At 44.3% G+C, this 144,179-nt stretch overlaps 1 protein-coding gene across 3 annotated transcripts; it reads left to right on the top strand.

Moving 5' to 3' along the window:
• Positions 1-24,184: 24,184 nt before the first annotated feature.
• LOC125763682 (B-cell lymphoma/leukemia 11A) lies at positions 24,185-92,977 on the top strand. 3 transcript variants are annotated; one of them, XM_049427044.1, is made up of 5 exons: positions 24,185-24,740; positions 73,842-73,991; positions 74,113-74,358; positions 75,443-75,694; positions 86,647-92,977. In XM_049427044.1, exons 1-5 carry the CDS (start codon positions 24,704-24,706, stop codon positions 89,697-89,699), a joined length of 3,738 nt encoding a protein of 1,245 aa, XP_049283001.1. In that variant the 5' UTR covers positions 24,185-24,703; the 3' UTR covers positions 89,700-92,977. The 3 variants fall into 3 exon arrangements, with proteins under 3 accessions (XP_049283001.1, XP_049283002.1, XP_049283000.1); XM_049427043.1 differs by lacking the exon at positions 24,185-24,740 and adding an exon at positions 62,973-64,495; XM_049427045.1 differs by lacking the exons at positions 73,842-73,991; positions 74,113-74,358.
• The last annotated feature ends 51,202 nt before the right edge of the window (positions 92,978-144,179 follow it).

The raw sequence follows: 144,179 nt of genomic DNA, 5'->3' as shown, positions 1-144,179 counted from the left end.
TAAAACACCCACCTCTAATCCCGAAGTTCTCGATTAGTCAACGAACAATGGTCAAAAATCCTTTTATCAGCTCATCTGTGTCACCGATCGGAACCAGTTGTTTGCAAACATTGGGACCACATTGGTTCTCGACAGATCCATCCAAGAGAACGAACTCAGCTTGCCTATCAGCTTGGGAACATCGCACGGTACACACCGATGCTTTCCCTGGTGGCATAATGTTATACCAAAACCTCGCTCCCAGGAACGCTCGTAATGCTCTGTAACATCCTTGTCTCGTTCGGCAAAGCAATCATCGCAATCCATCATCACGCTCATCGCACCGCTGTCACTAAACTCATTGAACTGCATTCTGTCCATCCCGTCTGAGCGTTTCCGCCACTCAAGTGAGCCCAGTACATTCATTTACATTCGCCCAAAACATTTGCAGCTCATGCAGTTTGCAGTGCGCAGGTAAAATGCAGCGCACGCTTCTTTTACGCCGACCGTGTATGACAAGGATCCGGCCATGGTGCGCCTATTGTAGGAGGTTGTGTTGTAATAGAAAACAGGATTCCTTTTCTTTTCCCCCTGTGCTGCCCATTCTCGGCGACATTCCTTTGTTGGTTGAGTCGGCCCCGTCGAGTGCCACTTTTCTCGACTAATAAGCGTAATTTTCGTCTGCCTTTTCTTTCCCACCCGTGTCCTTCCTAGCGTGGCGAACCGTCCGTAAGGACCTCTTTCAACTGATGCTTATCGATCTTTGGAAACTGTAAGTCCCAATGTGTGTATGTGTTGTGTGTTTTTTTTTCGCCAGTACATGGCATTAGTGGATTACTTATTTCTTGCGTGCTGGAAAGACTATGCGTCTCGCCGTGTTCTGGAACCTTGATTGGACAATTTTGGTGACAAAGAGCATTTTTTCTCCGATTTCACATCCATCCATTTGGAGAATGGGAAAAAGGAATGCGAAGGTTAAGCTTGGGACAATTATTTACTCCTTAGATGGATGCGAGCAACGCACAATCCCATCATCCACCTTCACACGAGCTTCGTGGAACGTTTGTTTTCACAGCAGAGTGTCATTATGCCGGCTAATAAGGACAACGATAATAAGGATTATCCTCTCCGGTGAGATGCGATACCGTGACGCGGGTACCGGTGAAGCAAAAGGTACATATTGCGTTGGACATTGGACGTATAGGACCGGGTGTAGGTGACTGGCCGGTGGTCTTCCGAGCGTACCTTCTGCGTGACACAATTCGAAAACCTAAGGAACTGGTGGATATTGATGATGAGCAAAAATGATTGAACAGTTCCATTGCACAAACCATGCTAAATGTGTCTCCCGGAATTCGATTGTACACACCGGGTCATCATCAATCATGGGAATTATTGTTTCACTGTTGGGGTTTTTTTTCTTGACAACCCATGCTGACCAGAGACTTCGACTTGGATGTCCACACGGCCAACGCAATTGTCGTTCGGACAACAAAAGAAAAGCAATCCAACGGGACGGTTCTAGACACAACAAAACGAATGCTTTCTGCTCCACAAACCGCTACGATGACATGGTGAAATTTCTCCAATTCTTTCCATCCGCTGTGCGTCCTTTAACCGTGTGGAACTAACGGAAATTAATGGAAAAAACATCACGGAGAAACGCTCATCTCACGCAGTTGTCCGGCAAACGGACGATCATCGATACCGATCGAGCTTACGGTATCCTTAACGAGCAAAAAGGCAAACATTTCGGAATAGTCTCACCGTGGACAGCATGGAGCATGGTTGAGATCCTTGAGCCGTGAGGATATTCGATCGGTACGATGACTTGCAGCAATTTCTTCGTTGGCATCTAATTTCGGCTTTTCTTTTCGTTTCTTTTGTACCCACCTTCCCATCCCCTCGGGTGGATCGATAGTCATTAGGAATTTACCAAACACCAAACTTCGATCTCCTTCCCGGGATTCACCGGGAATTCACCGTGATTCACCGGGAAAGGTGAATGTTGCAAAAGGTAAACGCACGGAATGGATACATCCATACCGGTTGAGTGAAAATATTTATTCAACCAGATTCTTTACGCAATCGCCGCCAGATTCATTTCGAAAAACTTTCATTAATCAAAATCGGCCCGAAAACGTTAGTAGCGTTAGGATCCATTCCCGTCACGGTGCAACGTTTCGCTTCAAACAATCGGTCCGTCAGGAACTTGATCGCATACCCATTTTTCCCAACTTTTCCCACTACGGCACAGATCAATTGCTATCATCACCAACCGTCATAGGTATGTTACGGTACGAATGCAGCTTTATCGCTTTATGCCTGTGCAGTTCGGTAAACGTTGGCCGCCAGTGGCTCGTACATGGGGTTGGCACATTGGTACGCTTCACCTCACAGCCTTCATTATGCTGCCACCAACTGCAGTCAACGTCTGGCTTGGGGATGCGTATTTTGTGGCTTTTTCTTCCCGTACACTTCCAGGCCGTCCGTTTGGGCGTTCGTGCTGGACTCGCGGGCAGACAGTAATGAGTTATTATGCTAAATTGAACACTTTGGTGGTTTCTGGTGGCTCCTCGGGCAAACCCAAGGATTACCATAATCTGTGCCGCATCGGATGGTGAAAAAAAATCAATGCTGCCGGTTGGTTTGCAACTGTTTCGGTGTACGCAGAACCATGGAAAATGATGAAGCAAAGTGGTCCAACGGTGATGACGGTTTCGAGAGAAATGGTAAATAAATCAAACCGAACTATAAACTATCGATCTTATGGCCGGTGGCAGTTTGTGGCCTGCCGGGCTTGCTTTCGTCGACCGTCTGACTGACCGCGATGCAGTTTAAGCAAAATATGGGATAATAGATTTACTGCACACCTTACCACAGTTGGGAAGGATAAAATCGTAAAATGCTAGAAATGATTTAAATATGATTCAAACACAACAACAAAAACAACAACATGTGCATTGAGAAATGGGTAAATTGAATGCTCAATCAATTTGTGACTGTGGTCACTTGTAATATCGTCAATGGAAGAACATATTTAGTCATTCTTTTTTCATCCTTTTTTATCTAGTTTGTTTATTACTTAAAATCCTAAAACATTTAAGTTTCTTGTTTTTGCTTCTATTTCTAAGACCCTTTTTTAAGTTTTTATAAACGCAGATATTGATTACCGTTACTATTTTTTAATTTGATTATAGTAGCATTTTTTTCATATTGCAGCTTTTGTATACAGGAGTAGTTATTTAACAGTTATTTAACAGTTATTTTCTTTTGACATAAGATTCTTATAACTAATGTCATTTCTGTTAGCCACTATAATTAAAGTGTTTTTGTTCGTTTTAGAATATTTTTCTCCGAGATAAGAAAAAAAACAATTCTATTTTGAAAATATTTCGTTAACTTTCACATAAACACTTAAATAAATGATTTGAACTCTGTAAGAATGACGAATATCATATTTTAGAAATGAAATAATACTCTGCTAAACCGAATTTTATTATTGAAGATAATTTAGGTGCAAAAACATATTATTTGACTATCTCCCTTAAAAAAGTAAAATTATCAATAGAAATCGATCACACATGCTACCAGATGTTTTTTAACACCTTCCTTCTATCCGTAGCTTTTCCCGAGCTTCCGAACCAAACAAATCAATGCATTGTGCAATATCACGTTTATTGATCCAATTTGTCACATACTGTCAAACGTTCCCGATCCTTGGAAGTGATGGCTTTTTCTCCTCGCAGCATCGCGTGGAACAGCAATGTAGTAATTATCTGCAACCGTCCGATCTAGACGCGACCTGTCAAAACTATCCTGCCAACACTGAAGCGCACGATGTATCGAATAACGAAGATCAGTCGTAACCTTGGCCGATCGATTTTATCGCAAACTGCACCCAACTTCTTTTTATAAAAAACGTTTGCTAAAGAAAAAAACAGATGCAATAGGAACATGAAGCATCAATCCCAGACGCACCGAATCTTCACGTCATCCTCCAGCCGGTGTTGAGTGACAGTCAGCGAACAAAAGAGCGACTCCGATCGACGCAGTTTTGCCGATCCGGTGTCGAATGAGCATGTAAGACGAATGTAGGGAAAAAAACATCCCGTCCTGTATAGCATACCGTTGCAAATTCCTTGCACACATTGCCTTTCACCGTAAAGGTGCATATTGCGTGCATTGCAGAGGCGTCGTGTGCATTTGAATTCATCAACGACGCATGCTTGCGCACGTGTATGCGATCTCCGCTGTTTGGCGATAATCACGACAACTGGAGAACGTCAAAATGTTGCAGGCTTCTGTCACCTTCGGCCCTTTCGGTCTCGGTTTTCGTGCGCACACAGTTGAGCTCGTGAAGCGCCACTCGTCTCACGCTGAAGATGCGCAAAATTCCGCCTGAATGTGGCGACCTTTTGCGAAAAGCGGGTCGGGAAAAATCGAACACGTAACGCAGTATCGGTGCGCCGGGTGCGATCGTGTCCATGGCGGTGGTGGAACACAATCGTTCCCGTGGTTTCTTTCACGCTTTACGACCAGTGACAATTTGTAACTGCGCGAAAGTATTCAGCTTCTGCACGCCGATGTCATCGTTGTCAGTTTTTGTGTTTTTTGCTCCAAGAATTGTCGATGTTCGCGCCTCAACGCTGCTGTCTTCCCGGTACGATCGGTGGAAGATGACGTTCACGATGACACCGAGGCAGTGCTCGTGCGATCGATGATGTAACGGAATGGCGCTGATGTGCTGTAGGTCGAAGTCGAGAATTTTTCGTTTTGGGCTCAACTGGACTGAACTTACCGCTGAAGGAATCTCTGAAGCCGCTCGTGTTGGTGGGAGATGGGAATGACCCTCCTTGACACTGTCTCGCTTAGATACCAGATGTGTGATTCGTGTCTACTGCACCGTTTGCCAAGTGTGGGGTTTGGAATGGCCTACAGGGTTTGCACCTTGCACTGATTGCCATTTCTACATTTGGGCTTGTTTGATTTCGTCCCTTCCAAACGCCCGGTTCCCGGTCACGTACCCATGCCAAAAAGGGCACAGTTCCATCCACAACCTTTCTAATACGCCGTGCCCGCCAGAAGGTGACATCAGTTATCAAAACTGATTCCCCTTTACACATGATCAGACAGCCGAGAAATAGATTGTGCAGGAACGGAAAGTGATGCATCCGAGCAGAATGCAAACGCAATGTCATAACCATTTGTATTGCGCGATACTGATGGCGCTGCCATTTTTTTTTCGGTTGTTGTATTTGCGACATGTCGAATCCATTTCCAATAAAATGTCGCGATCGGGATGTTTTTTTTTTGCGTCGTGGGCTTGTTCGGAATGTCGTGCCCGTTCCCCGTTCGGCAACAACGTCGGGTTTTTGCAAAACTATTCCTCCACCCCGAAAAACCTGCGATCGCTCACTAAGTCAGAGGGAAAAGGTCACCCAAGAAGCGTAGTCAATTTCAGGCCTCAGTACACAAGTGAGGTTTTGCTGTAGGTCGTCTTCATTCATTCGTCCAATTACCCGACAGTGCCCTAGCCGTTCACCGTTCGACATAGACGGGCGATATTGCTGGAGCTTTATTTGTTTCAGATTTTGCCTACGAATGGCACACTCTCTGTGCTTAATGTCCGCTAAATCAGGCAAGTCTCATCAACGGACGAACAAACGCGGGCCGGTAGCGCACCGGAACGCGATCCGTATTGTCATCATAATTATGTCCGTCACCGCAAAGAGTTGGATCGGTTTTTTGCTTCTTTCATTTACCATTCCCTGCGGTGGTGCTTGTTCGCGCTTCAGATAAAACCACTCACTATGAACGCTGGAAAGTGGAATAGAAAAGCCTCCCATGTCCACGACTCAAGCAGTCTAGTAGTAAGAAAATGTTCCTTCATCTTTCCCCTTGCCGGGGGGAGGGAGGCCAAAGCTACAATTCCCGGTCTGGACTTGTTCCGATGACAATCGGTCGCTGCGTGTCGCTAAAGCGCGCTCGCGCACACACTCACGTTCGCTCGGATGCGCTATGGTCGGGCACACTTAGCGTGACCACAAAGCCGGAACACGGACCAATTATGATGAGGAACGGAAACGGAAAGCGGGTCTTAAGACGCTTAAATCAAGCGCTAGCTGGAGGGTCCCGCTGATGCTTTACTTCGCCTAAAAGAACGGACAAATTGCACTTGTCTCAAAGATCTTGAAGGTTAGTGAATAAGTTGTCCAGCTATTGGTGAACTGTATGGAACATCTGCTGGACAGTGGAATAAACTCCTGAGCGAGCTACACAAATCGTTGGTCACAATTTCAAGTCACACGTCAAGTGATAGTAAAACTTTTAAAAACTGTTAAAAAGCTTTGTTATGACACTAATTTAATTTGTATCTCATGCGATTAAAAACGTCCGTATGCAAAAATGTGGTACCATACTCAATAAACAGTTAGGATAATGTTTACCTATTTTGGTCCTATTCGAGAAGTTTTGCATCCATTTTACCTTTATTGTCTTTATTCTGGGCATCTTCATTTGCCGAGCATTACCGGTACATACCGCTTCATGGCCTATAGTTCCGTTGCTTTTCTACTGCGAGCGTTTGGGAAATTAAGTGGAAAATAACCGCACGACAACTGTCACGTTGTCGTTCCGTCGGTTTTCTCCAGTTTTTCCACGTGCATTCCCATCCCGGATCGCACCGTAGTACGCAGGAAGACGGGCAAAACTGTCTTGATCCGTGTGCTTTCGCTGGGCCGAGGTCAGTCAGGTGCGAACGGGTTGATGTCGCCGGCCGATACACACGCCACGTACCTGTGTATCTGCGGTATGTGCCGTCAGGCGTTGCAACAGTGGTAAAACCTCTTCCGTTCCGAATCAAAACAAACGCCTCCCCGGTGCAAGACATAATAGAATGCCATATCGATGTGTATGCGAGTGCGCGCGTGCTCGCCCAGCGCATCCAAAACACCTCGGCAAGGTAAAGGCGAGACCTGAGCAATTCAATCGTTGTAATTACCGATGATTGGAGTCCTCCACGTCTTCCCGCGCTTCATTTGCCCGGGCTGTTTCAAATGACGGGAGCGCCAAGTGATGACATGGTGATGGTTTTGTTCCCTCCTTTACTCTACTGGACGAATCCAACCTCAAACCACCTGATGATGATTGCCGTACCGATGCCGTTGGATTTTGGAGCTATTTGTTCTCACTCGACAATGTTTATCTGGATTCGTCTTCGCTAGAGGACGCCACTGACAGCTCGTTGACAAGTAGGTACCCCGAAAAACCAACAAATCTGACACACATTGGCACAGATTCATCGCAAACGCATTAAGCCAGTTTCAGTGTTTGAGGAAAACCACTCAAAAGGAACCCCTACCCGAAAGCTAATCGCAGCTCATTTCTGGACGAACGGATTTTGAGGCCTTGCGCACACATGCTCAAGGAACCATTCGTGGGGTCTTTAAATTTGGGGTGAATTTTTGGAAGCTTTCACGTAGCCGAACCGATTTTCCAGTCAATTTCCCGCCGGCACCTTAGATGGGTGGTGTCTTGCGTAAAGTTACCGCTAGCCCAACAGTGCTACTAGGGGTGCTCTATGGAACCGTAGCAAAACTTGAACGACAACATCATCACCATCATCTGCCAACTCCATAGCGTGTCGGTGAGTCATTGTCCCCGGTGGCTTCAGCCCACGGCTGGCAAACGGCTTTTAATTGACCACGCAAATTGTAGGCAGTTTGGTGTCGGGTAATGATCTATTACGTAGAATAGTAAAGCTTCCCGGGTTGGCAATCGGTGGCCGCACGGTGGATGGCGATGAGTTTTACCTGGATGGTGCGTTAGCTAGCCTCCCAACCGGGGGCTCACCCTGGACGGCGTGCCAATCGCTGATGACAGCATTCTGCGAGGCGTTCTGCTGTGTGTGTCGTCTGTAACGATTTCGAGGACAGAATCTGCACGGGACCATCAATAATAACCTTTCCGTTTTTGCACACCAGAACGGAAAATATCAAAAGATCAGATCGGATTGGATTTTGAAGGACCAACCGTTAACGGTGGGAAGCAGTCACGAGCGAAACAGTCAGGCAAATGCTTCTTCACTGATCATCCTCCCGCGCAATCGAACGCGAAATTCAGTGTACATAGACCCGTCGGGTCTAGTTAGATCGAGCGTATCATTATGGTTGTTATGTGTGTGTGTTTTTTTTCTCTTGACATCATCGTTGCAATGTCTGCCCCTGTTTTCGAGATGGTAGAGTTCTGCGCCAACTCGCTGATCACGATGCCGATCATCAGCCACGATCCTGTCGTCGTCGCAATGAGGCTCCTTGTTTGCTTCCTCTGGCGACACTTTCCGAACGGCGTCCATCAATTGCGTCCCATTGCGAATGGAGTCATTTCAAGGGGAAGTTAAGCCTTTACAAAGGTAGCGTTTAGGAAGATTTCTGTTTGAAATCATATCTCCGTTGTAAGTGGTTAGTTTATTATGTATTAAATTTATTTCCAATAGTTTATCCATCTTACCACATTTGTCATTCTAATGCTCACAGGTCAAAGCCACTTAGTAGATTTTATTTCATTTTCCATCTAATCGCAGCACAAATCTGCAGCGATGAATGATGATAAATGAATCTTGCCGATCAGTACCCGTAAGCGACGGCAACGGTTTTGTTTACCCAATTGCAACAATCGATTAATATTTTTTTTTCAAGCAAACATTCCGATGGCGTAAGCTCGATGAACTGTGGCTGAAGCGATTTATATGAGAGGGAATGTTTTCGATTGCTTAATTTGTTCCCATAAAGGGGATAATGGATAGATTCTTTTTCAACTTCTCTATCGTTGCTGTACCATACAAAGTGGTCGTTTACCTTTCAATACTATTGTGGAATATTTTTAGTGAGTTTTTTATTCTCATGTTTAACAATTGCATTATTTACTATTTTAAACAATTTTTTTTATTCAGGCGAAACGACCTGGCCGTATTGATATTTTTAAACAATTTAAAAAAAGTCAAATTTATGGCAACCGTAAGCCATCACCAGGCCTTGAGATGGCAGTGGCGCCGGTCTCTACACGACAGGACCGAGGATCAAATCTCATTTGAGGCAAAAGCAGGGCTGACTATCCTGTTGCGGATAAATAAAGTCAAGGAAAATCAGTAATGGCAGATCAAGACCTAGTGCCACCAAGTTCTAGTGCCGCAATAGAATATTAAAAACGCCAAGATCAAGACAAATCCGCAATTTTGCGCAATAGAAGCAAAATTTGTCATAAACCTTCATATCCACAACTTCGAGTTTTGTAAACATTTGATCGACATCTTCCTGGACTCCTTGTGAAACATAAACAACTCTACGAATCCGGTTTATCATTCATACTGCTGTAAGTTCATTCATAGTCCAGTCTTTTGACATCAGCATATTTCATTCACTAAAAGGCAGACATTAAAATGGGGAATAAAACTACCTCAGTCCAATTTGAAGTAGGTTCGAAACCGCTATCGATGCATAAAACCATATTTGACCTAAGCAAAAACCACAGCCGGCACATAAACACAGCAAAATCTCACAAAATCGCCCTCGATTCTTGCACCGTTTGTGCCGATTAATTTACGCCATCGTCATAAATTTCTAAATAATAACGATCATCAGGCCGATCATGATCACAGCCGCCCGGTCCCACAGCACTAAATGATCATTACCGGAACGGGACTCGTGCGTCGTTTGTCGTCTTTGGCTAAGTGAATCCCGTGCCCACACACACACACACACACACCCTGATCCATCGTTGGGGGTAGTGTTTGGATGCGCTCACATGCGCACACCCTTTGCCGATCACATAGTTCGCCCTGGCTCTTGTGAGTGCGTGTTTTGCGAGGTTTTTTTTCTTCCCTTAAACATATTGCTGTGCTTTTGCAAAGTTTTCCATTTTTTCCGTTAGAGAAGCTCGCGCACACACAGACCGGCAAGTGTGTTGGTGGTAATGATTATTGCTAATGGTATCCGTCGGTCACAGAAGAGGCCTCTCCTCTACGAAATGCACATGGATCGTGCGGGGTTTTTTTGCGAAAGGGGGATAAAGATTCTACTCCGCATGTTTGCTAGCCATATATCACTCGGTGCGCTCAGCAGAAAGGGCCTCACAGCTCTGGGGCGTCAAATGTACCGCACCGCATCATCGCAAGTCACGGGGATGCGTGCCGGGCACGGCATTGATCGTACGGTGCGCAATTGTACAAAGTTTTAGGAAGGAAAAATTGCAACACACACAGAGCATAGCATCATCTTCCCACCTTGGGTCCGGATGGGACCCCATACCGAGTCCGAATGAGGAGTGAAATGGAAATCGGTTGCTCCAGCAGTTGCAATGGGGTAGATGATTGTGAAACAACAACTCATACAACCACGCAACTCATTACACGGACCTCAAATTACCTTCCCCAGTGTCCAAAGGTAGTGGATTACGAGGAAACATGAAGTTTGTTCTGATGATCCTTTTCTAAACCGCCAGAGTGATCGAAAAATTGATTTAGTATTCTACAATCTTTAAAGGAGTTTAAAGCAAAATTTAAATCATATTTTGATAAGTTTCGCAATCAATATTACACTCAGTTCAGTATTTAAAATTTACTTTGGGATAAAATTTAAGCTTTTTTACATGACGGCGTGTTATTTTCCAACCCTTACAACCTATTTTTCGAAAACAAAGCTTTCACAAGGCAATATAACAGGCTCAATATAAACACTAGGAACGTGTCCGAGCAAAAGGAAAGGACCCCCACTCCCAAAAGAAAAGTAGGAAAAACTGTGCATCATTTAATCATGAGACGATATGGACCGAATGTGGACATCATTCAAAGTTAATGTGCCTCCGACAGCCCTGTCTCGAGAGCGAAAGAGAGGGAGATATACAGCATAAGAGGTTTTCCCGGATTTAGTGCATCTCCTTGTTACGAAGTGACTTCCTTTTCTGTCTGAAGGACAACAGTTTCCAGGGCAGAAAACGTAAGCTAAAAGGGACAGCGCACAGTGTTCTGGTTCATGTTTTTCCACTTCTTTATTTTCCATGTTCTTCTTTGCATCTCTCCTCGCTCCTCCCCTGCCCCCACCCCTCTCCCGGGAGGGGGAGGGGGAGGACAACGCACTTGCACACTGTCCAGTGCAAGCGTTTTTCCTACATGTGTGCTGCTGCTGTTTGTGCTCGTGTTCGAGTGAGTGCATCGATGCACTTATGCACCGGTGCATTACTCGTGCGTTTTCTTGTGGCTTCTGCTGAACGAGGGATAAGATATAAAAATATCTACACACTTCGTACGACGGTACGAACGGACCGTTTTTCCTTCATTTTCCTATTTTCTTTGCTGATGGTTCTACGCGCACAGACACACACACACACACACATGCACACAAATGTCACTAGCAGTAGGCAGTAGTAGTAGGAGAAGGAGAAGGGTGCAAGGCCTAGCATTTGGCCCGTTGGCCCCCGGCATCACCCGGGCTCGTTCATCGGTACGATGGGAGGATGTGTTTTTGTTGATTTTCCCATTCGGTTGTTACCATTTTTAAACCATAATGAAGCATGGTCCACACTGCCACGTCCGTTTGACGACACACAAAAACGCACACACCTAAACACTGTCATCGAAAACAAAACAAATGCATCCATCCACGGGAGGAAAGGCAACCAAAATGCATCAGGGTGCAGACGTGTGGAGGACCAGCTTGTGGAACGTGGAAAACTGCCTTGGACGAGTGTGTTTGCAGCGAGAACGAAGCGAAACGGGAAAAATTCAACCGCTACTAGGGACAGTTTGGGATGTACTGAACCGCACCGAACAGTTGTGGGGAGGTAGGCCGAGGGAGTCGGGGGGTTGGGGATGAAAAACGAAAGAAAAGTGCATCCCGCAGCCAGAAGATGCTGACTGATGCCGGGTGACTTTCAGCATCGTCCATCCATCCATCCATCCATCCGTACGTCTGTTCGGATGCTTTGCTAAAACCGGAGTCCTTCTTCCCCAATTGGATGGACACGGAGCACACACACCGTGGTATGCATTTGTATCCGTATGCATACAGGCACCATACGGAGTGCACATGTGCATTTCATCGCTTCACTGGCCGCTCGTTGCCGTCCGTCGTTCGAACCGGACCGGACGGGTTCGGCTTCGATGGGAACGCAAGGGCAAACACGCACGGCTGGCACTTCGAAACACCAACGGAGACACAGGCTTCAAGGCAGGAAGTGTCATCAGAACGGAAGAACGATCCCGGGAGCGGGTTTTTTTCCCATTTTCGAGCACATTTCCTTCGGAAAAGGCGGCTATCGGTTTCGTTTCGGAGGACGCACCGAGACAGTTTTCTTTTTGGGTCGTTGAAATCGGAGACGTTCCCATTGTCCTTTTTTCTTTTGGGTTTGTACTCAACACCACGTCCCGCATGATGGTGTGTCTTGGTGTGTGATTTGGAATGCGACGTGAACGGATCTATTCTTGAACGCGCGGTGTGAATCACGGGTTCCATCTTTTCGTGACCGCTTCGAGCCGGTGGAATGCGATGCAAAAGGAATTAAATCGTATGTTCGATTGGCGACTGATTGTGCTACGCGCCTGAGTGACTCACGGATGCCTTTTGTGTTTGCTGCTGGATTGCTTAATTAGCTATGACAATGGAGATGGTACAAGGACTTTGCAGGAATTTGACACAGGTGTGTTAGTTATGAAATGGTAATTCATATTTGTGACTCATGGAGAATCGATTTGAAATAGGCATATTTATGAGCTTTTTGAAAAATTCCACTCCAGGATGAGATACAGCAAAATGGATGGGAAAAGCGATTTGAGAAGAACTGTACAATTCGTGAGGGTTCAAAAACATACACAATGACTTGACAATGACGTTCTAAAATACAATAAAGGGCACATTGAAATCATGTATGTCCTCTGAACTCCCTACTCTTTATCTGAATCGCTGAACCAACTAAATCGATTAAAACAACAACAGCACAACGGTGCGGTGCATAAGAGACCGACGGAACCGTCGCATAATGAAAGAAAACATCATAAATGTCACTTTCGAGAAAATTGCATAAATTATTCCTCTAAAACATGCGCGACACAAACGGCACACACACACACACATGACCGTGGCATGCCGCCACAATGCGTGCCATTACTTGCACTTTCGGTTGCACTGTACAAGTTGGCCTGCACTCCGCCGTTGTTCGCTGAAGTAGCTGGACGAAATTCTGAAGAAATCCACCGAAACGACATGGCGGCTTTTCTGGCAGCTAAACCGTACCTAACGACCAAAAAAAAGGAAAACCCCCAAACCCGAAAGTAAAAACAGGGTATTGCGCAAAAAAAAAAATCGAAAAACAAGGGTCGCCCGATGGCTTTATTGCGTGATTCGCTTTGCGGAAAGATTTGCGCGTGGTACTAACGTACCCAACCGGGTTTTGCGAGTTTCGTTCGCATCTGGCCGCAAATGTCGGGGGACGACAAAATTGGCCGGCGACTTCAGACGCCCCTGGAGGCTGCCGGTGCCGGTAAATCACTTCAAAGCGGATAATCCGTTGAAATCTTAGCGGGCTGTTTATGGTGCCGCACATGTCGAACTCGAACTGGTCGCGAGCAAGGGGCTGCGAGTTTTTAGGTGGTGGAGAGCGAACAAACGGAAGGGGAAGGGGGGATGTAGAAAAAAAGGGGTCCAACTGCTAGCGCAGAGAATGGTGGTACAAGGCGACAATTAACAAAACCTTAAAGTCGATCACTAAGCAACCGACGCTGCAGAGCAGCAGCAAATCGAGCGAACGAACAGGACAGACAGGGGTGTCCGATTTGTGGATGCCGGTGCTCTATATTTAGGACCCTCTCGATCCTGTGATGTTGCGATGTGTGCTCGAGTTTACACCGAATCTTCAACTGGCGCGCACCCTACCCTCGTTCGTGCTGTTTTCCGTGGCCACCATTTTATACCCTTGTTTCCCTCCCGCCCACCCGGGGCACCATCAGTCACTATTCTTCAAGGTTCTGTACGACGCAGACCTCAAAGTGGCAGCGGTGTACGCAGCAACAAGATGCACGCACGGGTGTGGCCCAAAAATAGAGCCAAATCCATAATTTCGAGTGCAAGGGCAATGCGTAACGAAAAGCAAAAACCGACAGGCGGTCGTTATGTTGTGGATGTCTCGAGAAGGACGCATCCTTATCTAGGTCCCCGGTTGGGTATGCCAACGAACACCGGTCGGTGTAATTGAGATGCGTGGAAAACCAACGAAGCAGTGTCTAAGGCCAGTGTTTTTGGGATGTTTTCCTATTCCCCATTGGTCTAGTTTTCCCGTAAGGTGTTGTCGTGGTAGCTGAACGATCTACGATTTTTTTAAATGTGCTAACGATAAAAGAGTATTTCATGTTTTTAATAATACAAATGAATAGCTTTAAATAAAGTATTACCATCAAAAATACACCTCAGTTATCTCACTGCCTCATCGCTCTGGCCAGCATGGTACCAATCAGTCAGCGAATCGGCTTAAAAACTGCATATTGTTCTACTCACAACCTCATACTGCACCGATCGTCCAACGCAGCTGAGCGTTGCATCAGTGACAAAGGATGGCGTGTTAATTGACAACGGATGAAGCAGTCCTAAAAGCATTTCAAGTGATGGCATCCGTGATTATGACGGTTCGTTTCTTCCCGCGGAATGGCACCCCTGGTACGGGGACTGGACCAAACCAAACCAAACAAAAAAAAGGGGAACAAAGTTCTGCCGTAAAAGATTTCGGATCGGAAACGAACAAAAAAAAACACCTTTCACAAGATGTACCCATCCGGCTCATCATACCATAGGTTGCATTTCACAGGGTTTTTGCTGCTTGTCGTAAGCATGTTTTGTTATATGTTGGTTGTCTAAAATTAAATTAAATTATTGTTTGAGATCGCTTCTAGGCAGTTCAAGTTGCTTTTAAAAATTAACGGACGTGATTTTGTGGTTGGAAAAATACTTCTCTCACCATATTGGAAACCCCTGCACGATCACTGCACCGACCGTCACATGAAATCCCGTACGTTTCTACACGCAATTTGACGACATAGAAGATACGAGAAAAAAAACTGACGCTTGCATCTTTTCACGGTCCTCAGCAGCACCCTTGGCAGGACACTCCCCGTGTGCACTCAGGGTGCAACCGGTAGCGAAGAAGACAACAACACTTACACGTACAGCGAAAAAAAAACGGTGACCGCTTGAATAATGGGAAACACATGTTGGGCTATATGCAAGCCTGGGCGATAAATTATCTTCAGATCAACCACACCAGTGCACCAGCCGTAGTAGAATGGGCAAATGCAATGGAAAACCATCGAAAAGGAAGAACCGCGACCAAAGACAAAACCTCCTGGTCCGGAGCATCCCTTCCTTGTGGTATGCGGTCGGACGGTGTCGGTACGGAGTTTTCTTCGCGGGGAAAAACTCTACACCAACCGGCCATGGGGTACAGTCTCCGGGTTGCGATGCTTGAGATTTACCAGATCGAGTATGCCTCCGTAGGGAGCGACACCAGGTTCTACCCAGACGGAGCGTGCGTGTATATGGGTGCACCAGTGAACATGGCAGTTGACATTGAATTCTTCGTTTTTGAACTAATTTCGGGTATCAACGAATGGAAGAAGACACGTGTATGAGACAGCAAATGGGAACATTGTATGGGGAGACGTTGTAGCTGGGGTTTGTTTTTTGGGTGCCAGATTGGATTTGGAATCTCGATCGTTGAGATCTGCGGGGGAAAAAAATCAACCACAAATACCAAACACGAAACGAATTAAGGAAGATGGGTGACGTTTTGTGCTGTGTGACCTGTACTTAAGCCACATGTGGTCCATATGTGTCCCGTCTGGCCGGTTCTTGATGGAGCCATTCCTTTCTGGCCGTAGCTGATGGAGTCAGCTCCATCGCACAGGAATGGAACAGAATTTAAGAGTGGACGAGAACTGAAAATACCGTTGTAAAAATTAAAGAGGAATACTTGTTGTCCGATAAAAAAGGACAAATGAAATGAAATTTAAATGAAACTATGTTGCACATATTGCAAGATTTTAAGTGAATTTCATCATTTGACGCAATATCTAACTGATATTGAAAGCAGTTGATTTTGTTCCGTTCAAAAACACATTCAACTATAAATCACCACAAGCAAAATCCTCAAAAGAAACAATTTCCAGAACAAAGATCCGAACAGCATGTATATCTCACCGGGTGCTTCGTGATGCATCCTCCCAGAAAACCTTGACCAACAAAACCCTTCTCAACACGCGCTCCAGTCTACACCCTGCTTCGAAGTCAGCAAAGGTCATCCTAACCCAAAAGGATGCATAGTCCACACCGATGTTTTTTTTTGTGTCCAGCATCACCCAACCCATGCTTCTCCTTCTCGGATGGACGCTTGGAGCTCCAGTATACCAAACCTCATTGTGTTGCCAAGTCCCTCGTCAATCAAAAGCATTTTCGGAAACAAGCAAACAGACGAAAAGAATGTTTCTCATTTGACCCTTTTTTCTAATCATCGTCTAAGCTGACCTCTCGGGTCTCCGGGAGGCCCTAAACCGTACGATTCATGATTTAAAATGAGGTATTTCGATTCGATACTCAATTTGGGATGGTCAGCTTGGTGATTCGTATATTGAGTCTATCGTCTTTTTCATCCAAGTGAAACCCCTCCAGAAGACCCCCTGGAGATGGTACGTTAATCGATTCCAGCTTGATCGAGTAGTGGGGAAGCCTCTATTTTCTGCAACGTCCAATAAAGATTTAACATACACAAAAACTAGGTCCCTGTTTGATGCTGGTGGATGATTCGTGAGGCAATCAGTTCTGAATCTTAATCCTGCTCAATCGTAATACAAGAAGCATATGGTCGACTATGCGGTCGTAACGGAGCCTTCCTGGAAGAGTAAACTCACCCTTCATCAACAGCATTTCCGGCCAATGTTTCAAACAAAAAAACGGAACGACAACATCGGGAAGAGAACTGAAAATAAGAAGCAATAAAACGATCAATCAGATCAACGTCCCGTAAGGTGTCCGGATCACCTTCACCCATGATTTGGGGTATAATTGAATTAGTGTCTCTAGCATCCACCACCTTCGCACGAGAAATCCCAACTTGGCGTCCACTCATCAGGCGTTATCAAATAATGTTTCAATTATATCTGACCGGTTCGAAACCGACCAGTCAGGCTCGTAGCGAACGCACCACAAAGAGAAGCATGAATGAAGCATAAGACATACATCGCCGAGCCTAGCATGGATCGGGTAAAACATGAATGAAAACCGTTGCCGCCTCTTCTCGACAACCAGCTTTACCGCGTGTTTTTGAACGTTCACAAAACCTGTCCCAACTAGCCGCTCCCTGCACAGACTGGGTGTGTTGTGTATTGTGGCGAGACTTGCGTGTCTTACGCGAAGGTGTTACCGCCTGACTCCACCCGCACGCTCGCATCATGCGCGAGGACTCCGGCTCAGCACAATGAATCATGGAGGCAATTAATCATCTCGTTATTGAATAATGATATTTCTGCAGGCGTGTAATAATGACAAAACGAAAGCGTGGCGGTGTTTAGGGGGAGGTATACCAAGCGGACCCATTTCCAACATGTCCGAAACACGGACTCGTTTGCTGTGGTCCATTCTGGAGAAGGTCGTACATCTCCGGAGGGTTTCGCTGGTACGGTGTTCACGGTGTTGATGCTCCACTGACCGGTTCCGTGTCGTACTGGCAAACAAGGAGTGTCCCTGGCATTGGAGAATCATCGAAACACTCCAATCAACTTCGATAAAGCAGCTTACGTAGGGACGAAGGGAAAAGGGGAAACCACCTGGAAGGCTTACCCCGAAAGGCCATCGAAAAATAATTACACATCTTTCATCTCCATCGAAGCTCCCGGGACCTACCCGTACGACCAGACGTTTGCAATCCGGGCAAGAAGTTGGACCATGTCCGATGAGTCTCGGCAAGATTCGAATTAAGAGATTAAGACACACTGCTACGGAACCTGGCATTGCCGGTATGGCACGGTCGGTTCGCGATATTGACGCTCGTCCAGATTTGACCAACTTCAACCTAACTCCCCTGGGGACATCTCGAACTTGTAGGTCTGTGTGATTGTACGGGAAGGCAGGAAAGAGTGATGAACGGTGCAAGTAACGAACATAATTTGAATATCAGACTACGAGGATCGCACATCGCAGTGCTGGGCCTGAACGTGTCTGGACGTCGCGAAGTCTTCTGGAAACGCTCAACGTCCACTGATCAATCGCGCTCGCCCAAACGAGCACGCGTGCGCCGCCTTTGGGAAGGTTCGTGCGGTTCAGGAGAATGGGGTTGGGTTGGTAGCCATCAGCAATCGATCAGCTGTAATTTGGACGTTTAATTCGAAGCCCAAGCGGGTGGTAGGCTAGGATCGGATTAAAGTCCAACGTTCGTATCGTGTCGTACGGGTCGAGACAAGGCGATCGCGATGTTTTTTTTTTATTTAATTTTCGCAAAGATTTGTCCACGTAAGGAAATAATACCGAAAGAGAAAGAGTGTTCGGTTGCGAAAGGTCATTGGGAAATTCGATTTGGGGCATCTTTTTGGCGTTCGTTTGTTGGTGATTCTGCTCCCAAACGAAACTCCATCTAACATCCTTGGTATCGGACATGAAAAAAATGTTGCTTCTCACTTGAAACAATCTCGTCCATAACCCATTTTGGGTCAAATTTTCTCCCAGTAAGAATGTCCATCCTATCCCACACACACACACTGTCCACTGTGTGTGGGGTGCAATTTTATTGTTCTTCTCTTCATAGCCGCCCTTTTTGCGCCCTTTCAACCCGGGTGTTGCAGAAATAAAAGCAAATCCCATCTCTAACCATACGCTTACCACCTTCGCAAACGGGGAAGATTACCGCCCCGATAAGCCCCGAAGTCCCCGAACGTGATCTCAAACGTGAGCAAAAAAGCGAACTTGCGCCCACCGATTTCCGTCCTTCGACCACAACCAAAGCGGACTCACGAACTGGCCGATCGAAACGCGCGATCGCAACCGGCGTGAAGATGTTCCCCCGAAGCGTGATCGTGCTGCGAGGTTCGGCATGCCTTTCTAATGCACCCTCCACGGTACACCGGTGCTTTGCTGTGCTTGCCACATCACACTCTCAAAACGGGGCGACAGATTTGGACCTTACCGAGCATGAGGAAGGGTCACAGCCTCATCCAACAGGGAACTTTGTTAATAGTAAAGTTTCGAGTAAGTTCATAAAATTAGTTTACTTTCTCTAGCAGAAGCGGTGTATTACTACTGCAGGAAATACTAATCAAGCTGTGAGGGATGAACTGTACGCTCGTATTACGTCTACGTGCCGGTTTTCTATCATCAAAACACTTCAAACGTTCGTAGAACAATCGCACACAACACGGCACCATATTCATCGTCTGTTTCACATGGCAAAAGTCTCCACAAAGTCCTTTCACGAGCCGTTCCACTGTTGGGTTGAGTCAGCAGCACAACTTTCGTCCCACTCGCTCACCAGACGCGATGCCAATCGAAAGCATTTTTAATATCACATTGCAAGCTTTTACAAATAAATCCTGTAAACGTGATAAACGTGAAGTTTAATTTTTATTGCATCGCTCTATTACCGACTGCAAATGCACCACATAAGCTTCTGCTGCGGATGATGATGATGATGATGACGATGTTTCAAACGAGCAACATATGAGCCCTCGTTTATGGGGGGGTGTGTGGGTGCGTTTGTTCTTCGTGCGAAAGCTTAGTTCCTTTTGCTTTGGTGTACGCATGAATGGATCGTTGGCTGGAAACTTTGCCCTACGAGTGTGCGAGCATTACATTTGCTGTAATGAAATTCTTGATCGCACATATATTGCACCGTTGGACAATGGGACGTGTGATGGCTTTTTGCAACGAGAATAAACACTTTTTAGAATATAATATCATGGAAAAAAGATGAATTAGTTCATTTAAAAACAAACAAAAAATAACTAAACAAGCTGCAGTGGAAATAATTATAATGTAAAGCACAAACTGCAGATCCGTATCACACAACAAAACATATTTCTTGTACCCATCACCAATCAACCTTACGTTACCTTACGCTTTACGCGAACGCGAATTCTACCGCTCAAGAGTTGGCAGTTAAGTACTCGGAATTGCATCGGCACGATTTTCCAATCAGAGTGCACCCACTCAAACACACTCTCCTTAACGATTGCCTTTCGAAGGCGATTTCTTGGTTTATGGGATTATGGTTTTTTTGGAGCAGAAATAAGCTTAATTTGTGCGCACAAGCGAGGAACCTTCCAGAAGTTACTCTAAATCGGTTGTAAATTTTGTATCTCGCTTGTATAGGAGGAAGAGATGTTTTTTGTTTTGTATTTGGTTTTATTTCTGACGTCTTATTTCGTTTTCTTGGTCCAAAAATTTTGCGCGTAAGTTTCTATTCCCAAGACCCAAAAATCCCTCCACCAAAGAAATGATTAAAGCATCAAACACACCGTCAAGTGAAAGAAAAATGTTCACTGCAAATAAAAAGTTTCCCCAATAAAACTGACCTTACTGAACGTGGTCTCGATTGGTAGGGAAAGCCAAACTGCCAAACCGCCTCCGAGAGGAAAAAATTACAATCACACAAAAAAAATCATTACGAAAGAAATGAGAGGAAAAAAAACACAAACACAGGCATTGCCTTAAGTTCCACGAACAAGCAACAACAGCACACAAAAAATCCGCGCAAAATTCATCCGCCCGCAAAGAATAAATGCCCCGCTGGTGTAAAGGCCGGTTAGAAGACGGTGGGCAGCGAAGGGATCGTTAAACGCTGTTAACGATTAAAAGAAATTACGAAAGAAAATCAAGAAGCCCGTGTCTGCGATGAATATGCACTGGCCGCCCAATGCCCCGCACCCACTTTCCCCTTACTGCCCCTTCTCCCCGCAAAAAAAAGGACGAGTTTGTTGCTACAACCCGGAACGTTTCCTTTTACTACCCCGTACCGCAAACGCTTCCTGCTTCGGTCACATCCTTGACGGTGGATACGTACTACGGACGGTAGCCCGTGGTGCCCAGGGTAATGGTGGCGGCCAACATCAACAAACTCCCTCTCGGTGTTTCATTCAAACTTCTTCAGCGGGCCGCCGATTGTGGTTTTCCCCTGCTTTTAGCCTTCCAAAAGAGCCTTTGAGAGCCTTTCGGTCTGAAGAGAGCGCGTAAAACAGAGAGAGAGTGAGCTAGAGCGAGCGAATAAAAATCGAGCCACCCGCGGGGTTGGGGTGTATGCTGCCTGTGCGCATGTCCACACCTTCCCAATAAAAAAGGGGTGAGAACATCCCCTCCACAACAACCCCGTACACTCAAACCACGGTGGGCACTGTGCCTAAGCAAAGTAACTCGCCTAGTCCACCTCGTGTGTGTGTCTGTGCACCGAACAGAGAACAGGGACCGACGCAAAACAACGCTGCTGACCACACACATTCGGAGGGTGCAGGTTGAGTTCCCGCAACATGTTCTACACGTCGCCCGGATCTCGCGATTGTTGCGTTGCGTCGCTCTGTTTTGTTGCAAAGGCACGCACGCGAACAACGGACCACAAAACAAGAGGGTAGACGCGCGGCCACACACAAACACAAAGGGGTTGACTTTTCATTAGCAAAACGGTACATGAGAGGGGAAAATTTGTTTGGCCAGTGGGATAACTGAGATGGAGTTGGGAAGGCTGGGAAAGGGATATGAAGTCCAGTCTCATACAGGCACACGATTCCAGTGGCTCAAGTGAGTATGTGTGTGTGTTTAAACAGGATAACGGGAAAATCTGGACATTCGCATACTTGTGTGCGCACAAACACACACTCATATGTGAATCCTCCTCCTATGAATGAGGGAGCGAAATAGCAAAAGCAATGAAAATTCGACCAAAGAAAAGAGGGAAAACGCGTTTTCCACTCACCAGAAGAAAAAAAAGTCAACGGTTCCGTCTTGGGATGCTGCGTTAAATGCACTACAGGTTTCTCGCGCCTGGTCTCTCTTGTGGCGGCACTAGCGGCACTCACTCTCATTTGCATTTGCGGAGTTCGGCTTCTCCTGCACGCCGTAGCAAAAACCCGACTCACGCCGAGATGCTGCGCTTGCTGGAAAGCCCACGGCAAGAGACAAACGGCGAAAAACAACCTCCTCCACCGCGACTCAAACCGCGCCACATGCCCGCGTGAGCGGGAAAAAAAGACACGCCGTACGAAAGGGCGCCCGTAAGGGTGAAAAAGACACCAGCGCTATATGCGCTGGGTGTGTGTATGGCCGGTTTCGTCGGCTTCGTTTGCCGTTGGTTTTCCCGCAGCCGCCGCCGTCCCGTATCGTGTGTCGTCTTCAAGAGCGCGTTGTCGGCGGTCACCCATCTCCCTTCCGCGCGTACACGATACAGAAACACACACACAGCCACGACACTGTGGCTGCCCGCGCCACCCTCGCGCGCGCACTCGCGTGCGACAAGGGGTTGGTCGGCCGCGACCGGTCGGTCGGTCGGTCGGTTGGTCGCGCGACGACCCCCGGTTTTGGTTGCTGCTGAGCAGTGTGCGCGGCAATGGCACTAAGGCAAAGGGCGGTGATATAACGACCGCGCTCAGCCAGACATTAGATGCAAACGGACTGTCGCGCAGTGAGGATGTCCAAACGTCGGTCGTCGGTGCGTCTAAGCAGCAGCAGTACGGCACAATAGAATTCTTCGTTTTCGCTCTTTTTGGAAGGGAACGGGTGTGTATGTTGCGCGCGCGTGTGTCTACACTTCGGCCGTCCGATCGCAAAACATACACGCAACTCGCGCGGGACACCATTCGATGCTGGTGGTGGCCGTTGCGAGTCAGTCTGTCAGTCAGTTTCCTGCGAGCCGGTTCGCTCGATATACGCGCGCGTGTATGACCAAAGTCCAGCACATCAGAAGTCACGGCCAAATCGCGTAGGATATTTTTGCGCCCAACCTGGGAAACAAACAGCGAAGTATAGTGTACCAGTGAATATTAATCCGGATATGCTGTGGCGACGAATTCGATAAACTGTGCTGCAGTGGTAATAAATAAAAGCAAACAGCAAAGTATGTAAACAATCGTGCAAAGTGGATTATAAACAATGTGAAAACCTGCAACACCTGTGCTGTGGATAGAATCAAACAAAGCATCATAACGAAAAAAAACATACTAATAATGTACAAACAAAAAACAAACAAAAACCCCGGGAAATTTTGCAATAATTTAAAAAGAAAGTAAGGCGAAAAATCAAAATTAATAGACAACATAATTTATGCACAGTTTTACTACAAAATCAAACGAAACGCAATTAAACGCATTTTGCATTAAAGACTGTGACAGAATACGGGAAAAATAATATGTTAAAGAGGTGGAATTTGAGCAGCAAAACTATTTCCTACTATTTAACACAAGTGCGCGTATAAAACCAAAAACACGGCTGCGGTGTTTAAAGTGACTGAAGTGTAGCGCTACCATTTATCGTCCGACAAAAGCAGCCAACAAATGTATGATAATGTTGTGAATCAGCCGGTAAAAGCAAGTGTAGCCGTGAAATAAAATCGCGCACAGAAGGAAGAAGCAACGAAAAAAAAGCACAAACAAAGCGCACACCAAAACAGGAAGCATCCTCTGCTCGGCAAACGCAAAACAAAGCACAAGGGGCCGCAAGGATAACGGAAGCGAAAGTGCGCACCCCGCGAGAAGAAGCAGTTCGTGAATGAAGTCAGCTCGTGCGCCACTTTTCTTTTATTCTCGCGGGCGCGTATTTCAGCGCGTATTCCATCCTGCCGGCCTGCTCGTGACCCTCTCGTACAGTCTGAAGTGATAGCAGACGGGAGAGACACCTTTTCCATAAACCATAAAAAAAGGAACAGTGCAAGAGACGCAGAAAAAATACAAACCCACCCCCACGCCCGCAGGTTCTCCTGGGTTTTTCCCACCCCACGAAAAAGCATCCTTCACGAAGTTCGCGAACACGGAGCTTTGATCGTTTCGTTCCTTTTTTTATTTCGCTGTCGACGCTTCTTTATCAAAAAACCCGGTGAATGATTCCATTCTTTTCGCCTGCCGCTACTTCACGGAAGCAAGGAAGCATGCTAATTAAGACGGGTGCGAACAGAGTGGAAGCATAAATTCATCTACCAAACGGAGAAAAACACCGCAAAAGCAAAGATCAGCTGTTGCTGCCGTGTGATCACGATTAAAAGTGAAGCTTTTTTTTTTATTAAGCTGCTGTAAAGAGTCCCTCCCAGGACGATACAAATGCAGTTAAGGTGCTTCAGCTCGGTCGGTCCGGCTAGTGGTTGGCATTGCACGTAAAACAGTACTGAAAATGTTAAAGTGAGTGCGTGTGGCGTAAGAAAGAAAAAAAAAGTAATTTTTCCATCAGGAAAACAGGAAAACCCAAAACAGCTGGGCTTTCGCCGTGTTTTGTGCAAGTGTGAGTGTGTTTTTCTGTGTGGAAATGTGTTCACGAGCATTTACGCGCTTCGGAAAGAGGAAAGCTCGGTTTATTGAATTTTAGTGACAAAACGATCAAGCAAAACAAACTCGGATCGAGAAGACGGTGAAAATTTTAAACCAACGTGTGCAATTGCTAGTGTAGCTGTACAAAAACAAAACGGCAAAACAGGAAAAGGAGAATCAAACAACAAAAACATCGCCAAAATGAGAATCAAAATGCCAGCAGTTCGAATCGCACAAGGTATTTATGCAAAAAAAAACAGGTGTTTCTTTAAGCAAAATGAATCTTTCTTCTGCGCGGTTCTTCACGTGTACAGGATGAGCGCAAAATTTTTAAACAACTAACCGTGCTTCTGTAGGGGCGACTGGTCCGCACTAGCGTTACCAACATATCAAAACTGTCCTTCGGATTTTCGGCATTTCGGACGTAGAATTCTTCGTACCGACTGCCGTTAACCATCGGGTTTAGGTAGGGTGTTTAGTAATGTGTGAGATTAAACGAACCTAGTGTGAAGGTGTGTGTGTGGACAGGGTAATTAATTCAGCTTTTCGGGCAGTGTAAGCTAATGGTCGAGGTTTGGGATTTAGTTCGTGCCGCAGGACACTTCATGTGTGAAGGATAAGAACCTAAGAGGGTTAATTTTGTGAAGATGTATCAATGTATTTCACATTTTGCCATCACTTGCGTGTGTATAAATGGAATGATTCATTTTTATTAAACTTAAAAGGACTTTTAAGCAATTTTTAAATGACTTTTCTGTTTCCTCGTAACATTAGCGAACAATTCAACAAAACATCTCTTCACACTTCCTCAGTCATGTCTTTTTGTTTGCGAATGAGGAAAAAAACCCATCAAACTCATTCAAGCAACCAAATAAAGCCATTATTATCATTATGCAAACTCGATCATGCAGAACGAGAGCACTTTATACCCGGGACTGTATTCGTTAATTCGTGGCACGAGCATAACCCATCAACGCAGAACAAAAGCGGAATTTTCCTCCGTTTATTTTTTCTTAACCTTTAATCGGCTTCTTCACGATTCCCGGACGGTTGGTATCGGACCGGAAATGACCGTCGGTCAGTCAGAAAAGACGACACCGGTGCATGAAACCCTACCCGTGGTTTTTTATTTTTTGTAATGTTCCCTTGCGAAGCCCAAGACAGATTTCCCCTTCTGCACTTCTTAATAGAGCATTATTGAAAATTTGAATGGAACACATTTTTATGACATGAACATGTGGGCAATGGGGTATTATGTATTTTTTTCGTGTTCTTTTGTTTTGCAAAACCGTATTACAAGACTAAGAATCGGTCTTAAGTTAAACCCTACACCAAACGCGTGACCACAAAGGTCCAGTCCAATGACCCATAACCCTTTTTTCGGGAGTTTTTTTTTTGTTTGCTCCCTTCCATAGCCAGATGGTGTTGGGGTTGATGGTTTTTCTTTTGCAGTAAGCCTTCCCAAAGTGTGTCTTCATACTCTTGACGATGTAGCTGCGAAACTGTCAAGAAGCAAGTTAGTGTGGTCACTACTTTGTCTTGGAGGGGTGGTTTTAACCCCTAGAAAAAATAGAATAATTTAAACCGTTTTTAAATATTTATATTTGAAATCAATCTGGCTCATGGTGTTTAATAAATTAGCAAAAATTAATACAAAATTAAGTGAATTTAAACATAAATTCTTGAGTAGTTTTTCACCTGTGCACTGGAAAGCAATGAAACCAAGCCAATTCCCGCTACATCTGCCTGATGTGTTATTGTTTTTCCAAATGAAAAAATCTGGTTTCTTGTAACATTGCTCCAGTACCGCGTACTACGAAACAGAATCCTTCCAGTTCGGCTTAACAAACGCTTTCGTTTGCCGTCATGCAGTTCCACAAACAATTCCATTGACGCAAATCACAGTTTGTACAGCTACCAGCGGTGAAGACAGTTGCCTTCACCAGTAAAAGACAACAAATAGCCATACACGTGCCCCGGAATCTATGCGCCCAAACCGATACATATCGTACCGATAAAGAGTATCATGAAGGTGTGTTGTGTTCTTGGGATCGGCTTTTCTATCCTTCATTGAACCACGCATCACATCACATCGATTCGTCGGTTTGTCGCGTGCCGAATATCGAGTGAAACTGTTTGTACAACTTGTACAGCTTTTGCGTACACGAAGTCTGCTGGACTGGCCAAACAGAAGCTGGTCCGCTCGCTACGCACGTCATACCATGATCGAAAAGGTTTTTTTTACCAGTCATGCACGCGGGAAGATCTCGCATCTCGAGAAGCGTAACACACGTATCGACAACACCAAGGCTGGTCCAAGTTCGGGTCGGCGTGTTGACACAAATGAATGTCAGTAAACCCTTTACGAAAGAATGTACTCGGGTGTGTGTTCTTCTTTTGGGGGAAATATATTTAAAACAAAAAAAAAGCTCAAAGAACACCGATAAGCAATAGATAACGGACGCTTGCAAGACCACCCAACGTCAGTATGGTAACCAAAAAAAAAAACGGAAAGGTGCTAAAACTATGTTGCAACTAAGATCATTCACCTTTTCCCATTGGCACGTTTCCGTTGACGGTTTCGTTTTGGCGAAGAAAAACGGACCACCCGGAACAAAAATTTCCCGCAATCCTTCGCAAAACAGGTTCAGGAGGGTCTTCAGACGTAGACGCTTCTCTCTACGAATCCTGTATTCAAGGAGATCCTCTTTTCCCACCCGGACACCAAACTGTCACTCCATCGGTACTGTTTTCTTTTAAACTTTGAACTCCTTTTTTGGCACTAAAGCTTTCCTTCGATTTTTGGTGGTATTTTCTCAATACTTTTATGCCCGCACAAAAAGCCCACCTTCCGCAAATGCCATGACAGTTTCATGATGCACGTGTTTCGGTTTTGCGTACATGATGCGTAAACAGAGTTGCGCTTCTGTTACGCTCGTGTTCTGCGGTACCGTTTTCCCCGTTGTTTTACGATCTCTGCAGCGTCATTGGCGCCTGCGGAAAATTTTTACCCACAAAAAAAGGACACGGTTCGTTGTATGTTGGAGCGTTTTTTTTCTTTCGTTTTGCTTCCTTCACGTTGTATTATTTATTTCGATCGATTCGCGCGTCCAACCAGCGCTGGAAAGATTCGTGACCCGAACGGTTCTACGGTCAATCCCACTTGGCACGCCATCTTTTGAGTAGTGGCGTCCTGGTTTTCCGTCCCAACTATGTCCAACCTCCCTGTACGGAAAGCACGTTTGGACATCAGTCGCATGCGGGGATGTGGGGGTAGTACGGCAGCAGAAGGAAAGCAAATTGGTCAGAGAAGGGCGCTCTGCCGCGGGACCATAGGGCAAAGTTTGATCGATTCTTGTAATACAATTTATCCGCTCAGGGGACACACACACACAAAGAGGTTCTCCTGCGGTATGTTACGGTCACGTTCCCGGTTAAGTCCCACACCCAACTAGCCAACCTAACCCCCACCGCACAATTTACTGTCGGTGGACATTCGCCAGAATGTGGTAGCTTTCCCAGTGAAACCAATTTGTATCGTCCAATCAAGGACTTTGGCACACGGTACCCCGGTAATGTCTAGATGTAGGTCCCTACATCTAGCAATCGCGCTTGCTACATGTATCGAAAACTTTGTCCAACCACCAAACTGATTGGACTTTTCCTTACCGACTTTTTCCACCTCTCATTTTGCTCCCGGTGCACACACCTTGCTCGAGGGCCCAAAAAAGCTTTAGATGAAGATTTCAAACTCTTGGGTAAGAAAGAAGAAAGAATGAGGAATGAAGTGAAAGTCACTTTTTTGTCTTTTTTAGGCAAACGTTTCATGTCCGTCTGTGACCATCCTTGAAACGAATCTGACTGGTGGCGCAGATACAAACTCCTCAGGTTAGGAAGTTGTGCGGTGCAAGGAGTCTCTACTTCGTCCTTAACGCTTCCACAGTTCGTGATGGCCACTCGCCGATTCACCTTATCGTGACCCCACCTTTTTGGGGTTAGTTTGCAAGGGGTTTTGAGGATATCGTCTTCATCGTCCGGTCATCGTTCCCCTTTATGTTTGTCTCATTTGCTGTTCCACTCGCTCGCTACACCAGGTGCCAGAGTTCACGTTACGCTTTGGTTCGGTTTTGTGGCGGGTGTGAGTTGGTTTCGTTTGTTTGGTTGTTGGTATCGATTAAATAGAAAGAAAGAAATGTGAGGGAGCAGGTCCAGTTGGGTAAAGAAAAAAAACCAGCACACCCATCAACAAACAGCCATCCAACAGGCGTCGCCGAGTGACGTGTCCTCCTGGGCAGAGCGAGTCGTCGTCGTCATCGTCCACTAGAAGGTCCTCAGGGGGTTTGTTTATTTTGTATCTTGCTAGCTAGCAACCTGAACCAGAGACATTTGTTGGGAAGGGTTTTTTTCGTCTCTCTCCTATTTATTTAAGTATTTAAGTTAAACGAATATTAAGTTCTAAAATTTAACCAACATTTTTCACAATTCGCTTGCAAATTACAATTCTTTCCCACGGTTTCACTTTGATCAGCGCTAAATTCCACGCATTCCAATGCACCGGAAGTCCCACATTCATTCAATCAATTTCTTCAAATCACACTCACTACAGTGAGTGTGCTCGAGACGCACTTCTTCGCTTCCGGTGGTCATCGTCGTCCTGCCAGTGTGCGTTCATTTCAATTGACCACTTGATGGTATGTTCCATGTTTGCCCCAGAAATCGGCATCTGCAAGAATTCCGCCGAAACAATGCTAGAGAACAACGGCCAAGAAAAAAACAATGCAAGCAGTTGTTAAGATTCAGGCTAAGGATAACGAAGGAATTCCATTTGTTCCATTGATGTTTCTTGCTAAAAATGACCTCCCCCTGTTTGGTAAGAAAAACAACAACAAAAAGTGCCCCTTCCAATGCTTATCTCGTGGGAGCTTCAATTATATGTTTTAATTCGCCAAACTGCGAACGCTCATGCTAATTGTGATTAGCTTGGGCTCAGGGAAATTATGCTTTTCGGAAGGCACCTTTCAGGCGGGAATAAACAAAACTTTTAATCGTCATCGATCATCGCACGGTGCGCATGGTACGACGTCCAGTTTGATCGTTAATCCTTCCTACATTCATTTCCCTTTGTACGGTGGTGCGACCATCATCAAAACAGGGAAGGGCTCGGTACCAAACAAAAGCAACGAGCAAAAAGCTGGCCCAAGGACGGAGACTTTACCACCGGTAACGGAATGGTATAGAAACGTGACGCATTTACCAGCAAGCGTACGTAAAAAAAAGGAGTCTTCCCGATTACCGAGGCAAAGGGATGATGAAATAATTATACATACACACGTCGGGCCCCCCTTCTGTACGACGATCGGTGCGGACAATCGGTTGCGCGAAGCAATGCGTGACCAGACCGGAAGAAAACGTAAGAACCGTGCATATGAATGAAGTGATTTCTGTCAGGCCGAAGGCGACCTTTGCTTAATTTGAGGTCAAGATTTACCTTTCCCGTTGCCTAGCCCGCGCTTTGACTTTGCCCGTTTTAGCCCCACATTTCAAAATTTCAAAGACGCGCTTACGGTACACGGGCCCTTCCCGAAAAAGGAAGGGTTCTTTTATTTGTTTTGTTTTGATATTCTGTTTTTGCTTTGTATCGCGTTTTCCCTTTCTACTTACCTTTCGAAAATAAACGACAACTGAATGTGCATCGGTACGGGTATGTGGTCGTCCAGTATCCGCAGCTTCTTAGCCGGACATGGACGGTATAATTTCGATGTAATTCAATATGTTTGCCACACGGGACAATGGACACGCTCAAAGCAATGTTTTACGGATGTTTTGATCGCACCAGATCGCTGTTTCGCGGGTTTTCTTTCGGAGGAAATGTTTGGGTTTGGTTTGACTTTTTGACCTTTCCTTTTTTGGTGAAACTAAATGGCGAAGGGATCCTTGCGATGGTTTCATATTCGCTAGTGATGAGCTGTCACCGCACTGTACAGCATCACAGCAAAGAGTGGACAACGGTTCGGATTCTGGTTCGGAAGGATCGATTTTATTATAAAGTTTCAACCAAACGGTCAATTATCTATCTTGCTGACAACATCAACGTTCGAAGGGTGATGCGGTTTTTTTTTGTTCCCTTCCGTAAAGCGAACGGGTGCGTCAGCAATCTATGCAAAACACCCTCTCATCAACTCTCGGAAGGTACGCCTCACACATGCTCGCGCCACACCAGAAGACCCGAGAACCTGATGGCGAAACGCATCAGAATTGATCGGTGATTGATGAAATCATTTCGCGTAATTGAACGCACATCGAGCATGTGCTCGCCCCGGTAAGCACCGCCAAAGGCTAATAACGATAATTAATTCGAGACACGGCTTTCGGCATCGGGAATCCGGTCCAGCTCATTGGAGCGCCTCCGGATACATTCTCGGCAAGGGTTGTACTAGGGTTATAGGTAAGGGTGGATACTAAATGAACTCATGCACTTTGTCTTTTGTCGTTTGCATGGTGCAATTTGACCGAAATTATCTCATCGCCGTACTCCCCGGTTAAAGGATTCGGTATGTGGACGTGCGATGTGCAGGTTTTGAGGTCCAGCCCTGGAGGGTTTTGCTTGATTACTCACCAAAGAGTGGTGAGATTAAGTACCAGTGGTTACTCACGAGTTGTTACAAACAATCGATCCCGCGCTTGACTGAAAGCATTCGGATACACTAGAATTGTAAATTCCGCAAGTATCTAGACGCAGTATTCTAGCGTTTGATTGACTCAGAACTTCAGTTTTCTTGCTTACGTGTTTAGCTGACAAGACGCGATCGATCGTGATAAACAGACAGCGAAGCACAGGCCCGCATTATCGCTTCTGAGTCAGACTATCCACCATGCGGTTCCGATGTCACCGTTTAGACGACTCTCCATTTCTGTCCCCTGTTAGGAAAGAGGGAGGCGAGGTCCTATAGTTTCGTCGCCACTGTAACCATCAACAGTCGTGCAAAAATCGTTAGAAAAAAAAACAACAGCTCTGACCTACATTATTTCATGCCCCAGTGTGTATGTGTGTGAGAGCACTAGTAGTGAATGTGCTTTTGTCATAATCGTCTTTACCCGTCACCTGGATGACCTCGTTGTCAGTTGGTTGTTGGTTGTTGGGCTTGTTTTATTTCTGCGGGCCGCTACACGTTCGAGGTTCGTCGCCTTCATTTTTTTCGTTCGTCTTCCCGAACCATTTTGAACGAATTCTAGACACCTTCCAGCACCGAAAAACTAGACGTGAAATTCGGTTTCTTTAAGTTCAATGAAAGTTTGACCAACTGCTTCGAATGTTTGATTACCCGAAAGTGACGATCACTTGCGTCATCCCGTGCGTATTAGGCAAGCTGTCAAAACATGGACCCTAGACCATCATCCACAACACCCGCACCTTCTCACCCTGGTTGAAGACTGGTACTAAGAACAACGCAACGCAGTGACGGACCTGGTTCTGGTTGTTCTGGAGCGTTTACTTCTTAGACCTAATGTCCCGCGCAGGTCCAAGCAGGGCGCAGGTAATGAGCAAATATTGGTTTAATTACAAAACAAACGAAACCGAACCGACGCACGGCGTTGACGTGGCCTGCCGTGTTGCCTGCCGGAACATTACAAGAAACAAAAAAAAGTAGACCCACACACACACAAAAACCTATGGAGAAAATAGCGCCCTGGCCTCGTTCGTATCGGGTTGGAAAGATTGTAGGGCTCGTGTAGAGGAGGTTCGTCTCTTCCGGCCTCGCTTTATGACCACTTGCTACGGCGATGTCGAAGTCGCGGCCTTGTTTTATACATGCAAGCGGAACGGTCCGTGTGCTTATCGCTAAACTGTTGGCGCTCCCATATACCCGAACGGCGCGCATTTGGTGTTTTACCTGACTGTGTTCTCGTTTCTTGAATTACTATTCTTTTTCACCCCCTATTTTTTTACTTTTTTTGCTTCGGTTTTTGTTTTTGGACCCCATTTCTGTTTGGTCCCTCGCAAACATGTGAAACGCTTCGGCCCGGTTGTCGCGGATGTTTAATTTCATTCGCACAATCGTCTACAACGGGCGTCATTCTTCGCGGTCGTAGACGATGATTATTTCCCCATGGCCGGTCGGTCGGCTATAAGGTTGTTTTTTTCAATTCTTTGCTGAATTACTGCCCTTTTTCGGTATGGCACATACACACACAGACACACACACATTTGGTTAATGTGTGGGGAGTGGTCCTCCAAAGTGAAGAAACCGGATCGGATCGGATCATCATTCGGTATTGTTTGTTTTTATGTGCACGAGGTCGCCCACACAACAAGAAACAAAAAAAAACGCAAACCGATCACCTGGCCAATCTAATTGCGCACTTCAACAAACCCTTCTTGTCGCACTGGAAAGGGGGTGGTTTTTGTTTTTTTCTTCACTTTATCGAAATTGCTCCGATGGGTAATAAATTTCCAAACAGGGCATGGTTGGGTCCAGCAGGCGAAGATGGAACCCTTCCCCGGTGTAAACTGGGTGTGTATGTGCTCCAAATCTGCTGCGATCGTCATCTGTCGTTTGCTCGATCAAGACTCCGTAAATCTCCGATCTTTACTTCCTGTCCTGTCGGAACTGTCGGTGACCGAACTGCATTTATGAACAATGTCTCGCCAAAAGAAAAGGGTGAGGGAGGAAGATAAAGAGAGGGGAATGGACGAGAATCGTTTGGAAGTAAGGCAAAACGAAGACAATTCGTTCCATTCTTTGATGTGCTCTATTTATTCGACCGGTCATTCGCTTGGCCAGTGACAAATGAAGCGTGAAAAATAATGAAGAATCAGCAACTGGAGAGGGTTCGTTTTTTGTTTTGTTTTACTAAATTATATGTTCTTGTCTTTTCGTTAAAATAAGAGTTCAACTTGCAATGTTTAATGTTTTATTTTCCTTATAAAAAAGACATTTTAATGCAGTTTTAGTTTTGAAATTCATTTTAAGAAATCAAGCCTCTACGTACATCATTGCTTCACAAACAACCAAACACTCGTATTCGTACGACTCACCAGTTCCGTTTTCACCCTCTGGCTGTCGGTTGACAGCCAAACACTGCCCAAATGGGCCAAACAATATCGACCAAGCGCGGCCTGTTCCAACACCACTACCGGTTACTTAGTCACCCTGTCTGCGTGACTGGAGGTCCACTCCAGGAACTCCCGGTCCACCGAATCCTTCACCTGTTTCTCCCGCTGCTCCCGTCCGTCCCAGCGACATAAAAACCCGTACGAAACGGGCGGGTGGGTTGATTTTATGTTCTCTCGTGACCGTGGCCGGAACGTTCGATTTCCAGCCGCATTTACACCGTCTTACCGTTGGCATGGTGGCGACGGTTGTGCTTCACGCTTCGGCTGCTTCCGGCGGCACATGCCACATGGAGTTGAAACATGGCGCAAGGTAACCGCAAATGGTACGTACTATTTCGGTCTGACCAGGTGCGGCTTACGGGCAGCTATAATAACTGTGAATATTTTCCGCTTCATTAGAAATATCTGCATCGACGGTGTAGGGAGTGTAGCTTACTGACCTCCGGAGATTCTGCTGGTGTAGAACTAAAGGAAAGCAGGAAATGTAATGAACTAAACACAAGGTTTATATACAAAGCAATAGTTGATATAGAATTATTGCTTTGTTCGTCACTTATTTAAGGTTTAAAAAAGTGGCTTAAAGTTGAAAATTTACACATTTTCTCCATCTCCCCAAAAAGGCAATAATTTGAATCCCTTCCGCTAAGAACGCATACAAGTCTTTCCATCCTTTATTAAAATTATGATGAAATCATCCTTCCTTGTCAATATGCCACCTTAACGCCACAGCGCATAATGCACCATATTGCAACTCCGCACCATGGCCCGTTTTCAAAAGAATCCCCAAAAAGCATCCACCACCACCGGAAGGACCAAACTGGTTCCCGACCACAGACAACGAACCTGAAGATAACGTTCCCACCTTCGCACTTTCGAATGCATAAAGCAGGGAGAGAAGGCTTTTAATTTTATGTAAATTTTCTCCTTCGTTTGGGAGCGGCATTTTTGGTGCTTCCTATTCATGCACCAGTGATTCGGCTTATTAGCGAGCGCGTTCCCCGGGTTCCCCAGGTTAGTTCTCGGTCGCATCCTGTCTGATAGTGTCGTTGCTGTCTTCGATTGTTAGGGCTGATGTCCTACCCGCGAGGTTACCGACCTTCAAGCCGAGTGTTGCAAAATGTTGGGCCAAATTCTAACCTATAATCATAAATTTTCCACTGGGAAAAGTAGAGCTCTTTTACTCCAGTTACCGTCTTTTGTTGTGGATCCTTTCAAATTTACGGAACGAGTTCCGGTGGCTGTTTGATGTTTGTCGGGACAACATACGACCGTCGTGTGGACGCGAATTCGGCAGAAGAATATTATCGTTTCACGTCCACCAAACCGGAACTAATAATAGCGCGATCGGAAGGGAGTAAAGATTATCTAACCTCCACGAACGATGATTCAGGCAAGATGAGTGTGCTTGTCTGTCGTTTACTGTGACGAGCATATTGGACGAGATTAGATGGGAACTATTTCAATAAAAGGATCTCGCAAAGGAGAAGGATATTTATTAAATGTCTAATATATGGAACATCGATTCTCATAGTCTTATAAACGAAGCTTTTTTATATTGTTTCTTGTACAATTCCTTATCTGCTCTCTTTTACTGAGGTTGCTTTAACTGATAACTCACCCCTGATTACGGCCAGTTGCAGCAATTGGACACTCGTATCAGTACGTGTACGTGATTGGGTCCACTCCGTATCGTACTGGCATCACAAAATGTCCGATCAAACACCTTTTCCCCACCAGCAGCGGTCCAATTAATTCCAAGTCACACCTGAATCGACCCATTACGACATGGGCTTTGTCATGTAAAGCTTCGGTACGGTACGGTCACACTATGTCCAACGTCTAGCCGAATCTATTTGTCCCATTGTACAGCGTCTTGTTAGTCTTGGCGGTGGGTTTTGGCGAGTCATATTTTTCCGCTGTATGCGACACGCGTAAAAGGCGCGAATCAAATTGCTCTCCCTAATCCGGACGTCCCCCTTGGCAGTCGTTGAGGTCCTTGCTGCTTGGACAGCACAGTGCTAACAATGGAGTTTATGCTTTTTTTTTACTTTTTAGAAGAGGTGGAAACTGAAGCAAAAAGCAACAACACGCTGACTAATTTGAATACTCGTTATGATGGTGGTGCAGTGGGCTGCCAAGTCACTCAGTTCGGGCCAGTTCGTTTCAGTGCCTTGGTTTGTGCGATTGCCCACCAACGGGGCCAGCCTGGCCGCTTTTTTAGGTTTTGTGTAGGTACTTGAGCCGTTTTGTTTTTTCACTCTCTTTCTCTTTCTCTGCTTCGCGTAATAAACCCGTGCGTTTATACGTGCGTATCGCGTACGTCGTCGTGGCAAGGTTTTACCCGTTTGCGCGTCAATGTTCACGGGTGGTCAAAAACGAAACTCGCGCAACCTATGCATGTGTGTCAACGTGAGTAAAAAAAAAAACAACGCACGCTTTTGATTGGCTCTGCGCAGGAAAGGTGTAGCAGCGCGATTGGATCGATGTGGCCCCGGTATATTGTGTGTTCGCCTTTCCCAGCGCAGAAGTAGGGGCCCGTGATTGATGGTTCATAGGTTGATGTTTCATTTTCTCAAGAAACAACCCTTTCCCGCACATCGAACGTCGAAGTCTTTCGTGGTGAAACAAATGTATGAACACTATTTTCGGTAGAGTTTGCGATTTAGCTTCACTGAAACACGGAGTTTTCGGTCGTGGATGAGATGATCGTGAAGGAGCTTTGAATGATCCGGATCTGGTCCGGTAATCGATACGGCACCTGTTTTTTGTACGGTCTGGACAGTGTAGTACGCGTGCCACTTACGAGAAGGTTACGCAAATGTTGCCATCATGAAATGCCGTGTCCGTTACATTGGAAACCAGTAGAAATTGGAGTAGCGCACATCTTGGCCCCGGAGAGGCGCGCATTGGAAACTCGCGCACAAAACCGCAGTTTAGTCCGTCTGGCGACACTGGCACACACTGGCCAAAAACCGCACCGCGGGCAACTGGGATTATTAGGTAACGATGACACTGTAGCCAGTTTTGCATCAACCGATCGATTACACCGCAATTGGCCAACAGTTGATTTGCGCTGAGCTGCGATCGATGTGGATTAGCCGGATTTTTTTTATGTATGAATTAATTAGTGATGATTAGAGTTTTTTACATTAAATTTTTAGTTGTTGAAACTTTTTTTAAATATAAAATATTTTTCTATCTAAAGCTATAAAATAGTTTTTTATAAGAAACCAAATATTCCCATCATTAATGTTCTCTTCTATTCTCTATTTTCAGGTATGTTTCATATTTCGTTTTCCATCCAACAAATATTCAGACAGTTAAGTAAGTTTAGTTTAAAACAAGTCTTAATTAATGTAACAATTTTGAAAACATCGTTAGCGTCAATAATTCGTTCACATTTGGTACGTAATCAAAACAATGTCAAAACAACCAACACTCGCCTTTCAATTGCAACCTTTACAGCAAACGTTTGCCAAAGCAAATATTCGCCCCGTTTGTTGCAACGTTACATTACGAACATTCGAAATATTTACCTCCCCCCAAAAAGGCAGCAAATGAGCATATCAGCATATATTTTTTTGTATGTTGTACTATATTTCTGCTCATTTGCCAGCCGGCAGCAGAGGGTGAAACTTCTCATTGTCACCAACCGTTGATGCGCAAACAGCCCACGGAACAGTGCAAACGAGAACGACCATCGAACTGCCAGGGTTGGGAAAACAATCCCATTATCTTCGCGGTGAACCCGAAATTCGCGACAACTGCACAACAAAATTCATTCCCCGCTTCCTGCCACCTTTCCCGTTTGTACACATCCCCGCAATGGCCAGCTGCCATGGTGATGCCCTTGCACCGTACCAACTTACCCATTGACCAGTGCGGACCGATTGCGGATGATGCCGATTGATAATCATGTGCCTCGTTCACTCGGGGTGGTGCACCAAAAAATTTTAAACCAAACGATGTCACCACAGGCCACACCAATTGTTCTTGGTTCCGTTTCCATCACATCCCGCAGCCCGTGATAAAAAGCATTTTCCACGCGGAAAGGCATGTGTATCCAATTTTTGTGTTTTTTTGGTTGGTTTTGCTGTTGTTACCTCGACGGTCGCGTAGAACGTCCGTTCCGTACTGCAGACTGTCACACGCCTTGCGGTTGTTGTGGCAAAAATTGACAAAAATAGAACTCCACTTGCAGTGCAATCGTAGCGTAAAGCTTGTCGTCCAACGGTGACTGAACCCATCAGGGGTGGAAGGAAAAACTAGCAACGGCCAAAAAAAACACAACTCCTTTTTCCTCATTGCCACCGAAACGTCAGGATACCGACCGACGGAAGGACACCGCGGACCAAATTGTCGCATTTGGTGTATTGCTTCATGTGTTTTTTTTTAAAAAGCGTTTCACATCGTATAACAACCATCGAACGACAAATTTTCGTACGGGATGGTGTGTTGTGTTTTTTTTTGCTTTCCTTCCACAAAACATCTGACCACCAGCGGGTTCCATCGGACGGAACATAGATTGTCCTGCCAAACCACTCGAATTGACGACGAACCGTGTAAAAACCCGAGCGACGAAAAGGATAAAATCTACACCCCGAACTCAAACCCCGTAACGCTTCCATACACGGTGTACACATCGCGGATAATCATCAACACCGGGGGTTGAATGCGTTCAAGTGTGTGCACTTTTGTCAAATCCCGAGAAACCGCTACTGGGAAATGCTTCAATGATGATGGTTAGGATGATGGTTTGAGTTTTTTGCAATTGAAAAGTGAGATTTGATCAATCTTTTCAAACACTCGTTCCCCAATCCTTTATCCTCGTGGCATTGGTCAATGTGATGTCGGGTGAGTTTTTCTTCGTTAGGTGAACATGGACAATATCCGTTGGTGAAAGGGTGTTGCTTTTTGACCTCGCTGGTACTTTCCCCTAAAATTGCATCCTTGACATAGGGCCACACCGGGTTATCGAAGTGCATCGAATGCACTTGAGAGTGGGTTTTAATTAAAAGTGATTAAGAATTCGGCGACGTTGGTGAGATAGCCTTAAACGGTTGAAGGAAAATGGCGGTTTATGGAAAATTACCAGTTTCTCAAAGGTAATTGATTTGATGAAATTATTCATAGTTGAATGATGTGTCATGATTAACGACAAGTTGGGAATTATCCACTATTTCTTTCAAACAAGGTTAACAGATTTTTATCTTCACTTGTAAACCCGTAGTACACAATAATTGTAACACTAAGCGGCTAATTCCAACTAAATTTTAATATCAACAAAAAAAGATAATTAGGGAGGAAAGAAAAATATACAATAAAAAAAAATATTTAAGAACCTTGATTATAGTAACGTTTGAAGAATTGAAGTAGACATACCAGGAACATAAGCAAAATGTGAATTGAGCCTGAGAATTTACTTCTAGATTATGAATTATTATTATGATAGAATTTCCTTGATCATCAACTTCCGCCAGCATGCATAGAGCTCAATTTATATGCAGTTATTCTGTTAACGTTGCTGATGTGTACTCTCTTTTGCTAACTTCGGAAAAACATTAAAATTTTAGAAAATTAAAATTGTAAAACTTTAAAAAGAATTATTTGCAATTTACAATACATCAAACCCAAAAGTCTCAAACTCACACAAAGCAAGCTTACGGAACTTACAATCGAACGTCGCAAGATCATCACAACTTTCATTCCACGAGTTTCACAGAAGGTGAATGCTATCCAAATTGTGCATTTCTTACCGTGCTCCGATGCCTATCGTCGGCATGCTCAGATGCCTCCCGATGTATTGCAAATGTACATACTTGTAGCCCAATCGAGTGGCGCTTCCGCTTCGCTCCGTTGTGCCAGAAGTGGCGAGCAGCGAGTGCAGCCAAGATGAAGATAATTATTAAAATGCACTTCATCAATTCCCGATTTGGGCCGAAACGAAAACGGAGCACGAACCATGAACAGATTGTGGTTGCTCTATCGGACAGGTGCAGTGCAAACCCTCCCCCCTGGGAAGGGGGCTTTTGAGATAAAGCCCACCCCCCCCCCTTATGCTTCAGGCCCTCCCTCCACCCACCGGCAAGGTGAAGGGCAGCTGCATATGTTTTCGTTACACATGTGGGAAACGAACGTGTTTCGTCTCACGCATTCGCAGGGGGGATCATCTCGGAGGGAGACCAATCCACCCGCCCTTTTGCTGGTAACTGGAAGACCTTTTCCTTCCGTTAGGTGAGCAGCGTGCACCGTTAGAATGCACCTCCGGTGCGCAATGCAATGCGCATAGATCGGTTAATTAGATTACACAGATTTTCCCTTACGCACCGAGCCCATGGGAAGCTTTCTGGCCGTTGGTACGTCCGTCCCAGGCTTGGTGGAGTCACCGAGGTTGGCAATTAATAAGCTCCAAAGTCACGAACACACCACACTGCCCTCTGAACGGTGCCTGCCAAGAATGGATGGATGCATGAGTGATCCGCCAAAAGGTCATGATGATGGTGTGTACGGTGTGACGAAGGGCATCTTGGGCCAGTTGGCAGATGTGCTCACATGTGGCACATTGTTTGCATACGGAATGAGCTAGTGAGATGTCGTAATTTCGTTTCCCACAAACGCCTGGAATGTACCGGAAAGGGAAGGGCGAGAAATGGAGAGATCTTGCATGAGACTTTATGACTACCGCCGCTCACTTCGTTCGGGAAGGGATCCACCGTTGACGATCGTGCCCTTCCATTCCATCCGTCCATCCGGAAAGTGCCACTACAACAAGCGCGTTCTTTCCGCAATTTTTCCGCCCTTGTGTCGGTGCGCACGGAACTTGAAGAAGTGCGCCTCCCGACTGTCCATAAATTGACAACTGAAGATGCCGTGGAAATGAAGTCTTCTCGCTGATTCACGTCTCGGTTCCCACAGGAGTGCCTACCGTAAGCTCCACCACCACCAGGAAGGCACATGTGTCCAACCACGGTGACAGTTCTCGTCTTCGCATAGCTGACCCAGGGCGGCACATTTTACCGACCCGGGGCCGTTCAATCGGTTTCCCCCGAGTGGCCGGGATTATCATGTAAAATTGAGATGAATGTGACGTTCCGTGGTCAATTAGAGAAAATAAACTGCCAGCCCGAAGTTCTTCCGCCCAGCGCTAGCGCAACTGTCCGATACGACGACCGTATCGTCTATACGCCTTCGTCGTCGCCCCGTTTGAAATGTAGATGAATGTGACAGACTTCAGCAGGGATGGAAAATTTATGTCTTACTTTTTACTGTAGCACCGCGCATCCATCCGGTTGAGGTAAACCGAAACGGGGGTGTGTGTGTGTGTGTGGGATGTGCAGTGCAATTTTCCTCATGTTATCCCCCCCATGTTCGATCTGGCAGCGGAACTGCGGCACCGGCCTGTGAGCTTTCCGCGAGTTGAGCAGCAAAAGTCGGGAATCCATTTTGGAGATGGATAAAGATAGATTAAGATAATTAAGTTCCAAAGTCACCATCGGGAAAAGGGTCTACCGCTTTCCGAAGGTCAAGATCATTGGCCTGCCAGTCGATGCTTACCTTTCGAGCGAATTTCTGACTGCAGCTCTCTTATGCCGCTGGTCCGAAATATGAAAATTGATAGAAATCTCATTCGAAGGGAAGCCCGATTTCTGCTTCCAATTGCTCACTTGCACAGTTCAATAGCCTCTGGGTGGAGAAGGGAATCCGATTTTTTTTTGCTGTTGTTCAATCCTTTGCGTCCAACTCCTCTAGATGGACTTTAAGCAAGATCGCTTTACTACTCAATTTGCATCTCACCGATCTTTGCAAACCCGAAAGGACAGTCAATTGCGTTCCCTTTTTCTTCGACGATCGTACAAATGGATTTTTTTTATTCTCTCCGTTGGCCAGTTTTTTTTTCTCTGTGCCGTCGTTGGTTCGGTTCCTGTAGCATCAGCAACTTGCTGATTCTTATCATTCCACCGACTGTGGACACAAAAACGCGGGTCTGAATGGTTGGCAAAGCGAGATAAGTTAAGCGATCCTTTAATGCGCTTCAAATGATCGTGTGGTCCGAAAAAAAACCGACTTCCCTCTTTTCTTCCTTAAAGGTCGTCGAAGCAGCGCTTACGAGAGGTTTATTTTTTCTAGGGCTTCAGGTTTTTTTCTCTCTCTCGTTGCTAGCCTCCCTGATACTGCAGTGGCAGTTCGATTTGAATATTTTAAACTGCATAATTTCCACACCAGCTTCCATCCCGTCAATTTCCAGCGCGTATATCAAGAGTTCAGGGTCCTTTACTTTCCGGTGCACCCCCACCGGTAAATGAACCATTTGCATCAGGTGTATCGTTGCTTACGCTTTTTCATGCGCTCCAAGATGTCATGTTTTGCTGTGCCGACCGGCGTCGATTGAACGGCCAGTAGTAGTAGCCATGGGAAAAGTCAAATCCTACCATTTGTTGCCTGAACTAGGGATACAATCACAAAAAGTAACATCATCAAAAACGGAAGAAAAAAAAACTTTGCCAACAAAAAAAAAATGCATTGCAAAACTGCATTGGTGAATCGATTTTTGAGATTACGATCTATGTACACCGGGGTTAACAATTTACTGTGGCTGCATTCGGATCGGCTTTGGGGCGAGATCTTTTATCTGCATAGTGGTGAAGTGTTCGTAGAGGGTGGTTTTTCTGATGCGGGTGGTCAAGGAATTGCCTGAAGGCCAGCAAAGCTCACTTTCAACACACTCCACCTCTTCAAGGATCAACTAAGGCCGATGACCTTTTTTGCAAACTGGTGACCATTTTGAATGCAATTTTTTTTCTAGTCAAAAAACTTGGTTTTATTTAAAAAAAATCGTTTTATTTTAACATTGTCTCATTTTATTTCCCACGCGCTGGCCACCACCAAGAGAACCTCCAAGAAAAAGGCACATCTATCTCCCGGTAATGTCCTCACCGCACTAAACCAGGCCAAGATTTATGATCTTCCCAAGTGTGCGGCACAATTCTGCGGATGCGATTTATGTTTGCTTTCCTTCAAAATCAGCTTCTTTGTGATGGTACCCGCTCCATCGATTGGCCTATCGTCGCTGATAACAGGGTGCAATCTTCCATTCCAATCGAACACAGCCAATACAGCCACAGCCGCAAAACCGTTGTCGAACCCATAAAACAGAAGTAAATTGATTTTGTACCTTCGCGTTGTTCTTCTAGCCGGTGCGCGGAATCGCCAACAAGGAACCCGTTCCGGCTAGATCTAGATCTAGTGCCCCCGGGAATGGATTGCACCCGATGCGATTCGATACAGTGGATCCACTATAATTCGAATCCAATGCTACCGCATCGTACATCTCTCTAGCCAACCAACCAAGCGGAAGAGTGGATAAAGGCGATCGTTATCGAACACCGTGAATCCGAAGACGTCCACAGTCCACGTGGAACGGGGTTGAAGCTTCCCTTCCGATGCGGTGCAATTGAATTTAATTTAAATTTATGTTCCAACCATTACACTAGCGCTGCGTTTGGAGTACTACTCTCCAGGCCGTACGGTGGTGAATTTTGTTTATATCGAGAAGGATGCATCTTGGACCCGGTACAGGATGCACCGGCATCAGTCGGCAGAAAAAAAATGGAAAACGAATGGCGATCTGGTGAAATTAATCGTGAGAATGTTTGCCCACAAAACTGGCTGGGGTAGGCCAGCTTGACTTAGCGACCAGAACCAATTCTTAATGGGTCTGCTAATAAACTCCTTCCCAGCGCTCGCTGTCTTTGATCGATGTCGCCTTTCGCGGGACGTTATTTATTTCCATCTTTCATCGATTCGGAATCAGGCAGATGATAGAACATCCTACACGTGCAGGATGTTTAAAAAGCAAAATGTAGGCAACAAATGTTTACCTCACAACAGATCAAAGTGTGTACCAAAAAGGAGAGATAAACATTCGTACAACATCCGTGGAAAAGAAGATGCCTTCCATGAGATCGCAAAAACTCTCGGATGACAACCAGTGCTGTGTGCAACAGATGATGAAAGTATTCTGTGCACTTTCACTTTGTCGGTGAATTTTAAAATGAACACTAGCACACACACACACACCCACCCAAGCACACTTAAAATCCTCAAACACAAATGAAGGTTTCAACTGGTGAAAAGCAAAAGTGAGCCGCGAGCTCTGGTAAAAGTCTTTAAGGAGAAAGAAAAATTCCGAACGCATCGTGAACAGTTCCCTTCCCCATTTTCCTTTTCACGTTGCGGTGAAAAAGTGCAAAAACGTGCCCCGCTTTGAGATGTTATAAAAAAGGAGACAAAAATTAAATTTACAACATTTCGTGAATAACCGCGTCAAAAAAAAAAGAATACACACTGCCGCGAAACTTGCCACGTGCACACGATCCTTGGAAAAGAATGGAAAAAAAGGAATGATAAGAGAAAGCTAAAAAAACAACAGCGGGCGCGAAAAACTCGGCGACTTGCAATTTCACTCGCGAGCAGAATACATAAAATGTGACGGAGAACGGGGAACTCACTTCGCGCACCGGTAAGGATACTCAGGACCCCCTAGGAAACCCGATGGTGAACGATTATTTTTATATCTTTTCTTCCTTCGGTCGGGGTGTGTAAAGCGTGAAAAGAAAACTTTTGCATACCCTTGGCAGTAGACGGCAGCATGATGGGCAAATGATGGTGAATGACGGTGATGATGTTCGCGGAAAAGTTTGCGCGGTAAAAATGTTCACTCACGAAACCGTTCTGGTTGTTTTGTGTGCCATCTCGTCCTGTTTTTACCTTCTTTCTCGGGGTGTTTTACTTGTCCGCGTGTGAGAGTGTGTTTGTTTTAAACACACGGGGCACGTTTCGTGTCGCGGCTGCCAAACCAAAAAAGGGAAAACTGTTTTGCTGGTCTAGGTGTTTGTGTGTGTTCCGGAAGAAGAAAGCAGCGGCGCATAATAATCACAACGATGGGGCAGAGTCTTGCCGTTCAAAACATGGAGTAAAATCAATGATTTTAAAGCATACCGAGGGAAGTGTTTTAAACCATTTTTTAAAACTTTTAAACTTTAAAGCTGGAAGCTTTAAGCTTCCAAACGAGAATGAAACAAAGTCGATCGATCTGTTCTTATTTTGCATTTTTTCCTCTTTGCTTTTAAATACGGAGAGTTGAACGATCTGCAAGCGGCGAACAAAGCGGCGTCCGATAAGGTTTTGCCCGTCTCGCCTTCAAGGGTTTCCCGACCGGCGACAGAAAGGTAAAGCGAATGTGTGAAACCGGCGTCCGCAATACAACCGGAAACCTGTTTGCCTGTTTTTTTTTGCAACGCAACAATGTTTATCAATTTTATCGGCCCCTTAGCGTCGAACCCGTAATGAACTGATAAAACAGTCTTATCGCGATGGTTTGAACGGTGGTGGGCAAACCTTGGTGGGACGGATGGGGTGAATGGTACACGGGTGGAAAACATGAGCGTATGTAGGACAATCGTCCATATCGTATGAACACGCACATTGTTCACCACCACTGTTCGCCATACATGTGTCACTTGATTGCGAATGGGCCGGGACACGATGCTCCTCCAGTCGCGTAGGCAGTTACGGGTTGATAAAGTTGAAACGATTCGAAACGGTTGCAAACTTCGATGTAGTAATGTATGTTTGTGTATGTTTTCGTTTTCGCTGCATTCCAATCAGCATGTTTTGAATCAGTTTATCGAGTCATCAAGGGCCTAAAAGTGCTGCAGTTTTCGATTCGCCTATCGTTCAGCAAATGTTTGCAATTATTAATCTATCTTGTACTTGAAATTGTGTAGATTGTTTCTGTGTGTGAATTCCTCAGTCAGTAAGAAATATTATTTATCTTATACAAAATGAAAAATTCACATGACATCAACAACACACCAAAAAAAAACAAGTTAACGCCATTCCCCTTTTAAATCTATCAACGAAAATGTTATTAAGAGATGTTTAATCAACACGTTCCCCAGCACTAAAAACCAACCGAGATTAATATGTAATTTCACACAACATCCATTAAAACCCAACTAAACCGACAGCGATACAATGTGCTCAAGGAATGCATCAATTCTTATGACACCTTTAGGTACATCCTAAAACCATCATCCGGATCACTCCTCCATTGCCATTGTCCCGTCGCGCCACGATAAATCAGATCAAACCTACCTAAAAAAGTCCTGAAACAACCCGACACGATGCACATTCGATCGTTCTTCGTCGGTCCACCCGTCGCTAAAAATGCTGCTAAATCATCTCCACACGCCCGCCTGGGTGAAGGATAAAAATTTGTCACTCCTAAATATTAACTCCTTCCTGTTCTGTTTTTTTTTTTTGCTTTCGCCTATCTGGCTTGCCCGTCCATGGCAACACGGTTGGTGACTTCTTAAGCGGCGGTCACGACTCAAAAGCATAAGCGGCCAATAAGCTCGCGGAAGCACAAAACATACATTCGGTGGAACGAGGTGTAGTGTGTGTGTGCTCGGTATGCTTTCAATTTTGCCCACAATAAATCAACTTTTATAATAGTAAATATTATTTATAGTTTCACCCTCGCCCTCGGTCAACCGTGACCGAGGAATGGAAGCGGTGGTGGTTTGCGGGTGTCCTTTCTGTGCCGTTCAACGAGCAAGCAACGGCCTCCTTTGAATCGGGTCGGTTGTCGTCGAGTTTGGCGTTTGGAAGCAGCTCCAAAGGAACGAACCGAAGTGAAAGAACCATTCTCACCGCCTCAGCCGATGGTCAGAACGGTGGTGTTGAACGAATAGAGAAAAAAAACGATCATCGTCTCTGCAAGTGACAAAAGCGAGAACCTCTAGAACCGTACCAAAAAGGGCCAGCGAAAAACACCGGAGACAAATAAAAACCCCTTTTTGCCTACCCATTTTCTTCTTTCCGTGCCTCGAATCCGTGTTTCGAATCCATTCCTCGGGGGTGAGTTGTGTGCGCCTCAGTTTATGCATAAAGCATAAAGGCTTACCATGGTTTCCACCCTCGCGCACCCCAAAAAAAGAGGACAATCGGACCAAAAGGGTGACCAGCAGGGGAAAAGAAGAAAAGGCAAACACACACACCTCGTGAATCTTCATCCACAAAAGTCCGATGGAAGTCCGTGCATATAATTTCTCACGCTCGATCGACGCGCTCGTGGATGGCCATTAGGGCACGTTTGAAGAAAAAAAAACCATCTCCGAGCAGCATCCGACCACGGGTCCCAGTTGTTGATCGAATTCAATAAACCCATTGAAAGACCTTCCTGCCATTCCTGCTCGCCTGGAAGCTCACCGCCAGGAGCGGAGGACAAAAAACACACAGCGAGCCCGAAGCTCCGATGGTCCAAACGGATGACAAAAGATCGTCCAAGCGGCATTCAAAACCGTTTTGGGGCAGTAGTAAAGGGGGTAAAGTATGTACAAAGCGAGAAGAAAGCGGACCCAAAAAAAAGCATTAAAAACGGCAAACGACACAACCTGCAATCCGAAGAAGTTTCCCGTTGGGTAAGGTCGTGGACTAAACACGGGTGCCGCTTGGTGATGCTGTGTTTCTATGCTACACGCGTAACTGTTGGCGACAAATATGAAATAACTTTGTCTTTTAGCTTTTCTGCATATCTCTCCCTGCCGTCCTCCCACACTCGCACACCCGCACACATGGCGTACACTAAGTGGAGAAGGCTCGTACAGACAAACTGAGGATCTCGATGCGTCCATGGTTTTGGTGGAATGTCAATGCGTCGTGCGACACGCGCTAGATGTGTCGTTACCCGGCACGGCACTTGCAAAGAAGCATAGTTAATTAGGCATCGATCCCCCGCGACAAGAGGTGCATTTTCGGAAAACGGGGAATTAATTGAATTCGCAAGCCCCTTTTTGGCAGCTTGCGGTGTGTGAAGGGGTTCGGAAGGGGCTGAAGGAGGAGAAAATGGCTGGAGGCATACAAAACACGTACGGAAGCCGCAACGGTGTGTGGAATGGAAATTAAGCTCAAATTAAAAACAAACCACCCAACGCAGGACGTTCCCGGGGCCGGGCAAACAACATCAACAAGGAAAACTAGTTAGTGAAGGAATTTTGATTAAATGTCGCAGGGTGGTGAAAGTATTTGTAGCTGCAGTAGGGCAAAATGCAGCAAAACGAGCGCACGCTTTGCATTCGCGGTGGTTTATATGAAACAACTAATTTAAATACTACTTGTATGTACGTGTAAGGAGTCACAATTACACAATGTTATTTTTTTTTGCTGCTTTTTTAATAGGTGTAATGGGGATTTTTAAATGAAGAAAGGAGAATATACAGGGTTTCGAATCATATAAGGGAACAGTTCAATCGGTATGGAGAAAGATTCAACCGCTCAGGGGATGTTTGCAACGCTTTGGTGGAACTTTTCACTCGCTTAGGAGAATTTTGCAAGCATATAGGGGAATGTGTCAAGCAGTTAGGGGAGCCGTGCAATCATAGTAGGGAATTTTGCAACCGCTGAGGAGAACAATCTGTCACCCGCCCAAATGTCATCTTTAGTCGTCCGTTGTTTGTTTACATTGAGCAGCTGCATTACGAAAAAATGAACATAAATTTACACAAAATATGAATTTAAAATATGCTTAATAAAATAAACTGCTTTCGCAAACGTTTTGATTACGGATAATTGCTCAATAAAAACAAACAACGGACGACTAAAGATGACATTTGGGCGGGTGACAGATTGTTCTCCTCAGCGGTTGCAAAATTCCCTACTATGATTGCACGGTTCCCTTAACTGCTTGACACATTCCCCTATATGCTTGCAAAATTCTCCTAAGCGAGTGAAAAGTTCCACCAAAGCGTTGCAAACATCCCCTGAGCGGTTGAATCTTTCTCCATACCGATTGAACTGTTCCCTTATATGATTCGAAACCCTGTAATTATGGGAGGATTGTAATAGAAGAGAGGTTACTCTTTTATGAGAAACCTTATGCGAAATCGAAATAATCTGAAAAGCTTCACGAAAAGTTTCACTATTTGGCGTGGCAGCAGCAGCTATGACAGAAATGAGATTTGATCTCACAACATTCAATTTGCTATACTCGCACTCTCTCCTTTCGACTACTTAGCACTCTCTCCTGATGACCGTTTGTTCTCTACCAGCTTCGACGCGATGCAATGATGCTTCAAACTTCCTGGCAAGCTCGATTAAACCTCCTCCTTTGTGCAAAATCATCTCAATCTTGTCTTACCCACGACTACGTGCTGACCGTGAAAAATCAAATCCTGCTAACAGTTTCAATTTATCATAGTTCGCACCTGTGTTCGCTACCCCTTAACGAATGCATTTGCTAAAGCACAAAACGGAATAACGCTCACTCACTCCCCTCGCTTCTCTATCCCGATCGTTACTCGATCGATGCGGCTGCATTTGCTCGCCCAACAAAACGTATACAAACGTCGTGGGAAACAGTGTACAAACGTCATCCCTCTACACTGCTACATTGCTATAGTGCTTGACCGTTTCGATTTGGTCCACGACTTTGGACCATCATAAATCATGCTCACGGGGAAATACTAGCCCAGCGCCAGATTTTTGTTGTATGGAAGGGCAAAGTTCTAGTTGGACATCGACTCGGTGCAGCGGTGCACGATACCTTTGGAAGGATTAACAAGGCGACCATGTAAGACAACTGTTCCTGCCACGCTCCGTGCTCCGTGACACTGTGGCATTTTCTCGTTTCGTTTGGTAACCGCACACAGACATTCAGTTTTAAAAGACGATTCGCTCTCTCGGTCGAGTAGCGAAGATGGTGTTCGTTGGTTTTTGCGGTGATTAGAAGCGGTCACGGAAGCGACCATATTCCCACATGCTTCCAGAAACCCCTTCTTCACAAACACCGCTGGGAAACCGTGTTCGTGGGAGTTGGTGTTTTAAAAGCGATACAGAAAAAAACAGAATTGCACCCCACACACACACACACGCCCGCCTGCGGAAGTTAGCGGAAGTTCATTAGTCGGCCCCGAAGATGCACCCGTTGGTCGATCTTATCAGTTTGGACCTGGCCAACTTGTTCCTCCACGCTAACTGTGCGAATGGTTGGGTGCGTGCCAGGGTAGTGTAGGGATCATCATGCACCACATACGGCCGGTGTTTTAACGGATTTTTTTCTCTTTTCACGTACCTCAACCCATCCAGCTGGAATCGAGATCGGGCGAATTGGATCCCGTTCGGTGTTGAAACGATGTCACGAAAGTGACTGCCCTTTTTCTTCCATCCACGGTTGTGCGAACTCTTGTGTATGATTTGTGCCCATCGCGGCGCGTTGAAAGCTGCCCTTTTTACGCCCATTCCAAGAGGGCTGTGAAACGGGACCACCTTGGGGGGAGGGACACGGCGTTCGTTCGCCACACAATTGTGAGCCTCTAACGCTAATTTTTAATTGCAAAACACCACCTACCGGATCGACGTGTCTTTTGACCCTTTTGGGGTTTGGCGGGGACGGGTGGATGAGGCACGTACGCAGACAATCTGAGCAGCGTGAGAGGAAATCTGCGTGATTAGTACGCGGGCGTGTGAGTCTGCAAAATCATAACCATCATAAGGCATACAACCGTCATTTGTTGCGTCCAGAAATGAAGGAACGGGCGCATTTATCTCGCGTAAGTGTGCTGCACATCGTGTGGGTGAAAGTGCAATCGTTGCAGCGTAGCACGCACCCTTCGCCGCGTGGTGTTTGTGTGTGGCCAGAGCTTCATTTCTACGCATTCAAGTGTCAACGGAGGCACACCGACAAGAAAGCTGTGCTCGTTGCCCAATTGAATTAGGACTCTTGAATGGCAATACACAGCTTAGTATCAAAATAAACGTTGAAATGTGCGCCAAAATAAAAAAAAACTCACAACGTGGTTCGGACCTACCTTAAAGTAGTTCCAACGAAACGAAGATTAATCACCTCATCGGACTCATCGCTCACCGGCTCGTCAGCTCATCATCGCTCACCAGCATCTCACCAAGCCGCGCGACAAGATGGGCTTTGTTTCGTTCGGTCTTTTCTCCCTGCCGGCCGGGGGATTATCCGTTTGTTGCCCTTTTTTTGTCTGTGTGTGTGTGTGTCGTTGTTGTTACCGCCGACACGGCGGTGCAATTTCGCGTAGCATAATTTTTACTTCCTCGCGCGCGATTTTCCCTCCCCGTTCACCACTCTCCTCTCCTGCAGCATCACAACTCGCCAGCTGGTTCTGGTTGACTTGTCTCGTTAATTTTTCAACCCAGCCAGATGATGGAGCGCCAAAGAGGAAACGGAAAAAGGGAAATCCGAGCAAGGTGGATCTGCGGTCGAAAAGCTCACGCCGAAGCGTGGGAGTTTTCCCTTCGGGGGACCCTTGCCTCTCTCTCTCTCTCTCTCTCTCTCTCCCACTCTATCTACATCCCTCCGCCATCAAGGTTCGGTTAGCATTTCTTTACGTTTTCCGCGTCTTGAACCGCGTGCCAAGCAGCAACAGTCGCGCGTGGTTCGCAAATTGCACGCGGTTTTATTTGCGTTTTCTTTTCTACGCTCTGTGCTTTTGCTTTACGGCTCGAGCGAGGCCATTGCTTTACGGTTTTTTTTCTGTGCATGTTTTGTACCAGGTGGCGTAAGGAAGGAGTGTATTAAACGCGTTGGCGCGTGATTTTTGCGCGCGCTTTCTCGCCCTTTCATTGATAAATAGTGGACGAGAAGGAGCTTTTTGCTCTTTGTTTAAGAGTCCTTTTTATAGTTGAACTGATACCTTTTTGCTAAAACCATTAAACCATAAAACCGGCGACGACTATTGAAATCCTTACACGCAATTTTTGGTTACAAGTAATAATGAGAAATCCTTGAGAAATGGCCGTTAGTATCACATGCTATCAGAAACCATGAAACTTTTCATTTAAGGACGAATTTAAATCTATCGAAAGGACTAAATTTAAAGCTTAAGATCGCTTTCGTGTGAGTTGATAATTTGAATTAATATTTTTTATTAATTCGAAGTAAACCACTCAAAGTAAAACAAAAATATTGCCCTTCCAAGGGCCACAGCAACAAACTTATTCGTTTCGTCATTTCCCGAGGTAAGCGATTACTCCACTTTCACGGACCACTACTATCACTTGAAAGCTGTCGATTATGTTTATATCTTCCAGAATAGCTCAACCTATTAAAATCCACACAATTGCATCGAATGATATTATTGTATCAAGACGACAAATCGCTTGCAATCAGCTACAACCGCTTGATAGTCGTCCATTTGTGCATCAAAGCACCGCCGCAACGCGATTTCGCTGATGATAATTTCTTCTTTTGCACTACAAAGTGCAAAACCTCACACCAACGACACCATGACCATCAAAGCATCAAACCCACAAATGACCAAAACGAACGTCAGACACCGAAATGATGCCTTAAATTACTACCAAACTGCCCTTTCCCGTTTGTGCTTGCGAGTGACTTCCCTTCGTCGCTGCCCCGTAACCGCTGGACCGTTAGGCATAAATTACATGTTTCACTTATGATCTTTTAGCACCGGCCCATCCAAGCAAGTGGTGATCGTCGGCACCGGCAAAACGGACGGACCGCTGATCGGCCCGGGTTCGAGCTGTTGTTGGTGGTTGCTTCCTTCCTGGTTAACCTTTTTCGCAATCTTTCACCAGTTTCGTTTTATGCTCGTGTTTTTTTTTCTTTCTTTCTCTTCTGTTTCAACACTCCAGCTTACTGCACCGGTTCTGCAAGGTGAGAGATCCCAAGCGAACGATTAGAGTGTGCCCTGGCGCAAACACTTGCGCACGGTAAATTATGAAAATGGACACTTCAAATTGAATACAATCGTGTGAATCTTCTCATTACAATTAATTTACCGTCCAGCCTGCAATGAGAGCAGTCGGTGGTTGGAGGCTGGCCTGGGGAACGATGGAATGGGATCCCACTACCCTGGCTACCGTGCAGAGGTGCGGGCATGTTACCGTATGGGATGGGAGCAATTTTAAAAGCGCAATGCTGAACATACTGAATGCAAGAAAGTGCATTCCACACATGTGTCTGTGTGTACCGTAGCGTGTGGTATAGGTCAGGAATGGTCTGCACGAACCGAATTGAAAACAAACGGGACCTACTCTACGGTACGTGGGAGACACGTGGGAAATTCGAACGGGACTTCACCGGGAGTGGGTCGCTTGCTGCGGACGGGGCTAATATTTATTTCAAGCGCAGTCGTACTTTTTTTCCACTATATTTCCCATTTGCTTCCGTAAAGTTTCTATTCCGGTTGTGGAGCGTTTGCGAAGCATTTCTTCGAAAGCCTTTTGGTCAACGTTTGAGACACATCCTAGATCTTACTAAACACTAAAAAGACGAAACCCTAGGGGACCGTTTATGTGACCACCGCTTGACCTATCGATTTCGAATCGAGAATTGATTCTAACCTCGTCGAACTGTAACGATACGAAATCGTGAATTTCTGAATGACCTCCTGGAGAAACTCGGTCTGTACCTTGCCGTCTGCTCTGTGGCTTTCATAGTTGAAAGCCTTTTTTCTATGCTCAGGAGCTCATCCGACGCTCTTTTTCGGAGTCACAAATTGTGTCCACTGTGCATTTGTCGTTTCCACTACATTTAATCGCTTTTTTCACTCTTCTACGATTGTTGGATCGGGCTAGCATAGTTAGACCTCCTGACGAGTGGAGACTCCAGCCTATACAGTACACGGAACTCTTGTAAGTCGCTACCAGCCCCATCGCACCCAGCGCTCCGTCTCATCCTGACGCCCGATGATGATGAAATTGTTGCATTTAATGGTCCCCATGTGCGCATAAATCACGCGGATATGAGTAGCATCGGTTGGCAAATGTGTCGTCGCCCCGGGTCCGTCGCAAAACTTGCCTCCGTTTCGACTTTTTTTTGCTCTATCTCTCTTCACGTCCCGCCACAATCGCAAACAGTCTCTGCTGGGGAGTGCCTTGCGGGCGTCTTTAGCAGTGGTATTACTTCGTCCCGTATCTTGGTACCCCCCCCTTGTACCAGTAAAGTGTTCTTATAAATACAAACACAAATAAACACAACCGTGATCTGGCCGCGCGACTCTTGGCGGTTGCGCTTGGTTCTATGATTTATTGACCTCCTACACGGTGACGCCACGCACAAACGGTGGGAACGTACCGGGGTTTTGAAAGTAGGATAAGAACAGCAAACCAGAGTTCTGGAGTCAACAACCGAAATGCATTTCATATCGGCTAATATAGCTTATAGTTCCTGGTTTTTGTAGTTTTGGTAAATTGAGGCATTAAGGGTAAAAAGAGTTCTCCACCAGTCTCGAGGACGCAGCATCCAGATGTTGCGATGTGCTCATGCAACCACAAACCACATGCTGACCACTCAAGCTATCGCCTTTACCACCGCTCCCAAGAGACCTGTCCACATACGAGACATCTCACTCGTCACCCGAGATTCTTCGTGAGAAACGAATATCCAACAAACCATATGTAGTCCTGCAATTCCTTAACCGTGACACCACAAAACCCGGACCACGAAATCCCGAAATAAAAAAAAACTCATTAAATTTTCGCCTCTTTCTTTTACGGCGCTTCTCAACTGACCAGCAATCATGAGAAATGGAGTTTTTTTTTGGGTAAAGTAAAACAACCCAAAAACGATCCAACTTTGTTAGCGCTCTGCTCCGATACATCCCGTTAGTTTTCGGACCTCGCTGTTTAACGCACTTAAATCAATCGAGAGAGAGAAAATAAAACTTGACACCAACCGCCCCTGCTACCACCTTCTTCAGTCTGTCCTTCGTCTCTCAAGTTTTCCACGAAAAAATGTTAGTTGCCCAGGGTGAACATGACAAATTTAATTTGTTATGTGGTCGGACCATTCTCGGATTCCGGGGTTTTTGGGTCCTTCAAATGTTCGCCTCCTATTTCAGTGTGTCCTTTTTCATAGGCTGACAATCACTTGACTTATTGGAATGGGTGTGTTGGTGGTTATTCCTTTTTCATTTCTCGCTCTCTTCGTTCTATAGCGCTGAACATGAATTTGCATCTTGTACAGACATATTTCATAACGTTTCGAACCTGTTTGCATTTTATCCCACGTTTGTCCTGCTGCTGCTGCTGTCTGTCCGTTGTTTTTCTTAAATGCCATCCGCTGACTTTCCGGGATCTTTTTTTTTTACTTCGTGAAAAGCGTGCACGGGGCGGATGGGAGTGACGTTTCAGGAAAAGTTTGGTTAGTGCTAATGCTCCTGCATAAGATGAATTGAGCATGTTCGAAAACGGTTTCTCAAGTGGTCAGCTATCGTTTTGCATCCTCCCAAAAACAACAGCGCCAGTCCCAGCAGCAGCAGCAGTAGTGTATGATCGTGACTTGGACCACCCTTCCCCATTGAAACGCTCGCTCCTTCTCTTCGCCCATGAAAAGCGATCTGATTCCATGCTTTTTCACCATCATCCCCGACCCAATGTATGAGCATGGAAGCGACCTTAACGGCACAGCAAACGGATTATGTCATTATGGTTTGCGGTTCTGCAGTTTTTTTTTCATCAAACAACAAGAACGGGGGGAACTCTCCCTTCTTCTCTTCTTCATTCCCCCTTTTGCCCTACTCTCCTTCAGTTGTTTGTTCTTTTCTTACGCCTTCGCTCCATGCTTCGTGTGCCCTGTTCTGTGGCGAAAAGTAAAACAAAACCGCGAAGAAAACGAAAGTGACATGCCGCCACAATGTCCAGCCTTTGTTGGGGATAGCTCTGGTCAACAGATGGTACCAGATTTTCTTACCCATCAGCGCATATCTAATCGCTCACAGACCAACGCACGCAAAATTGATTTCGTTTTTAAGAAAAGGACGGACTAGAGAATGGTGGCGGTTTTTATTGATAGGACCTTTATTTTTTTGTGTTAATGTCACATCACTTTTTATTTTGACATGCAAAACCGGTGTGTTTTTGGTAAATAATGATATTTTTTTCCACCGAAATGTTTATCGTACGTGAAGCCTTAAGTGTGCGCTAACCGTTAAACCGTGTGGCGTTCTAAATTTGTTTTCGTTTCACATCTGTTGACACAGAAGATGGTTGTTTACTGTAAAAGACTATCGTTATCGATTGGTGTACCTTGAGTTGAGATTGCTTTAAAAACAAAAAGCTAGCAAAAGGTACAAAATTTCTACTTCTGCATGTAATGATCTACCAGAAATGAATTGAGTATAATTTCACCAAATATCGATCGTAAATGCAAGAGCGAAATGAAAACATTAGGAGCAATAGAGCATAATTCTACTCTTCATCCCTCCCGACTAATAAACATAACATTGCAGGCAAACAAACAAACGCATCCTCATCTTCATTGGGTCACGCATTTGTTCCGCGGACAGGAAAAATAAAAAGACAATCGCATGATAAAAAAAAGAAAGAGCATAACAGCAACAAACGCACCAAAAACAAAGGCAACAGTAACAAAAACCCACTTACCGATTAAATTTACGAGCTGTTTACAACCGACATAATACGTTACCGAAAACCCGTAGGGTGAAACCGACGGACGGCATGCCTGTAAAGAGAGAGAGAAGAAAGGAAAAAAAGTATACAACATCGCTTCTGTCTAGAACATGTACGGACATTCACGGGCATTCGGAAAATGTTTTCGTAACCAAAATCAAAAAAGAAACGGAGCAAAATAAGTTGGACTGTCCACACACCAACTGTCCGTGTGTTAATCATTGCCGGTGTGTAAGCAAAACGTTAAGATAAAAAGCATCCTTCGACAGTCTTTCAATAGGGCAACCGGTGTGAAAAACAATGCACACACTCCATGCTATAGAGATACGCAGAGAGAAGGAGAGAGCTTTTTTCACTTCGTGCCTACATTGTCACCCGATGGAGGATGAATTTTATCGCTTTATTGAACCGAACGGACATTCTACGGTGTGCAAAGCGAAGGAAAGGACATCTCGAAAATACGGCGACATCATCCCTGTGTCGTTTTTTCTTTTCTCCACTGTTAGGTTATTTAACCCGTAGCTGCACTTGTGCCTGTCCGCTACCGAAGATCAATTGCCCATTTTAGGTGGCACCTTTCCTTTTACCCGAAACTAGCCCTACCTGGTGTCCCTTGGTGGTGTGTGCCGGTCTGTATGCCGCCTTTCGGAGGTTGTTCTTTGTTTCAATAATTAGCCTACATTCAAAACAAACCATAAAACAATAAACAGAGCCCATTCTACATATATACAGCACACACACACACACTTTCTTTTTTTTATTTATGGTTGCGAACCGTTTTATTGGTTTATTTTTTGGATGTTTTGTTCAAACTTAATTATGCTCTTTTTTGCTAATTTTATATGGCTTAATTGTAATGCATTTTTCGTCTAGCAGCGGAGGAGCATTTGTTCAAGGAAAGGACACGTTTGTTTACCTCAAAAGTTTAAGGGCGGTAGCGTATGGGGTTCCATTTCAGGGGGTGGATTGTTTATGCTAGAAATAATATGTAAATTATTTCTGGACACAACACAAACGCTTGATGAGCCTGCCGCCAAACATGACCGTAGGTGCACTACCCCTAACGGACGAGGTAAAGAAACTTTTAGTCTCAAATAAGAACTTTATAAAATAATGAAGAATATTCGCTTTAGATATTCTTCAAATCTTTAACTGTAATTGGTCATCTTGGAAATATAATTTTTGGTCCCGAAAAATTGTTCCAATCATCTTTTCAAACCACCTGCCCATTACACTTTCCCACGCACGTATCAATCAAAAAAAAGGAAAAGTTTGGTACGGAATAAATGTCTCCTCATTTTTCCGTTTCCCTACGACTTTCTCATCGGTCATCCTTTTGCGGTTGATCCCTTCTTCTTTCTAGTGCAAGTTCATCCTTTAATCGGTCAACGGGTCGGGAAGGCCGTTTCTATATATATTTTTTTTATTTTCTTACCCCAAACAATCTGGACACAAAAGACCACAATGCGATAATTGTAGCTTGCAGAAAAAAAGGGGAAATAGAGGGAACGCAAGGAATCTAAACGCACGGGGAAACATCAAATACCTTCATCAAACCGGACACTGTGGGTGAGGAATGAACGTATACGATTTAATGTCGATGTCCTGCGTTTGTTCTGCTTTCTTTTCCAATATCCTTCGGTAGCTAATCCTTGTGTTGGTGGAATGGTGAATTCCTGCACGGAAAACTCAAACAAGTGACTGGCGAAGTATGATTTTTGTTGTTTGATGTTCGTTTATCGAACAGAGAGATTAGCTGTTTCGGATGCAGTTTTTGCTGTTTTCATGTTGGATCTGCAGTTGCAGTTTGATGTTTGGTGTCTGTTTTGTGTGGGAAAATAAACCTTCCGCTGTTTTTTGTGACGATTTTTGCCACTTTATTTCGATCCAGTTTTGAGCTATGTTGTGTTGCAAAACATCGATTAGTATGCGCGCTTCAGATTTGTGGTAAAACCTTCCCATACCCAAAACCACATTATCATTTGCAAATCTTGCATTTCGGTTCAGCTACCTAACCTTCTTATAAAGAAGAAAAAATCATTCTGCCGCAGTCTTAAAGTTCCACGAGCGCGCTACATGGCGCAGCACAGATGGGGTTACTCACGTTTTCCACCTTCGCGACCACACCACGGGAAAAGGTGTGCCCCGTGTGCATGATCCGGCCGGACTTGGGTGGCTAGAGAAGGGGTCCGTTTTGCTAGGGTCTACCTTATGTGCAGCACAAGTGATGCAACAGAGAGTATGAAGAGAAAGAGCTGGCTTGTAAAACAGAGCAAACCAACAAACCTCACACTGGTAAAAGATCACCGGCGGAGGTCTCGATCACTTTTGCGAAGCCCCATGGGCTTTATAGGTGCCTGGGAGCAGCTGTAAGCATTATGATGGGTGCCTTATTTCTTCTAGCCTGACCCTTTTCAGTTGACCTCCGACCCCGGGGAGCGGTGGATTAGTTGGACGAACGATGAAATGGGAAAGCATTCCAATAAATTGGCAACTGTCATCGTAAGGGACGCGATTGCGTTCATTCAGCATGTCTTTGAGTGTCCATTTCCAAACACTAATTGAACTTTTTTCCTTTTATCTTTTTGTTTCATTACAGGTAAGGGCGCACCGTTAAACTCCTCTCTTCACGTACAACCCACAAAACCTAGAGCTATTAGTTCATTTCCATCGCTGTAAGTAAACGGCTTTGTTTTCTGTGTAATGTTTATTCAATGTTCCGGAGAGTCCGCGAAGCTCGACTTGAGGCTCTTCCTAAAAATTCGAAAAGGCACGATAGTTTCACGCGATAATGATTTCCAACCTTTTTTACTATGCTTTTCAAGTTATAATTTCTGCTCGCAATGTTGCATGAACAAACGTCCATGAATCGTTTTATTTAAACAAAAAATGTTTCTTCTAATTTGCGCTTGGTGGTTAAAAAGTACCTCTGTATCTCCCAAAAACTGTTCCAATTAGTCCTTCCCTTCGCTTTCTCCCTTCTTTACGATCAGCAGTGAACTGTCCGTTGATCATTTTATTTTTTCAGCTTAAACTCAGCTGTATCTTTTTACAAAGTTCGATACAAAACCAAAAATAGAAAAACAAATTAATTGCAAACATTCCACTACTAACATCTGTTCCTGCTGGCGTTGGTTTTTTAAAAACTCTCAGATTCTCACGGTCCATCATGGTCCATGCTGGGAATCTCACGCACACGTCACGGTATCCGCTTACCGTGGAAGACACCAGTCACGATGCTGTCCAAGCAAAGGGCGCATCCTTTTTCCTGGCTCCAAGCAAAACAACAACAAAAAACGAAAAAAAAAAGATTGCTGACTGTCCTTAATGTCCTGGCTATCGGCACCCTAAGGATGCGCTAGAAAATGCATCCCAAAAGAATGGGAAAATTTTTGCCAATGATCATCAAGCGTCTTCCCGATTTCTTTTTTTTTTTATTAATAAACCATGCATCTAACACACAGGCAAATATTTTTATATACCTCTACCGGGTATCGATTTGAGGGAGAAGAGACGCCACAAAAAGAAGTGAAGAAAAAAACCTCACTACCGAGTCTTGCCGATGTCTTTGAATTAAACCTTTCTGGGGGAAACAAATCTCATTCCCTGACCCTGACTACCTTTAAGCCGCGAGGACATTTACGCACTGCCGCAAATTCGTTCGTTTCTTCTGCCTCGGAGGTCTGGACGGGAAGGAAAATTTATTTACCAAAAATTTTGGAGAAAGAAAAAAAACCTCAGGGGTAGATGTCTTCTATCCCGAACGGTCTCTACGCGTTCTTGGCTGCGAGATCTCCTAGCAGCGATCGAGCTAGGATTGGGTCGGTCGAACCAGCGCATAAATTGTTTTTTAACGCTTACCAACGTTACCCCTGGGCTTCCAGGATTTTGACAGACACACACACATACAGACGTATGGTTTGAAGACGGTTGTTTGTGGGTCTCTACCCTTGTTCTGGCTAGCTGCTTGGTGAGTGAGTTTTTCTTCACCGTCATCGTAAGGAAATCGTTGGAATTAAGATTTGATGCACGATCATCTTACGCAGAGTTTTTTTTTACATGCCGAAGCAGAGTGAGTGAGAAACGGAAAGCAACCTTTCCCATTTCGTATTGGAATTGTAATCATGCGTTTTAAAATTAAACAGACACACAAACATACGCACTCTTATGCGCAATATTCTAATACGCCTGCAGAGTGGCCAGGGAGTGAAGGTGATTTGGAAAGAAAGGTGTCCTGTACGGTACAAGAAAAAAAGACCCCCGGACATTTTTTTTTCGTCCTACCAACACAAAAAATAACGCTTGATAGCGTTGGTTTCCTTTCGTAGGGCATTCGGATGCTTACCACCCCTCGGAGAGTAACGGTATTTCTTCGACCGAAGGATCGAAGAAAACTCGTTTTTTTTCCTGGATTGTTTTTTTCCCATACTTCTTCAACAGTCATCACTTCGTGCAGGATACGAATTCTAACGCCGTTTTTTTTTATTCCTTTGTTTCGCTACGGGTTTGTGTGTTTCTTCTTTTTTTTATATTTAGATTCCTCCCCTTTCTCTCCCGGCACACACTCACACCCGGCCGGTGATACGGAAATGGTTTTGTTATTAATATAAATCAAAGATATAATTAAGCATTCATTCCTGGCTGGCTGGCGGCTCGCTAAGAACTCGTCACTGGGTTAGTCGTTCTGTTTCGTTCTGGTTTTATTGTTTCGGTGCGTGTATCCGGCCCCGAGAGAAAGAGAAATCGGCCGTTTGTTGGACGGAAGTCGATCGGCCAAAAGGACGACGGATGTGGTGAATTTGATCCTCTGCGTTACGGAACGTTCCGAACGTTTTCTTATGAAGGCTGCGTATGGTTTTTGATTTTTTTTGTCTACTATTCACACACATAACTGCTTTTATTTTGTACGGTCCGTTATTCGGTGTGTATCGGGAGTGGTTTTTTTTGATTTTTTTTTTTTTTTTGAACAAAAAAGTATGTGCACTCGTGTGTCATTTGTACTGTCATCTTATAAGAGAATCGTTTCCTTTCTTATATTTTTTTTTTGTTGGGTTTCCGTCAACAAAATAGAAGCGTTTATAAAAAACGCATACCTTTCACTATCTCTTACGCATCCTTGTGTGACCATGATAAGAAGTGTGTTTTTGTGTGGTTTTTACCAACAAACTTACAAAAGAATCTCGAGCCACTTACACCGTTGGGTTCGAGCACAAAGGTTGATTAATTTTCACATCTTCACACCACCGATTTTTGGCGTTCGTATTGGTAACGAAGGTGCAACGGAAGCTTGATTATTCCTGCCGGAAAACGGCTTTCCACGGTCGATCGAATTGCGCTACCGAATACAGACACACACACACAGAATACCGTCCGACCGGATATAAGCCAATCCTCGCTGTTGTGCGTTCGCTCTTTCCCGGCGGCGGCGCCCACAACATCGAACCGAAAGGGATTTGATCGAAAGGATGCGGATGGGCGGCGTATGGTGTAAGATGATTATTTTCTTTACATTCCCAGTTCGCCGTTAATCGATTGCCAGCTGTGCCGCGGAGGCTTGGCTGCTACAGTAGCCGGAGAATCCACCCAGCGTACGAAACGGATCGGGATCGATCGCAGCGAAAGGATCATTTTCGTTTGCTCGTTGCAATCGACGGAAATGAATTTCTCGAAGGAGTGTGCGTTTTTTTTTTACTCTTTTGTTGGCTGTGAAGACATCCTTTCTTAAATGTTTGAAAAAAAAACACCACCTAGAAAAAGGTTCATAAATCCGCGCAGAATCTTTTTTGAGATCCGTTTTTTTTTTTGGGTAGTGGAGGGAATAGAAATGATGCAGTTTGGAGATGACATTCGGATGCATTTGGGATTTTTTTCTTTTCATTTTGTGGTTACCAAGAACAAAGACATTCGCTGCGGGAGTGGAAGCATCTCAAAGGAGATTCCAATTGTAGAATTTACAATACAAAAAACGCCTCCAGAAATTCTTGCTCGAGTTAATTTATGATTGACAAAAAATCATACAAATATAAAATACAAAACGGTGCTACTATCTTTCCAAATCTTGCAGCTAAGAATTAAAACGATGAAATATTTTCCGTCACCCCCCCCAAAAAAATCCATTGTCATGCAGAAACATGAAAAACGTAGCTAATCGCTCGTATGTTCTTCCGAAACCGCTCTCTGGACAAACTCTCAATCATCTCAAGCATTTCTTATCACACACGCGCATCGATGGCAAAGATATGTCCTTACCATTATTCCCGTTCTGCCGTTCGTTCGGTCATCCCACTCACTCACGTACGATGGGGCCTGCACATGCCAATGGACATAGCATTATCCTTTTGGTCACCCGGGAGCCACCCCATACATACGTATGTATATAGATATGTATAACCGTGGACGAGGGCTACTCCGATGGCCAATCGTGTATGTCGGTTGCACAAAGGAACGGGTAAAGCGGGTTGACGAGCGAGCCCTTTCGTCAGTCCACCACACAACATAAAGCACACACACGCGGAGCATGTATGATTGTGGTATGTTCGTTTCACTCCTGCTTCCGTATGCACTAGCGTAACGAAACACCCTGTAAACGCACCCTTGACCACCGCTATCGTCCTCAAGGAGCAAGGAGTTTTCGTGTTGTTCCAAATTGTGGTGAATTTGTTTTCTTCGATTTTTCTTTACTCGCCGTGCATCCATTCCCGGCCTCACAACACACTCTACTCACCACACACGATCGTGTATTGGTGTGTGCGTACATATTGGAAAACAACAAAAAAAAACGCTACCCCTCAAATAGCGTAAGCGAGTGTGAGATTTCGTCTATTTTCCGTCATTCGTTCTCACTCACCCTCACTCTCTCTCTCACACACTTTCTCAGTCGTGAGATCCTGCGTTAGGGGTGAGTGAGCGTTTGAATGAGAGTGTAGCGGTGAGAGTTACTCTTGTTTTTTTTCTGTCTTTCACCATCTGTCCCACTCTTCATCGCTCGCTTTCTCGCTCACTTGTTTCGTTCAGCCACTACAGTTCAGTCCAGCGTTTTTTGTTTTGTTTAGGGTCACCCAACAAAAAAAAAAGGATACTTCACCCCTGTTCTCTTTTTCCCAACCCCCTAAACTGTAACGCCGAGATGAGCGATTCCGCGCAGTGGTGTGTGTCATGAGGGTTGCTTGTTCTCGCTCTCTCTCTCGCTCTCTTTCTCGCTTGCACTTTTTTGTCATCTCAAAGCAAAAAAACAACAGCCACACACAACGGGCACTCACTCACACAAGGGTGCCCGGTATACCGTCCGTTGGTCCTTTTTTCCTTAGGGGGATGATGCGAGAGCGGGAGAGAATGAATTGAGCTGACCGATGGTGCGTGTGAGCAGTACGCATGCTTCTTCCACCCTTCGTGTGCAAGAGTGCGTGGTGGTGGTGGCTACGTCCACGGTGGACAACGTCTTCCAGCAAACCGTAAGCACCACCCGTTCCTTCTTACCGCGTCTGTCGCTCCCTTCCTCCGTGTGTGCGTGTGTGTGTTAGTGTGCCAGACGAGAGACGACCGCGGCGAGGACAAACCGAACAGAGAACTCCACCACACGCCGGAATATCGTCGTCGCGAACGGACCGATTCCGTCGGTAGCAGCACCACAGAAACGTACGTGTTTGACCCTCTCGAATAGCCTGCTCGTTGAGGCTGACCGTTAAGCAAGACCGTCCTTGGTTCCGCAAAGGGAAAAAACCCGACCGAGTGGGAGAAGCAATAACCTTTGTCCAGCATCAAATTGTCACCACATTTGGTCAGCTATTATCAACATTTGCAACAATTCTGCGATACAAGAACGCTACCATGACGAAACGCGCCAAAAGTGTGCCTCGGTGACAACAGTGTGAAAAGTGCGAAATTTGGTGTGGTTCAGTTTTGTCGGTTCCATGCAGCGGAATCAACCTTTAAAAATCGGGTTCCCCCCACCAGTGCACACTTTAAGAACACATTCTCCTTGAGGAGGGAGGATTTTCCGTTTTTTTTTTCATTATTTCGGTGTGGTTTGTTATTTCCTTGTTCGCGGTGATTTTGTTTCTCAGTTTGTGAATGATTGAGTTTCAATGAGTTTTTCGTAACAGATTTTTTGGTGATAAATCGCAGTGCGGTGTTGGTGTTGTTTAAAATAGTTCATCCCGAGCGATAGTGAAGATAGCCGTAACACCTGAAGGAGCACCTCGTGGAAAATAAGCGAATATTATGACGAAAAAATTGTGATTCATGTGACGACGGAAAGACGGAAGAAAGTGTTATTTTTTTTTTTGCTTGCTGCGTCCTGTGAGTGGTTTGTGTGCCAATTGTCAAACGTTAGAGAAAAAGCATTGCCTCTCTCACCTGCCGTACCAAGATGTTGTCCACCAGCGAAGATGCCGGATTCTACTCGCACAATCGCGATCGTGAGTTTCGCCCTTCAAAAAAATTTCTTTTTCCAGCCACAGTTGAAAGGAACACCAACAAAAAAGGGCTTTGCTTTGGTTTCGGATGACGTTTTGCTGAGAGGTTTTTGTTGGTCACCTTCCGGCTTTAATTGTAACCTTTCGGCAGGGGTCCTCAATGCAACACGAGTGAAGGAACTGCTTCAGCGCGAATCAGGGAGTCACATTTCACATCTTGTTGAGCTGACTCTTTATTGTGGAAAAAGTAACAACAAAAAAAACATGCTGGCCCCGTCTGTGCTTCCGTGGAACGTGTAATTTGCACCCTGCTTCTAAACGGCCTTGTTATCAGCAAGAGAGCGCGCAGTAGAGAGGGTTTTTTGAGAAATAGTGAGTTGTTATTTAAATATCAACGGTCGTTTAAAGCGAAACCCCCAAAAATGCTTAACAAAACAACAAGAAGGGATAAAAAAGGGTATTGAGGCGAAAAGGTGCTACAAACTCCCACACAAATCTCCCTGATAACTGATAAGCGTGCTGATATTCGCCTGCCATCATTTATCGATCGCGAATCGAACCGCTTCCACGGCGAAAGTGTTGGGAAGACAGATGCAGCTGCAACCGTGCAACCCTCGTGCCGTTGTTTGACACTTGATAAGACCGCAACGGTTGTCGAACGTACGTCGCGCGTTGTTGATTTGATGTCCCTCTTTGCCGCCCACCCTCCCCTCCCCTCTTCCACTTTCCACCGTGTTTGAAGGGATTGAAATAGGGTGTGCGTGGGTGTTTCACCCCCGTTTCAAACTCACTCACCATGGGAGAATTTGACCGCTCGCGTCCGTTTCGGATCGGGTTCGCTTATCTACTTTGCATTCCCCGCCACTACCCACTTTTGGGGCGGCCGACAATGCCAACGAACGGGCTAACAACCTGACGGACACACACGTATCCATGTACGTCCGTCGCGCCCGCACATTCGACGCACCAGCATTCCGATTAGTCCAGCAGGTACACCGATTGCCTCACGGTGGGGTAATAAAATTAGAACTAAAAAAAATAGAACAGAACCACTACTACTAGCCTTAGAATACGGCGTGCCGGCACCGCCGGCTATAAGCGAGCAAAGCGATATGAGCAACGGGGTGAGGGGAGACAAAAGAAAACGAAAGATCAGCAAATAAACAACGACTGGGCCACTACAACAATGTGGCGGTTTGTTTCCCTTTCGCTGCATATGCAACGGCCAACGGAACACCTTGTGCGTTACGTTCCCGTGTGTGTGTTTGTCTCTCTGTCCCGGAAGTCTCACCGTGCAGACCGGGAAAAAGGTCTTCCGACGCGTCCACCTTCGCACACCGCAAACAACTGATAAGCAACAGAATAAAAAAAAAAACCAACACAGTTTCACCTTCTCACTAGCTCCGGTCCGGTTTTTCTTGCGGGTGTCGGGTGTCGTCTGTGATCCTCCGGGTCCGGGTTGGCAAATATTGGTACCTTTCCCTTTCCCCCCTTCACTCTCCCGAACCCTCCGGGAGTCTACTCTTTCATTCACCCTGATAAGCTTCATGTCTCGATCGGTCCAAAAAGGTTGACGGAGTTGACATTAGAGGGTGGGAGGGGGGGTGGGGGGGGTCGCAGGAGATCGGAGCGAAGAGAAGTTGGTGGAGGGAAACGAACCCCGGGCTTAAGCGGACTCGTCAACCTCATCGCGACAAAGCGGGTGATAACGCGCACTATATGGGTTTTTGCGTACTGGTGGCCTCAACCGATTATTGCTCCAATGACCAGAAGGTTGTTACCGCTATGAGCTGCGGGTCCCTCCCTTTGCATCCCCTCCAACGGATGCAACACCAACCACCCACGCGACAATGCAAATATATGTACAAGGTATTCGTTTTTTTTCACTTCTTTCTTCTTGTTATACTTCAGTAACTCCACTATCATCATGCCAGGGTTGTGCACGGTTTTGAGGGTTGCACGTTTATTCCACCCAACACACAAACACACTGTTCCGTGATGGTGTCGGTGTGTCATTATTTATCTTCGTTTTTTTTCCAACCGTTACTCACCATACGACAACGAATAGCCATTGACCGGACCGGGCGTATGGTGAAGCGTTTCGGAACAATCAAACATTTGTTTAGTGATTATTTAAATTTACTGTGAACTAGTTTTGTGAGACCGAAATTTATCACCATTATCACCCAGCTTTTCACAGACGCTTCACCTGAAGCTTTAAGTCACTTTCACAGGCACGTGTGCCTGTACCGCAAGCTTTAATCACGTTACCAGCATCCCGTGCGTAATCGCGAATCAAACAATCAGCTCCGACATCATTGAATATCCGCAGGGCGATTTTCTTATTTTTTTTTTCGTCCCGGTTTATTCCTAATTCCTCTGTGGTCTAGCAATTTTTTTTATTCCCTTCCTTGTGACATCAAATCAATAATTTGACATTTACCCCCAAAAAGATATCCAAGGGAATGAAGTGGGGATGGTAAGGGGGTAGGGAAAATCGGAAAACCTTTAGTGCGGGAGAGGACGACGCTAAATTGGACATATTTTCCGTACGGAAAGCAACACCCAATTCTTCGCTTCCGAGTGTATGCCCATAATCATCGGAAATAGCCCAAGGCGTCTACATCTCTTTCGCCTTGGTGCCGGGGGTTTTTGTTTTCCATCTTACCCACCCTCAATCCGTGTAACGTGTAATGCTTGTACAACAACAACGTCACGGAGCAAACAGATAAAAAAAAACAAGGATCCCTCCTTGGTGGGTGGTGATGCGATGCTGAATTCACCAGCCGAAATATCATTTACAACTTCCTAATCGAATTTGTTCGTCTCGCGTCGATTCGTCTGGCGTCCAGGGCACGGTTTTTTTTTATTTCTTGTGTTTGTGTGTGTGGTTTCAAAGGTTAACAGGACATTCCTCTTTCCACACACTTCCGCTTCCTTCCTCTCCCCCATTCGGGCTACCATATTTGACCGGTTTCGGTTTCAATCAAAATCGATATGAATAAATAAATAAAAATATTTTTTCCACCCAACATTGTCCACTTGTTGGGGAGTGTGGGAAGAGAAAGAGATAGAGAGAGAGAAGAGCGCAGTTTTGTCACACAGTTTTTCTGGACGATTGTCTAACGGACAGAGCCAATAATTTATGCATCGAAAGTCAATCAAATAGTCGATCACCATCACTGCCACGAACCCCCGGTAACATAGGAAACACTGGAATCGAACAACGTTATTATCATTGATTCCACTGTTCCACCCCAGGATAAAAACCTTATCCGGTCCTGGTTCGCTTGCTTTTGGGCCAAGCAAGACATTACACCGAGAACCTTCGATCCTGTTTTGTTGCCAAGCTCTTTGCTACTGCTGACAGTGCACAACGAATTCGCGATACTTATCAAGCTCATTTAGCGGAAATATTGCTACTGTTTGCAGGAAAATTCATACGTTTTTCGCATGTGTTTTTCTTTTTTTTTGTTAGCAAGCAATTTTCCTTTTAGTGGACAATATGCTTTTTGCTTGGCCAGAAAAGGTTAGGTTGATTAGATTTTTATGGTACCACCGCTTACAATATGCTTCTGGTCGGTGATCTCGTTCGGTTTTCTGGATGGAATGAAATCGCGATAAACCGCACAAAACAATTTTTCCTTTCGATGGAGACATTCGGAAGAACAATGATTTATTATTGTGTTTTGCGTCTTACGACACATCCATTTTCGTACACTGCTTTTTTTGTGTTCGTCTCCCAAAAACAACTATCCCCCTTTTCGAAGACACTGCTGAAGTCTGTTTGAAGGACATTTGGACCCTCTAAATAAGAGAAGAGGAAATTTTTAGAGGGTCCAAATGTGATTTCGTGCCATAAAAGAAACACACTCAAAACGGCACCTTTTACCATGTGATTGTCAAATGGACCAAAGGGCGTTTGAAACCCTGCTGATGATGATGTCCTTCATATCTAACAGACGCACACCACTGTCTGAATGGATGCTGGAACAATCGTTTTGGATTTACATAAAGGTTTCAACTCTTCCAGCATTTTGGTTGCGTTTGGGTTTCGTGTATTAATTTTTCCACACTTTTACGACGATCGTGTGATGTTTCTGGCCGGAGAGTGGCTAAGATTTTTTTCTTGAGGAGGAGAAAAAAAGCAAGGGTTCTTAGTAAGACGTTGATTTGCTTTACCAGCGAACATCAAAAAAATGTGCCGCCCTGGGCAAACCGGATGCAGCACAATAATTTTCAACACTAGAGCCTTTTGCCTTAGGCCGCTTGGCAATCGATAGAAAAATGTGCTCCGTTCGATTATGGCGATCCTTCTGGTAATATGCAATTAAACGCATACGTAAACACAGGATCCTGGAACTGGCGACAATTGTCGATTCGAGCGTCGAATCGTTCGCGATCAAACGCCAAGTAGCCGCGGTTTTCTCGTCCGAACAAACCCAAAAACCAACCCCTCGAAGATTAGAGGGCTGAAACGCATTTAGTGGTTTTGTTTTTTTTTCCTCTGGCCCTGCAGCTGCAACATCGCACACATATATATGTACGTCGCCGATCGGATGCAGTTGCCTGCAGTTGCACTTTCAAGTGGAAACGAGAGCAACGGAACGAAATATGTGTATGTTTTGTGTGTGTGTTGTGAATAGATGAATATGGTTTGAAGGGATCAATCTGGTGTACGTGCAGTTACCCAAGGGGGGGTGGAGGAAATTATGATGGTTGACAATGATTGACCGATTTTTGTGCCTCAAATACCAAACACAGCACACCATTACTGACCGAGATTCGGGTCCTGCGTGTCGATCTCAACTGCTGCATTAAATCGAATTGAAATGTAAAACCTCTAATCTTGTCGGTTGTCATTGCTTTTCGATCGGGGTTTTGCTGTTGGAACGAAACACAACACAATGGCGCATGTTCCCGGGGAGGGTGGAGAAAGCAAAAGCGGTCACCGGGTGTGTCAATGGAAATTGGTGCATTTTAGGTACGCATTTTGCAAAAGGACACACATTCGCACATGTCAAAGTCGTTTGACATTTTAGCTGTCATCAGTAAGTAATGGGTATGTCCGTCTGTCAGTTAATCCTTTTTTCCGAATTACTCTTTACTTGATCGGTTCATGCAGATGTACCTTTTGGCCTCCCCCGTTTTCCTTTGTATGAAATCTTTGTTCAATTCCTTCATCCCTTACGGCTATCTGACTCACACACGCACACACATACGCGCACACACCGTATGGACATCATCATTGGTCACTCGGTGGAAAAACACGCGTTAACGCAACCCCTTTTATCCGGTGTCCATTGGTCAGTCGCGTATGCATGTGCGCTTTCGTGCGTGTATCGAAGTGGACGCCCATTTTTCTCACACACACCATTATCTCGCTCACTCCACCGGACAGCAACTCATCGCATTGTTCGTTCGCTTGTTCGTTCAGTCGCTTTTAGTCGTTCTCTTTTGTGTTCGGTTTTCGGTTCGGAAGAAGTGCGTGTGGAGAAGCAATAACAATAAAATCAATCATCCCCTTTCACATCGATGGCCAACGGTCAATAAGAGAAACAACGGCAAAAGAGAGAGAGAAAGAGAGAGAGAAATAGGGAGAGAGAGAGAGAGAGAGAGAGAGAGAGAGAGAATAAGAGAAGAAGTGTGAAGTGTTCCAGGACATTACATTGATTTGTGGTAAATGTTTGGCTGCTTGTGTCCAGCATACAACCCCATAAGGAGGGATTATTTCCACACCAAACCGCCCCCCAAATTGCTCGAACACCACAAACTCACCCATTGACCACTCTCAATAAGGGTAATTAAATAAGCCTGATTTACGACAGTGCGAGGAGTCCCCCGGGGAGTGTAGTCGACAAGTGTAGTCACACCAGTCGTTGAGGGGTGTTAATCCCTCACAGGGCGAAAACCAGCCCTCTACTCCAACCCCACCCCGTCGATAGACGCTCAGGCTTTGATCCGAGCTCTGATCCATTCCAATCCATTCCAATCGATTTCGGCCTCCTGTGATGTGGATTTCCGTTCCCTTTTGTGCGCTAACCAGCCCACGTCCACCCCGGCGCTAGTTTTATTAATTTAATGACACAATGACAGCCGGGTCGTGGCCCGAAGCATTATTCTACACACCCTGTCGTACGGTTCCGCTCCTGCTTTTCTGCCCCTAACTACCCTACATGTTTGTACATCAATTTGCTCCCGATTAGGACAAACACCACCAGTCAGCTATTAGGCCTAGAACTTTCCACTGCCACCACCAAATGGACAAACACGTCAAAAACAATTGTGCGAAACAAAAAAAAAACAGGACGCTTCTTGTTTTACGCACAAGACCGTTACGCGAACCGAAATCGATTGCTATTGTTTCGCTTTGTTTTTGTCCATTCTTTCACTGTTTGCTGTTTGGCTTATCTTGGTGCGTATGCACTCTTGTTCTTCTTCGATTGATAAGAAACGGTTTCGCTCCGATCATTAGTCATTTTTCGATGTGAGTTTTTCGCCAATATTCGCACTGGATGTGGGTTTTGTTTTTGTGCATCAACACAATCGATGGGGCGGTATTGTTCTTTCAGGAAAAAATGCTGGACTTACCCTAAACCGAAAGGGAAAATATGTCCCAAAAACTAATGGTCCTTTGTGGACGTCGACAATTCATTTATCAAATTATTGATAGTTGCTAACCATAAAGAGGCGCTTCATATCGCACGAACGTTACGCTTCGGCGTGATGCTTATCGATGAGGATTTCGACTCCATCGATTGAACCTATTCGTATAAGACTTAATTAAAACGCATATCGTCGCGAATGGCGCCAATGGCTTTTACAGTGCTTTACTGCAGTATAAAAATTTGCCCATTTCTGGTGTGCATAATCATAAAACCCCCCGGAGGCTAAAATGTCGCAGATTTTGACAGTAAAAACAAAAAAATTACCATCTACATTAACTTTACGATCGCCACATTGTTTCGTTCCATTTCGTTCGTTTGTCAATCATAATGTATCGATTTCGCGAGAGAAAGAAAATACACTCCCCAGAAACGATTAATTAACTGCGAAGCGTATGTGACTGCCATCGATGGCATACGCTTCCAAACACTCTATTAATGCCCAAAAAATTATCATATTAATTGTTTTACTTCTGCACTTTTACGGTCAATTGCGAACCCGAAGTGTCTGAGGAGTTGCTATCACTCTGCGTTTAATGTGTTTCCTTCCCGGGAAACTCTGGTGGCAACACAGGCAAGACACAGGTTCAAGTGGGTCAACTCATTGCGAACATAAACCCTAGCACACAGCCCCATGCACACTTCTTGGTCACGAGAAGTGGCCAAAGATTGATCTGCAAAGACCACCGGAAATCGCTGCATCCTGCTTCGACCGTGCTAGCCCCGACGGTTGTCCCAAAAAGATTAGCTCGACTCACCGGCACTTTATGGTACATAGCGCCACCAGTACCAGCGTTTAATGACTAACCTAACTTCTGACCGCGCTCTGGCGCGTCTGCCGCGTGTCTTCTTGTACAACTGGAACTGATGGTCTGAGATTTTTATTTCAATTTTATTTCCACTTCTTGCGTCTTCGAATCTGTGTTCCATTGCGTCGTTTTCACCTCAGTCTTCTTACTCACCCCCCCCTAGCTGAATGTCGCACTCGGGGAACGCACATTAATTACACATCTTCCATTTGGTGCCTAGGATAGGATAGTGTTGTTTTCCCATCCCATGTACCGAAGGGTGGGGTGAAATTTTATTCCCTGCCAAAAAACCCCTTGTGGCCTGTTTGCAAGCTTGCCATCCTTGGGTGTTTTTGGGGCGATATAAAATCGAACGGATTTATCCCGATGGCCGTGGATAATCGTGTCTGCCTTTTCGATACACCAGCAAACATCAAGCCACAACGATTCAAGCCGCCGTCCTACGGAACGACCGAAACCCGATGGCAAGAAATTTATTATATTAATTCCGAAAAATGAAAATAGCGCAATTTATAACACCACTCGATATAAATAAGCGCCCGGTGGAGTTGCGCCTGCGGGGTGGTGACTCTTCCGGTTGGCGGGGAAATTGGTAGCGACTTTTATCACTCACTAAAACTGTTATCCTTCGGTATGTCCTTTGTCTTGTGAAACGTGGCCGAGAAAGTTCCCTTTTTTTGCCGCCCGGAGTTCCCCGGTGTGGAATGTAGTACGTATGCCGCTACGGTACTGGGTACTTTATAAAAGTGTCAAGCTGGAATGCCCCTCCGAAGCGGTTCCGGTTTTTTGTCATACTAACGGTTTGCTGTCCACACTTCCTCAAGGAAAATGGGAAGAAAGGGGGTAGTAGGGGGGATGAGACATTCTAGATGGACCGTTGGTGAAGGTAGCTATTATTCTTGTAGCTCATAAAAATAAAACCAAGACCCTAGTCCTAGTGCTATTGCGAATACCTCTTCACACTACTAACCACGAGCTCCTAGGAAGATGGAAGAGTTCTAAAGCCAGCAGCACTGTTGTAGCAAAACGGATAACTGGTCAGATTTTGGTAGCCCTCAAAGGCATCCCACCTACACAGGATTTCCCTTCCGAACACCACCGAAAGTTGCTTTAATTAAAATCGTAAAGAACAACAACACGGTGATGTCCTCCTGGTAGTGGAATGCGTCGCCCAGAATGGACTTACCCGTAACGCTGTGAAGCCCAATCTAGATGACTCTAATGGAGAGAAGGGAAGAGAGAGCGAGGAGACGGAAGAGGAGGACATCTTCTTAAACTCTTCTTCAAATGTTCCTTCACCGTGGTAACTCTTTCCTCCTACTCCACCCGGCAAACCGAATTCGTCAGCAAATGGGGGCACATGTACGCGGGCAGCACAGGCAGCACGAACTCCTCTTCCCGGAGACACACCTAACCGTTCGTTCGACGACCGTACCAAACGCCACCGAACCAAAGAAATCTAATTAAATTCATTAAATTAGCTGTGATGAGATAATAATTTTTAATTCTTCGCCTATTTCTTCTTCCCCTTCTATTTTTGTGAACTCACTGTCGCCCTCCAAAATCTGTATCCCTGCCCTTACCTATCCTTGTGTCTTGTGGCCTGTGTTCACTGTTTTTATTCCATGCTCCTCCTAAACTCATCATCATCATCACCATTCCACCATCAAACTTGCTTTCTATTTCTGTGTATCCTTATCGACTACTACTACTATTACTACTACTACTACTACCACTATTACTACCACCATTGGTCTACTGCTTGACTGTGTTGTCCTTTTACCCCTTTTTTTCTCCCCTTCCCATTTCCGTCATCTTTCGAAACACTTTTACAACTCACACCATCAAACCCACCCACCATCCACCTACATCTAGATTCCGAAACGGGAGATTCGGACGGCACGCAGGATATCCTTACATGCGGGTCGTGTCAGAAAACGTTCGCCCTGTCCGACATCGTGCGATTCATCCAGCACAAAGTGCTCCAGTGTAACAAGGAAAACTATGGCCAGTGCTTCACGCAAGGTAAGCATCGAATTTGGTGGTGAAGCTGTCCATCACGGTCAGCATGGCAGTATTTTGTTCCACACCTAAACATACTCACCGTGATCGTGTCGCGCCCTTGTCATTGTTACCATTCCCACAGCCGGTGGAACCGATCGTGATTCGGACGATGGCCGACGGTTAATGTTGACCAGCAACACCAGCAGCAGCATAACGACACGCCGTGCCTCCATGCCGAATGTGTCCTGCCGGGTGAAACAGATCACGACCACCACCACCACCCACAGCACTAGTACGACGTTCGATCGTGTCCACACACCACCCCCAACCAGCCCGGCGGAACTGCTGCGTGACGGTGCGTCCAGCACACCGAAACAACTCGGCGATGGTGAGTATTTGTTTCGGTTTTTTTTTTTGGTTTTTAGTTTTCGATTCCGTTTTGTCCAATTTTAGTTTTCCACTCTTTTGTTACCTTTCTTTTAGTATCTGTTTTTTTTTTTTGCTATCGTTATATTAGAATCCTTTTATTTTTCATTTAGTGTTGTTGCTCTGTTCTTCTGTACCTACTTTTATAAGTTTTTCGACTGTTTTATTTCACTTTGTACACTTTTTTTTAAAACAATACTTTTCATCAATTCTTTTAATGGATAGCTTTCACATCGCTTTGTAAATCGAAAACCACCAACTTTTATCAAGTATCTCATTTTAGCGTCCTTCCCTTCCGTGTTCGCGTCCGTGCCCGTCCTGCCTGCATTCGTTTTGCTTTCTAGAGCGCGATTTTAAAAACCTGCCAACTCTCCAACGCACCCCAGTTGTTGGGTTCGATTTGAGACAATGAAAACAAAACAAACTAAAAAAGAAAACAGTGACTTCGTGTGTTTTTGTTTCTGTGTGTGTGTGTTTTATCCAATTTGCGGCTAACTGAGTTAACTAACGCTCTTCTTGGTTTTTCTAGCGATGACACAGCAACGAGGAAGTTTCTATTTCTTTATCTCTTTCTCTTTCTATTCTTACTCTTTCTCTCTCTCCTCTATATACATATCTGTTCCTTTCTAATGTTTCCTTATCCACCTGATTTTCCCACCCCTTTTAAAGATGTCTGTTTTGTAATATGTTACGATAAATAAATGATTGGATAGTGTTAAGCATTCGTTGTGTGACATTGTGCCATTGTGGAAGCCAGCGCGAGCGCAAAGAAAGTCGTGTCCTTTTCGTTGATAATTCGTTTTACTCACTGTTTTATTCATTGCCTTCGTTTTTTGTTTTGTTTTGTGTTTGTTAGTTAGTTTTGTGGGTTGCTTTTACATTTTGTTTTTGTCTTTCCCTATATATATACATATTTCTATATGTATTCGTGCTTGATGTTTTCTTAGCTATGTTTATGTCAATTTAAACATCTCCTTACTAGCGTTTATTAATGTGTGTGTTTCCTGTTAACACTTCTTTCTTTCTCTCTTTCCTTTTTCTAACAGAACCAGAAAACGCATCCACCCATTGTACGTCGCGGGGAGCCAGTCCGCTCGGTTGCACACTCCACGACAACCACAAACAGTCCGTCCGAATGGCCGAAATCAAGCAGGAACGCATGGACATCGATCCGTCGTCGTGCGGCGAGGACGAGTTCGTTAGCCGAAAACCATCCCAGACCACCCACCGGAACGGTTCGCACGAGAACCGGATGAAGGGTGGTTCCGATGCACCCGAACCCAACAACACCAGCAGCGGTAAGTACTTCAGACAACGTTTTAGACGCAAAAAAACCCCTTTTGACCACTTCAATTAAAATTGCACTCATTGATGTACACCTACTGTGAGAGGGAACACTGTGGTCGGTTTGCGCATACACTTGAAGAGGGTACACCTTGATCAACGAAGCAGAAAAAAACGCCCTCCGGTTCAATGTTAGACCGTTGGTCAGCAGGGTTCCGGACAGGTTTGACACGACGCTAGGCTTCGATGTCTATCTTACGAACAATCCTTACTCATTCTTTATGCAAAAGGGTTAAAGCCAGCGCGACAAAAAAAAACGCAAAGGGTTGACCACTTCACTTCTGGACGTAACGGGAAGAAGCGCAGAAAACCTTCCATGTCCGGTCATATCAATTACGGTTGATTAATTATTCATCACATCACCCCTATGAAGCTCACAACCAGAAACCAAATGCATCAGTCTGCAAGGAGCAATATTTTTTCAACCTAGAATTGGCTTCATTTAGAATGACCTAACCCTCTGCCGTGTGCAATGGGATTTTGCACTGTAGAAGAACACACACCAAAGACAAAAAAAATAGCAAATGGATCTAATCACTGCAAAACACTTGTGCAAATCCATCCAGCCATGGAAACAGTGAGACAGTAAGTGGCATTAATGCGTTCTGGTCATCAGGCCAGGAAAAGACACAAAAAGGGTGATTAAACCTCCAGCTGCAAATGCATTTCATTAAAGGAAGCTCCTGCTGTAGGTGTTTCCCCTGGTGGACACGGTAATGGCAAGGCAAAATCGATCGACCACAACGGTCGGCGAAACAATTCACTTGTTCACGAAAGAACACCAACGTTGAGCATTCCAAAAAACTCATTTTGCTGGTTGCTCCTAGTGGCTCGGCGGCTATTGAAAGTGTCACGATTCTTCTATCACGTTGGCTGTTCGTGTCCACTCCACCGAACGGACGTGCTTACCGATGATGAGGATGATGATGATGATGATGGGACGGTCCTTCGAGATGGGCCTACTTTTGCATGTTCCGCATTCTTTGTTCGCGGTTCCATCATCCTCCTGCCTTCCCAGCCCTTCGACACATCGCTTCGGCCGGACTTACTGGTCCACCAACGGAAGTAATCCGACGACCCACACCGAATGTCATGTCCGAATCACCACCGTAGGTGGCATTTCTCTTATGAGTCCTTTTCGTTCTTTGTTTCCCTTTTTTTTTGTTTCCTATTTCACATAAGACTCTTGCCGCTGCTACCTGGCGCTGGACGTGTGCGTACTGTTTGCCGTACGGCTCAGGCCGTTACCGGCTTCATCACTTCCATATGAAATGAGGGTACTGGCTGGGGGGTAGGATAATGATGCAAACGATGGATATCGCCGGAAAGCCCAGCCGGAAGGACAGTAAGTTCCGTTTGCCGTCAACCGTGCGCTGTGAGGCCGGTTTGACTCACCATCAAAGAGTTACGACAACAACAAAAAAGGGGTTTAAGCTGCTAATGTCTCAATGCACTTCATGGAGCGGAGTTGAAGTTTTGGGTGGGGAATAAAGAGAAGGAAATTTTGAAGTAGGTGCAAGAGTGTGTACACTGATGGCTAAGCAACCGGAAACCAACCATTTCACCGTCCGGAGCATCATGTATTGCCCCACGGAGTCGGAAGTTGACCACTGTGCACAAACTGAGAAGCAGGTCCACATCTATCGCTTCTTCAGAGTGTCCGGGTTTAACCCCCAGCCAATGGGGGTTTGAATATGTTTCAAGCGCCCCCAAACCAAGGAAGTATCATTTTATTATCTGTTTTTTTCTCCATCGCAAACTGAGTGATGTCCCACTTCAAGACATGGTCGGGAGTTTTGTTTGTCCACCAGTGTTCTTTATGGCTTTATTTTATTGCACTCGCGAGCAATATCTTGTAGCTGTCTAGCTTGACCTCCAACTCTCATCTGCTCCCGTACCGCTGCCGATGACTTCCGGGTGTCGTATTCAACTTCCCTCCAAACCCGGCTGGGAGTCTGTCCCGTTCAGTCACTTTTGTTTGGAGCGAATTGTTCTCGCTGTTTTTTTTTGGGCCAACAACACAAAAAAGGGTTTTTACCCACCACGGACACGGATATGGAGCGTGGCAGAAATATGGTCGTCCATGCACGGTCGGTTCCGGTCGATTGTGGCACTTTGTGCCTCCGTTATTGCCATGCGGTTTTTGCGGTTCATCCGTTCGCTCATATCCGCTGGCATCTTACCAAGTCACTGGGTGGTGGGGAGGTCAGATTTGCATGGCCGGGGATTTGGAGCATGGAGCAAACTTTGCACAAGTCTCAGATGATTTGTTATTCTTTTTTTGGCTGCTTGCCGTAGGTAAAGGCACAGAACTGGACTTTTACACCACATGCTTCCTGTTGAAGCATACTCCGCATTTCAACTCCACAACAAGTGACTGAAAAGAAATTCATTTTCGCTTGAAATTCCAAGGAAAGAATCCTTCAATACAAACTATAGTTCCCAATACATGACGAAGTGAAATCCTATTCCGATTACTAATTCCCTTTCAAACGTGATGCATGATGGATATCGGATCGAATAAGAAGTTCTCCCTCTTAAGCCGGGTATGCTTCTTTACAAAAGCGTAAGATCTTCAATTTCGCAATCCTTTCTCCGCGGAATGTGCCAGCGTAGCAAAGGAGGACTTTCGTGTGCAGATGGTACACTTCGGGCTGGGGAAATTAAAATGTCAATATTTGCCCCGCATTCTCTCTCTCTCTCTCTCTCTCTCTCTCTCGCACTCGGGATACACACTTTGGGCAGGCAGCTCCAGGACCAGCTTAGGTTATCGAGCGGTCGGACAGACGGATGACGTCATGTGTCACGGGCAGCAGTGTCGCACCGAGTCACCAAAGAAGCGATGACGGCGACTTCATCCAGGCGAAGGATACTCTGATAAGAGACTAACCCCGTTCACCATCTGCATTTGACAGTGCTCACCATCGTCTGTCTGTCGACGACGACGACCGGGATCTCGCGCTGTTCGACCATATGGACCGACCTGGGTGTCCTGTAATCCTCCCAGCGGAAGCTAATCCTTTCTTTCTTCGGTAATATTTGTTTTTCTACACTCGCCACACAAGCTCAAGCTCCTTTCAGGCACGGGAAATGGATGCCACTGATTGACAAAACGAACCGTAATTGATACACACGCACTCGAAGATGTCCTTCGGTGTGCGTCTTTCAATGGTGAAGGATTACGCTTCACGTAAGAAAGATGTCCATTAACAACAACAAAAAAACGGAGAGTTTTCTTCCCGAACAGACACGATTGAAAATCAATCCTTTTTCCATGAAGAAGACGCATCCTTACGCAACACTCCACCCTGCCAAACTTTGTCTCTGTGGAGGCCCTTACACAAGTGGTCACATTACCGAACGTAGCCACACTTTGTCTGTTAGTTGGTTTGTGCTTGCCGAAAGCAAAAAGAAAAAAAAAACGAGGTTACAAACCATCAGGACCTCCGAATGATTCGGCAGGCGAGAACAAAGGCACGCACTGCATGTCGCCCCGGCCCCGATGGTGACCTCCGGTGGTGTGTTCGAAAGGGTTTTGCTGGTAAATGACGCAGCATCTGGCTGCATAAATTTAAACCCCACCCTACGTTTCTCCTACGTTTCCCCCTTTTGCCGATGTAATGCCGTGGACGTTACGCCACCATAATCGGTCGCCCCTAGATCATCATCATCATCATCCGCAACCGTTTCCCCGGTTCGGTGTGTTGTTCCCTCTATTATCCGGGCGCATTCAAAAAACTGCAACTGGCTCCCGGGACAATGCTGGCCTGCCTGCGCTTGCTATATGCGTCCAGATCAAGCGGGCCGGAAAAAGGGTTTTTTTCTCTCCGGTGTTGCTTCCTTTTACTAGTGCACGATGGTGTAGGAAAAATTTCACTTTCAAACAAAAGAACCTTTACAGTCGTCCTGAGTCGTCCCTATAACCTATTTATTAACCTTCATTTGTCGTTGATCTGGCGAACGGTTAGATTTTCGGTTGCATATATCAATGAAAGTTTTTGTGTTGTAAAAAGGGGTTTAAGCTTAGCTTTTCGGTAGCACAGATGATCGCACCGGGTGGTTGTAAAATGTTTCTAAACAGAAGAAAAAAAATCATAAAAACAGCTTTAAACGTCAATAAAGGGAAGAAATTTCGTGTAAAACAAAAACAAAAAGTGAAAAATAAGCGAATGTTGTACTACGCCAAGAGTTCATTAAAACACACACTTAACAGATCATTTTCGTAAGAAATAAAAACAAAAAATCCTCTCCCTGCCACAGTAAGGTGCTTCATTATAAAATGTTTTATTAAATTTCCCTATCCATCGGTGTCGTTCATACGCTCAACTCTTCCCCCCGAAGGCGGAAGGATCATAAATGAAAGTGAACGCTTCCACAAGCGTGCAGGAAGTGTCCGTGTACCCCTTATGTCCGTTCGCAGGATGAAGTAAAGAATTCCGAAAATATATCCATTTGATTCAACAACTGCAGACGAATAAAAAAAAGGAATCCCTCCTAAAACACACGTTTTTCTCGACCGTTTTACCGTCTGGCAAACATGCCAAACCGTTTGGCTTTCACGGTTGACATAAATATTAAAGCCATGTTACCGCCACGGCGTACTTATGTTAATTATCCGCCCGGTGTTTTTACCTCCCCACCAGTAGAACCCATCCCGGGGTTAATCATAGAAGAAGCAAAAAAAAAGGTGCGTAAGCTCGCGTGCCATGGCGGGTCACGAGCCGACAGTTAGGTTTCTCGCTTTAAATTAGAGGAAACAGGACTCATCACGACCTGCTCACGTTGTCTGTTTTATGGCGTGTTTTCTTTTTTTTTGTTCTTGCCCTCTCTGCTCACTGATTTCCAATTCATTTTATGTTGGTTTTTTTTCTTCTTTTTTCCCTTACCGAACTCAGTTGCTAAGGAATTCTTTTTTTTAAATTCTGTCCCTTCTTTTACTCCTTTTGAGCTTCCGGTTGGCGGGTGTCGTTCTACCACGGCTCACTTTACGAATCAGCCGGTGTACTAGAGGCAAGATGGGTTGACAATTAAACATCCGCCATCGAGTGAATCGGACAATTGCTGGCTCTCTTCTTTAAGCAATGAAATTTCCCGTCCCCACAATGGCCAAAGGCATCATCGCAAAAGGGTGTCGGAAGTGGTGTTGAAAATGAATCTCCACTTCCGGCGGATTTTTTTCTTCTTTCCATTCGGACACCAGATTGACAATGTCCGCAGCGTAGAGAAAAAGGAAGGAAGAAAACATAAATCTCGTTTCTCGCGCGCTTCTCATAAAAAGATATCGGTCCCAAGTAACCTTTCTAAGCTGATAATGGCGGGTTTCTTTTTGAAGTAGAATTAAAAAAAAATACTAAAAATTCGACACCACGTCCATCACACCGGTGTCCATTTGATAAAAGGGGACAAACAAACAAGCAAAAAAAAAACTAAAACAGGGTGACCATTGAAAAGCGCACAACATAAGGATAAGTGCGGATTTCAGCACCGGAAGTGATAACAATTTTTCGTCCTTCGGCAGATTAAACTCGCCCTTCTTTTTTTTCTTTATGAAGGACCGGAATGTTCTTGGAAAAAGAGTAACCCTTCCCCCATCCGGGTGGTAAAAGGTCCAATCGGTCAGATTTTTTTTTATTTTGCATTCTCACCGACCACTTCGAGGGAGCAACATGGGATATGTAAATCAAACCCCACTGAGAAGGGTTCCCACCGTACGTGACTACTCAAGGAAAACGGTTTTTGAAGGAGCTAAGGGATCCGATTTTAGGATTTCCATCCCCGCTGGACGCTGGTGTGGTGTTGCTTTCCCATCCCCAATGTGATTGTGCAAAATGACCGGATTGTGGTTTGCGATGTGTGATTTATGTGTTTAACCCCGATTTTTTGGGGCAAGAAAAAACGGGAAGGTTAAGAAGCTTATTCTTACTCGTTGAGCGTGTCCCAAACGAGAGTTTGGGGAATCATTTATGGAGTGAATAAAACATTTGCTTTAAATAAGAATCGACAAGTGAATGTATTTCTTTGATACACTTTCACCTTTTCGAAATGGTCAATCATGGTGCTTCTTTATGGTTCTTCCATTACACACAGAAGGTAAAATGGACATATGGTAAGTGACATACACCAACACACCCGACTGTTTGTAATAAATATGTTCATGATCAGATGGCCAGACCCACGGACAATAAAAAAACACAGAATAAAACATAGATCTTAAACCCCTTTTTATCCTCTTCACCGATTACCAGATTCGATCTTCCATTTTGATTAATGGGTCAATGGTTTTCGGGTGCTTTTTTTTGATCCTAGTTCCAAGAAGAAAAAAAAAACACAATCATTATCAGATCATCTTTCTTCCGATGGTTTATTGACATCCTTTCTCGACACGATCGCGCCCCTAAAAAAGAAAAACGATCGATTTATAATCTACACCCCCTTCTGTTTGCTCCTTGGGACACATTTTTTTTTGTGGGAGGTGTATTCTGATTTTTTTTAATCTTATCGTTTTTTTTTTGTTTTGTTTGCTTCCCCACTTACGATCAACAAACATTCCGTTTGATCAGTTGCTTTCGATTTCATTCGGGTCCAGCTGGTACGCACCATGTTTTCTGTCGCCGTAACGAAAAAAAAACCAGGACCTTTCTGTGACCCCTTTCCGTGGACAAACGGAAGCGTTCATCAGGCAAGGATTGTGTTAGTGAAGAATCCTCGTTGGCTCGTGCTTAACACACGCAACGTGCGCATCACTTTCGATTCATTTACATTTACTCAACTCTGGCGCGGTACTCGCATCTATTTTTTTCTTCTTCTATTCTCCACTATTTGGACCTTTTGTTGATAGGGTTCGTGTTTTATTTTTTGTTCTCGTTGGGGGGAGTTTTTTTGTGTATCCCTTGCTCCTTAATTCACTTTCGCTTTTGGTCGGAATTAACAAAAACCGGCTCACCTGGCCCTCGGGGCCCTCTCAATGGTTAATGGTAGTGATGGGTTTATGCGTCGCACGTGGATTTTATACGTGCGCGCGTGCTTCCGTGTGCTTTCGGTTCAAGTGCACGCTTTAACCCAAGGATAGGGAAAAGGAAAAAAAAGGGTTCTTCTTTAGCGCTTTGTCTTATCCCGCGTGTGTCTTCCTCGCGCCGATGGGAAGCGAACAGATGAAAATGAAAGGCAAATAAAGGTAGTAAAGGGTGAACCTTACACTCGATCTACTCCGGAAGGTGTTGATGTGGTCGGCATTTAAACCCTTCTCGCTTTTTTTTTTGTTGAATGAATAAAAAAAATCATTCAAAAAAAAAGTGATACCATACACGGGAGTCAGCAAAAGGATGCGTCATAAAAAAAGTGTGTTTTAGGGGTCAACTTTTTGTTTCGCTACCGTTCGTACACACCCTGTCTGGGATGCATATTTTAGCCACCCATCATACGCTGCTTCGAATGGCCTTATCCCCGTTTTTTTTGTTGGCTGGTGTGTACTCAGCTGTACTTATCGGCTACACAGGGTAACGCATCGCAACTACCTTGCGATGCACATGCCATCCATCTTTCGAAGAAGAGTATAATAAATGCAAGACTCTCCACACGATACACCGTAACAGTGTGTGGGCGATATGCTAAAGGTCTCCGGTGCGCGATCGAAACCCTCAACCGAACGACCGATCGTAGCGTTATTTGTTCATTAATCTTTTTTTTCTTCACCGATGAAACCGATGCTGGCGAGACAGAGCAATGATTATCGAGTGCGAAGGTGCACACAGCACACGTGGCACACCTTAAAATCCGGGCTGTGCAATCAAGACAGCCTGCTAAAGGAATGGACTCGATGGAATGCCAACGGCGTACGTTTGTCGGATCGCGAGAACATCGATCGAGACGGTGTGATGCTGTAGACATTATCGGCAACATCCCGTAGGATGCGGCTTGGGGCGTTTACCACCCGAGTGATGACAGCCCCGTGGTGGACAATTCAAGAACAGCGATCCAAGAACAATGCGCACCGGCGAAATTGCCAACGTATTGTGGTCCCTAGAGACGATGTAATTGCAGGGTTCGCTTCCACCATTTTCGTACAACGTGGGGCGTGTACGCATGTACATGTCTCACTTAATTCTGGTGGAAGGTGGACTCGCTGGTGATCGGGTTCCATCGGGATCTTCGGGTGATTAATTGTCATTGGTAGGTGTGTACAATGTGCGCACACATTGTAGATCCTGGACCGAAGTGTTCTGATGTGCCTAAGAACGGTCAACTCTATAATGGGGCCGATGGGTCTAGGCAGTGCGTTGGCGCAACGGAAAACAATATCATCATTGTTTAGTGATACTTTATTCCACCCCCTTTTTTGAATCAAACCACCCACAGCAGAAATGTGATTGTGAATATAATGTTTCTTTTCTGCGTGAAGAATTATACTTATCCTTCCTGCATCGTTCGTTGACATTTGAGATAAAGACATGGATATGTTTGCTTTGGGATGAAGAGTTGGGTTTAGGTTCTCGAATTTTTTTTTCAATAAAATCGTTTAACTTAAAACTACATCTCGTCTATTTTGCAACGCTGCTTGAAGGGGAAGCCTCAATAAAACTAGAACACAACTGATGATTAGCCATGATAAATGAAGTGAAAATCGTGTCGAATTACGCTTTAAAGCAATCATAAATGTTTCAACAATATTGGATTTTTTTTCCCCACTTCGAACACGAAAGTTACGGCCACATATGATACTCGTTCCGATGTCTCATAAATGCCCGCAACCAACTGTTTTCTCCGCCCTGTGGTTGTGTCTTTTTTTGTAATATTATTTACCCAACCAACCCCCTATTTTAGAGGGCAAGAAGAAAAATAAAAAGTAACACAACCACCACCCAAAAACCCTCACACCGGACCAAATCCGACGCGCTTCGCACTGTACGTGCCCGGAATGGCTTAGTGTGGAAATGTGTCGAGAAAATCGAAACCGGACCGTAACGTCCATTCTTCGTCTGGTCGAAGGGATCAGCAAATCAGTGGCTTACCGCTTACTGATTAAGTCTTGTCAGGACAATAAAATAAATGTTCACATCCCTTTGCCAGTTCGATATTTATCATCGTATCTCGAATCGAAGGTGATTATGGTCACCATGTTCACCGCGGGGGTGGGGGAAAGGAAGCATCCCGTCAAAAGCCCTCCGGATGTCCCCGATTCCGGGCTACGGTCAATTGGATGCGGTAGTTTTTCAATCACCGCGACTAAAAAGCAGCCACCGTCGCTATTGGGAAGTTTTTAAAGAATTCACTTTGAAGAAAGGTTACGGCATGACACACACGGCCAGCAGTAACGTGTTGCTACCCTTGTATTTGTCCATCCCGGTAACCAAACGGCTGTCCTTTGTCACTGTAAAATGAGCGAAAAGGAAGCGACAACAACAAAAAAAGCTGTGGCTTTTTTGGGTTTGATAATGGTTTTTGGGTGCTGCTGTTGTTTTTTTAATAAAACACTATAAATTTCCATAACGCAATATAGGAATTGAAACAGTCCCCTATGTTTGCGATAGGTGTAAATGTGGACGGGAGATGGGGGTCGTTTGGACAGGAATGTTTCCCTTTATACTACCGTTTTTTTACAACAAAAAAAACCTCACGAAACCAGCGGCCAGCGTAATGGGATGTAATGGAAAGCAACTCGCCAGCCTTCGTAACTCCGTACAGGATGTAGTGGTGGACGGCTATTGCTACGAGGATGCTATGTCTACGCGCGCATCCGTTCGTGGTAGTATAGATGCTGCCATAAAACGTTTCCCAAGAACCATCTGCTACTCATCCGGTTCGTGGCATCCTGGTTATGTCCTGAGCAAACGGGGAAAATGGGAACCATTTAGATAGCATTGAACGCTTGTCTTTGGAGCCTTCGTTTGGGTGGTAACGCCCCAACGTGGTTGGTAACGCAAGTGTCCGCTCATTGGTATTCAAATGATGCCCGCAACGAAACGCGCATATGTGCAGTTGAAGGTGAAAGAAGCCGAGAAAAAAGCCCAAGCAAAAAAAAAAGGAAGGTCTTTGGAAAACTTTCCTCCAAAACAAAACAAAAAGAAACAGGAAAATTGCAAACACACGAACCATATGTGGGTTATGGACAGTTGAAGCGCGTTAAATTTTACTGTATCTTTTATTTTTAAGCCACACAAATGGATGAAAATTTCGCTTAAAAGCGGCGAAGTCGCTGAACGTTGACAAACCGTGGTCAAAAACCCGATGCCTAACGTTTAAAAGCGATAATAAAAAGGAAGAAAAAAACGGAAAAATCGTAGCTATTTTTTAATTAAAACATTCGTGAAAGTGAACGCATTTGCAGATGTTTCGATGCACACACACACTGCGACCACCTTCTGCTGCTACCTTTCGGATGCAATTTTATAAACAGGACATAGCGAACCGCACGGACGAGCAACATGTAAATATTGTGCCAATGCACAAACCCCTTACCTATCTTTAATCCGGCTTCGTTTTGCATATTGCAAAAGTAGTGGAATTAATACGGATTGCCTCGGGGAGTGAATTCCATCAAAAACATCCCATCATTTTTTCCCCCACCCACATTTGGACTCTCGTACCAACCCGTTGCATTCCGGCTATCCCTTGTTCCGTTGCTGATGGTTTTGCAAATATTTATGTCATTCTGCTTGTTTTTTTTTCTTAATTTTTCGCATCACTAGCGGGAAAACTACACCGTCCCGTTTGTAGGGTGTCCGTGATCCGGCGTCCCCGGAATCCTTTGATCCATTCAGCGGATGCGCAAAGTTTTTGCAATGTGCGACACAACCACTACCGAATCATAATAACACCCAAAAAAAACTTCCCACATAGTAATGTTATTTATTTTTAATCGTATTTCTTTTCCCCATCGGTTTGTTTGTTTCTTCCCTTGTTGATATAGAGCCGAGCAACTACGTCTGCTCCACGTGCAAAACCAAGTACCATTCGGCGTGGCGGCTGGTGCAACACGTACAGCATGCACACGGTGTGAAGATTTACGTTGAATCGTTAGCGAGCACCGGCAACCAGGACGGTGGAGCAGCACCGACCGAGGAATCCGATGCACCGGAATCGGCTGCCGCTTCCGAGGAAGCAAACGGACCGACAACGGCACTTCCGGAGTTGCAGAAGGTGACCGACATTAGCGACGAGTCGGAAACAACTTTACCACGTTCCAGATGTGCAAGCCGAAGCCGAAATGAAGTTTCCATGGAGCGAGAGCCAGAACAGCCACAACCGATCCGATCGCCAGCGCTTAAAGGCAAGGACCTACCGAGCAATGGGTTGGAGATGGTGCCCAGCACCACACCAACCGAGAACGGTATGGATGAGTCCGATGAAGAGATCGAGGTACGAACGAAGCGACCGAAACTGACCACCACAACGAGCACCAGTTCAAACGGAAGTCACAGTACGGTCAACCACACCGTAGAAGTTGCCCTAGCACTTACCAGTCCGCAAGCGCTCACTACCACCTCCACCACGGCACAGTCACTGCGCCAATCGAGTACACCGCAACCTGCAACGGCGTCATTTATTGCCACCGCTCCATCACCATCCCATCCGCATCATTCCCCTCCATCGAGCAGTGTGGTCACCACAACGCCCTCGCTAACACCTTCGCGCAGTGAATCGACACAAAGCCTTCCACCAACGTCACTGCGGGCACATCACACGCTACTGCCACCGCCCGAGCTGCATCCAAATCCGTTCGGATTGCTCCGAATGCCACCGCACCATCCGCACAGTCCACTGTTCGGCCGGGCGCACCATGACTTTCGCATGGAGCACCTAATGTCGGAACAGTTCCGCAGCCACGGACTCAACCTTGCTGCGGCGGCCGTGGCGGCAGCGAACCAGCTAAAGTCACACAGTCAGCAGTTCAACCCAGCAACCGGTGCGACCGCCTCCGAACGTCCACCATCGGCTGGAGGCGCTGCCCTAACGCTCACTCCCGGTGGCGGTCTTGAGCCACACATGGATTACTACTCGCAGCGACTACGGCAGCTCGCCGGGACAACGAGCCCGGGTGCGAACCTTACCTCCAACTCTTCCAACTCACCCAGTCCCCGCAAGCAGCAACACTCACCGTCCCACTTTGCCAGTCCGTCACCATCTCAGCTGCCTCCCACACCGCTCACAAACAACTCGCGACCGCAGAGTCTTACACCGCCGGAGAAGCACACCGAGTTGCTCGGAATGGACGCCGGCATCAACATCAGCAATACGCCCCGATCGGCTTCAACGCCACCGAACAAGCAGTCGATCCAGTCCGCCTCCGATAATGCACTTTACTCCTGTGAGTTCTGTGGCAAGAAGTTCCGCTTCCAGAGCAACCTGCTCGTACATCGACGGACACACACGCGTGAGCTACCCTTCAAGTGTACCAGCTGCGAGTTCTCGTGTGCGAAAGATTCGAAGCTAAAGCAGCATATGAAGCTGGTCCACGGACGACGGCGTTCGTCTGCGGCCGTTTCGGAACCGGACTCGGGAGCTAGCAATGTCGATTCGATAAAGAGCGATCCGGACGATACGGATAACGAGCTGATGGATGATCTGGACGCCGATGGTGATGACCGTCGGATGGGTCACGATGGTGGCGCTGATGCGGACGAGGACAACGGTGAGGATGATGATGACGATGAGGACGATGACGATGAGGATGAGGACGATGAGGCCGAAGATCTCAGCATGAGCAGTACGCAAAGTCAATCAAAGAAGGACGGTAGCGGTGGATCATTGCCGATGTCCACTTCGCTCGTTGGGGAGTTGATGGATAAGTTCGGACTGTCCAACATTGCCCAGTACTCGGAAGCGTACAAACAGGCGCTGCAGGAATCGGGCAATGCGCTCAAACTGCAGCTAACGAGCAAGGATCGGGACAACAACAACAGCGCCATGGCCATACCCGGGCTGGCGGAGAAGCTGAACGGTTTGCCCACGGCTCTTCGCATCAAGCAAGAGCTGGCGAAGAACATGCTTCAGCATCACAACGCCCAACTGCCCCAAGTCCCACTATTCAATCCGTTCGAAAACCCGTTCGATGCATCGAAGCGCATGAAGCTCGAGGGCAGCGATAGCTGGTGGGGTCTTCCCGGACTACACCGTGGTGACGCACTGTTCGAAGACATGAAACCGGGCCGAGATGGAAGTGTTGGACGAGGATCGGGTGCCGGTTTGCTCCAGCCGATGATGAAGAAAGAAAGCAAATTGCGCAACGACACGTGCGAGTTCTGCGGTAAAGTGTTCAAGAATTGCTCCAACTTGACGGTGCACCGGCGCAGTCACACGGGTGAGAAACCGTACAAGTGTGAGCTGTGTTCGTATGCCTGCGCCCAAAGCTCCAAGCTGACGCGTCACATGAAGACGCACGGGCGACTCGGCAAGGACGTTTACCGATGCCGATTCTGCGAAATGCCCTTCAGTGTGCCCTCCACGCTGGAGAAACATATGCGCAAGTGTGTCGTCAACCAGGGAAAACTGCAGCAGCAACAGCAACGCGAGCTCCAACACCTTCAACAGCAGCAGCAGCGGGAACTACAGCACCATCAGCAATTGGCCGCCCAGCAGCAACAGTTAGCCGCCCAGCAGATGGCACTAGCTGCCCATCGCGATCGTGACCACCATCGGGAGCGGGACCGGGAACGGGACCGTGACCATCACCATCACCCGCAGCAACAACCGCAGCAGCCTGTTTCGATACTGGCAGCCGCTGCGGCCGCCTCACCTTCGCACGTCGGCCCACCCCAGCTACCACCCGGGTTGCTGTTGCCTCCGTTGCCGGCCGCCGTTGCAGCAGCCGCCGCTGCCGCTGCCGGCGTCTCGACGGACGACAGTGCATCCTGCTCACCGTCCGGTTCGTCATCGTCATCGTCGGCCGCCGCTGCAGCAGCCGCCGCAGCCGCCGCCGCAGCTGCTGCCGCCCTCATCAAGGAGGAGGCGGCAACGGCATGACTTTACCCTCCCTGGAGTGGTTACGAGCTGCCGCCCAACCGGATGATGTCCCGCATCTACTAGCCGCCAGCAACGGCCGCCCTCGACGGACGGCGGACGAACGGTCACAGCATGCAACCGAGGACGACCTACCTGCCGCGCATGCCCTGACCGTTCTCGTCCATTGCATTTGGATGCGGTGAACATATTGGGGCGACATGATATAAGCACAACGTGATCGATAAGCAGTAAGCAGTTTAAAACACAAAAACACACATTATACCCTCCAAAAACCCTACTTTTTCCCCTCATTCCTCCCCGCATTCCTATTGTTCTTGTTTCTAGAGGCATTAATACCAAAGTTACAATACTTATAGCCGAGTGGTCTACCGGACTGCCACTGCCGATACAGGTTTTAGAAGATCTTCTTCACACCTTATTTTTTGCTCGTTTATTTAAGGATGTTTTATTAGATACAAATTCCATACATATATGTATACCCTCCCACACACCCTCTCACATATACAAACATACACATACATGTTTGTTGTATATATTAGCTGTAAATGAATTCCTTTCCGGACGAAAAAGACGAACTGCAGATGGAACAGTAAAGGCATTTATATTAGGAAGTTTTGTTTGATGGTATTTAGTTTGTAGCAAGCTGGCAGCACACTCAGACACACAAACACCCAAAAACACACACACACAGACACGTGGTTAATGTTTTAAATTATTAAACTTTATTTTTAAATTCACACGACAACAGCAGTGTCTGCCAAACGCTTGCAAATGCAATGTACAGTATTTTAAGCCGTACGACACGGATCACACATGTATAAGAAACAGAACAGAAGAAAAACAAAAACACAAAGTAAAGTGACAAATAAAAGCGAAAACCGATACACTAAAGGCAAAACTAGTGGTTTAAGTAGTGTTAATTAAACTAAACATACACACATAAATACATGCACGCGCACACACGCACGCACGCGCGCACACAGACGTTACTTAAATGTTGGAGCGCCGTCTGGAGGGAACAGTTAGAACAATTGCTTTGGGTGCGTAAGTGTGTGTAGTGTGTGTGTGTCAGTGTGTGACCGAAGGCGCTAAAGCAAGGATGTTGGCCAGTTTGTAATTTATAGCATTTCTACACCCTTTGGCAGTTTTGTTCTACTTAGGAATGTTGTTTTTGTTGTGTTGCAAATTTACCTTTTCTTTATAGGATAATTGTATCGTTTTTACACGCTCCGGTGTCGCTAGTTGTTTGCCTTCGAACGCAATATGTTGTGTCCAGTTTTGTTTCCATTTTTGCCTTATTTTTCTTACTCTTTCTCTCTCTCTCCCTATATCCTGTTGATCATTTAATCTTTGACAAATGTTAAATGTTTCTAGTTTTCGTATTTTCTTTCAAGGTTTAAAAGATTTTCCTTTAGTTTTTAGATATACAAACGATAGGGCAAGCTCTACTCTATGGTTTAGGACAAGTCTCCCCTTTTTATCGAGTGGGGTGTTTACTTACTTACTAACGCTCTGTTTTTTTTTATAAAACATACGACAAACAATGTTGCACCGTTCGATTGTTTCCTTCTACTTACGTTAAGACTGATTAAGAATGATAAATTGCCTTTGGCGTGTTTTTTCGAGAAAGTATGTACAGTTTCTTTTATTATTTTTCGTAATCGTAACAATAGCGCGAGAATGGGAACACAGGCAGCTAGGTTTGGTGTTCGTCACAAATGCACCTTATTTATTTCAGCTGGGAAGGTGGGATTTAATTAGCAAGCAACAAAAAAAGCATTGGAATTGCGTGTAAAACCCCGGCTAAACTATTCTTTCCAACCTACTCTCCGTTGAACTGACACCGAGATCTCTTTCTCTGGCTCTCTCTTCTCGGAGTGATGAAGGATGGAATGAATTGTTTCTTTTATTCAGTTTTACATTGCAAAAAGAACCTTTTGGGCGGGATAGCTGTGCGCCTGATAAACAGAATGTAAACAAGGATGCAAAGAAGTGAATAAAGATGAATGTAACAATCTAGCGCGAAGGGAGTAGCTGTTAATTTTCGAGTTCTTGTTTTTTTAGCATTGCATCCATTTTTGTACATTCCTCACGTGATAAATCAAGACTTTTCCCACATAGACACAACTACATGAGCACACCATTTTCCACCCCATGCGTGAACACAGTGACATACATGTTGGTTGGTCGCGATCAGGAAGACACTACAGTATCCATTTCCACCTTATTGTAGGTGGAGATTATTTTAATTATAAGCAGAGAAGCATTTTGCGTAGCACGAGAATGGAACAGTTCCAAAAAAACCAGTAAAATCAGACGCACACAGCATGCAGCATTAAAAAGGACAGTAAAGAAGGACAGTAGAATTGTGAACATTCTCAGCAAAACGAATAAAAAAAAATGAAAGATTCCTATTAAACTTTATGAATTTATATAAATGTACAAATTGATGCTAAGTGTTTGTGAGGTAAACGAGAGCTGACCAAAAGGGACGATGTGTGGAAGAAGGATGAGGGAGCGAGAGAGAAACCCTTAATGGTCAATCTGGTATGCAAAGGCAGACTATTGGAACGAGTACCGTTTCGCTGTAATCTTTTTGTACGAATAATAAACAAAGCAACAAATAGACGAAAAAAAAGAAATGAAAACGCATAAAAGAAAGACGAAAAGCAACTGCACAATATACAGCAAAAGGTGCGCATTTAAAACTGCATTATTTAAAAAAAAAAGAAATCAAATCGTATCAAAATGTAAGTCGCTGCGAAACGGCATCTCATTCCACGACGTGTGTGCGTGCGTGTACTAGAGAGAAACACTGTTCACCGAAGAATAATAATCAAAAGTGAATAGCATGGATGCGTGAAAAAAATGGCAATTAATAGAAGTTGTAGTAAATGCAAGCAAGAAAAGAAAGATAAAAACAAACAGGAAACTTTAAAATAGCGATACACTGTATCGCTGTAACAGAATGCAAACTAAACGTCACAGTAAAGAAATAAATCCGAAAGGAAAGAATATATACATATAGAGCAAATTATAAAAAAGAACAGTGTACAGATAATTAACATGAACAGTGAAGCCACACATACACAAACACTCACACCCAAACACACTGTAACGCACCGAAATTGTGCTGGAAATAAATGTCGAATGAAGAAAAGGAAGAAAACAATTTAAAAAATAATAAACACAAATCACATATATTGTATAACGATGATGCAAAACGTACTTACAAGAACCACGGTAAATAAAAACTATAAATGTTTACAAAAATGAAACATACAAGTTATAATTCATTTAAACACTATCCGAAAAGCAAAATGAAACAAAGAACGGTAAGTTTAGTTGAAAATTATTTCTATTAAAATTTAGTTTTGAATTTGTATGAATTTGTTTGAATTTATTAAAAATAAGCGAGAGATTTCAATGATGGAAAGAAACTGTGGTCGAAGGGTCTCAGTGTGTCAAGCGGATTGCATATCGTTAGGCGCATACCGTGAGCGAGAGAATAACGCACCATACCCTGGTGAGTATGCAATGCGTATGACACATTAAGACCTCACACTTGTGCTCAGAAAAAGCGCAGCATTTGTGTAGAATGATTGCATATAAATATTTTGCCTTTTATTTAAAACATCTTAAATTTTGTTTATTGAAGTCATTTAAATCTCAATTAAAAAAAAGTTTATATTATCGCAGTATCTCACCGCGACGAAAGGTCAACATGAAGTAAAGTGTTGTTTGTAAAACGTTAATGGATTATAGCTCAAAATACTGGGAACAAAAACTATCTTTTAAAGGATTTGTCAGTGCCATTAAATCTAACAACGCTACCACACAACCAACAATACTCACGATTGGTAAAAGAAATATCAACTACAAAAATTTTAACCCTGCGCAAGCGACCGTTTCATACACTTCCTTGTTCACGGCAACCAACACAGTGCTTTACTTCGGAATATGTTTATATCGTAGCCCCGTTTGCATACTGGCCACCATAAACCATCTGACAGCGTGCTATTAATTATAACCGTTCCGCAAATGACAAATACATCGCTAATGACAATGAGCATGTTCTACCCGTGCTGTGGCGTCATTTGTCACTCACGTTCACGCATTAGCATACGCGTACTGTTAACGCGTACGCGTTAAACGCTGGGGACCTGGTCCATCATTCCAACCCGGCGGACCAGCCACGAAGCTGCTGACTTCGATTAACTGTCCACACAAAACATCACATCATGCTTGCCTGAATGAAAAGCCATCTCTTGAGGCCCTTCTGTACCGGGGCGGTAATCGGCAACTTTCGATTTAAGAACATGTGGAAAAGAACAAGAGAGCTTTTTAAAGCGACGGTACGAGCGAGAAGAAGAGAGAGAATGAGAGCATGCGAAACGACGTCATACAGCAGGATCGGAAAATCATCCGATTTAATTACTCTCGTATGTAGAGTGTCCATGTATGACGGTGAAAATGTCAGCAAGAAGCAAAACTAACCGTATCATGAATCATGTAATGCGTCCTTTGTAAGAAAATAAAGCATGGATAGAAAATCCGTTATATTCCGTAAAAGCAAAGAAACTCTAATATACAGATCTTACTAACATGTGTGTTTGATAATGCCATTACATAAGAGGAAGGAAAAAAGTGAAAAAAAAATCATCAGAAAAATATTCGTCCTTACGCTACATTGTGAATAGTCGTGCAACAAATTCGCTTGACGAAACATACAGTCACGCAACATGTATATTTCTATTAGAAGAGAAGCGCCAACCGGCATACAGTGGCAGATACTGGTACTACAGCATTAATATTCATTGAAATGAGCAAGCAATTAAAATAAAATGGAAAACTTTTTACTTCATTTAGTTGAAATTTTTATTGTTTTTATTAATTTAAGAATATTTTACTATCACATTTTCACTCTCTTATCCATTTATTTAAAGTCGCCAAACCGGTCTCTAACGCCTGTCCATTCCGTAAGGATTCGCAAGCACTTCGAAGTGTTAGTCTTCCCGAAAATCATTCAAATTAATGCGTTCCATATTTCACCTACACGCTAAGTACGGAGTGTCAGCAGAAGGAAAATGATATTTCCACTTATTGAATTCGGACCGTCCGGAAAAACGTCTCTCACACGGTACCACAGCTTGTTCAATCTGTACGATCCCGTACAGAAGCGGATTCCCAGTTTTCGATAGCGCGACCATCAACATCATCCTGAGCTGGTGACGGGTTTCCTTAATCCCTTTCTACCGTGCGACACCACCATTACCCAGTGCCCATCGTCATCGTCTTCAATCATTAGACTACCGTGGTTCGTAGTCCTCCCTTTTCGATTCGCAGTTCGCTGTCTTGGGTTCGAACATGAGATGAATGTCCCATTCCAACGTACCAGTGCAGTGTCTACAGAGAGGGGATTCTGTTTTGCGCAGGTAAGACACGAAACAGGGACGGCATTTTTTTGAGACCAGTCCCGGTAAAAGGGTTCAGTTGCCAGGATGGCAACATCACTCAATCGCAAAATGTGTGTTGAAACCGTGTGTGAACGTGTGTGTGGATAGTAGCCGGATGATGACCAAAAGTTAAAGTGTTATATCATACAGCATTAATTAATTAATTTATCTTCTCCTCATTTATGTCACCGTGGTACCGAGGTGACGAGGAGCCAGGATTATGTACCGTGTGGAGGTTCTGTTTGCTGGTCGGCTTAAAGTTTTACCCCCGAGTAGGAAGATTACCGTTGACAGGGATGGTTTGTATGCTGGTGTGTGTGTGTGTGTGTGTGTGTTCCCTTCATCGAAAACGGGTGAACTGGTGCGATAAAAAAACCGCCAAGCACTTTTCGCCTATCCGATTAATCCTTCCAATCAACCTCGGTCCTAGAAACAGCGTCGGTTGTCTTAAGGTATGGAGAACAGCGGCACAACGCGGGGACAAATGTTTTGTTAGTGTTCACTTGTACTCCTCCACTAGTGTGCGCCATCATCCGCTCCACCAAACTTGCCAACCGGAACGAATCAACGCAAACAACGCTAAAAGGACATCATTCCCTCTGTCCCGGTGATGGTGCTCGATCCATTCGTCCAGCGCAATCGGACCCCTACGGGCAATCGAACCACTACAACCAACCGTCGTCCCACACCCAAAAACCTGGGCAGCAAAACCGGGAACAGGAGCGGGAAACCCGACCGACAGAAAGAGACCGCGTGAGTGGAACGTGAAACAACAGGAAGATTGATTGGTTCGGAAAAAGCAACTCAATATGGAAATGAAATGGATAAAGTGTTACGCGAGGCTCATGGTACGACGCAAAACGGCGGCCCGAAAGGTGAGGCAATGGTGGCGTGCGGAAGTGACGCATATCGGACGGTACGGACGGGGTCCATTTGCTTCGTTTCGTTACGGTTCCCGCCTGCCTAACGTTCGGTGGCAATGAAGGGTACGAGAACTAACGCTTCCAGAGACAAAGCGGTGAGCTGCCGGAGCATAAATTAGAGCGAAAATAAAGTGATCCTCGTCTCGTTGCTTGTCGGGTCCACCATGGGATGGACCAGGGATACTACCACTAGACACACGAAGATGAATTACGGGTGAAAAGCCGCATTTTAATTTAACTTACAACGGTGACGGGATACGGTCCCTGGGTTAGCGCTACGAATCACTTTCCCGCCAAAAAATGGTGGGGACGTGTAGTGTTGCTTACTAGCACTAGACCGATTCAAAAAAGGTGCCCCTCCACACTCATGATTCCGGACTGCTGTCAAGCAGTTGAAAAGTATGTGTTAATTTTGACAGATAAATTGTCGTACGGTAACATCCGGCTGGAACAGGGAGAGATTTCTGACAATGGGCAAGCAAACCACTCTCCGCCGATCCCGTGTACAGTCCGTTCCACTTCCCAATGGAAAGGGTTTTCGTTCGCAGCAAATCGTTCACCGTGATGGAAAGAAACAGGATTTTAATGATGCGCAAATTGAGATGAACCTGTCTTGATTTGGATAAAACAGAAAACTGGACTTTTTTCCGGTGGAAAAACACGTTTTTCTTTCTCTGTTTATTTCGGAGCATTCGGAATGTAGCGAGGAACAGCATCCGGTTTGTTAGCTCGTGGATAGGTCAATAGGAGTAACGAGATGATACGGGATTATAAACCCCTTTTGGTCAAGTTGTTTGCGGATGGTTTACAAGCACAGCATCACAGTTGAACTCTTAGGTCCAGCAGGTTTCATTGGAGGTCAGTTTGAGAAGGTGGTAAGTGGTGAAACGAGTTTTTCGTAATGCTAAAAGGATGCTGCAGTTCAGTGAAAACGTTACGTTCAAAGGTCAATACGATATAGCAACAAGTGTCGTTAATTGCAGTGCATCATGTGTCAGAATTAGGTTTCGTAAATTAGATGTATGTAATAAAATAAATAAACAATCAGATAAATAAATAAATAAATATATAAATAAATAAATAAATAAATAAATATTGAATAATAAATACTTAATATTGTAATGAGTAGATCACCGGTGCCTTGCAAATAAAATTCTTTGTACCATAGTTAGTACATACTACGCCTAAATGTATGCAATTGTTATTGCAAAATGTATTTTCGTATAGTATTTCTTGCTAATTAAATGCATTATGCACTCACCATAGTGAGTACATATTACGCCTAAATGTATGCAATTGTTATTGCAAAATGTATTTTCTTACACTATTTATCATATTTCAAAATGCTCGCTCCTTCCGTCTATTTATTTCTTATATTTTTATACCAAAAAGATGTTCTAGGAGGATTCGCTAACAAAAATAATTGCTTTAAAAACATACCCTTTGCCTTGCCTTTCAACACATCGTTTCAAAAAAAATAAATAAAACCGCACAAGAATCTAAAACATTCTCAACGACCGAAGTGCACCTTTGTTCTCAAATTTGACCCTTCCGGTTCCGTTCCGGTCATACAAAAATGAGGCCCCGAAAATCGAGTCCCACAAACGATATCATCCGTTTTCATGCTTACCGGCAAACAACCGTCAAATCCGGCATATCCTAGCTAGCATCATGTGCATCTGCCGTACCGGTGCATGTGCAGCAGCATGCACAACCACGTATAATGATGTTGGTTGACGAGCGGGTCAAATAATGAACACGAGACGGCTACCGACTACGAAAGCGGAAGGAACACAATTTTGCTTCGAATTTCTGCTGCAAAACACGATACACGACGGTACGGTTCTCGGCCGTAGCACACCATCTAGAGTGTGCTTTTAGCTTTCTTTGGGCAAACGGTCACACGTGGGACAGTGTACGCTGGGTTGATCAAAGCTAACATTCGGTCGAAACGATTCCAGTAGTGGCACAGCACAAGCAAGCAAAAAGAGATGCAAACGAATGAATTCAATTTGTTGGACGTCCCCATCTGTTCAATTATGATTGCACTCATGATGACGCAGACCATCCCACCCTGATGCATCGTCTGGGCCATTGGGTGGTCGCAGCATGAAACGGGGAAGAGTGGGCAAGTGCAACCATACCACACCACAACGATGTCACGGCCAACCGAGACCAACCGGTCGGAAGGACTTGTGCACCAGAGTTCAAATTGCTTCCGAGAAAGGCACGCATCGATGGAACTCGAACACGGTGGAACCGGGGTTTGAGACAGACTCTGCCCACACGATCATGCCCAGGCACTCTTGCATTGGACATGCCACAGTCAACTTCGGTAGGGTAAATTTCCTTAAAAGCGCCTTCCAACTTGATGTCCTCTTGTGAAGCCTTATTCTGTGTCTGTATATTGAGCAGGATGTACACATCACCCCACCGGACAAGCGCTTTTCGGTCTGAAAGGTCACTAGAATATCATTCACGGTCTTTATAGCAAAACTCATTTTTACTTTTTTTAAAACTCATAATACTTCCTCATACATTTCACTTCAATTTGCGTTGTATTGCAATTCTCGGACGAACATACAGCCGTTCGTTTGAAGCATTTGACACAGAACGCATTCAACCGACGGCTTCAATCCGCTTCCGTCCGCTTCAATCTCATGCTATGTGCATCCCCATCGAGCAGGAAGCGTTTGTCCCCAGCAGAACGGAAGCACAATTTTTAGCTCCACTGCACTGGTCTTTGTGTCCCTATCTGTACTTGTGTGTGTGTGTGTATGTTTAGGCAAAAGCTTCCAGCAGCGAATGGACAGGCACATAATTTAAGGCTTGCACACGCTGCTTGGCACCCTCCTTTTTCCATGGCGGTCGGTACAAGGGCCCTTCAACGGCATCATATCAAGTGTCGCATGTCCTGCAGGCGGACCATGTCTCTCCGAACCGAGACGTCCAAAAAGCGGAACTTCTCTTCGTGCTTTCTTTCTTTTGTCGGATTCCCCGGGCCGGCAACTTCACGTTCAACCACCCCCATAATGCCAGCCTGTCGAAACCGGGCACTCATCAACCACCCAACCCACTGGGTGGGCGGGTGAGCGTGTGTATGTGTGCATTTGTGCATGGGGCAGGTGGTCGAGAGGTTTTGAATTATGCATCCAATAGGAGGACAATCTTCAATATAGTGTGTGCTGGCCAATGCACCCTTTCCTATTTTTGCATTTGCACTGCTTTTTGCCACTGAAACCCACGCTGGGGGACAGTTTGGTGCTTTAAAGGATGCAGGGATTTTTTCCGTCCCATTGCAGGCCCATTGCGAACGAATCTCAATGCTATTAGGGGCTATCGTTGAGGGTCGTCCCGTGTACAGCGACATGGATTGCACATGTAGTAGTAATGGAAAAGTGTAAGGTTGTCCGATTACTGTTTCCATGCTGATTTACGAGACGAAAAAAGGGCCATTTAACTGTATCTATGGTGTATACATTTATGTTTTGAATTTATTTTATATTATTGCAACAATATTTGCATGTATCTTAAGTTAAAAACACTAAAAAAACGCTTCATGATTTAATACGTAATTTAATGCATGGCGAATTGCATACTTCACTATTTCCACTTTACAATTTCTCCTGAAAGTATGCTATTTTCCCGACAAATGAATTAGTTTTCAGTAATCGTAGAACTAATAAGATTGCTTGTATTTTAAATTAAAAAAATGAAAAAAACCGCTACATGATTTAATACTTCATGAAAGGCGAATTGCATACTTCAGTATATTTGCGTTTTACATTTTCTCCTGAAAGTATGCAATTCACACGACAAATGAATTAGTTTTTAGTACACATAGAACTAATAGGATACGAGTCTCAGTTACCCCAATTTCTAAATAAATTCCTTACTTTATTTTACTTTACTTACACATCAACAACACAACACGAAGCGTACAAAAACAACAGATGAAATTAAATCTTCACACATTACTTATTTATGACTGCGTGCGACCAAAATGCTGCTGTCCAATTTTAAAATTCTTTTCTTGTTCTCATGTTTTCTTTCCAACAACAAAAGCGAAAACGAAAGTAGTAACATTAACAGCATTCAAATCATGAAACATTCAGCAAACATTCTCGCCACCCGCAGTTAGTCCATACCCCCGAAGAATTCTAGAAGAATTTTATCCACCGTCCAAACATTCAACCTTCAATCCCTTGCAATCCTGTGCGCTACCGAGCGGAATATATATGTGTATGTGTGTGTATTTATTCTACACACACATACAAACTTCCACATCCTTCCCATCTCATACCAGCCCGTATCTCCCCAACATCAGCAGCACTATTAGTTGGCAGAGGCCACAAAAAGGATACCATTGCTCAGCACCTCGGCTCGGTCGCCATATTTATCTGCAGATTATTCACCGTACTGCTTGGCTAGAAATGATCCGGAATGGAATGGTGGAGGCAGCAAAAAAAACGGATGGAAAGGTGGTCGGTCCGAGCGAACGGTTCGGCAGCTGCGCGCCATATACGGCCATAGCCACGCAAAAACCCACCACACCAAGCGCACACAAAAACCACCGGAATGGTTCCCGTGAGGATGGCCAACCCTTTTGTACCCGGTACTCCTGCACAACTTGGACGGCAGCAGTCGAACGGGCGTCCGTGTGCAAATGGGAAGGCAATAGGGAAATCAGATAGCCTGACCGTTTGCTTTGGCCCTTTTTGCCGAAGCGAGAAACGCCTGGTCACAGTGGAATGGCGACCGAAGAATGCGTCGTGGTGGAGGAAGCGTCAAAGGCAAAAGGGTCGAAAGGTTTAGACAAAAAGGGTTTCAGTTTTCTTCTCTGGCCGGCTCTGGACCGTAGTTCACGCTTATGTACTACGGTCCGGACCCGGCCTGCGGTCGGACGTCCTGTGGGTGGAGCACGGGGCACAAAAAGGGGGAAAAGAAGAATTTCCCCAAAAACGGAAAACCGACCGAACGCGCTGGACCGGGTTGGAGGTGGGATGTAATATTCATGTATATTTAAAAGCGTCCGTTTCCAACGTCCAACGCGGTAGGGTACTGTGTTCTCGGGGATGGATCTGCGCTGTCCCTACTACAACCAGGGGGCTGGGGCGATCGGACAAGCGCAACCATTTGCGAAAGGGACACCCGTTCAAAATGGTGCCAAAACGCCAGACCGAACAGTAGTGGGAGACTCGACAAAAGTTACAGTTCCGTTCGATATTCCCTGCACTCCCAGTGGCTGGTCCAGCCACTTTCCCTTCCCTTCGCGACTACCATCCCCAAAACAACGCTGGGCAAAGTTAGCAAAAGCGCGCTCGTTTTTCCTCTTTGGCATGGAAGAAAAGTTTGCCTTTTCTGTGCCGGGGCAGAGAGTTTTAGTTCGCAGTGCGCGACGATTGGTTGCGGCTACCGACGGGTCTTCTGTGTGCATGCATGTGTGTTGCCGGACGAGCCAAAAACGGCAAAGATTGAGGTTAGTTTTTGTACCCGGCCCCAAAACCCCTTACATCCCCCAGCACCCCCCTCTCTCACCTTCGCAAAACGATAAGAACCTGGCCAAAGATCATCCGGTGTGGAGCGGTTTTTCATCGGGCAAAAGCTCACCCGGCCCACTCGCTGGGCACGAAATGGGCGAACTGGGGCTGTACGGTTGAATGGTTGGGCACTCGAGGGGATATGAATTAGACCGGCCCTCTGCCGGATCGGTACGGTAGTACCATCGAGCTGTGCAGAGGAAAATAACTCATTAAGATATTTTCTTACGGAACACAAACTCGGGCCTGAAAATGGGATGGCCAAACAGAACTTACATGGCCGTGGCTGCGCGTGTGTGAAGCATGTGGCACTGGACCGGGTGTTTTTTGGTAGAAGAAAAGAACGAAGACAAAGTTTTCAGCAATCCGTAGCAACAAAGTTCTTTGCTGAAGGATATTTGCGTAGGCAATGGCCATCGGTTTCAATTCGTATGAGGTGTGTTAGTGATTTCTATCGCCGTTAGATTGTTACTGGGGTTTTAGTGACTGTATATATAAATGTTACATAAACAAAGGGTTAAGAAAAAGTTTCTTAATATTAGGACCTTTTAAGAATAAATCGTGTTGTTAACAATTTGGCTCTAAAGATGTTCGTTTAGCTTCGGTATGACAGTAAAAGAGAGTTTTTGACACAACCCGATGACGCCAAATAATGCATGCTTCAGTACTGAATAGAAGAATATGTTTAAGTTTAAACAAAAATATACAAAAATATCTTTTGCAACAATAAAGGGCAGAGTACAATAAAATTGACCACCATAAAAACCACTCATTCAGCATTAGTATCGCTTATTATTTGCCTGAAGGTATGCAATTTGAAATACAAATGTGTTCAGTAGGAACACTGGGTTATAAAAAATATTTTTGTGAAAATAAGATTAAATACAAGAACAAAATTAATCATTTATTGGTTAATGCAACGTTAATTTAAGACAATTTTGTTTTCAATTGTCATCTCTACATAAATAATTGAAAAAATATTACAATATATTCGAGCATACTTCATCATGCATTCCTACTGATAATCTCAAACCATTGCTTTCAAGTGTAATTTTCCTCTTGATTTTGGCTCTCGAAGGCTTTAAATACTGCTCCTTCTACACTGAAAACACTTCAGCAAATTAAACATATAACCATACGGGCACACACTGCCAATGAAACAAATTCAATTCAAACAGGTTCGAAATGGGTTTTCTAAGGCTCTAAAAACACAAGGCCTGAAAAGTTTCCATTTCGTGGTGTTAGCTGCCGAAGCAATGGCGTGTGGCGTTTGGTCCTTTGGCAGCCTTATCGTGATGGTTTTGTCGTTGACCGTGTCGAAACGACACCAGAAGTGATCTGGGATACAAGGAATACTGGGTTGATCGAATCGGAATCTCGCATCTGGTCCGTTCATTCGTCCATCCATTTTGCCGGTTGGTCGAACGTTCCCTTTGCCCACCACTCGGTTCTGTCCCTTCTTGGACAAACATCACGTGTGAAGGGGGAAAAAAGTCTTCCTTGAAAGGGTCCCGACCCGGGGGATGTAAAATGTCCACAACCCATATCAATTCTGGTAAAAATTTAATCGACCCTCGTTTTTCTGACCTTTGTCTATCCGGAAATGCTATCGGATGAGATAACGCACACACATACGCAACACGTACAATGATCACAGGGACGGAACCTCATCTCATGTGTGGCTAAAAATACGAACATTTGAACTATGGCAAGACACACGCGTGTGGTGGAACCAAATTTTCCTTCGTTCGAAGGAAAATAAATTGGTTGAGCGGAAGCAAAAAGGCTCGAATGAAATGACAGTTTTGGGTTTTGGTAAGTTGTGGCATATTGTAGTACAAAAATAGAAGCATATATGTTTTGTCATTTTGTTTTGTTTTGTCAGGCAAATGGAAGAATAAAATCGAAATGGAATCTTAAAAAAAATAGTTTCTGGCTCGCCTAAATGTCAAGAATTTTCGGTATAAGTTATTGAATGATTTTTGTATAAATTATTATCAAATAAAGTAATTAATCATTTTAAATATTATTATTATTACAAAACATAATTCTTTTAAGTAATGCAAAATCAGCAGTTAAAAATTGACTACCGTTTACCTACTGTCACAAGAAAACTTGTAAATAAATAAATTTGCATTGTAAAATGGTTAAACTGTTATTTCCCCATATTGTTCAATCATGCGAATTTGGAATATGTATCTACTTATGCAAAAAATATCCAAATGAAAATTAAATAGCAACAAAAATGTAGAACAAATAAAGGCAACTAACATGATACGATGGGCATACAGATAAAAGAGATCATGGGATATTGCTGTGATGGAGTCCACGAGCTGTTTGCCAAATATATTATACAATCAGTGGCTGATCAAGCCCCTTTGAGACCTTAGGTCAATTCCTTATTGAGGGCACATTACCCTTGTTAATAATTTTGAGGTAAACTTCTTTTTAGCCTTACACAAAATACACGACATTTTACATCGTCGCCGAATGTTTTAAACTCTCGGCTGCCAGACACTGTCGTGTTGCTTCTAGTCTTAAAATCGTACTTCAGATATTTCTCATTTAATGTGGTTTATTTACCTTGTTAAGCGATAGTTTGTGTGCAGGACAATTTACTTTCATTTTCACTTCACTTCACTTTACAACAAAGCATTTACTTCGCAATACAAAACAGCTTCCTGGCGGCCCTTTAGCCTTTACACACTTTTATTTTCTTTTTTTTACATACACACTTTAATGCGCTTTGACAAATCGAAAACACCAAACTCGCCTACAATGGCCACATTTTCTAAACACACTGATTTAATAAATAGACATATCTTTTTTCACCAAAAAAAAAATAGCAATTGCTTTTTTCTGCATACAAAGACACATACACTCACTTTAATGCGCCTTGGCACATTTAAAAACATACACTCGCTTAAAATGACCACCTTTTTCAATACACTAATTCATGAAATAAGCAATTAGCTCGTTGATAGATAGACAAAACTTTTGTCACCAAAAAACAACTAAAAATTACATTTTTTCAGCGGACAAAGACACATAATCACTTTACTGCGCTTTGACACATTCTAAAAGCCACACTCACCTACAATTGTCACATTTTTTCAATACACTAATTCACGCAATAAGCTTATTGATAATAGATAAATAGATAGATCACTTTTTTGCACCAAAAAGCAATCAAGAATTGCATTTTTTTTCTGTGCACAAACGATGGGATCCGCTTTCCACAAAATGTGCCGAAAGTTTTTTTTTATTATTAAAAACTTAAATTAAAGCCGAAGCTAGCACGGCTGGTAGTGAAAAAAAACCTAACACCACAGTTCATGGCACGGTTTTATGACAAAACCGGTTTTCAAAACGCACTGCACAAACACGAATTCAAATAATTTACCAGCTTAGTATACGCATAGTACACGCACTGGTTTGTACATCTCCTTACTCTCTCACACACACGCACTGTCCTGCGTCAGCGTACAGCAAACGGCACTGACCAGAATGATGCTTCGAACAAGTATCACGCATACGCTGACACAAGCCAAGCCGACGCCGCCAACAATTTGTACACGTACAACAAAATCTTCACTTTTTAACGCACGAATGTATAAATTAACGATTATTTGAATGTAATAATATCCTTGAGGAAAGGACTACACTTTTTGGCACTCAAAAAAGGGAACTTTTGCTGAATGTTCTATGTACCAGCGTGCCGCCTTACCGAAAGCTTTATTTTTTCGCGCAACTCTACCGTATCACTGTCCGATCGCTACTGATCACAATTTATCTCATGATCATTATCTCTTCTGCTTCGTTATCACGCCACACCTACACAACTATAAGTGCCGAAGTGCGGCCTTGAGAGACGAATGTAGTTGTTGTTGTTTGCAGAATTAGAAAGATTTTGGGCCATTTGGGTCCGAATTTGAGAGACGAATGAAAAAAACGATTGTGAAAATAAAAAATCAACATTTCATTTATAGCATGAAAAATGTAGGAATATTAACACTTTTTAATAACATAAAACAATATTGTTGTGATTAGTAGGAAACGCTTTGAAGAGGGAATTAATTCGATCATGTGGCAATAAATCTGCGGTGGCTAGAAAAATAATTTTCTTTTGCTACATGCATTCAAATTCCCTTTTCCAGAGGCCCCTGAATGGGCCTTAAGGTTGCCACTGTATACAATATGTACTGCGTCGATCTAATATAAGCTAATTCCATAATTTCCCAATCTGCATTTTCCACTAATCACTGCTGCGAATGAAATCTCGTCTTCCAACACTCATGATGTGGTACGGTAAGTTCATATTTCCCGTTCTCATTTCCATACGCATAAACAGACACCCACAACCATGCATATCCGCCATTCGTGCATTATTCCTTTCACCATCCACCATCGATGGGTGGAAAACAGGGTGGAAAATGTCGCGTCTGGCCAAATTCGCAAATGGGGTAAATTTTGCACAATCCAACCAAGTCGGGCCTCTGGATTCTGGATACGCTGCTTCTGGCCACCAAAATCGCCACCACCCATTTAGCCCGGTAGACAGTATGTAGAGAGACTGCCTTTTCTGTCTTTTCAAACAAAACCCGTCGCATGGCGCGCATGGACGAACAATGGCGTCGGTGGATGGGCGTCGTTTTGAATGGAATCTGGGAAAAAGGGGTTAAATAAGGACGTAATATTTTGATTTATGCTTTCACGGCCTGCTCGGCTACATTGTGAGTGGTCGGGCATGGGTTGGGCACTTGGTTATGTGTGATGGCGTGAGTGCAATGTTATGGTGGCCAAAACTGTATATGATAATTTAACGATATAATTAGAACGGTTTTGTTTTATTCAATCATGTTTTGTAAAATTATATTAACGTGTTGCAATTACAACAATTACATTTTTCTCCTTAAATTATTTTATTTAAGTTTATTTTTAATCTACATGATCCGCCTTTTCGCAATTATCAACTACAAAGCATTGGCAAGAGTTTTCCATCAGGCTGACTCATGCGCTTTCCACGCGCCGATTCAACTGCTGCAAATTTTAATTACTCTCTGGACTGTCCAGGAAGCAAATCCCGGGAGGCCCATCCCAAAACCGGAACACGAACACAAAACCTCCAATTGCGCTTTTCCCATCGCTCCATAGACCGTAGTGCACCTCCACGGCTTCACTGGTAGGAAGCGACATTCGAAAATGTCGATTTCCACACAATTTCCAGCCGCGGTTTCGGTAGGTGCGGTTCGTACAATAATTGCTAACCCACCCCATACGCACCCCGGGTGCACCGCGGACCACGGTGGATTGCATCGGATTGCATGGCAGCCCGCCCGGCCCGGTGTGGGTCGCCGGAAGCAAGGGAGGAAATTAAAAATTACATGTGCGGGCTATGCGGGCGCTGACGATTCAATTTCCCCACCGCCAGCCCGAAAACTCAACCACACGTAATGAATCTACTACCACGGGCAATTTCGATTATCGAAAGCCTTCGCCAGCCCGAAGAATGGGACGTACCGCAGCACATTTGGGAAAAAGCTACGTATACGGCGGAAGCTACACAACTTGTCGCCAAATCGAACACACGGGCATGCAGTAATTTGGATGGAATTTCGAACGGAACATTCCAATTGCATGCATGTTACCCATTTACCGGCTCATTTGTACAAAACTGACTGACATGCAAAGGTCATGCTCGTAACATTAAAGGCACTTGAATCAATGTTTCGCGTTCCCCACGTGTTCCCAGGAAGCGAATGTTTGAGGATGTAACGACTTTTGTTGCGTTGGTTCTACGACAAAAACATGATCGACATTATTCGCTGGATTTGTAATGTAAACGAACAACGAAGAGCTGGAAAAGCTTACATGTCCAAAAAAAAAATCGAAATTGCTGGGAAAATGAAAATGTAAATTAAAACTTACATTTTGAAATACTTTTCCATTTAAATTGATTTAAAAAAAAATGTTATTATTAAAAAAAATGAAAAACATAATTTCTCTATATTCCCCAAACATGGAAACCATTGCAAAAACTTAAACAAAAAAAAATAGACTTCACACACATACACGCGCACACATACGTTTTTGGAACGTTTTTTTACTGCCAAGTGAGACTTTGATCTGGGTGGAAGACAGAGAAACAATGCAGAACGGCGACGTCTCATAAGCTTATGATGAATGGTCATTGTTTTCCCCGAGTGCCATTGTTAGGGTAGTTTTGAATAGAGGATTTTTTTTGTCCCCTTTTGCCCCGATTTGCAAAACCCAACAGCCACACACATGTCAATCTCACCTAACTCCACCCCATCTGACCCCATACCCCATGTACTCACGGATGGCTTATCCTACTAGCTAGGCTAGTCTAGCACTTTCCCTATTGGCTAATGAATGTTTTTCCGAACTCAAGGATGCTCTTGTTTTATGCTTCACGGTCCATGAACATTTGGACTCCCATGCGTATGAGCTCACGTATGGTGCGCGCTTGCGTGTGTGTGTGCCTGTGGGTATTGTGCACGTAGGTATAGTTTTTTTTAACTTCCCGCTCCTTTTGTTGGACTCTTACAGAAGCAAGGATCTGGAAAGGAAAGTTATTGGTTCACCTCAACAAATGTGCCAATGCGGTTGCCGATGGAAGGAAGAATTCTTTTAAGCGCGCCCATTCAAATCACTTCTCGACTCCCCGTGCCCGTGGACCCAACACCGTCCCCATCGGTGGCGGCGAGAGACTTTAATTAGCAATGATGAACGTTGGAGGTACGATGATAAAGAAAATGCAAACCGTTGGCGCCATGTCCGGGGTCACATGTGTATGCATTTTTTATTCAACCCAACCCTTAGCGCGGCCGTTTGTGGTTTATTCTTTTCGCCCCAGTGCCGAACGGCTCCGCCACTCGATTCTGGGTGGGTTTTTTTGTTTTTGCTCCCCAAACGACTACTCCATAATAAATGAGTATTTTTGCTTCTTATTTTGGGAAGGCAACTGCACTGGGGATAAGATGAAAAGCATAACCCTATGCAACAAATGGGCGACGGATTGAAGGCTGCTGGTAGCTCCAGAACGGAAGAGGTTTCTTTTCATACGAAACGGCCTATTTGGAGCCTTCAGGTTGGTGGTTCGCTGGTTGGTTAACTTCCCATGTATTTTTTTTCGGGTGGAAAGAGATAAACACTAATTCATTAGGTGAAAGCCTTGACAGAAGCGAACAGTGCGAGCTCATTTCATCTATCGGAGATGAAGCTCACCTGTGCATTGAGTGCTCTATTCGCAGGTGTACTGATCCGTAGTGCATATTGTCTACAGCTAATGGAGTCTTTAGTACCAACGAGCGTGTGTTACAAAACTGTGGCTTGTTCTTTTCATCTACCACCGATTGGATAAGATACAAAGGAAGCTTCAGTTGGCATACAAAATGAATCTTTAGTATACCGCCAAACAAAACCTAACCGAAGGTCACCGACAAGGAGGAAGGGCAGGAAGCTACCTCGATGCGGTAAACTTACCACCGATTCACACACATATGTTGACGAGGTGAAGATTTAATGCAAATTGAGGAAGCATGTACGATCTGTCACAAAACCGCACCGCGAATTATCCATCCCATCCTTCCCATCCGTTTTGCCATCTGTTTCCAATTAATTAGGAAACCACTGTTGAACATGTTTACAACAATTTGTGCCAGATAATGGTCTTTCCATCGCAATCGAACAGTGGCTGAAAACTGAATGGTGGCCAGCAAACGAGACACACCCGGGTGGGGCGCTTTTGTAGTAGCATTGTTGACTTGAGCTTTCCCGTTTCGTGTGGATCCGAACGAACGAACGCGGGCGGGAATACTTCTAAAACGATGCGATTAACTAGAAGAAAGCTATTCCGCGAGATTGGGAAAAGATTTGGTGAGTAAAACTTTTGGAAAACTTATGCCACCTTACTGCAGCTCTTTTTGGCGCGTGATGGTTCTTTTGTGAAGCGAAGAAGCTCATTGAAAGAGAGACAAAAGTGTTGGAAACTAAAATTTAATACAAACGTTAGCACTAAACCACTAAGTAAAAGATGGTAACAGAAATGGAAAAAGAAATATTTGTCTTTTATGATCATTTAAGCTTTACTTTGGTCACATTTTCCCTGTTAAAAAATGTATTTTGTTGTGGAAAAACAACAAAAATTTCATTAAAAATATTTAATACAAAGATGCTGATTTTTTTCTTTACCGTTGTCTGAAGAAAACAGACTCTTATGGTCGAATATGAATAATCTTCACTATGCAGGCGTCCCCCGAGTTACGACCCCCTCGAGATACGACGATTCGCAGATATTTTGAGGACGATTCTGATCTTGACGATTTTGATCTTGACAGTTGACAGTTGTTATTTTGCTTAAATTGTCAGTTTTTTTTTATTTTCTACGGCAACCGTTAAAAAATCATGGTCTTCATTGAACATAAAAATTAAATTGTTGGAATAAACTTATACCTACATTCTCGATAAATATTTCAAGGAACCATTGAAAAGATCAATTAATTTACTATTTAAAACAATTTCTAGATTGTTTCCTGTCTAGATTCCTCTAAAATATTTAAATTAAGCTTTCGACTCTCTACGTATGGCTATAAACCAGGGATGAGCAACCTTTTAGAGCTTCGGGCCACATTCAAAATCAAAAACTGGTTGGCGGGCCACATTGCTGGATGCATTGATATAATAATGAATGTAGTAAAGCTGCTTTTACCCGCACTTTTTCGGACTAAATGCATTGCTGTATTTTTGAAAAGTAAATTAGGATTAAAAATCTTTTTTTTTAGTTTTGAGTGTTGTATTAACCGGGTAATTTGCACTTTTAATTCTTAATAACATTTGCTACTAGCTATTCGCGGGCCGCATAAAACCGCTTCGAGGGCCGCATGCGGCCCGCGGGCCGCAGGTTGCTCATGCCTGCTATAAACGATGTATTCTCGACTTACGACGATTTTGATTTACGCCTTGCTTCGGGCCCTTTTTTCGGGCATAAATACAGTCGTAACTCGGGGGACGCCGGTAATAAACAATTTTATTTTAATCTTAGCACATTCTTGCATTACTTTTCTTTCTTCAAAATTTCTGTTTTTTCTTTCCAAAATTTCTTCAACCTGTCAAATTGTTCTCTAACATTGCTTTATAATCAGTATGGTTTGCAATTTTCCATTTTAAGCATCAGCCATTTTGCTTCACGTGCAATTTTGAAACGAAAGCTCCACATAACAGGTAAGATTTTTATTTTCCCGCCCACCATTCGCCAATGCTGACCACCTTGCGTCACCCACCAAAACTGGCAACTACAGCATTCAATGCGGGGTGAATGTAAAATGCAATAAACTGCACAAAGTATGCACAAATCTGTCCAACCCGACTTATGATATGCCTCGTATCGAATAGGAATGAAACTCCCAGTAACTCGAGCATGCTCGACAAAACAGCTTGTATGCTCGGTGCTCTATTATAATAACAAATTCCTACCGAATGGTTTAACCCTCCCGTAACCGTTACCGCTCCTTCAAACCTTCCCGGGCTTGGGACAAAAGCCCCCACCCCCCCGCCACCCCCACCCGGTTCGAATCGAAACTACACCAAATGAAGGTATACAAATTTACAAATAAAACATATTATTAACGTCGAATACATGCCGAGGGCCGAGCATCTTGGCATCTAGTTACGTACGGTACGTAAAGGTACGACCGGATCAGTTCCGAATGGGATTGGATTGGTTTGAAGCGACTGCCGGGCGGAAAGCCAACTGTACCACGGACGCTCGCTGTCCTTTCGACCGGAATGTAAAACCTGCCGCCCGTACCGACCTCCATCCATCTGTGCCCGTTTCGTCGATGTACTGCACAAAGGCGAAAGATGGTACCGCTGCGCGTATGGTACCTACGTCCGTGCCCGCGTGACCAAAGCACCCGAAGAGTGGGAAAAACCGTCGACGAACTTATCATCATCATTGTTGTCGCCATCGTTTGGAGAGTTGGAGGCTCTTTTCAATTGAACACGACGAGGCTGCTGGTGGGACGCCGCAGTTGGAAGGATGCCGGCTTCAGGAAAACGCGCTGACGACATCTCATAGTCATCATCTTTTTCCGAACTTTTCCCGGCGTTCCACCCGGTTGTGTGTGCGCATTGAGTGTTGCACTACACACCTTGCCATCCACCACTTTCCGTCCGGCGATTGTCTGAGCTGGACGACGACGACGACGACAACGACGAGGACGAACCGACATCTTCACGCTACTCGATGGCGGAAAGAGTTTGGAACCTTTCTTCCGTGTAGTGTACGTTGCCACCGGGAGATCTGATCCTCGTTGTCGTCGTTCTCACCGAACGAACGGTATCTCCTTGCTGGAATAGTTATTGTTACCCACACACACACTGTTGCTGACTTGCTGCTAGTACTCCCGGTTTTACACCGGTCCAAAAAGCTATCCAAATCAGTTCCGTGCCCATGCCCCAAAACGGAGTTGATTCGCGTGGTGAATTCCACCGGTTGCAACGACTGCTGAATTTGTTGTCGAGAAAAATGAACCAAAAATAACAACATAAATGGCACGGCCACCACCGACAGGTGCGTCTCGCCGGCTTCTACTTCAACCGGCAACTTGTGCGCCCGTTCGCCCTACGAGGGACGAAAATCTTGCGAGCAAGATCCGGTAACCACCGAAAAACCCCCCGCTCGCTCACAGTCAACAAATGTACGGTTCCAGGCCCAGTCGGGCGGAAAAGGAACTTCTTCAGCCAGTCGATATCCAGCGGTTTGAATGCATTCGGTTTCTTTCGCAGGAACTCAGCCGTTATTTAGTAGCCTCATTGTGCAACCATTGGAGCTATAGGCTATTGCAAGAAGTCGTCCGTACTCGTCAGCATTGTCGTTAGCGTCCTTGTTGAATAATGGTGACGGTGTTTTTTTTTTCTCCTTTCAATATCCTGTTCTTAGGTTCATTCCGGTGCACATCAATTTATTCCGATGCATATCTATTTGCTTTATTTAGACGTAATTTTATTTTTCTTATGCCCATAAAGAACTTGCTTCATTGAATCTTGCATGGTAATCAAGCTGCAAGCGAATCCAATTACTTGTTTCCAATCGGTTCTCACGGTAATTGGAAAGGGACTAGCTTGGAGTTACTACTGTTGCTATCATTAATTTAATCACAAAAACATGTATTCTCAAGTACTTTTGGGAAAACATTATGAACCTGTAATTCGTTAAAACATTTGACTATGAACGCTGTTTTGGAACAATCTTTACTTCAAACAACTTATTTCAATAAACCCTCTTCGTCTTACGTGGCACTATATCCTCATAGGACGTCTTAGCTTGTCATTTCAGGCTTTCCTGTAGCAGGATAGTCAATCCACACCTTAGATCCACCTTAGATGATTAATCCACACACCTTAGAATCTTGATAATAGTAGATTAATATACTTCCAGTAGATGTACTATTTATTCCACCAATATTTGACATCCATCTTTTTAGTACTCTGTCTCAAGATCACGTAATTAATAATTGCTGCATACCGCTTTTCCTATATATAATTTATAATTACCTCAATTATTTCCTCAATATCCCAGAACAAAAACTTTTGAAACCCGATCCATAAATACAGATCCTTATATAGATGCCCCCGTAAGGTCACACACGTGCTTGCACCAAAAAAACAAATTCCTTCCCCAAAACAAAAACCCAAAAATTTCCCCATAAATCATGCACGTACCACACGACTGTCATCGCGCGCTCGGACAATCGGTTGTAAACAGACCACAAAGTACAGACACTTCCATTAACCCTTTGGCCCTCCTAGCAAATTTCCACCGATCAAAAGACCTCCTGCTTAATCCCTTTCCTTCGCCGGACACGCTAATAAACTTCTTAAGAAAACATGTTTCGCCGTCTTCATCCCTATCCATGAAACCCGATGACAAACTGGACATTGTAGAATCCGGTTTATCACTTCTTTTTATTTTTCTACTTCCTCTGTATGTGTGTGCGCGCGCTACTGGACAAGTTTTCCTTGCCAATCACTGGCACGCCTTGGCTCGTGGCTTGTTTCGCTGCTTTTAAAAGACGACACCGCCAAGCGAACTTAGTTAAAAGAAGTTAAAAGTTTTCCTCCGGCTGCAGATACATTGTGGCCAATGTGCCAAACGCTACAACCATTCCCGGTTTTTCCATTCTATCCGGGTGGTTTGATATGGCCCCGATCGCCATGCATGTGAGTCGTATGTGTGCAGCATAACATGTAGCGGCGGCTGCTGCCGGCGGAGTACCTGATTTGTGAACAATGAACGGCCTTCCCGGATGGGGCAAACTCTTTGCAAACTTTTGCCCATCGACCATCAAAAGTTGATACCGAAACTCGGTTCACTTCCTTCCGTACGTTTTTCGTAGACGGACGAGCGAAAAGTGTGTGTGTGTGTGTGTGTGGTCCGTTTTGCCTTAAAAGAGGCTAAAAACTTGTACGAGAAACCATTCGCTTTCAAACCGGTGTGGTGTGAACTTTCCTGATGAAGTGTTCCCGGGGTTTCCATCCGTGCGGTTATACAACGAGCAGATATAAAATAAACATCACACATCGGTGTTGGAGGTTGAGGGTCGGTTCAATCCTCGGAAAATGAACGAGACGGGAATACTAAGCGAAAAATTAATCCCTTTTTTGTGTGCCCACCGACATTACATCTTTAGCATGAGTGAATACTACGCAGCATTGAAGTTACTTTCGATGGAAATTAATTTAAGTGTTAGCTCCACTGTTGCATTTCAATTCAATGCAATTTCATTTGAATGTCTTGAAAAAACACAATACTCTAGTAAAGCAAACATGTTGGGCTACATTGTAGCCAAGAATCGATGTCCAACGAACGAATTGCTGATGTGACTTCTCCTGTGCCATGGGCATAGAATTCTTCTCTTGCTCAGTTTTGCTCAAAGTCCGGGCACGTCCAGATACATGGTTCTCGGCAACCGGATACGAGCGTTTCGCTTGTCGACCAGTACCGTACCGTCCCCACCTGCACGGCTGCACCGTACAGTTCCGACAACCGGTTCCGGTTCGGGTGAGGTTGTATTAGAAAGTTAAGCAAAAAGTAGCACACTAAAACTATATATTTTCACAAAACTCCCACCCGGGAACGGTACCTTGGATAACAGGCACCGTACATAACCTTCCCTTCATTATTTTCCCGTTTCCCCTATTGCATCGGTTTGTGGTCCATGGTCCATCGTAACTCTTTCTACATCTCCTTCCTCATCCAGCATCGTTCCTCTCCCAGGGAACACTGTGCAACCGAGTAGCGAAACTTCTAGCGTGAGCGCCGTCGAGTGTAAACCTTGTCCGCTGGGTGCGGTTTCCGACGAAACCAAGATGAAAAGTTTTGCCTTCGAGACTCCTGTTACCTTCTGCCCAGCATTCAATCCGGCCGCGCTCTTTCCAGCAGCAGATTCTAAAAAGGCAGGGGTGCAACTAAACCGCCACCCCAAATGGACTCCCTGGATGGTTTTCGGTCCGATTCGGTTGGATGGGTTTTTTGGCTGCTAGATACGGGAGAACGGGGTGGTGGTCCATTCGCTCGGACGATCCGTTTTCTTCTTGGCTCTTCTTGGTCGCGAAAGGTTTGGTCGGATGAATGGTGGTGGTGGTAGAATTAGTGAGTTTTACCAGTGACCATCTACGGGTGGAGGAGGAACTCCCAGGGAGGAGTTTCAATATTTTATGAAGTAAATTTTTGGACCGAAATTCGTTAAGATCTCAGAGCGCAGAAACGAATTCAGTCGGTGGATTTGATTGCGGCCAGCATGTTTGAGAGTGTCAAGCGTTGGTGTTAATGTACTGTGGATGAAAAATGGAGCACAACTATGTGGGCTAAGGATCGAATACAGGGGCAAATGGAATGGAATAGTGGCGATTTATAATTCATACGAAATGCTGGCATGTCTTTAGCTTGAAACCTTAATCTTAAAAACTATATTTAAATGACGTCGTATAGTATTTTAAATATTTTCAGAAGATGATTATAGAAGTTCATTCATTTTTCACCAAGTACAGGATTGCTTTATTACTTCAAGTATGATTACCTACCTACTTACTTATCAGGCGCTACAACCACTTCGCGGTCTTGTTCTGCTCCAGGAGTCCTCTAAACCGCGCAAGGTCGAGCACGGTCGTCATCCAATTCGCATTCCCGGTATTTCTGGCGGACACATCAACGTCGTCACTCCATCTCAGTTTCATAACTACCATGCCTTCTCTGAAGACTTAAAAGGACTTTACGGGCTTGGTTGTCCAGTGCCATTCGAATGACATGACCAAACCTCTGGAGTTTGGTCAGTCTAATTTGCTGTACGATGTTGAGTTCATCGTAAAACTCATAGGGCTCATCATTACAGCAAAAATCCTTCTGAGCATCTTCCTATCAAACGCGGCTAAGAGGGTTTTTGTGACTTTTAGACAAAGTCCATTTCTCAGGCACGTATGTGAGTACTGGAGCTATATAAATTTTATATTGTAACAGCTTCGATGCTGGATATTTTATCACTCGAAAAATCGAATATACACCACATCATCTTCTTCAAACGGAGTTAAAGACCACGACCTCGAGATATATCCGAAACCTTCTACTAAAAAGTATCTTAACAGTCTCTTAATGCTGCATAAAGTGTTGTTTGTGTTACAATACGCCTTGATTACATACTATCAGGCGTTTTGAATCCTATAAAAAAAACTCAATCCATTTTCGTACCAACAAAGTATTGCAACCAACATCAAATTCCCAAGAAAAGCATAAATTTCAAAAAAAATAATGACACAATTTCGGAAGGGTGCCGAAACAATCCGGCAAGCAATTAACAACAACTCACTGCTTTGTTTGATTAGCAGCAATGTGCATATTAAAATGGACCCACACACTATCACCCTCACGGAAAGCGTGTTTTCCACCTATTTTTACTGTCCATGCTAATTGGTTTCACCTTTGGCAATTTCAATCAAACTCAAATTTAATTTCACCATTCTCATCATTTACAGCAGCGCCATAAAACCGACGACCGACCATGCAATGCATCAACTCCTCCCGTTACAACCGTACGTGAGCATGTGTGCACTAAAGCGCATGTACAAAACGGTTTTCCACCTCCTGCAACGAGCGCTGGCGACATTTTGTACAGCCCGTATCGTTCCTGCCTGTTTGGACAGAACGGTTAAAACTGTCCGCTGGCGAGGAAAACAGGCCGGGAAAGCATTCAAGCAGCCAATCTGGGGTAGAAATAAAATGAGAGTGTCCGTGTGCTGTAAATCGGACAGGAAAATTTGAGACCAACCAAAGCAAAACATGGAACACCGGCGGACGCGTACCGCGTGAACCCGTACGACCCTAAGGAATGGATGTGTACGCACGCAACTGACCGGCAATGGACCGAAAAGGGGGTTTAATTAAACCCTTCGACCCTTTCGCGTGCGCTTGTTGGTGTGTTGTCGGAAGTGTGCTATACGCCATACCTCTTCTACACCAACTATATAAACCTTTTTTTCAAGTCCGGCACACATTGATGGAACACACAAAAAATACAGCCAACGAGGAAAAACGCACACGAACGCAATTGGGTTCGGGCCTTGGGTTGTCCAGAAATGTATGAGCGTGCCTAAGAGCCGTTTTGCTGTGCCTGGCTGAAGAATTCGGCGTACATTCTTCCCGCTGTATGTATTGTTGTAGTCCCTAAAAATGTTACATCCGGTATCCGGTGGCCGTGAACGTTGAGGCCGTTCGGTCGGTCGGTCGGTCGGGTTGTGCACGTATAAATAATAGATTAAAACTTCCCAACGACAATATTTGAGACAGTTTTGGATGACCCTTTGCCGGGAGCTAATTTGCATATTTTCACCATCATCACCGTTCGCGCGATTGGTCGAAATGGTGAAAGGATGAAAGGGGGTTATAAAACATGGGGATTCATCCTATGCAGGGAAGGGATTGACCGGACCTCAGGTAGAATTGACCACCGGAAAGGGATCGCTCGGGCAGTGTAGTTGATCGTAATATTTATAGAGAATTCCATTTTTTTCTCCCGTTGGGTAGTAGCCGAATGGGATGAATTCAATTTGTAGACAGATTTTTAATGGACCGACTGATTTATGGCGCAATGGCCTCTGGGTGGACGGTGATTCCGAAGGTCGAAACACGGATAGAACTCGTGTGATTATAATTATGAGGAGGGGAAAAAAGGAGTGTAGAATATTATACGAATAATTCAAACTCATTTTATTAAATAAATTTAAAAATGTAGTATAAAAAAAACTAAAACAATCATTCAGTTACTGCCGCAATTTAAAAATTTGGAACACATTTCTCGTCCTAAAGCAACAAAAACCTAGTTCGTTCTTAACAAAAAGTTGTTTTTTTTTCAATGAAAATATTTGCTTCAACTCCACCAAATCCACCATTGGAGCAACCAATCCCTCAACATAAAGGAGAGTTTGAGAAAGCGAGGTCATACTTTTATTACTACCATTATTGGCTCATTCTTTTCATCCATATAAACGACTACAGGGAAGAATAAAAAAATTTCAATATAGTTTGGCTCACATTGTGCCGGCGACATGAAGACGATTGATTGTGATTCCTACGCCGTCGATCAGTGCGCTTCAAAGAAGGCAGCTCTTTGTATGGCAGAAGCATGAAAAAGGGCACATCTTTCTCGGTGGTATGCTGTGTATCGGATTACCTGATGAGCAGCAACGGGTCATAGGAATGTGAAGATGGGAAGATGGCATTTTAAGAAAAAATGTGTAGAGTAAAACTATCCAAATCATAAGAAATTCATCACAATTCATAGAAGATTATGAAAAAATGTGTATTACGAAAGAACCATTCAGAAATAAAAAACCAACTTAAAGTAATTAAAAGTAAAGTATACATTACTAAAAAAATGTCTGAATAATTATTAATCTCATGCCAACTGCACAACAAGACCAAGAGTTAGTTTTAAAACAACTTCAACGCAACGCTTGCAGGAAATTCTTTTTCCCCCATTTACTGAAGCTTCCAAAATCGCCCCCACAACGCGTATTCCCAACAAAAGCATATTCATATATTACATACCCCGTTCCACTATCCCCGGTTCCACTCAAAAACAGGCTCATCTGACAGAAGACTCTTTCCCGTCGCTGGTTTTACTTCATTCTCGATTTCAGCATTGACTTCACGGGGAGCACAAAAAAGGATTCGCCATGCATTAACACAAAACACACTCGCACACAATCGCCCGGTTGGCAGCGAGATGAATGCACTCTAGAATTAAGATCCTCAACAATAACCGGGGAACCAGAAAGTGCCGACCTGTAGGAGTGGGTTTTCTAAAACAATATACACAACAAATCTAACAGGAAGTGAATGGCGCCGCTTGACGTTCCGTTCGATTCGGGATTGTTGATGCTGCCAAGGGTCGTGTTTGTTACTCAGCTTTGGTTTCAGCAGGACTCGTTCAAATCCTTCCAAACATTGCTAAATACTATCGCCCTAGCTGGATGCGGTAAGTAAGGTGAGCATTCTTTCCTTCCAAAGCAAGGATTATTTGCAACTAACTCACTTCACTCTTTCTCACCTTCTTCTTTTCAGAATATAATTTATTCAAAACAAATCCTTCCGGTGAACATATTTGCCTCGCTACCCTTGGCCTTGGCCAATTTTGCACCAACTGACTGGCAAAGAAGACGAAGCGCAATGATCGAAGTAGCTGAGCGCGAACTAATCGCTCACTCCAATGGTGCGATGTCCACGATCGTAGGCCAACCGCCCAAAACACCCCTTCGGGTTTTGGCCCGGTTGTCATTTCCGGACGACATTTTTGATAAGTGGCAGTCCTTGCGGTTGGTTGTCCGGGCATTGTCTAATAGCGTGCCGGGCAGGGATTGGTAAATCCGTTCGCCTTGCCAATGGCCACCATTCGAACAGGAGTCGGTGGCCCCCAACCCCAAAAAGGGGGCCAAACGAAACATTAAAAATGATTTATGCTTCGGGTTTTGCCGTCGAGACTGCGCCTGAAAATCACTGCTGGATGGCCGGCCATCCCATTTGCTCTGTTTGTCGGCATTGTTTCGCTGCTTGCTTAGAGGCGCCGCCATTTGGAGTTACCGCGGTGCTGGAGGTGAAATTAAAATCGTAATAAAGCACCTGATCACGGGACTTAAATCATGTACATTAACCCTTCACAAAGACCCGTCCCTTTTGGTGGGATGAATGGTGTGTGTGTGTGTGTGTGGAAAAAACCACCAAAGCGGGTGGGGAAAATGTCCTTTAAAGTGTATACTCATATGAAATCATATTGCAGCGTTCCTTACGGAAACTGGAAGGCAATAGTTTCAAGAGTGTGGTACGAACAAAAAAAAACAGTATTTAAACATTTACAAAACTACCGAGAACATCAATCGTATGCACGCTCAGCGTGCAACATCAATCGGTGCCGATTGAAGGCACGTAAGCGTGAGTTCCGTTTGAACTTCCGCCACAAAAACTCCGCGCGGGCTAATCAAAGCAAAAATTGCTCTTATTATCAAGTGTATTTGTAACTTACATTACATTGTCTTTATGGTTTTCATACGCGAACGTTGTCGACCCTGCATTTGACTGCTGGAGAAGCAATGAGAATGTTCATTCATAATTTTTAAAATTAAGTTAAATCGTTAATATAAATATAAATAATAGTGATAAAATATTCTCGTAGTTTTAATTCTATATCAGTGGTTCGACGGTACAAAAAATGACAAGATATAAAACAGAAAATCTTTTAACAATTGACAATACACCGAAAACTAATCATTCTTAAAAGTAGATACATTTTAACAATTGCTTAATGATTACTTTTTTTTCTTTGTTTTTTCTATCTTTGCTTAATTTTCAATCTGAAACGCAAAAACTACAAAAATGTACTTAAAAAAATCATTACAAGAAAAGATAAAAAGAAAATAATTTCATAACCACAAGATTATACAAATCGTAACCAATGTTTGTTATTTATTTTAAAAAAAAATCCATTTTTCTTGCATTATTGCATACATAATATGAAACATTTTCAATTTTATTTTGTTCTTACTGGTTTTCTTACTAACCTAATCAAAAACACAATTTTAACTACACTACTGCCGTGTATTCAAACTAATTTTCTAAGGCCAACCAACTGTTAGTACCGGCACTCGACACCGTATATCATTTGGCGTGGTTACCAATTCCAATAAGATTTCCCATTAGCAGGAGAAAACTCCTAAATCCTAATTCCCCTAATTTCCCCTACCATGAGAACATGAGGATTATGCTACCCGGCACCGTCCGTTTGCAGAGGGGAAGAAATCCTTCATTTTATTTTCAAAACCCAAATCGCCCGTTCGTTGCTGTTTTGGGCGCAGGAACAACACGTTGCTGGCAGGAGTGTTCGGTTGGGTTGAGTAGAGGATAGAAGTGCCGTCTAGCCGGATCGGAACGTTTCGTTCTGGAATGTGAGAAAGCGCATTGAGTGAGTTTATGTTGAATAAAATATTCTTTAAAATATAATAAATCGTTTCAAAGGTGGTTAAAGCAAACACAATTTAATGTATATTTAAACTCGATTATTCTACAGCATCATGTTTAAAAGTGTAATTGAATCACCGTAATCCTTTAAGTAACCCAGTGACAAAAGACAGAGTAATTTCAGCTTTTTTGCAAACACTTTTTAAATCTTATCTCCGTTCTTGCTTTTACTGTTACACAGCCACTTCCGAAACCTCCGTACGAAAGTTCAACAATCGCCACCAATGAATGAAGAGCAACACGGAGCTTTAAAGTTGTCTTTTTTTTTAAACCACGACACGCGATCAAAGCAAGACCGTTTTATTTTACGTTTTCCTTTCACGGTGGGTTTTACTACGAACAACCCGCTTCCGCCTAAAGTCTTCGTCACCTACAAAACGTTAGCCCAAGTACGGCACAAAAAAAACACTAAACTTTACGAATAAAAAACCTTCCCGGCACGTTCCCGGTCGGTAGCTTGTCCTTTTTTCTTTCTTTCGTGTCTTTTTTTTACGGCATGACTCCAGGACGGTCGTGCGGCCACAAGTCGCACTTTCGCTATGCAAATGATGTAAACAATGCATAAAAGCCCGCGAGTGAAAGCACAGCGTCGCCGTTGTCGTCGTCATCGTCCGTGCGTCCTTGAACTGGTTGCCGGTCATAAAGTACCGGCCCTCCACCAGCTCCACGCCCTAAAACAGGAACGCGAAAATGTGACGACGCAGAAAGAAAAACTCGCGGAAAAACAACGCGAGATGAAACGCGGGCACGTCGACGTGCTTCGCGATTTTTTATTCCTTCCTTATCGTTTGCCACTTCCGAGAAATTGAGCCCGCCCCGAGGACGAGGACGACGGAAGAACGTGAACGTGCACGGCACCGGTTCCTTCCTTTACACTATGTATTTATGTATTTTAATTTATGATTGCAGCCATCAGCTGATGAAGTTGTAGCCCGCGTGCAGTAGCAGTTCGTTCGTCCGCGCGGCAAAAAGGTGGCAAGGTGTCGGATGTTTTGTTCTCACTTCGCGCCATTTTTCGCACCATTTTTGCCCTTGTCCAAATGCTTCCATTTATTTTTTGTTTTCCTTCCCTAAGCGAAGACGAAGAAAATGGGACGCATCGGGAAAATTTAAAAATAAAAGTGAAACGCTTTACTTATTGCTTTTCCGGTGTGTGTTTTTTTTACAAAACTTTTTCACTTGATTTTTCTTTTCGCCTGCCACCGTCTCCTGGGAGAAAAGCTTTCCACGTTGTTCCACTGCTTCAAGTACAGCGGATGTAGAGAGAGTGTAACAAAGAGTACAAACCCACACCCCGATGGTTTGCGCAAAAAAAAAATACGCCGTGAATGAAGCTGTGTGCGCCTGAGTCGAGTTCGAGACGCGGCGTATACCCACTTTCCGTTTTGCCTTTTGCCATCTGAAAAGAAACTCCATGATCCGACGGTAGGGTAATGAGGATAAAAATCGATACGCTCACGCCAGACACCGGTTCCGAAAATGGGCCAGTGCCGAGGGGTGTGTTTTTTGGGCACATGCTAAAGACGAAACAAAGCAACAACAATAGGAAGAAGCAAAACTGGAGAAAAAAACGCATTATTCTATCTACTTCAAGACCGAGACAGAGACCGTTGACTTGCGTTAGGGACAATTCATTCCAGTTGGTGTGGTTTTTTCCCAACCCCCCCGTCAAATTTTCAACATCTTTAAAGCAAAAGGGAAAATAATTAAAATCTGCTTTAATGTTTCGGTTTTGCTGAACTTGAGTTTTTGGGAGACTTGATTTGGTTCCATTTTTTTTCTTCGTGTTTTTTTTTTGTTTTTTAGCGGCCAACCATCTTTCTTTTGTCGATCAATACTTTTCCCATTTAGCTACAAAATTAAATCGTATCGTTAAGAAGGTCAAGCACGAACAAAAAAGTTAAATCGTAATCTTTAAAGATGAAATTTATCTCTTCTTCTTAATCTGGTATTTATACTCTAATAACTAATAAAAATAAATCAAATAAAATCATACAAAGCCATCAAATGCCTAAAGTTATGCAATCCACATTACAAAATTATTTTATTTTGTATCAATCTCTAGCATTTACTAAGTTTCTTCGTAATTTTACAATTTTTCTCGGAAAAAAAAAACTTTTATACCTTCAATTTGGCCAAAAATGCTGGGTTTTTTTTCTATCCCGACCCGGAAATAGAAACCATTTCCCACATAACTCATGTAAGCGACAAACCCAACATCCATAATATAAACATACACCGTATCCGAATCCTGGTGGCCATCCTGTCTATCACATTGCCATTTTGTCTACCATCCCTGTATCCCTATTCCTCTTCCTACACCCGCAGTACGGTGGATCAATGTTTTCACTAGAAAAACGTGAATAATTCCATTCTTTTGCATTATCAAATTTCGTCCACCACACACACACACACACACGGTAACCATCGGAATCGGAAAAGCAAATGTGGCAAACAACGAGAATGGGGTAGCATCAAAATATATACCCAAACCTCTAAAAAAAGGACTTCCCGGGACACAATCGAACGTCTTCTTCCTACCTTACCCCAATTCTCCTTTCCCTCACTTAGGGGGGAGAGTAGGAGTCACTACAATAAGGGAACGAGAAAGCAACCGCAAAGTAGCGGAAAAATGTACAAATATTTGATGCGTCGCCTGCCTTTCGCCTTTCCTGTGTCCTTCCCGTACGCCCCAGTAGCCATTTTTGGGTAGCCATTGTCAAAGTTGCCATCTACATGACACATACCGCAGGGGCAAAAGGTAAACAAACATTCCAACCAACCGATCCATGCCGCCCACAGAACACCCGTTGGTCGAACATCGTACATAGACGGTCCCCGTGTTTTTGGCACATTCGGTACGGGCAAAAGCCTTCGTGGAAAATGCAGGTGGGGGGAAATATAGAAAGCTGCTTACGGACTACGAAACTAAAAACTCCACACTGTTTGATGAATGTCGCGAACAGTTCGTCCCCCATTACCAGAATATGTGTTCTTTTTTTTGCTTTTTCTAATGCTTCTGAGACATAATAGAAAAGTGGCCGAATGGAAAATATCAACCAAACCTACCAGCCACTAGTGTAAGTGCTGGTGGTTTTGTGCGAATAGTAGCATATTTTTAGTTCCTTTTTTTGACATTAGTCGTTTTGTTAGCTTCACGGCACACACACAAAAAGAAGGAGCGGATTATTTGCAAAGTATTGAATGATACCGATAATGGAGTTGTGTTTTCCATTCCATTTTCCGTGCTACTGTCGCACCACACTCACGCAAACGAACCGCTCGGGACGTTCTTGTGTAAGGCCAATGGGTACGAGTAGTACTTAATTGAATGATGGGAAAGTTGATGCGACACACGAGGGCCGGGTTTGATGATGATGGCCGAAAGATCAATCGTGCAGCGACATTCACGCCCATACAAGTTTCCGACCAGCAAATGTAATAAAAATCCAATACGACATGCTTCAAGTCAATCGAGTCACAGTGCAAGGAGACCCGTCTCGGTCTCCATGCTGAAAGTCACAATCAAGCCACAGCTTCTCACACGCATCACGCATCACCGGGTCCCAATTCACCCCATTCGCGTATCGGGAACTAGTTCCGAAAAACCGGCACTCTACCGGTCCAAAAACGGACCAATTTTATTTGCATGGACTTACAAATTTATTTGCCAGGTTCCGTTTTATCCCTCCCTCCCCCACGCCTGTACACCCGATACCGGTCACACTTCGCTTCACTTGTGCGAAAGAGCGCATACGTGGAAAGGCCTGTTTTCCTGCAAAACGCTGCAAACTTCCCTCACAACTCACAACCGACAATCAAGCGGGAAAATGGAAAACTTCATCCTGATGCCGTACCGTTAGCGTTCATGCGTTCTGTTGAGAGTTTCCGAGATTCCTACCTGTTCACCTTCAGTGGCAACCTGAGTGGACGATGGATTGTGTACTCTTCAACAGTCCGTCCGTCTTTGCAGCGGGAGACAAACTCCCGAACGGAAACTCCCTGGCAAGGAAGAGAATCCTGCTCTACGGTGGAACCGTTTGTAGTGGCACTTTTTGGTAGAAAATCTTACTTTTGCACCGGAATACAAGACACGTTTTTTATGGGGTGGTGGTGATGTATCGTGCAGCTCTTGTGTGGAAACCCAAATCAAACAGCAAATGTAAATGATACTTGTAGTCATGGTTAGGATGATCACTGACAAATTTTAAAGTTCCTGTTCCGAGCAAAACACAATCATTTAGCTTAGAACACTTTGCACTGTACGAAGAACGGTAGCATCTTTGCTGTCTATCAATTTATCTCATTCTGGTACTAGATATAATCAATAACTATTTCTTACATCTAACAACTTCTGTGTGCTTCCGGAACAATAATTTTATTCTTTAAATTTGTGTACATAAATTCGCCTAAAAGTAGGCAATGCGGATAACAAAAGCTATGTATTACTTACAGCTCGTTTGTCTTTTTTGAGCATAACTATCAGTTCCTTTTTTTGTACTACCTGGGAGTGTAACAATTTCGCAAAAAATTCAGAAAATTTCCCCAGTATCGAGACACGAAACCAAATTTACGTCTACGATTGATCGCATATGTTCGCTAATCAACCAAGAACAAGAAACCGTGGACCCGATCCCTTTGATCGGGTTTGCTGGCATGTAAATTTAATAAACTTACTTTTTCCCTTCAACACTTACCCATCCGTGACGGGGTGAGGGTGCATGGGGACAGGAAGAAGCGAAAAAAACATCACCACCACCCTCATCGTCATGGACACGTCCGCTATCTTCTAACGCTGGGTTACCAAAAAGGAAGACCAATTCGATAGGCACGTGTTGTTCAGCTGCTTTGCATGCGGGACACGGTGACACTTCTGTGGGTGTCAACGAAATGCTGCCTCATGACGGTCAATTTTGGATAATGTGTTTTTTTTCTCTGCTTTTTTTAGTTTGTTTGTTACCCCTCGTTTTTTTTATTTTTTCCTCTCTAATAATGCTCGGAACGGGAACGCCGTTATCTTCGAGCAACCGATTACTTTGTGGGGTTGTTTTGCATCCGGGTAAATGTTGAATGTTGTTTCTTTTTTTGTGTGTGTGTCTTGCCTTTGCGGTTCAATATTGGTTGAGGTTGGTTGATTTAAATGAGCAGCCGGTCGGTCGTTCGTCATTTAACAAGCGTGAGAAAAAGGAGAAAAAAATCCGGAAACAATATTATACAATTTAGTTACTTGTTTGGACAACTGCGATACAACTAGCAGCAAAAGAAATAAAAAAGTATAATTAATACGTTGTTCTTCTCATGCAGTTGGGTTAAAAATTATTGTTCAAATTATTTTATTTTATATTAGGCCTATGTTAGTTTACTTACTAGATTTACTTTATTTTCTTTATTTAAGCGCTTCTTTTATTTTTATTACTCGTGTCATCACAATTTAAAATAATCTATCGATTCAACTACAACTCTAAAGTAGAAGCAAATGTCCCGATAACTGATTCCACCCATTCCGGAACACTTGTGTATGTGTGAGCTTACCAATATCGATGGACCAACACACTTTCAACAACAAAAAAGTCGGTTCAGCCCGTCCAGGACACAGGCGCATTTCACGTTCCATCTCCCTGGACACTGGGCAGAGAATCCGAACGTGTCCGCCATTACATCCAATCGAAAATAGGTAGCTATGGACACACCCATACCAAAACAAAATGTACCAACGTGTGTCCTTCTCCCACAGGATCAGGACAGGCCGCGCAAACCGATCCGGTCAACCGGAACGAACGTGGAAACGAAGCTAAAAAAAAAGGACCAGGAAAATTCATAATGGACAGCCACACATAAGGGGTGTGGAATTGAGAAAAGCGAAGCTCAACAACAAACAAAAAAAATAAAGCTAAAGGACACACACAGATACACAGCGTTGGTCCTGGTAGGAATGTGTCCACTCCTACTCTTCCACCCCTAGAGTGTGTTGATTTCACCCTCGAAAATGGACAGAGCGAGATGGAGATGGTCTTTTTCCCTCTCTCTGGTCACTCTTCCACAATGTTACTACCATAAATATTGTGTTGGGTGTGTTGTTGTTTTTTGTTCCTGCTTTTTACTTCCTACAACTCAACCCTCGCTCGATTTTAGCTTTTCCGTTGTTTTTTTTGTCATCTTTTTGTATTCCGCTCACCGGATAACTTGTCCCCGTATTTCATGCTTGCGAGTTTTCCTTCCACTACACCAGAGGGTGAGTGTAATAAAAAATATGAAGCACATGGATAAAGGAAAAAAACAGCACACTCACATATACAGCCACATACGTGTATACGGGATACGTGTGTGGACACACGGATACGACAAAATGTTCCGCCGACCCGTGTAATGGTTATATTATGAAATTGTGTAGAACCATCGTCCTGCTCCCAGAAGAGCGTTGTGGCTCTTCGTTGGACGAGGATTATTATGGGTTTTGTACGGCAGTCCCCCCTCCGAAGCTCGTGCAAGGCCTAATGCCGGGTCGCATATGTGCGATGGTCACAGCTGAACGCCACCACTCGGTTGTCTTTCATTTTCAAGTAATTTTTAAAGTGCAGACCATCGTAATCTGTGGCAGTGTTCGTTTGCCAACACACCAAGCATCAAGCGTGGTTAACGTTTTGTGGCGCCATACAGTGTAAGTGGCCGTCCGCTTGTTTTGCCCACTGCTCGATAGATTGTTTGCTTGCGTTGTTTTTTGCTTCTTTTCTTTGGAAGATAAACGAAGGACAGTACCAACCCCATTTACATCAAGAACCGGGTACCGGCTCCGGCTGTTACGATGGGGGCTTCTGGTTCATGCATTACCGCACAAGCGGGGACAACAGAACTGTTTCGAACAAAATGGATAAGAATGTGCCCTTACCACTACTTTGAATAGTCCTTTTTAGTACCCTACTTCCTACTAATATCCTTCGCCAAACTGAACCTAAAATTAGTGTACAAAAATCCACAACCGTTAGGGTTTCCGTACTTCAAGGTAGCACCAAACCCCCTCGGATCCAGAACTATATAACCGTCCCCTACTTCGGGTAATGGGAAGTTTCTCATCCACATCAGTACCGTGTATGATATTTACTTTTACCAGAAAAAGGGTTGTCGGTCTTTTTCTCTGCATCAGAGGCACCAAACAAAAACTTCGGTCCCGTCCACTTCGGTCAGCTGGAGACGGGGTGAACCAATGTGAGAAGTACCAAGTAAAGACCACCTTCCCCAGAAGGTGGTCTCCCTACAGTCTCCCGCTGAAAAATGCCTCCAAAGTCCCGCTCCGAAGTGGTTGAAGGGTTGACACAACTTTTGCACAAGATTCGTCCTTCTTCATCGGTTTCGGATTCCACCGTGCAGGGAGCAATACTTCAGAGACCTCTCATCCAACAACCACGGAGTCAGCAAACGGATGGAAAATGGTTGAAAAGTTTGTTTTGTTTCGTTGTCCCGCAAAACTTCACAAATGCTCACAAATGTCCAACTTTGTCCCGGTTCCCGTTACTGCCCCTTTGTCCAAAAATGGTGCTTCATTCTATTCTGGGTGGTTTGTTGAATATGGTACATTTTTGGCCCGTTGTGCATCGGAGAGCACTTCCCCACCCCCGTTCATGGAAGGGCACTAAAACCATCGCACCGACCGTCGGGAATTTTTCAATCAATTAATTTTCCTTCCAGGAAAATTAATCCGCTCGCTTCGATACATCAACGCGTTCCGAACGGATTCAGGTTCCATCCGTTACGTTATGGCAGCGATTGCCGCATGTGCAACTGTTCCCCCGAACGAGAACTTTTCGGGAAAGATATTTTCGATTGATTGCCCGAAATGGACCTGCGGGAAATCTGGAAATATTTGCCCAACTTTTCCAACCCGGAATTGAGTTAAAGTTTTGCGGTTAGTTTAGAACTTACAAACCTGTTTACTAGGGGCGTTTTTTATGAGGTTTTTTGTGAGATAATATATAGAGATAATACTTTTTGATAGTGCTTCGTTCAATGCAGTAAATTTATTTTTTAAAAATATTTTCACTAAAATTTCCTCAGCCAATATATTCCAGCTCAGATACATTGAACACATTGAATATACTTGTACAATCAATTTGTTGAAGAATTGAAAAAAAAACAAACACGAAGATTATGTTACAGGACGCCGGGTTTTACATACACCAAAACCTACCCCGAGTGTCACATTCCTCTGCTGCGTCATTGTTCGTTGTCACAGTTTATTAAAAATAAATGTTTGGAAACTTTCCACACGAACGGGCTACTGGCCTTTGCCCGGGTGTTTCAAAGGGCTTAAGGAAGTAATGTTACTACCACCAACAAAAAAAAACACGGCCCTCCAAAACGATAACGATGACGGTGCACAAAGCATAAATGTCCTACACCCCACGAACATCCTTCTTTGTATGTGTGTGTGTGTGTATAGTTGGTCCTTACCAGTCCATTCCCGTAGAAGGGTGGAAATCGAACGGCGTAGGTAAAGATTCAAATATCTTTCCCAGTGCAGGACATGGCCGGGCTCGAAAATATTGGTCCATTTCTAGACGGTGGTCCATAAGTAACCGTGAGCCATCAAGATGGGGAGCAAGTGTAGGAAAAAAACGAAGAACACTCAGGGTAAAAGGATACCCAAACATGAATAGTCACTGAATTATCTTCGGCTTACAGGAATGCGTTAATTTAGCGGAAGGAAACGGATGAATAGTGAAACGAGCTTCATCCGTTTTAGGTTGTCCTTTACCTTTGCGTAAGAAACGCATGTGGGTGTGAAGGAAATGTGAAAATTTTGTTCTTTACCTTGAACATAAAAGTACCTCCCACTTTACTGTCTTTATCTAGGATCTTTACCAAAAATAAAAAAATTTATTTTTAAATTTTTAAAAAAATTTTAATTTAAATTTATCGTCTTTAGAATTTCCTTTTTTCATGTAGTAACGATTTTTCCAACAAAGCCATACATCATTTAACATTGCATAAATGTTTAACTTTCTTCCCTGTCCAAATGTGAGCAAATGTGGCCCATCAATACATAAAGTAGCCGTCTCGAGGCGTCCGTACCCGGAATATGCGACCGTCATCGTTTCGCATTTGCGGTTACTCCATCAACGAAAGCTTTCCATGCTGCGTCACGTTACCATGGTAATGGCCACTTTTACATACAGGAAACGAGCGCGAGAAAGCGCGACGGAAGAAGACAGCAAAAAAACACACACGGAAATGGTCGCAAAAACGGAACAGTTCCAACCGAAAACATAACCTCCACCAGGAGAGTTCAGGATGTCCAATGGTCGCGGTGTACGCGAGTGAGAAAAGCTTTACAGTTTAGCCTTCCGTTGTGTGGAGCGCGCCTACTTCTAGACCAGCGTCACAAAGTGGAAACACCGTAATCGTAAATACTTTTCCAACCGAACAGGGCCTTCATCTTTCCACTTCCGGCAAATGCTCACCACGATCATTGAGGGCGGGGGAGTGAAGATGACACTGAGACATGTCACGAGCGACGAGAATACCGGGAAAAGGACAAAACCGAAAATAAAACTCACCCAGAAAGGACAACGTCCTTCACCGCGTGTGCTGGAGTTGCCCAAAAAAGAAAAAAAGAAAAAAGATGAGTTGCCAAGGATTTATGTGCGAACGGAACCACATCACATGGGCCCTGCCATCCGGCGCCCCGGCGATGATGTATGGAAAATGGTTTTGAATTTTGATGAAACGAATGTTATCTTTTTTCATTTCATGTGTGTGTGTGTGTGTGTGTGTGGGGGGGGAGAGGCTCGTGGTCGGCCTTTTCTCTAACCGCCCCATTTTTTTGCATTCCGTTTTTCATCCAAAACATCGAGTTTCCATTTCAATTCCCATCCATTTTCCTGACACACACAATGGAAGGAGAAGGATGGGAAAGTGGAGGTTTGGAATGGGAAAGCGGGAAAAACTAGAATGGAAATGGTTTCACTGCGAGAGGGTGGTTTGGACCGATGGCGACCATTCGGTCTGTGTAGTTGTCAGACTTCGAGCCTCCGGTTTTATTTATTATTTTGCATCGTTTTTTTTCGCTTTTCTTTTTTTTTTTTTGTTGGCCATCTCCCCAGCACTCGGTTTCTGCTTTCTTTGTAGCAATGTGTCTGTGACGACCATGTGAGGCATGGTCATATTATGTATGTGTCTCATTTGGTTATGCAGCAGATTTCTTTTCACTGTGGCCACTGCGGCACGAGTCACTCGTCGTCCTATTCGCATTCCGTACACCCCAGTGCCAGTGTCCTGCTCGTTCGTATTATATTCAATAAATTAAGTTTATTGTATGACGGTAGCATACATCATCCTTATCAGTGGATACGAACCCATCGTACCCATCGCAAAGTCTCCGTGGTTGGCCGGGATCGTCACCATCATTGCCCATCGCTGTCGTCTTAGCAAAGTGTTTCCTGCGTGTATGTATGCTTGTGTGCGTCATATTTTGTCCGCTCGTCCAACAGCATCTCGTCCTACTCTAGGAGATTAACTACTAGCACTACGATTTAATAAGAATCCCCTCAGAGTTCACTCCCCCAGAACGGTGATGTCGTCATCCGTATAGTCGCTTCAATGTGCTGTTTTATGCAAAACTGGAAATCAGCTTGATTTTGAATGATTTATGAAACGGTCCGAGCTCTCAGAAATGTTTGAAAAACTGCTAATTTATTCGATACTTCACTGCTAGTTATCACTAGAACTGAGAATGGCTCAGCGGCGATACCAAACAAAATCGAGTTCGCTCCATATGATCACGGAATAGAAAGCGCTCTTGATCATGATACTGAGCAGCAAAGAGTTGTTATACGATTAAAAAAAAAGGATTAAATTACACTGAAATCGAAACTCTAGTTTCCACCACCACCACAAAAAATGAAAAAGGAAAATCCCATTTTCCTCACCTCAGCTCAAAAACCTGATGCCTGTTGCCCACATCATCATCAATATCAATCAAACGGTACCCGAAATCGGGGTTAGAAATTTGGAGCAATTTTACATCAAATTGTGATTTGATTTATGGAATGGTTTTACCCCCAGTTATGCCAAAATCGGCATCGAAGTGTCCGAGTGTTTGTATTGTACGCACCGGCGAAACATGATAGAGGCGGTACGCAATTAGGACGAACGATTAGCAATTGAGACTGTACCGACCAGTCTGTGGTTGTCGAACCGAACCCCGGAAGCTAAATCTAACTAAAAACCCATCCATTAATCATTCGCGTGACATCCTGCAACATCCGCTAACGGTACCGTCAAGTGAAGCGAATTTTAATTACGTGACGCTCTCGCGCAACCACGCACACAAATGAAGCGATTTTATTTCTTTTCCGTTTGCTTTAAGATGACCGGAAGCGAATGTGTTTTTTTTTTTCTGTGGACGTTCTCGTGTCCATGTGGGAGTTTCCGAATTTTAATGGATCTCACCTTCCCAATGTGTTTCGTGTTATTTCACATAGATGTGCGGAAAATTGAAAACTCAAACCCACTGTCCTAAACTGATGATATACAGAAGGTATTGCAAAAGGGGTTGGCATGTCCAGTAGTGGCGCTCATAAAAAATTTATGCGTTTACACTCGGAATGTCTTGCTGCTGGCCCAAATGGGCACGATCACCGGCCTCATGGTCCAGTCCATCCTTAAGGGCACGTAGTTCGCACTTACACAAACTTGTCCCACGCACACACACACACGCACAGAGTTCAACCACCCGTTGCATTGGGATGGATTTTTACGGCTCCGGTCCAACAAAACCCCCGTGAATGCGAAGCGTGGTACATTTATTCTGCCAAACGAGTGTCAAACTGCTCTCCTGGGTAGCATTATCGACCCCATTTGCCCGGGAACGATGTTTTTATATGGTGGAATTTTATCTCCTCCATGGCAGCTGTGGCAGCGTCGGTGTTTTTGAGCGAGGTTTTTGGGGGTTATGGGGCAGGTTGAGGTAGTTTCGGGACACTTTTATGTTCCGGGATCGGGATCATTCATGGATGGTGTCCGTGTACGGAAGGTTGTAAATGGAACACAATTCAGGAAAAGGGGTTCCATTGTACAATTAATCTATTTTTAACAAATTTTCTGTGGATAAGAACCATTTCTAGTTTTTTAAATTTAGTAGAAAAATTAAAAGAAAAATATCTTTATGCTCGTTGTACATAAGCTTCAATGTTCTTTCTTGTACGATAACTTCCTTTTTTTCAAACGCAATATTCTTTCAAACCCGTACTACAACCCCGAATGCAAGGGAATACCCAGCCAGCAAAGACTTATGGTATTCAATTCCCCAGACACGCATGGTACGTACGGCGATGAAGAAGTTCAATGTTAAAAATGAAATTCAATACTTTTTTACTTTCCCCCATTTTTCAGCGAACTACCGAGCGGACCGAAAACGAATGTTCCAAAGAACACTGATCTTCGTCCAGTTGACGACCGCAATCATGCGCTCGGTCGGTCACAAACACCGCACAAACGGTGGCCATCGTTATCTCCCTTGGTCCGAACACCAGAAGGATAACAGTTGATCCTTTGGCCAATTTTATTCTTTTTCCTTTAAAGACTGTTTTACATTTTTTCTATTTACCTCTTTTTTACAATACACTGTTCTTCCTCTCTCTCTCTCTCTTTCTCTTCATCATGCTGATTGAATGTTGTGGGCTGTAAAGAGTTGTAGTACTGCCGGCATCGTCACTACCCCACGGTACAAATGGATCGAAATTGATAAATTGAAATTGAATGAATTTACATCTTTGGTGCTCGGTTTTATGCGTATGCTCTTTGCAATGTACAACAGTATCTTCGCTCACGGCCCGACTCTTATCATAAGGGCAGTCCAAACTGTCGAAGGATTTACGACTCGGTCGCTTCATCTTCGTGCGATTTCCTGCCCAGGGTTTTTTTTCTCTATGCCGGGTTTTAAGAACTCAAAAACCTTTTTTTTTCTACGCTTTCAGCTAGATTAATCGTTACTACTACTACTACTGCTGGTGCACTTTTCCAATCGATGGTTTTCACCCTTCGAATGTGGACATTTCTGGTTGAACAAAATGAAATTCATCTGCACGATAGAATCGATTTTGACGCGATTTTTTTTTGTTCATTCTTTTAAAACCTTTAGTTTAAAAACTTCCATCCCTTCTATCATTGTTTTGCGCTCTGACCCAATCTCGCCCAATGTCTGTCTCGTTACTTGCCACCGGACTCTGGCAGTGCTCTGTCAAGCTGCCAAACAACCCTTTCATAACTCATGTGTCAATAGCCAGACCAATCGATCCGGTCTGTCCGTGGGTAAACTTCTACCAAGATCCCTTGTTTCGTAAATAGGGGATCGGTTGCACTTTCGAGGCTGCGTGCGTCGAGCTGGCTTACATGGATAAGCTATAAATTACATAATTTTCCCGATTTTGCTCTTTATCTGTCGCGTACCAGGCACAGATTGGTCGCTTCCTTGTACATCGCCCCTACCCGTGGCGGGAATGGCGAAAATAAAAAAAAGAAGGAAGCAAACAAAAAAACCATCCCAAACACATGAAAACCGATCGTCGAAATATCGACAGAAGGATGCTACCGATTTTACACTACATCATCAAACGGTTGGAATCAAGGAAACTTACTGCACACGTGTGTGTGTGTGTGTGTCTGTTTTCAATGTGGCGAATTATTATCCCGAACAGAACAGAAAATCCAACCAAAAAAGGGTTACAACAAAAGGAAGTCACTTTTCCCGATTTTTGCTTGCAGCGGCCGCTTCCATGCAATTTCCCGCGCAGTTTTTCATTCCCCTCTACCCCCTTTCATTGCTCTATGGAGGCTTAATGTTGTAGCTGTAGTTTTTTAAAAAATTGTCACGGGTAAATGAAATGGCCTGAATGGGATTGGAACATTCCTTTCTGCAAATCGGCAAAAGTCGATCGCATCAGTTCGCGTACGTCACTGCAGGCACAAAATTGCACACGCACACATAATTTGCTTCCATTCTTTCTGCCCTAAGGGATCGTCTGTCTGCGGAAAGGATTATGTGTGAAATTTGCCAAAAAATCGTTCAATTTAAATTCAGGAGACCTGTACATAATAAAGCAAAAAATTAGTTTGAAAGGACGAAAAGGTATTCAGGGTCAAATACATATATGACAAATTTAAGTAGTTTTTGAGGAAAAATTACACTCTTAAGTAATTTTAAGGATTAATAATTTCAGTTTGAATTATTAATATATAAAGAATTCGTAATCTATACAAAATATTTTATAAACAAAATGTTAAACAAACCTCTAATAGGTGAAAACTCTTCAAAAAAAGTTGTTTTATTAAACATAAAATGTTTATCGATTTGATATTTTTCGCCATTCTATAGAAACTCCTCCCATGTCATCAAACACCCTATCGTACATTGATGCAAATTGTTCGACCGTACTACACGCCGTTCGATCGGAAGTAATTGCATGGTCCTGTGGTTCCGCATGTTGTAACAGGAAATTAGCGACATGAAAAAAGTTTACGCACATATGTGAAAGTAGACAGGTCTCGTGCCGTTAGTGCTTCGAAGTCCATCTTCCAAAACTTCCACTAATGGACGAGGCTACTCCTTTCCATTCAGTCTGGCCCACCCGATACACAGACAAACAAGAAGCCATGAGAAAGTAATTCGCTTTCATGACCGATCTTTCATCTTCCCACACACACTAGCATCCCCTCAATCCTTCGCTTGATTCCGAATGCCGGAAATGACGACCGGCCGACATGTTTGTGCCAATGCAAGGACGTACGAAATGGAAAGTTTTCTCGTCTGCCCTGCCGAACCGAGCCAAACCGGGGGAAACCGGGTGAAAGGTTATTTATTGTCCGGAAATCGACAAATAAACTAAAAATAACCGAAAATGGAGACCAGCAAACGGTTTCCGGTAGTCATCGAACCCGAGCCGAGGACCAGTCAATTTTCCGGCGGTGGGAAAACGGACGGAAAGGAGGAAAAATGACGCACGCCAAGATTCGGGCGGAGGGATTTTTTTTCTTTCCTCTCTCTCTCTCCCATGTGCCCTGACCAAACAAGCGACAAAAGTTCCTCGTTTGAACTATTGCTTATTATTTGCGGCCCGTATGAGATTTCGATGGGCGCTTCACCATCGCCTTATTCGCATCGTTATTGGCAAATTTTCCACAAAAAGCAGTCACAAAACTTTTCTTTTGTTGTTTTGTACTGGTACGCTGTACCGGAAGCGGTGGAAAAATAGACCTGTCCCACAACTGGGGCTCAAACCTAGAAACCGAATCGTAAAAATGGCCACTCACTAGCACACCGTAAAACTGGGGGAAACGTTCCACAGCGAGCCACAACCTTCGTTGCAATGGCCATTCGTTTATGGGTCTAGGCGAAAAAAAAACAAACTTCCAAACGAGTGAAATTGGCAGCACGGTTATTGTTATTTATTGGCCGTCCAATGTGGCCGTCCGAAAGGTTTTTTCTTTCGCCCCTGGGTTGGGTTTTCGTGTGTTTGGAGTTTTGGTGCGTGTTTCCACCCATCATGTCCTCCCACCCACTCCTACCTTTTATTGTGTTCGCGTGCATGTAACTGCGTTTGTTCGTCGTAAATGGACCAAACATCCGTACCCATAAATTTCTCTTATTGCCTGCCTGCCTCCGTACGACGGACGGGTGGTCTGTTTCATTTGGGCGGGTGGTGCAATGGTGCACAAGAAGTATGCAAAAAGTTCATACTTGCACACGGGACAAAATACACCGGGAGTACATTTCTCAGCCAATCAAAAAAAGGGTTACTGGAAGTCATCGGTGCTGGTGACATGAGTTATTGTCGGCTGGCCATTTGGGGAAAGGTTTGCACGAAGAACGGTGCTAGTTTATTGATAGTAATACAAATACACAAGTGTAATTTAAAAGGTGATAATATCATAAAAACGGAAACAAAACTTTGTATTAATTTTTATTAGCACCCAAAAGACTGTTTTTCAATCCCATATACGATTATCCGGAATTACGGAACACCGATTATCCGTGCTCAACAGGACTCAGCCATAGTCGGATAAGCGAATATCACGGATAGTAGGCAAAACACTTTTTATTGATAAATATTATGTTAATAAATAAGTAGATGTTAAATAAATAAATAGATGTTAATTTTCTTAGTTGCACTTTGCAAAATAAATCTGTTCTGTTTGGTCGAACTTGACCAAATTATATTCATTCCCTATTGAAGCTTTTATTTCTTGTCATCATGGGTTTTGAATTTAAATATCAATTCGCCTTTGAAACTGTCATTTCCGAGCTGCACGGATAATGGGACCACAAGGATAAAAGGTACCCGGATAATCAGCGCTCCACTGTACATATATATATTTTTTAGTGATATATATCTTGTAGTATTACATGTTTCTTTCATCTTCCCTAAGTGTGAAAATGTTTACCAACACCAGCCCCAAAAACGAAGAAAACCCAGTTTTGGAAGCATTTATTTTCGGTCGGATAAATTATTCAACCACCAAGTAGACGAACATACCGAATTCAAATGATTTACTACCCTAGAACGTTCGTCACAATTAGATTTCCCTAGCCCCCAGTTCCCTAACCTACCTTTCGCAACGGCAGTTGTTCTACAGTATTGCAATCATCAAAGCTTCATCGTACCATCTTGGAACGATGGCAACTGGGTGAGAACCCACCGTAAAGCTCTCAAACGCCCCCACGAGCAAAATCGAGAATGGACACATGTGGCCATACCTATACCTACACCATATAGCAGTGGTTTGTTAGCACCGGCTACAAGACTCCCCCCAAAAAGCACACACACACACAGACACACTCGTACACGTGGGCTGGGGTTGTGTTCCCTTAATTCACCGCATATGTTTTCGTTTCGCTACTGAATAAATAACGAAACATAACGATTTCGGTTCGGCAAACGCTCCACCCCCGGTACACCCGGGGGCTTCAGCTTCTGTTGCGGATAAGACCTCACAGGCATTTCCCTCCCCAAAACAAAACCCAACCCACGGAATGGGTCCGGTTTTCCATTCCATCGCTCGGAAACCTCGTCCGAAGAGGATGAGCAACAAAAAGGCAACATACTCACGGATGATGATAATGGCATGGCCCTCCCCAGCTGCTGTACCGGTCCTGCCTTGTAGACTGTCTGTTTATTTTTGTGTGGTCGTCTTACCATGCTAGCACAGAACCGCACAACATGCAAAAAACGGACGGTCCGAACACGCTGGCAGGACAAATGTTTCTCAGGCATTCGGGGAACTGCTGCGCAGGTAGGAAGGTGGTTGTGAGGATGGATACATTCCCCCCCTTAGTGTTCTTCTCCTACCCGAAAGATCGTCTCCCGTACGGCGAAACACAACTGTGTCCAATTTCCCCAAAAACTAAACGCAAAACTCCCACCAACCCACCAGAAGCGGAAAAACCATGTGCCGGGAAAACATAACAAAGCACAAATTCTATTCTCTCGGCCCCGTACTCACACAGACACTTTCTTTGAAGGCTTGAGTGGACGACATAGTGGAGAAATTCGGAGGAAATTCGTTTGTTGTTGCTTAGGACCAGGACCAGCTCCAAGTGGCCCCACACTTTCAAGGGACCGGAATGGGGGGAGAGGCTGTGAGTAGAAATAGCCATTTGCATCGTGATTTCAACACATGGGGACCGAACCCCCCTCGATAGTACATGTACGATTTACCCGATGGACGATGGAATGGACGCCACATTCGGTTCCGGCCATTCCGGCTTTTTGGGGCGTTGAATAGGAAAATTTTCTTCATTTTTTTCTCTCTCTCTCTGCTAAAGTTTTTTTTTTTCTTCCTCTGACTCTCACTTCACTCTCCTTTCTCTTCTGTCTCTGTTCCTTTTCCCCCTTGTTAGTGTGCCCGGAGGCTGGAATATGTTTCAATTTCCTTCGATTGTTATGCATGAGAATTTATGAAAGAACATAAAATTAGCATATTCTTCCTTCGACGAATATTGGATGAATTACCGCTTCAGAAGGGTGGCGGAGACCCAACACCGGCCAGTCCAATCCAATGGACACATATGTCCGTATCGTGTGTGTTGGTTCTGCATCATTTTCGCGCCAGCTTCGGACAATGTATCGTTTAGGTGCTGGCGGAAAAATCGAACAAAACCTCTCATTTTACCTTAGCGTAGTTTCTTACCACCGCCACAGTCACAAAAGAAAATCTTGGCTTGGAGAAAAAGGCCATAAATACTAACTCGCTTTCAAAATAAAACACCCCACCAGTTTTCCCACCTAAAAACTCTTCCAATTTCTATTCGGTGTTTTTCCTGTCTTTGTGTGTGTTTTTTTTTTGTTTTGCATCCCCTGTTCACTGTGCGTTATGTTGCGAATGTGTCCTTCTTTTTCGTTTTTTTGTGTCGTTTTTTTGGCACATTCGGCCACAACCAGCAACTCGATTGTTCCCTGTCACGGAATGACATTAATCAATAATTGAACCCTTTTTTTACTGCTGCCTGCGTCAATTCCATTTCATCCAGCATACGTTACCGTGCAAAACTGACGAAACGGCTCACCAAGGGTACGGGTGGCCTTCGGTGTGTGTGAGATGAGCCCTGAACTTTAAACTGAGACACGGCCGTCCGGATTCAGGCAAAACTAAAATAAAGCGTCAAGCGCTTTTTTTTATCACTCCACAGGGCCAAAGGGTCGCGGCCCAGAAGTTCGATTGGAAATATTGACAGAGAAAGGGGTTAATATGTTCACCCCGGGGTGCTAAACTACTGACGGAGACACTGGCCATCACCGGTGGTAAGGTAATCCTCCGTACGATGCGGTCCTTCCCATCCCCGGAGTCGTGTGTGTGTGTGTGTGTTTTTTTCTCATATTTGCTACTAGTTCTTGTGTTGCAGTTTTCTCGGATGTTTCTCCTTTATGGAGTGTCGCCTATGAAACATTGTCACGAATTTTAAAACTCAAACAACCCCTCGGTACATTCCCCGCCGCGGTTGTCTACGTTTGTCGTCGGTACGGAAAAATGACTTGTCATGGTTTTGTAACGGTGTGTTTCGATTTCGATAGGAATTGTATATCGATTCCCGTTTTCTACTCTGTTGAGCTGGTGTGTCTGTTTTATACGTTTTTTTATTTCTACTCTGTCCTCTCGTTCTCGGCAATACTTTCCCACATTTGCCGTTGTTTGACCGAAGCAGCAACTCAATTGCTACGTGCCACAGCATGCAGCGTTGTGTGAAGTGTAAAATTTTTATTTATTAGTCCATCCCAGAACCGTTACGTTACGTATTTGTGTATCGCGAACTTTTGAAACTTATCCCTGCACAGGGTGAATGATGCATTCCGTTTTTTCCCGCTTTTTTATTTCTGTAGTTTTGGTGTTGCAAAATTTCTTACCTGCGTGTTTGATGATATTTCTGCTATTTTGGTTTTGATTCCAAACCCATCGGGGTAGGGTGCCTCAAAACGGATCCTAATGCATTGATTTATGTTATGCAGGAAAAAATTTCCAAACCTTTGCACGTACGCGTTTCACATTAAAGGGTTGAAGTGGAGAGGAATTAAGGTTAGCACATGGATGATGCCTATCATGCGAGTGAGAACTGAAGCAGGATTTGAGGTAGAGAGTCAAAATATGAATACGTTTGAAAACAATCCAACGAAGCGGAATTGTTTGCTCCTTTTTTTTACACAACCCGCGCCACATGAGTTTTACGTTGAACGTTTGTGTTTTAAATATAAAAAAAAATTAATGATGAACATTAGTTTTGGTTACAATTAAGCAAGAAGACTAGACTTAAAGGTAATATCTATAATTATGCATTTGAACCTAACCAAATGAGATTGCAAAGTGTTTCGTTTCATTTCGTCTAAATCACTACATAAATCCTTACAAATGCTGGGGTGCGTCCTGAAAATTTAAAATAATCACGGTGAAATATTTAAAACATTGTAGAATACAATGAAGTGTGAATTTGTATAAGCAAAATTTTCATGCATCTTATACGATAACTATTCTTCCTGAAACACAACATAAAGGAAAGCCACAAGGAAATACCTAAAGATGAAAAAATAAATACATTCCGGTGTAGAAATATAACAAGGGTTCAGACGTCATTTGGTCTTTTCCCAATTTTAGTGATTTTTTAGAGAAGTAAATTTGAAGTTAAGGGATTTTTAAAGTCAAGAGCGCCTGAACATAAAACCAAAACACACAAAATAAATAAATTTATAAATCTTGGATATCACACATCAGACATGAAATAAATGATTTATCAATTTTATCTAGTAGATCAAAGAAAAACTAAGGAATATAGTAGCTATTACTTATCCAAACATAATATGAATTTAAGAATTACGACTTTTCGAGAATAGGTATTTGATCTAAGAGCCGTCATGTGTATTATATTCCAATATATTTTATTGTTCCTTGTTTCTATAAGTACATGATAGCGTTCTTCTTGGCCTCACTGGCTGATCTCCACGTAACGCAATGAAAACCAAAATATTGATCATCACTGAACGATCGTACTCGTCAACCGACGAGAGACCTCTCGCGAAGAGCCAGCCTCTTGGGTGCGTAACGCATCCAACAATGTATTTCTATATGTTATAATTTACCATTTTATGTTTAATTCAATTTATATAAAAGAACCTAATTAATCTTTAAATAGAAGCCTTGAATTATTAGAGAAAACTGTCTCTCTTAACCATTTAACGTCCCATTTAAAGATAAAAACAAATGTCCAATATCCGTACATAATGATGTGGCATATTACAAGGCACCATCAGGACACCGTACATCATCATCCATTGATGTCAGCCATTTTGCAAACAAAACAAAACAATTCTCCCACCGAAACCCTCACACAAATGAAACTCATGGCACACAAACCAAAAAAAAATAAATCTCCCGACAACAACAAAATCCCCCAAGCAATCTCCTTCGCCAGAGCAGAGCAAATTTTACGCGACGAATGGCCACACCCGATTCAATTCGCGTTGCATTTTTATCCTTCCGAGCGCATTGTTTGTCGATATGGAACAAACGGTGCGTACCTATTTATTGCTACGCAAGAGCATTTTTTCCACCCTACCGGAAGGGTAGATTTTCCCTGTTAGCATTTACTTTTCACCTTCCAATGCAACGCATTTTGGTTGGTTGGCCGTCCAGCACTGCACCCCCCTACGTACAACGGTCAGCATACGAGCAAGAACTTGCTACAAACCAAAAACGACTCATTCAACGTAATGGCGGACGGACCACGGAGCATGAAAAAGGAGTTTTATAACGAGCAAGCCACAAACTGGAATAAACGATACGAAAAAATAAAAAAAACACATAACGCTATTGGTGACACATATGGTCAATATTGAGTCCCCTGTTGTTTTCTCTGTCCTATTGCCTGTAACTCCTTCACGGCTACAACTGCACCCTCTTTTCATTCCAATCTCGGCAGAAGAAGCACATCTTGAAATTTATCAAATGGTAAGCGAAGAAGGGTTTTGATCGTCATCATAATTTTGTGTCATATTGGTGTTATTTATCAAACGAAAATCATCCAGCAAAATCGGCAAACAACGCCAACGATACCGCTTGATACATTGGGTTTGCCCAGAACACCACAAAATTGATTGCATTGGGTGTTGTTTCTTATGGCCAACAAAAAAAACACATTATCCAACATGGATTTATTTCGGCTTTCCCTTTATCCTCATCTTCAACCTCCGTACCATCAGCATATCAACGACACTCGAAGGGGTAATATGGTTCCATCACGGAAGCCCTTGGTGATGACCAAATTTGCATTGCGGTTCACCCAATAAAACTGACTCCCACTCGAATCGAATAGGAAATTTAATTTCCTCGAGGATTACCCTTGTCCATTCTTCTCTCGCACATCAATCCCACCGAACAAAAAAAAACCCCCGATGTTTGCTCTCGGCGCAAAAAGAAGCAAAAAAAAGGAGACGAAACTCATTTTACGGACGCGTCGTTGGTGATGCGCGTGCAAAGGATTAGCAGCAACAGTACCCGAACCGACCGATGCTTTCCACCTATGCGGCACAACTGACCCAAAATGGGCAACAGAAAAAGGAATCCTTCCTCACAAACGGACAGTTTGCAAGAAGAGCAAAGAGGATACGCGGGATGCCCAAATCCCTGCTCGATTTGTCATAAAACCGTAACCGAACGGCATCACAAAGAAGTGATCGAACGAATCGAATTGCCTCGCGTATCTTGGCTGTGGGATCGACCTCTCGATGGGGTCCATAAAAGCAAATATCCACATGTGGGATCTGGTTGGCATGTGGAACGGGATGCCACCATTGGCTAGCAAATCGAATTCCAATTCTGGCCCACGTGCACGGTTACAGCTCCTCCGTTGCCTTCCTGTATATCAACCGCCTCCCCACGGTTTTGGGTACTCGGGACACGGTTTCTATGCATAGCTTACGAGTCCCCGGGGGAAATACAAATGTACATGTGGTGACATGCGGTACGGTTGTCCGTTGGCCAAAAAGGGGAGGCTGCAATATGATTTCAGAACTTTTCATGAGTTTTATTTATGATGGTATTTCTTGTTACCATGTTTCCGTTGTCTTTGCTTTCATGTTTTTGGGGCGTTTTTTTTTTCTTTCTCGCCAACTCCGCGGACACCACATTCTCGGGTGCGCGGGCGATGAAATGGGCAATTTAATGCTGGTTGAAGATGATAAAAGATTTTATCTTTATATATGCTTGTACAAGTTTCAATAAGTTTAAAGAAATTAAATATAAATGAAACAACAAAATTCTCATTCCCTATAATTCACAAGACATCAACCAAACATCGACTAAGCACTTAAACGATCCGGTTCATAATCCAGCACCATTTGTTAGCAAATGAATTTAACAATGAAAAAACAACCCCTAAAAAGCAACGAAAATATATACCACCATGAAATATGATTTCTTCTAACGGATGCAAAATTGTCCAG

The sequence above is a fragment of the Anopheles funestus genome, chromosome 2RL (assembly GCF_943734845.2).
Source record: "Anopheles funestus chromosome 2RL, idAnoFuneDA-416_04, whole genome shotgun sequence".
In the NCBI taxonomy this organism is placed as follows: domain Eukaryota; kingdom Metazoa; phylum Arthropoda; class Insecta; order Diptera; family Culicidae; genus Anopheles; species Anopheles funestus.
The sequence above is the reverse complement of the archived record's forward strand: the minus strand, read 5'-3'. Positions and strand labels throughout refer to the sequence as shown.

Excerpts from the sequence above, each read along its gene's own strand:
- LOC125763682 (XM_049427043.1), top strand. The coding sequence starts at position 64,447 with ATGTTGTCCACCAGCGAAGATGCCGGATTCTACTCGCACAATCGCGAT. Across the intron at positions 73,992-74,112 it reads TGGCCAGTGCTTCACGCAAG|CCGGTGGAACCGATCGTGAT; the intron begins GTAAGCATCGAA and ends CCATTCCCACAG. Across the intron at positions 75,695-86,646 it reads ACCCAACAACACCAGCAGCG|AGCCGAGCAACTACGTCTGC; the intron begins GTAAGTACTTCA and ends TTGTTGATATAG.